The sequence below is a fragment of the Phoxinus phoxinus genome, assembly GCF_949152265.1.
Source record: "Phoxinus phoxinus genome assembly, chromosome: 9".
Taxonomy (NCBI): Eukaryota; Metazoa; Chordata; class Actinopteri; order Cypriniformes; family Leuciscidae; genus Phoxinus; species Phoxinus phoxinus.
This window is the reverse complement of record NC_136884.1, coordinates 36,257,821-36,401,999: the sequence shown is the minus strand read 5'-3', so window position 1 is coordinate 36,401,999 and position 144,179 is coordinate 36,257,821. Positions and strand designations below refer to the sequence as shown.

At 40.5% G+C, this 144,179-nt stretch overlaps 3 protein-coding genes across 6 annotated transcripts; 1 reads left to right on the top strand and 2 right to left on the bottom strand.

The window, feature by feature from the left end:
- Positions 1-27,514: 27,514 nt before the first annotated feature.
- LOC307004129 (stonustoxin subunit beta-like) lies at positions 27,515-95,746 on the bottom strand. Its single transcript, XM_079623085.1, has 5 exons — positions 95,643-95,746; positions 71,261-71,356; positions 62,340-64,061; positions 46,733-46,768; positions 27,515-28,697 (listed from the first exon to the last, which is right to left on the bottom strand). The coding sequence occupies exons 2-5, from the start codon at positions 71,352-71,354 to the stop codon at positions 28,153-28,155; spliced, it is 2,397 nt and encodes a 798-aa protein (XP_079479211.1). The 5' UTR covers positions 71,355-71,356; positions 95,643-95,746; the 3' UTR covers positions 27,515-28,152.
- Positions 95,747-116,776: 21,030 nt separating this feature from the next.
- LOC307004145 (uncharacterized protein) lies at positions 116,777-121,948 on the bottom strand. Of its 4 annotated transcripts, none has more exons than XM_079623122.1 (7): positions 121,493-121,948; positions 120,347-120,810; positions 119,953-120,181; positions 119,018-119,292; positions 118,790-118,937; positions 117,486-117,595; positions 116,777-117,388 (listed from the first exon to the last, which is right to left on the bottom strand). In XM_079623122.1, the coding sequence occupies exons 2-7, from the start codon at positions 120,479-120,481 to the stop codon at positions 117,077-117,079; spliced, it is 1,209 nt and encodes a 402-aa protein (XP_079479248.1). In that variant the 5' UTR covers positions 120,482-120,810; positions 121,493-121,948; the 3' UTR covers positions 116,777-117,076. The 4 variants fall into 4 exon arrangements, with proteins under 4 accessions (XP_079479248.1, XP_079479247.1, XP_079479246.1 ...); XM_079623121.1 differs by having other exon boundaries at positions 120,347-120,775; XM_079623123.1 differs by having other exon boundaries at positions 117,005-117,388; positions 119,018-119,243; positions 119,277-119,292; positions 120,347-121,543.
- A 1,931-nt stretch (positions 121,949-123,879) lies between these two features.
- On the top strand, positions 123,880-128,558 carry LOC307004560 (uncharacterized protein; the record flags this gene model as incomplete). The annotated part of the gene is made up of 3 exons (XM_079623877.1): positions 123,880-124,471; positions 127,225-127,317; positions 127,437-128,558. The coding sequence occupies exons 1-3, from the start codon at positions 123,968-123,970 to the stop codon at positions 128,556-128,558; spliced, it is 1,719 nt and encodes a 572-aa protein (XP_079480003.1). The 5' UTR covers positions 123,880-123,967.
- Positions 128,559-144,179: the final 15,621 nt, after the last annotated feature.

The following is a 144,179-nucleotide window of genomic DNA, read 5'->3' as shown; positions in this document are numbered from 1 at the left end:
GTTTTTTTAGAGACTCTTTTAAGTATTTTTGGCAGAATTATAGAAAAACAAAGACTAATTTTAGATCAATACAGCAGTGGTGGGATATTGGTAAAGTTAAAATTAGACAGTTTTGTCAACAATACACTCGCAACGTCACTATAGAGTTTAAAAAATCTTTGGAAACTTTGGAGAATGAATTAAGTGAGTGTCAAAAAATAGCTGAATCAACTGGGACAAGTAATCATTTTGAACTATTTTTCAAAAAGAAAGCTCAGTTAGCGGATCTGCTAGAACACAGAACGCAGGGCGCATTGGTCAGATCAAGATTCCCAAATATAAATCATATGGATGCACCGTCAAAATTTGTCTTCTGTTTAGAGAAAAAAAATGGGCAGAAGAGATTGATTAAAGCCTTGCGGTCAGAAGAGGGTCAAGTTTTGCTGAACCGCAGTGACATTCGAAAGAGCAGTGGGTTTTTACAACAATCTGTATAGAAGTGAGTATGTAACGGAGGGTGATGAGGACAATATTTTTTTAAATTCCCTACCAAAGATGTCTGAAGAAGGTAATGTGGCTCTTTCAGGCGGGCTAAGTCTGGGAGAGTTATATAAGGCCCTTCATGACATGGAATCGGGAAAAACTCCTGGGATTGACGGCCTCCCAATTGACTTTTACAAGTCTTTCTGGGCAGAGTTGGGAGCGGACTTGTTACAAGTGCTGAGCGATAGCCTGTCAAAAGATATGTTGCCGTTGAGCTGCAGGAGGGCAGTGATAACGCTAATACCAAAGAAAGGAGATTTGACAGACATAAAGAATTGGCGCCCTGTATCACTTCTCTGTTGTGATTACAAACTGCTCTCTAAGGTTTTGGCAAACATATTGGCTGAAGTAATAAGGCAAGTAATACATCCAGACCAGTCCTACTGTATTCCTCGCAGATCCATTGTTGACAACATCTCTTTAGTTCGGGATGCTTTAGAGGTGTCAAAATTGCTTGATTTGAATTTTGGATTGATTTCACTGGACCAGGAGAAAGCTTTTGATAGGGTTGAGCACCCCTATTTGTGGAAAACTTTAGCAGCGTTCGGTTTAAAAAAAGAGTTGATTATGATGGTCCAGGTCCAGGAAATTGAAAGTGTATTGAAGATTAATGGCGGTTTATGTGCTCCATTTCAGGTTAAAAGAGGTGTAAGACAAGGGTGCTCTCTATCTGGAATGTTGTACGCCTTGGCCATTGAGCCTTTATTACAAAAAATAAGGGAAAGAATTGATGGATTGCATTTGCCTAACTGTACAAGAAACATGTTTATCTGCTTATGCTGACGATGTAATGGTGTTTGTAAGAGGACAAAGACATGTGCAAAGTTTATTTAATTTAATTAATGATTTTACTCTTGTATCTTCGGCAAAAGTGAATTGGAAGAAATGTGAAACACTTTTGGTCGGTAAATGGAAAAATGGTAAACCAAAAATACCTGAAGGTTTGGTCTGGGGTAAAGGTGGTTTAAAATATTTGGGAGTTTTTTTAGGTGACGACACGACTCAACAAAAGAATTGGGAAGGAGTTGTTGAAAAAATTAGAGGACGTTTGGAAAAATGGAAATGGCTGCTCCCTAAAATGACATATAGAGGACGCATTCTTGTTATCAACAACCTGGTTGCGTCTTCACTGTGGCATAAGTTGGCGTGTATTGATCCTCCTCCTCAACTGCTGATGAAAATACAAGCGATTCTTGTAGACTTTTTTTGGGATAAACTACACTGGATTCGACAGAGTGTTCTTTATCTACCGAAAGAAGAAGGAGGACAAGGACTGATTCATTTACAGAGCAGAACTGCCGCTTTTCGTTTGCAGTTCCTGCAGAGACTTTTAGACGGTGCATCGGATGTCAGCTGGAGGGCAATATTGTTTTGCAAAACTTTGGAGGTCTCGGACTAAACAAACATCTGTTTCTTCTAAACCCTTTAAAAATGGACTTGTCTGTTTTTCCACCTTTTTATAAGAGTCTTTTTAAAGTTTGGAGTCTGTTTTACATTCAGAAATCTGAAAACCCGTACTCACTTTACTGGCTTCTGGAGGAACCTTTAATTCTTGGGGCCCGGTTGGATGTAAATGACAATAACAGTTTTTTTTATTGTGGTTTTAAGCTTAAAGAATCCAAAGTGATTATTTTAAGACAATTGCTGGACATAGCTGGGGAGAAATTAGACAATGCTGTAAAAGTAGCTGATTTTTTAGGCACTAGATCTATTCGTTTAGTTGCTCTTTTTTTAGCTAAGTTAAAGTCTACCCTCACAACAGAGGAGGTTTTAATGGTAAAATATTATTTTTCTGGAGTGTCTATCCCTGATGAAAATGATTTTTTCCCTTGTTTGATGATTTCACCAAAGTTGGATGGCTTTAAGGGTTTTCCATTTAAAACTTGGGACTCGCAATGGTTGGATGTATTATCTACTAAAGGAAAGATATTGTATGGAGCCTGTGTAATGGGTTTTAATAAGAATCATCTGGAAAGAAAACCGGATACACCGTGGAGGAAGTTTTTTTGTTTAAAAGATAATGTAAAACCAGAATGGAGAGTTCTATATAAACCGCCATTATCAAAAAGGGTTGGGGATTTGCAATGGAGAATTCTTCATGGTATTTTAGCTGTTAATTCTTTTGTTTCTGTTTTAAATGTGGAAGTGAATGATGATTGTCCCTTTTGTTCACAAAAAGAAACCATTTTTCATGCATTTGTTCAATGTGCTAGATTAATATCGTTGTTTGAGTTTTTAGAAAAATGTTTTGGTGGTTTTAATGAATCGTTTACGGAAACTGTGTTTATTTTGGGTTTTAAATATAGTCAAAAAAAGAAGTACATTTGTCAATTACTGAATTTTATAATTGGTGAAGCAAAAATGGCAATATATATTACTAGAAGGGATAAAATTGAACAAAAACCTTGTCAAAACATCGTTGAGACTTTTAATATTGGTGAAATCAAGAGTACTGATTGATTACAAGTTTTATAAAACTATGAACGATTTGTTTACTTTTGAGAAGATTTGGTGTTGTAAGGGAGTTTTTTGTACTATTTTTGAAGATGATTTAATTTTTTTCCCGTAATTTTGTATTCTGTTGTTAGCTTGTTAATGTGTGTGTATTAAAATGATTGTAAAAAAAAAAGAAATTTTTCAAATTCAACTCTCTCTCATACACACACACACACACGAACACACACTCTCTCTCTGGGCCGCCAGTTCTGTCTGTATCTCACGCACACACACACACACACACGCACGCACGCACGCACGCACGCACGCACACACGCACACACTCTCTCTCTGGGCAGCCAGTTCTGTCTGCATCTCACACACGCACACGCACGCACACACAAACGAACACACACTCTCTCTTTGGGCAGCCAGTTCTGTCTGTATCTCACGCGCACACACACACACACACACACACACGCACACACACACACACACACACACACTCTCTCTCTCTCACTCACACACACACTCACACACACACACAAACACACACACACGCACGCACACACACAGACACACACACACACACTCTCTCTCTCTCTCTCTCTCTCTCTCTCTCTCTCACTCACACACACACACAGACACACACACACCCACACAAATACACACACGAACACACACTCTCTCTCTGGGCAGCCAGTTCTGTCTGTATCTCACGCACACACACACAGACACACACACACACACACACTCTCTCTCACTCACACACACACACACAGACACACACACACACACACACACACACACTCTCTCTCTCACTCACACACACTCACACAGACACACACATACACACACTCTCTCTACGGGCACAATGGGGAGTTGTATAGGACTTCTCATTGCTCAACTTTTCAAAATATGACGCGACCCCCCACAGAGCTCGCTGAGGCCCCCTTGTGGGCCGCGACCCCCCTGTTGGGAACCGATGGTTTAGACCACAACACTCCAGCTCTCCCAGGTAATTTAAAATGGGGAAAATCTGGGGTTAAAATATTTGGGGGTGTTTTTAGGAAGGGAGGATTATAAGAGAGAATGGTGGAGGCCTGGTGGAGAAGGTGTGTGCTCGGTTGTCTTCCTGGCATTGGCTGCTACCACAGTTATCCTATAGGGGAAGAGCCCTGGTTTGCAACAACCTTGTAGCCTCAACGCTATGGCACAAAATGAACATTCTAGAACCTCCCGAAGATTTGGTTAAAAAAATCCAAAAACGCATAACAGACTTTTTTTGGTCCGGCAACCACTGGACAAAAGCATCAACTTTGTTTCTGCCCAGACAAGAAGGTGGACAAGGACTAGTGGATATAAAAAGCAGAATTAAGACTTTCAGACTACAGACAGTAAAAAGATTCCTCTACGGAGTGGATGTAAGCTGGTCTGGAGTAGCTTGTGCCCTCCTTAGAAGAGCCGGAAGGATGGGGCTGGATAAACATTTGTTCCTACTGGATTTTCAAAATGTTGATTTGACTGGACTAACTTCCTTTTACCATTCAGTGTTCAAAGCCTGGAGGACTTTTAATATCTCAAGAGACATCACGGATGAGGGAGGTCTCTGGTCAAGGGAGGAACCCATAATGCACGTTTCTATAGTGGACTCAGCAATTTTAAAATCACCATTGATGAGGAATCTTCTAAAGGGTGCAGGAGTGGTAAAGATTGGACATTTAATAACTTCAGATGGATGGATGTCTCCTGAAATGCTAGCCTCCAAGATTGGAATAAGATCAATTCGTCGGACACAAAGACTGTTAAATGAAATTCTTGAGTCTATTGATGGAATTTAAATGCAATGTGGAAACAACTAAGGAAGATATGAATTTAACTTTTCCTGAATTAAGAATAATTCCGGCTGTGGGTATTTTTGAAGAAATGATCTGTGTTATTTGTTTTATTTCAAGTGCATATGAGTGTGTATGTGAATAAAAAAATATGTATTCTCAAAAAAAAAAAAAAAGGAGGGGTCTTTGTTGACCTTCAAGACACCTGTACTGAACCGTTTCAGTAAAACTGAGAAGAAAGCACTGTACGTCACATGTGTAAAAGTTTCACACTCTTTAGGAGGAGTTAAAGAGTCAAAATGGCAAGAGCTATTCAGATCAGGCTCTTCCCCGAAGGGTTGCTGGAGGGCCTTGTACAAGCCTCCTATTGAAAAAAGGTCTGAAGACCTTCAGTGGAGCGTTGTGCATGGGTTAACCCTTAGGTTAATTTTTCACCGAATTGTCCTTTAAATGAGTATGCACTTATTATTGGAGGAGACATGAATGCACTTGCAGATTTGATGCCTGATAAATCCACTACTATATTTTCCAAATCACAAGAGATAATATCAGTACATTTTAAATCCTTTATGCAAACCCTTAATCTCATGGATGTATGGCATGTTCAGAATGCATTGGTTGGAGATTACACTTTCTTTTCTTCGAGGCATCAGACACATCCCAGAATAGACTATATTCTATGTTCTCGTGAATGTGAATTCAGGATGTGTTTTGAGAGCATCACAATCATTCCTGCTGTAATATCTGACCACAACCCACTGCTGACCAAGTTTATTTACTGCTATCATGATATAGATCTCCAAGATGACAATTTAATATATCTCTTCTACAGGATTCTGGGTTTTTAACAGATTTAAAAAATAAGTTGAAAGACTTTTTGAACACCCCTCCTTGAACTGCCACCTTAACGTGGTGGAGGGTTTTGAGTACCCGAATGACCCTAGGAGCTATGTTGTCCAGGGCTATATGCCCCTAGTAGGGTCTCCCAAGGCAAACAGGTCCTAGGCAACGGGTCAGACTAAGAGTGGTTAAAAAAACCTTTATGAGGAAAATTCAATCGAGGACCGTGACGTTGCCTGGTATGGCGCAGCCGGGGCCCGACCCTGGAGCCAGGCCCGGCCGGTGGGCTCACCACCTACAGGAGGGACCGTAATGGGTCGGTGCTGAGAGGATCGGGCAACAGTCGAAGGCGGGGGCCTCGACAACCCGATCCCTGGACACGGAAACTAGCTCTAGGGACGTGGAACATCACCTCGCTGGCGGGGAAGAAGCCTGAGATTGTGTGTGAGGTTGAGAGGTTCCAACTAGAGATAGTCGGGATCACCTCCACGCACGGCTTGGGCTCTGGAACCACACTCCTTGAGAGAGGATGGACTCTTCACCACTCTGGAGTTGCCCATGGTGAGAGGCGGCGGGCTGGTGTGGGTTTGTTTATAGCCCCCCAACTCAGCCGCCATGTGTTGGAGTTTACCCCGGTGAACGAGAGGGTCGTTTCCCTGCGCCTACGGGTCGGGGATAGGTCTCTCACTGTCGTGTGTGCCTACGGGTCAAACGGCAGTGCAGAGTACCCGGCCTTCTTGGAGTCTCTGGGAGGGGTGCTGGAAAGTGCTCCGACTGGAGACTCCGTCGTTCTACTGGGGGACTTCAACGCCCACATGGGCAACGACAGTGTTACCTGGAGGGGCGTGATTGGGAGGAAAGGCCCATCTGAACCCAAGCGGTGTTAAGTTATTGGACTTCTGTGCTAGTTACAGTTTGTCCATAACGAACACCATGTTCAAGTATAAGGGTGTCCATCAGTACAAGTGGCACCAGGACACCGTAGGTCGATGATCGACTTTGTGGTCGTTTCATTTGACCTGCGGCCGTATGTCTTGGACACTCGGGTAAAGAGAGGGGCGGAGCTGTCAACTGATCACCACCTGGTGGTGAGTTGGATCTGATGGCGGAGGAGGAAGCTGGACAGACTCGGTAGACCCAAGCGTACTGTAAGGGTCTGCTGGGAACGTTTGGCCGAGTCTCCTGTCAGAGAGATATTTAACTCCCACCTTCGACGGAGCTTCGACCGGATCCCGAGTGAGGCTGTAGATATTGAGTCCGAGTGGACCATGTTCTTCACCTCCATTGTCGAAGCGGCCGCTTCGGCGTAAGGTCTCCGGTGCCTGTCGAGGCGGCAATCCCCGAACCCGGTGGTGGACACCGGAAGTAAAGGATGCCGTCAAGCTGAAGAAGGAGTCCTATCGGGCCTGGTTGGCTTGTGGGACTCCTGAGGCAGCTGACGGGTACCGGCAGGACAAGCAAACTGCAGCCCGGGTGGTTGTGGAGGCAAAAACTCGGGCCTGGGAGGAGTTCGGTGAGGCCATGGAAAAGGACTATCGGCTGGCCTTGAAGAGATTCTGGCAAACCGTCCGGTGCCTCAGGGGATGGAAGTCCGGGCTCTACCACCGCTGTCTACAGTGGAGGTGGGCAGCTGTTGACCTCAACGGACGGTGGAAGGAATACTTCGAGGATCTCCTCAATCCCGCCGTCACGTCTTCCATTGAGGAAGCAGAGGCCGAGGTCTCTGAGGTGGACTCGTCCATCACCCAAGCTGAAGTCACCGAGGTAGTCAAGAAACTCCTCGGTGGCAAGGCACTGGGGGTGGATGAGATCCGCCCCGAGTACCTCAAGTCTCTGGATGTTGCGGGGCTGTCTTGGCTGACACGCCTCTGCAGCATCGCGTGGCAGTCGGGGACAGTGCCTCTGGGATGGCAGACTGGGGTGGTGGTCCCTCTTTTTAAGAAGGGGGACCGGAGGGTGTGTTCCAACTACAGGGGGATCACACTTCTCAGCCTCCCAGGGAAAGACTATGCCAGGGTACTGGAGAGGACAATACGGCCGATAGTAGAACCTCGGATTCAGGAGGAAAAGTGCGGTTTTCATGGAACACTGGACCAGCTCTATACCCTCTACAGGGTGCTGGAGGGTTCATGGGAGTATGTCCAACCAATCCACATGTGCTTTGTGGATTTGGAGAAGGCATTCGACTGTGTCCCTTGTGGCGACCTGTGGAGGGTGCTCCGGGAGTATGGGGTCATGGGGTCCTTTGCTAAGGGCTGTCCGGTCCCTGTACGACTGAAGCAGGAGCTTGGTTCGCGTTGCCGGCAGTAAGTCAGACTTCTTCCCGGTGCATGTTGGACTCCGGCAGGGCTGCCCTTTGTCGCTGGTTCTGTTCATAATTTTTATGGACAGAATTTCTAGGCGCAGCCAGGGGCCGGAGGGTTTCGTTTTCGTCTCTGCTCTTTGCAGAGGATGTTGTCGTGTTGGCCCCTTCAGACCAGGAACTTCAGCATGCACTAGGACGGTTTGCAGCAGAGTGTGAAGCGGCTGGGATGAGAATCAGCACCTCCAAATCCGAGGCCATGGTCCTCAGTCGGAAAAAGTTGGCTTGCCTACTTCAGGGTTGGTGGAGAGTTCCTGCCTCAAGTGGAGGAGTTTAAGTATCTTGGGGTTTTGTTCACGAGTGAGGGAAGGATGGAACGGGAGATTGACAGACGGATCGGTGCAGCTTCCGCAGTAATGCCGGTCAATCTACGTTCCTACTCTCACCTATGGTCATGAGCTTTGGGTCATGACCGAAAGGACAAGATCCCGGATACAGGCGGCCGAAATGAGCTTTCTCCGCAGGGTGGCTGGGCGATCCCTTAGAGATAGGATGAGAAGCTCGGTCACTCGGGAAGAGCTCAGAGTAGAGCCGCTGCTCCTCCACATCGAGAGGGGTCAGCTGAGGTGGTTCGGGCATCTGTTCCGGATGCCTCCTGGACCCCTTCCCGGGAAGGTGTTCCGGGTGCGTCCCACCGGGAGGAGACCCCGGGGAAGACCTAGGACACGCTGGAGAGACTATGTCTCCCGGCTGGCCTGGGAACGCCTCGGTGTCCCCCCGGAAGAGCTGGAGGAAGTGTCTAGGGAGAAGGAAGTCTGGGCATCTCTGCTTAGACTGCTGCCCCCACAACCCAGCCCCGGATAAGCGGAAGAAGATTGATGGACTTTTTGAACATAAACCTTAATAGCGTGGATAATCACATGATGGTATGGATGGCCACAAAAGGATTTATTAGAGATTTCGCTATCTCCTTTTCATCAAATAAAAAAAAAAAGTATGAAAGTTACAAATTGAGGAATTAGAACAAATTTGCCTCTCCAAAGAGATAAAGTTAAAGAAAAATTATTATGATCTGTTGAAAATGCAGGGAACTACACTGCGACCAAAATGGTCGCATATGCGACCTTTTGAAATGCCATTGCGACCCATTGGGTCGCAAATTTATCACTGATTATTTTTGTACCTACCTTATGTTTTAGGCAATATGCTATGATTTACTATGAGCATTTATTAAAACAGAAATGTGTATTTTAAGAATACGTTTTATAACATGCTCTGAGCATTCAACACATCAAGTTGGCTTCAGCCCCGCGCTTCACAATGTGAAGCTTCACAATGACAGTATGAAGCACGCGAAGTGTAGAAACAGGTACATATCCCGATACCGAAAAGTCAATAGCTGCTTTAAATCTATTATTATATTATTTTATGGATTATATTTATTTTATTTTTCCTTAAGAGTTCAAGGGGCCTCATTTATAAAACTTTGCATATGATTTGCGTCAGAAGTGGCGTACGGATGAAACATAGGACGTGCGTACGCACAGAAATTTTCGGATTTATAAAACCGTGCGCACGCACATCCTACGCAGTTTTCCCTTAATAAATCACAATCAATTCTAAATGTAGCGCAGCTTTTGCGGCTTCATGTCACGCCCATAGTTGCCCATAAATAGTCTGTGAAACGCCCACAAGTTAATATTCATCGATTGCGAAATCATGGCAAACACAGAGAGGAAATAAAAAAAACATATCTTCACTCAATGTGAAGTAGAAGTTATCGTTGGCGAGGTGGAAAAGAGGAGAAAAATGTTGTTTGGAGGGCAGAGTGTGGGCATTACTAATGCCAAAAAGGCACTTGAGTGGCAAAAGGTTGCAGACGCCGTAAATGCTGTAGCCTCACAACCTCGGACCGTGGCCGAAATAAAAAAGAAATGGTTGGACAAGATCAGCAATTGTGCGTCATTACGCATTGTGATGGGGCATTTTATTTCCATCCATTTAATTGCATCTGACAAGCTACAGATGTCGGTTATAACCTACGTGGAAATGGAAAGTAGTTCAGTGCAAATGTAATTTCTTGCAGCTTTCTGAATGGTTGAGACATACATCATATTATTTTATAAAAAAACAAAAACAAAAAAAAAACACTAAAAGGCATATGCATGAATACCATGATTCCGGAGCTGATGAAGAAAGGTTTACTATGAAAACAACTTTCCCCAGTGGACAATTTATCTATCTATCTATCTATCTATCTATCTATCTATCTATCTATCTATCTATCTATCTATCTATCTATCTCCCTAATTAAAGAAAACAATGCATGTGGTTTAAAAGATGGCAAGTAAAATAAAAAGCACATCTGTATGCAATACAGTTTCATTATTGTTTATTATTATCCAGAGCAGCTTACTATTAATAATTTGTGCGACCAAATCATGTTTTGCGCCAGTAACTGAAAAAGTTAGTAGCGCAAGTGCCACCAGTGGAAAAGGTTAGTGTAGTTCCCTGAAATGTATTAAAGCTCCCATGGCATGGATTATTTTATTATAATGTTTCCTGGGGTGCCCTCATAATGTTAGTATGAACTTATATTTGAACTTTTTTTTAGTTCAAATTTTTTATTTTTTTTATTTATTTAAAGCCTTAAGCCTAGCCTGATTTTAGCCTCTGATTTGAACGCTCTGTTTGAAGGGGCGTGTCTGTGTGAGACCTCAGTGTTAATGCACACTGCTGTGATTGGCTGTGAGACTTCAGTGTAAATGCACACTGCTGTGATTGGCTGACATGCTTGCATATGAAGGGGTGTCTCACCTGTGAACATCCGAACCCAGGCCGAGGAGGGTCTTTACCTCACTTTTCTCAAATACTATTGGTCCAAAAGACATCAATCAAAGAATAGATCCTCCAATGGGAATTTCCCCAGAGAATGAGCACTTACACAAGCTTGTCTGGCTCTCAGCAACAGAGGAGTGGCCGTTGACGTGCGGTGAAAGGCGAAAAGTGTACGGAACATGGTTAGTCTACGTTAGGTTGTTCAAACTAAACTATTAAACATCCAAAAATAAAATAAGTAATTTTGGTCATTAAAATGGACAAACAATATTATTTAACAACTAGGTTGTTCAAACTAAACTATTAAACATCCAAAAAAAAAAAAAAAAACGAGTAATTTTGGTCATTAAAACAGACAGACAACATGAATTGACAAGTAGGTTGTGCAAAATACGCTATTGCACGCAGGGCCGGTTCTAGACATTTGGAGGCCCAAGGCAAAATGTATGTTGGAGGACCCCCGCCACACCCTCCTCCCCTCCAGAGTAAAGATTATGCGTATTTGGCGTGCCCCATTTGTGATAGGAATAATCTAAAACTAGATTGCATTGTATTTTGAATTGTGTTGTTTACATCCAATAAGAGATTATTAAAATCAAAGTGAGGAGATGGGGTGGTGGAGGGATGCTGATAAACTGTCAATGAACAGAAGTAAGTCTGCAGTATATACACCTCCAATCTCATTGATTGGGTTGATTAACTGAATGTGCTCCACTCGTGTTTAATAATGTTTAATTTTGTGAACGTGTTCCTCCCGAACTTTAATAAAACACCATTAAATAAAAAGCACTTGAAACAAATATGATTCCTAACCATTTTATTTGTACAAAACCTGTTGTCAGTATTTTTATATTTTTAATTAAATGTGCAAATTAATTTAACTTTAATTAAGGTAAACACAAAACAAATTAATCTGAAAAGTAATCTGGACCAGCACGTATTCTTATTCCATGACCACCTACAGAGGCACAACAAACTCAAATATTTTAATGTTTAAAACAAATAATGTCAGGCTACATTTGTTTTTCTACACTGTAAAAAAATTATTTGTCTTGTTTTAAATATGTTTATTTTCCTCATTGCCTAATGAATAACACTGCAGGTATAGCAGGGAAAGCACAACAACGCCTCTATTTTCTGAGAAGGCTAAGGAGAGCTAACCTTCCCCAGAAGCTGATGGTCAACTTCTATAGATGTACTATAGAGAGCATCTTGACAAATTGTATGACAGCCTGGTATAGCAGCTGTACCAAAGCTGCCAAAAAAGCCCTGCAGCAGGTTGTAAAAATAGCACAGAACATTGTAGGAATTGATCTGCCATCACTTGAACACCTCCATAACACTCGCTGTTTGAGAAGGGCCAATACCATCATCAAGGACATCACTCACCCTTGTCATAACCTGTTTCAGCTCCTCCCATCCGGCAGGCGTTTTCGGTCAATCCGTTTACGCACAAACAGACTAAAAAACTGTTTTTTTCCGACAGCAATAACCATGTTAAATTATGATATCTCCCTGTTGGACCATGTATAGTAAGTTTGTTGGCAATGTGCGACTCACTGTTTAGGGGCAATAATAATTAATGCTGCTATACACTTGTGCAATAATAATAGTATTGGTACCCTTGCATTAACAATGGATATGGCATTTTTGACAATATTCTGAACAATTTTGAAATATTTTGTATTATGAGTCAGTTTCTTAGTTTTTATATTGTATTTATTTATTATATTGTTATGCTAATTATTATACTTATTAACTATTTCATCTTGAACTTATTTATTTATTTGTATCTTAGTACATGTATTGTTAACTACTTGTGCTGTTTAATTTGAAATAGGATCTACTTCTCTTTCTCTTTTAAATGCACCTTTGGGGTTGTCACAAGAGTAATTTCATTGTGCTACACAATGACAATAAAGTACTTCATTCATTCATTCATTCATGTTAATAAAAAAAAAAATTATCAGTCAGGAATTTGTTTGCAGTAATTTTGTTCAGTAATTTATTTATAGTAGGCTAATACACTAACCCACTATATGGGATAATGAACAGTTTTGTTTTTGATAGAGAAATACATTTAATATAAATATACCCAAATCAGCTGCTAGTGGAAGTGATAAACTACTAAATAAAAAGTCTAGGTAATTTTTTCAACTGTAATCGTGTACTTATTCATATGCTTAAAATTGCATACTTATTTTCAATAAATATTACAAGCCATCCATAAATGTCATTTCTCAAAACTACAAACTTTTACATACATGCTGCTCACATGCTCAGAACTATTCCAGGGCCCAGAAAACCCCTCAGACACCAGAGGGTTAATGTTTGGTTTGTCTGCCCGTGTTTTTGACCCTGTGTCTGTTCATGGATTATGACTGTGGATCACTCTAAATAAAAGCTGTGTTTGGATTTTCAACCTGTGCTTTAGAGCGGTTTCATAACGCATGCGATACAGTATTTTGAAACAGAATATGCTATTTTTTCCTCATTCCCTGCGTTACTGCACGAGATAAACAAGATAGATGTGACAATGTTCCTTGAATTGGTACATTCATACAACTGGTTTTTCAAAAATGTCATTCCCTTGCAGTGCAGATGAAAGAAGACAGTGGAAAGAATTCAGACCTGCTGAGCCGCATAATGTGTGGTTATGCCCAAAGGCTTTTGACTGTACAAAACATTTCACGAAAGAAAAATCACACCATGAAAGTATACACTGTTAGCTATAAAGAAGATTGTTTGAGATTTAGGTGTCGTGGTTTGGTCATCAAGGACTATTAGGCCCAAAGTTCACCTGAAGCCAAAAACCTCCACAAAATACAGTTCAAGTCCACAGTTTTGCTAAGACAATCTTCAAAAGAAAAGTTTTTAGGCAGGATTCTTCAGATTATCATTTGATTTAAAACCTTGCACAAGTTCATAGAAACACTGCAGCAGCCATCGGTTTGTGATTGTGTTTAGATTCACAGTTTAATGACCTCTAGTAGCCAAGAGCAGTTTAAAAACTCGAGGCAAATCAAATCAAATTTTAACCTCCTTCCAGCACAAGCGTGAGAAAATGAATGTGTAACATTCAAAGCATGCTGCCGTTATTAAGCAACAGGGGACGTAACACACTTTCTTGCTTTTCCCCAGATGTTACTTGTGTACTTTGACAGTAGTCAGACTCTAAGCTAATTTACAAATTGTATGTATCATGTATTTAAATATATATCTTCCAATTTTAGCCATTCTCACTGTTTTACTCATGGTGCTGTTGTTAGGATGCTAAGGATCCAAATTCCCTACAACTGAGCTCTTTAGATCAGGATTATACATTACAGTATATCCGCCTTGAAGATGTACACAAATTAATAATGGAAGAGTGTTTTGAAGACTAACTTCAATTATACTACAGGGCCGTTGAATGCTTGAATCTGATTGGTTGACAAATGTTCTACGTTGTGCAATTATTTTCAGGGAACCGCACGGCTAAAGTAGTTCCGGCAGGTCTTGACCTCAATACAGTTCCATATCACTGCGCGTAGTTCACCGTAATAACGGACAATGGGATACAATTCATAACAAGAAAAACCATGTAGCCCCATGCGCTTGATCTGCAGTGTTCAATGTCTAACTTCACAATCAATGGAAACATGCAGTTTAATTTTAATAAATAAAGTATATAGTCCTATATATAATCAATAGAAAATTAAGCTGAATATTTAAATAAATTGATAGTCCTGCTGCACGGGTTTTCGTAATTATTGCAGATAATATAACAAATAAATAATTATTGATAGGCCTATACTACTTGTTAAAAGGGCTTTGTGTTTCATTTATTATAGTCTACTGTCACTAATAGAAAAAAATAATGAACTGATCATGCACGCGTTTTCAGCGCGTTCAGTCTGTGTTCGCAGCGGTGTTTAAAATCTGCTGCATTCACAGTCAGAGGATGTTTCTAGTCGTTAAGTGTGTGTCCAGCATTAGTCTGCTATCAGCGGCTCAAACCTCCGCTAACTCTAAAATTACGTTCTGGGATCAGCAACGGAGCATGGGTTTAGATGCGCAAGGAATTAGTCCTACATACAAGAGCGTTTTAATGACAAAAACTTTACAAACGTCTTGAAATACATCATCTGAACAATGTTTCGAGGTGTGGTAACTGTAGTATAAGCGGAATAATTGACTCCAGGCCGTTGAATTATAAAAATAATGCACACCCGAGGTGTAACTCCGCTTCGCGTCGTGACCGCATTACCACCTCGGGTGTGCATTATTTTTCTAATAATTCAACGGCCTGTCGTCAATTATTCCTTACATAATAGCCCGGGCTTTTATCTTCCCAAACGCCGAACTGCACCGGCTTGTATTTGAGACAGGCCTTTAATTAATGCCACATTTACACATAGCCGGGTATTTAGAGAAACAAATATTTACCCCCCTCCGTTTTCAATAATAACATCATGCACACAACATCGTTTTCAAAAAAGACCATAAGGTGATTGTCATTATTTGTTGGGGACAGTAACAAAACGTATTAATTTATATCAGGAACACGTTGGTTGCCTTATGGGCAAGGAAAATTATAGAAGTGTTGATTTTTAACTAATATGTCTATAAGATGGTTTTAACTCCTGAAGGTTAGACATGGTGATGGCTAAAGATTAAGACAGTTTTTGTAAGAGTTTGGATAATAAAGGTTAGTGAATTGAGAATTTATACAAGTATTCAAACTAAAGACAACCTTAGGAATGCTCATAGCATAATGTATTTTAGATTATTGTAATGGTTCTAATTTGAGTTAAACATTTGAGTTTAACATTTGTGAACTATTAAGGGTTCTATGATTAATTAAGTTCCAGTCTTAGGAGGCTGTTGAAAAGATTATTTGTGCATAGTGAGAGAGACTGTGTGACTGTGTTTTTCTTTCGTGAGACACACATAGTGTGTCTGCTGTTCCAGAGCCGGAGCCAGTGTCTGCTGTTCCAGAGCCGGAGCCAGTGTCTGCTGTTCCAGAGCCGGTTCTGGTGGTTCCGATTCCGGTGGTCCGGAGACGGAAGAGGAGAAGGGGAAAAGACTCTTCAACGGATCGTCCGGTGGTTTCTAACCCAGAGACCAGCCCGGAGGTAACTGCCATCCCTGCCTCGTCACCCAGGTGGCTCGCCCTGCCGGCCCCGCCCGAGCTGCTCGCCCTGCCGGTTGCTGTTGCAGTTCCTGAGCCGGTGGTGTCTGTTGCAGTTCCTGAGCCGGTGGTGTCTGTTGCAGTTCCTGAGCCGGTGGTGTCTGTTGCAGTTCCTGAGCCGGTGGTGTCTGTTGCAGTTCCTGAGCCGGTGGTGTCTGTTGCAGTTCCTGAGCCGGTGGTGTCTGTTGCAGTTCCTGAGCCGGTGGTGTCTGTTGCAGTTCCTGAGCCGGTGGTGTCTTTTGCAGTTCCTGAGCCGGTGGTGTCTGTTGCAGTTCCTGAGCCGGTGGTGTCTGTTGCAGTTCCTGAGCCGGTGGTGTCTGTTGCAGTTCCTGAGCCGGTGGTGTCTGTTGCAGTTCCTGAGCCGGTGGTGTCTGTTGCAGTTCCTGAGCCGGTGGTGTCTGTTGCAGTTCCTGAGCCGGTGGTGTCTGTTGCAGTTCCTGAGCCAGTGGTGTCTGTTGCAGTTCCTGAGCCGGTGGTGTCTGTTGCAGTTCCTGAGCCGGTGGTGTCTGTTGCAGTTCCTGAGCCGGTGGTGTCTGTTGCTGTTCCTGAGCCGGTGTCTTTTGCTGTTCCTGAGCCGGAGGTGTCTGTTCCAGTTCCTGAGCCGGTGGTGTCTGTTGCTGTTGCAGTTCCTGAGCCGGTGGTCTCTGTGACTGTTCCTGAGCAAGGGTCTGTTCCTGTTCCGCTTTGGTCTTCACCGCCCTGGCCGCCCGAGGGGTCTTCACCGCCCTGGCCGCCCGAGGGGTCTTCACCGCCCTGGCCGCCCGAGGGGTCTTCACCGCCCTGGCCGCCCGAGGGGTCTTCACCGCCCTGGCCGGTCGAGGGGTCTTCACCGCCCTGGCCGGCCGAGGGGTCTTCACCGCCCTGGCCGCCCGAGGGGTCTTCACCGCCCTGGCCGCCCGAGGGGTCTTCACCGCCCTGGCCGCCCGAGGGGTCTTCACCGCCCTGGCCGCCTGATGAACTGTCCGCTTCGCCCTGGCCGCCTGATGAACTGTCCGCTTCGCCCTGGCCGCCTGATGAACTGTCCGCTTCGCCTGTCCCTCCCGTCCCGCCCTGGTCTGTCCCTCCCGTCCCGCCCTGGTCTTATGGAGCGTCTGGTAGCCGCTCCGTAGGGAGGGGGTAATGTCACATGTCTGTCCTGTCTTGTTATGCACATGGGTGTTTTGTTATTTTGGGGCCATGTGCTCTTGTCATTGTCTGGTCCCTCCCCCTTGTTATCTGATTATTGGTTTATTTGTCCCACCTGTCCTGCTCGTTACCCTCCTTTGTTTGTTCCCCTATTTAGCCTCCCTGTGTTTGTAGTCCTGTTGCTGGTTCGTTTGTCTATGTTCCCTTGTGTTTCTTTCCTGTTTAATGCCCGTCTCATTTTCCCCCCCACGGGGAGGTTTTGTTTGTAGTTTTGCTTTTTATTTACTTAATAAACATTCCTTTTTTGCACTTGAATCCTCGCTTCACTTTTTACCGTTCCGTGACACCCATAAAAGGCACATGTGTAATAATATATATGTATATATATATTTGTTTCAGCCTAGTGTGGCCAATCAGCTCTGTGATCATTGGTAATCATTAAGTTTATGCAAACAAATGCGGTATCTCTGGTCGTAATCAGTCCTTCACTGACCAATCAGCATTCATTAGCAGAATGCTAGCGTGTTATGGGCAATGTTACGCCCCGTCTTGGGTAAAGGACATGACATAAAAAAAGGAAACGATACGGTTTCTTTTTATGGAAAAGCAAATGAAACAACATTTATTTAATTTACAGGCTTAAACAATTGGGGATTTTACCTCAAGAGCCGACAGAGCCCAAAATAACAAACAAAAATAAATAATTTGTATGTACCTCTTACTGCCCTAATACACAAAATAAAATAAAAATACAATTACTCCCCCAACTCCCTAATTCAAAACAGGCAATGAAGGTCAAACAAAAAGTGGCGTCGACATCCCCACCTCCCAAATCCAAAACACAAGTATATACAAGAGCAAACAAAACAGTGCAGGGCAGTGCAGGGCTAATCTGGAATCCAGATCGTTAAACAGGCGGTAGTCAATATCACGAATATGGCAGTTCACAAGAAAGAAACAAACTCTTCTCTCTTTTGCAAATTCACACTCCAGAATAAATTCTCTAAACAGTCTTACTAAGTAAAAAAGTCAGGCCAGGCAAGTGAGCACAAGGCTAATGAAAGCAGTAATGAAGTAGGCTTTTATACACGTCCAGGTGTCAGCTGATCAATCAGGACGTGGCACCAATCAGACTGCAGGAACCAATCCGGTCTTCTTCCTGGATAAAAAACAAACAGCATAAAACACAAACAGACGAAAAGGGATGTAACGGCAACAACAACTCAACCTGTAAGAAATGGAAAGGACATAAGTACTCGTTCACTCAACTTTCGACCTATAACCCATGTTGAACTTGCAAAACCTACAATCAAATCTGAGATTTCTCAACGGAAATTGGGTGAAAGAGACACATTTACTTGATAACTCTGTGTATGTGGCACATTATCTTTGTATTCTTCATTCTAGATTAATGGAAAGATCTCATAATGTTTGTCATGTTTTCCAGCATCCTACGCATGTTCGGTCCAAGCCTGATGCGGAGCAGTTCTGCCGGGTTCCTCCTGCAGTTTCACCAGTAAAGAGAAATTCTCCTTTACAATTCACTGTGAGAACCACATACGCCATGCAGTGGAGCATGCAGGTATGGTGGGAGCATTTCTCTAGATATTGATCCATTTTTATGGTTTTAAATCAGAAATATGTTTGTTTGTAGAATCTAAAAATGTACTTGCATTTCAAAATGTAGACAAACAAGATGAGCTGTAGTTTCTTGGAAACCACTGAAGTAGGGCTGGGCGATATGTCAAAAAAATTAAATCTCGATTTTTCCGTCCCATCGACCCGTGTTGTGCATGTCAAATAAAATCAGTCATAATCAATAAATGCTATTTCTTATGTTTTTTTGTATTATTACTTATTTATTTATCCTTATTAATTTGTTTCAAATACAGTTCCTTAATGTTATTTACATATAAAAACACTTGTTATTCATGATTAAGTGTCGTATTTAATAGAAACGTATTTTTACTGAACTTATTTTCACGCGCCTCAGAGTACATCTCTAGTCGGGTGATGAAAAGGTGGAGTAATGAGGGAGGGTTGAATGCTTTTGCCCTTTGAAGTATTTTGTCTTTCAAAACACGCATTGCCGCCTCCACATAGATGTGTGTTTGGTTGCCACGTGTTGGCAAGTCTCTCCTAAAGCCGAGAGCCCAACTCTCACGCCGATTGTACAGAACCCGTAGATAGGTCAGGAACTTCTTGTATCTGTAGCGAGTTAAGACAAATAATGAATTCAAAACAACAAATCCCTCAAAACAGGCTTCTGGAGGGTGAACATATTCAGAAGTACTAATAAAATATGTATGCTAGCTCTACCTGTCTACTGTTCTCTCTACCTGTTGGTCAAAGGGTTGTCCAGGGCTTGCTGGCACAGCAGTTCAACTGTACTCGTCTCCCTGGCATAAAGCATGTGTGTTACTCTGCTGAACAGTGTCTGCCTGTCCTTCATCTCAATGATGTGATCTTTCTTCCACAGCCACCTCCACACAGCTTGCAGAAGATGAAATATGCAGAGCAGCCGTGGCTTTAGGAAAGACCTGGGCTATCCAGCTTACTCCTGGAGGCGCTACTGTAGAAGTGATTATGGGTGAAACTTCCAGTGAGGTAGCGGAAGTAGAAGTACGCTAGTTAGGGGGGCGCTGTTTCTAGCTAGGATGTAAGACGTGTTTCCCCGCTGCTCTGAGAGAAAGTGTTCCATTTACTCATTTATTTGCATAGTTTTGTATAATTTCTTTATACAAGTTGTAAAACTAGTGTATGAACATTAGAAGGATCACTCATATTGACTGTAAGTCATGAATATGTTGTCATCTCGAGCGAAAACCGGTTGGGGTAAGAGCGGCCGCGGTAAAACTGCACACTCGCCGGAGGATGCTGATGGGGCCTCAGCAAACATCAATCCTACCGACAGTTCATCTGCAAACATAACTTTCATTCAGGGCATGTTGGAGTCGGTCGAAAATGATATATGCAAGAAAATGGACTCATTGTCATCGGATTCGCGGTCAGAGATCGTCACAGTTAGACAAGAAGTTAAAGACTGGTGTTGTGGAAATAACAAATATTCAAAAACCTGGATGAAGGAGACAAAGTCGATTCTCAAAAGATTAAACAAAGTATTTTATTTCTTGCAAGAAATAGGCGTTCAACATACAGACAGTGTCTAAGTATGAGAAGGCCCATGGCATTCTCACTCAGAGAGCATCTGACATGAGAGGGCGAAGGCCAGTTCCTTTCGCCAATGTTATATACCCTAACACATCCTGTGTAAAAAAACCTTTGTTACCTTAAACCCAGACTTCTTAGCTCATGGTCTCATGTGCTCATGATCTCATGTCCAACGTTATTTCTATCAGACAGAACAACTTGTCATGTCAGCAAAAAGTGTCCTGCTTTTAGCTGCAGATCTTAACAGCTGATCGAAACTGCGCACACACATATTGTCAGCCTTCACATGACTCAGAGAACATTTCGTTCCTGAAAGTTTGTCCTAACTTTTAACATTTCTAAAAGCTTGGTTTTATATCTTTAATAATGTGCTTTTTGCTTATATGATTATATTCCTTTAAATGCTCATGAGTAAAAATTAATCTTCAACGTTAACAAAAGTTGTACCCATATAAAAGTAAAAGAACTCATTAAAAAGTAAAATTTCCATAACAATCCACCCTATGTTCATTCAAAGAACATACACACAATTTGACATTTACTTTTCCATACTCATAGTAATTTACAACAGGTACATGGTTACTTAATTTTCTAGTCAAACTCATGTTTGCTCTCGTTCTCATAATCTTCATCATCATCAGCCACTAACACATTAACTTCACCCTCTGGTGCTCTACTTATCACTGTTGTGTATTCCCCTGGACTCATTCTCACCATTGTTATAGTCACTGCCTTAGCATTGATTCTAGAAATACAATTCATTAAACATGGAATCATCAAAAGAAAAATTAAAATCAAATATCCGATTGCTATAATGGTACTTATTAACAATTTCGTCCACCCCTGCAGGCCCAAGAACCAATTATCTAGTGAGGATTACATTTCATCAGGAGTTACTACAGCCATTTTCATGTGTTCTATTACCGTAAAACTTCAAATAATAGCCCGGGCTTTTATTTTCCCAAATCGCCGAACTGCACCGGCTTGTATTGGAGACAGGCGTCTATATGAGACAGGCCTTTAATTTAGTGTTGAGACTTCACCCTGCGCTGCAATATACATTTAGCTTTACATTCATTTACAGAAATCAGCTGGTTGAATGAAAATTGCTGCTGCTATCGGATTTTCAGATGATATTCTCAATTCAGTTAACGGACGCTCAGAGATAAAGTGAATTCAGACTGCATTGCAGACTAAGCAACGATTGTATTTAATTGTACAGTACAATCATAACATAGACATGATCTTAATTCCATAATGTCCTTAAACATAACAATATTGCTGGCCATAAACTGACAAAGTGCGCGTCCGATAACTCGAGTTGTCATAAACGCCGCACGCGCGCGCTTCTCGTCCGGTGTGCGATAACGCGAGTTGTCACAGACGCGGCGCGGTGCTTCTCGTCCGGTGTGTGATAACTCGAGTTGAGTGTTCAGAAAGAATTCCCTTTCCTGTGTGTGTGTGTGTGTGTGTGTGTATTTGAACAGAAGGATATTGATTATATTCCAGTCCTTTAGGCACAAACGCACTGGCGTATGGCAAGAAGAATGACACCACTTATTCCCAATACATTTCTCTTTTTTTCCCCTCCTCACACTCTTTTTCTTTCCCTGGAGAGAAGCCATCCCTCATTACTGTCAGCAGCAAAGTCCCACCAGCACCACCATCATCATCATCACCATCTCATTCTTTCCCATCGAGCCCGCCGCCCCGCGTCACCCTGGGATAGATACGGGACGACTGATGAGCGCTTGAGACCTACAGTACAGGTGATCAGAATCCGCTAACACTCACCCACAGTCCTTACTCTTTTACAGCTGGATGTTTGACTATTAGCGTTAAGTCTGGTCCACTGTGCAACTTATTCTACTTTTATATACGAGAAGCATCGCGGCGCGGTGCTTCTCGTCCGGTGTGTGATAACTCGAGTTGTCATAGACGCGGCGCGGCGCTTCTCGTCCGGTGTGCGATACATAGACGCGGCGCGGCGCATCTCGTCCGGTGTGCGATACATAGACGCGGCGCGGCGCATCTCGTCCGGTGTGCGATACATAGACGCGGCGCGGCGCATCTCGTCCGGTGTGCGATACCTCCTGCCTTGCTTGCGCTAACAGCTCCCGCCCAAATGCGCAGGGCTCTCTTGCGTGCCCATCTACACCATATAACTGGCTTAAACAGACGATCTGACGGGTTTTAGAAGATTAAATACAACCCGAAACTAAAAAAAGACCCGGCCTCTATTTGAGACCTGCCTTTATTTATCCAAACCTGTAGCCACACCAGGCGTGTAAAAGAGACAGGCGTCTATTTGGGACTCGGCTATTATTTGAAGTTTTACGGTATGTCTGATACATTTTGATAGACGTCAGTCAAATTAAAACAACAAGAGGTTCCTAACATTTTGCATATTTTCAAATTAAACCTCTGTTCCTACATCTAAAAATCCTGGATAATAGCACCCCATCCATTTTCTTAGGAAGGGTGTGGAAAGCGGTTTGACCACAGACCAATACTGTTCCAGCTGTTGTCTCTCGAAGGCCATCGTCGTCACAGGATGACATGTGATATTTGTACCATTAGATGTTATACATTTGTTATTATTCATGATTATCGTAGTTTTACAGTGTGCTGTACCAGCCATTATTGCCCCTTGTTGGGTCCCTAATTTACATAAACATACGTCGCCTAATTGCGGTTTCACTGCCCATACCCTGTCAAAGTCTCTAGTGCTGTGTTCTGATGGGTTCTGACATTTGACTTTCTTTGAAGATATTGATTTGATTTCTATAGAATTTTTCACATTCAGTAATTTCTACATTGCACATGGAATTAGCCCTATTAATTCTCCTAAATTTTCAGTGATTTCTTCTAATTCCAAAAACTCTGGCATCATTCTAACATTCTAACATTCTAATTTAATCACCCTGAAGTGAGATATACCCCGCCCCTGGTCCATAGACCATCTCTGATAGCACCCTGATTACCTCCGTACACATCTTGCCATTGACATGGATCCTTACAAAAATACATGGCCTTACCCCATTCGTTCAAACGTTCTGGATTATACCCAGGTCCTACTGCTGAAATAGGATCACATATTATGCTTATCTTACTCCCTTTACCCTTTGTCATTTTCACCTCTATGCTATCATCTCGTGCTAGGCTTACAGCCACATTAATTAAGAGGATAAGAGTTAGTGACATATTGCCACACATTACAACCTTGTCAGGCGAAAAAATGTTCTTGTGTGAATGATATCAGTCCCGTTTCTCTATGTATTTTTGTCTCAGGGCAGGTCTAGTTGATATGATCAGACAATTTACCCCGCTGCCCACGCCGTTGAAGTACCACAAAGTCCTTGATACAGTTCTGACCACTCCTGAAATTGCCGGATCGTCTCTTACTATTGATTCGTCTGCTCTCCAGTGACGGTGATTTTCAAATTGGTAACCTACGGGACGACACGTGGCTCTGGTTAGTCTGATCTCTGTTTGGCACTCGTTAGCTTTGAATGGGATTCTTCTTCCGTTGCAGCTACCGCATGAGCTGGTGCTTCTCGACAGTGCGTCCCATGGATCCTTTCACCGCAGTGTGAGTTGTCACCAAAACCTGGAATGGCCCCTGCCACCTTTTCGCCTTCCAATGCTTTCGTCTCAGATCCTTTATCAACACGAAATCTCCTGGCCGGATGCTGTGCAGGGCCATCTCAGCTGGCTCTGGAACTGCTGCCTGGACCTGTTTTGAGATATCACAAAACACCTTATCCAGCTCAACACAATATTGCAACAAGTTATTTTCACAAATAGTGGTGTCAGGCAATGTTCGAGGATTTTGTGCCTCCCAGTCCATCTGAGGTGGGCGAGCAAACAGAATCTCAAATGGTGAGAGCTGTGCGCGTCCCCTCTTTCTCATTCTCATGTAAGTTAGCTCCTCCCGCTTCCGGATGGTAATAGGAATGCTTCAACTGTTGAAATTGCACTGTTTACAAAATGTGAACCATTGTCACTTAATAATTTTTCAGGATTTCCCCATCGTGGGACAATTTTTGTAGGAGCAGTTTTGCCACCCCTTTTGAATCTGCCTTTGCTGTTGGCATGGCTTCTACCCATTCTGAAAACATGTCTACTGCCACTACGCAGTATTTCTTTTTTGTCAGATTTTGATAATTCAATATAATCAAGCATTACATGTGAGAATGGTCTTGGCGGCCTGGGATGCCCCACCTGTATCATTGCCTGACCCCTCCCCACATTGTTAGTCCCACAAATCAAACATCTGCTGCAAAAATCTGCTGCCCCTGTGTAAGAAAACTTTGGTAAATCAGTTATTTTGCATAATAGTAAACATCTCCATTTTCGATGCGTGATCCAATCCATGCATCAGTTTAGCATATACCTGAAAGAAATGAGAAGGTAAACATGGTTTATTATTGGTTGGGGCCCCATTGTCCATTTTTATATCCACGGCCTGCCTTCCTCCATTTCTCTTTATCATAGGCAGAAGCGTGTTGTTGTTGCATCGCTTCTACGTCACCTAGTTCCTCATTCAGCCGTATTGCTATGGTTATCTGAACAGGAAGTCGAGCTGCAACCTTCGCTCCTAAATCTGCTGATTTGTTTTCTTTTTCAATGGATACTGCATTTTCTTTTGCCTATAGTCAGATTTAGGCTTTACTTGAATCGGCTCACAATCTGCAATCAGACCTACATCATATTTATCAGTAGCCCATAGACATTTTGGAAACTCTCTCCAACCCGTCTGTTATGACAGGGAGTTGTGTTAAACTCAGTCTGTTTAATTTCACTTCCTCATCCAACACTGTGACTGCTCTCAAACTTCTGTGTTTCATGACATGGCTGTTTGGTACCTTCACTTTGGCAGATCATTCTTTTTTGATCTATTATGACCCAGTCGGTCAGTTCATGGCACCTGGCCATGAAGGGACCCACGTCACGCCATTCAGCCTTCACTGGTTTGGCCAGTGATATGAGGCTTGTGCATTTTCCATGTCACAAAACACTGTCCGTTTGTCAGTCAATTTCACATTCAAAACACACCATTGGTCAGTCCAATACACATAGTCAGTCGTCACAATTTCTATGTCAACATTAAATCATCGCTGCGCATATTCATCATCATGATCAGTGCTCACATGAGAAGTGCAATGTAAATCTGAGTCTTCCATAAAGTAAGACGATGGCAACACTCTGTCTCGGGCTTTTTTTCCCCAGACATGTGTTAGAAATCTGCCATTCATATACAAACAGAGAAAAATCCTCTGTGCCTTCAGTTTCATGCGTCATTCTCATGTCAGGTGATAATCCCTGATCACTACAATGAACAGAAACACCCAACTTACAAAGTAAATCCCTTCGCATTAAATTCACTGGACATAACTTAGTAATTAAAAAACAATGCTTAATTTTTATTTTATTTTTTCCCTTCAATTGAACACTCAAGTGTTTTCGAATATGGTTTTATGGCCACATGACCAGTTGCACCTCTGTAAGAAGTCGTCTTACCAGAGAGTGGAATTGGTTTTTCAAACTCTGTGGCTTTAATTACAAAATTGGAAACTCCCGTGTCAAGCAGAAATAGTAAAGATACGTCATTAACAGTCATTTCTATCAAGGGTAAAGAAATATGAGTCTTATAGAAAAACCCTAGCAAGCAAGTCTTCATTGCATAGAGCAGAATCAGAAAATAAAGGTAAATTATACTCATCAGCTGGAGAGACAGGAACCCCGTCGCTCACCCCCTCCTCCTCCTTTCAATCCGCCTGATCCCCACCTTCGCCGTGTGGGCATTCATCACGCCAATGTCCTTTTCGTCCACAATTAAAACATTTGTCATAGGGCTCTTTGCGTTGTTGTTGAAATGGTTGACCGTTTCGTCCTTTTCCCCGACCACGTCCTCTCCTCTTCCTCTGCCATTGCCTCTCAGGTTCATTTGGTGATGGTTGGAGTTGTTGTTGCCCATATACACACCTTGCATTGTCACCAGGACCAACATGAGGTCTTTGTCTTGCTTGGCTGCGTTGATTTTCCGCTGCACTTTCATGATGTCTTGCGTGTCGTCTTATTTCTGCTGTCGAGGCCAGTTGCCATCCGACACAGCTCTCTTGAATTGCTTTTGAAATGTCACTGTCCAATCCATCCAAGAAAAAATTCTTTACCTTCATTTTCTGGAGGGTTGCAGAGCGGTGGTATGGTTCTTTGTGTGGTGCGTTAGGAACTGCGTGATCTTTTTATCTGTATGTTATGCGGCTAGAGTTTTGACACCGAGTCAATGGGCCACGACGAGGAATTCACCCACAGCGTGTAGTTCTTATAAAATGAAACAAATCAAGCAGGGATACTAACTTGTCAAGCAGAAATGTGGCTAACTAATCGGTTTTTAATCCTTTCAGGACACGTAACGTTAGCTCCCTCCACCTCTGAAAAGCCGCTCCGATGTTTACCTTCGTTTTATTTCGGCTCTGTCTAATTCTTTCTTTTTCGGTTGTCTATCGTCATCGGTCTTTTTCCGTTTCTTTGTTGTATGAGCAGGTGCCACTCGAGAAATTGGCAGTTTTGGTTGTTTGTCCGTCATTAGCACAGCAATCTTGATTTTGAACGACGGTACGGTACGGTACGCGCTGTGCAAGAGAGGGTGTGATCAACGCGTACACAAGCTTGATTGACACGGCTAAGACAATCCTCCTGGCTCTGATTGGTTGTTTCTGACGGGAGCGGTGCATTTCTGCAAATGGCGACAGGACCACTGGGAGGAGCCAGAGGAGCTTGCTTTGTTCACAGATTATCTGTCTCATATTCTACTAAAATGAAAAGTGACGCCAAAATGAATGGGAGTCAGTGGACTGCTAACAGCAGGTGAAGTTCTGCTACACTGGCGGCGCCCGGGGAGGCTTCAGTTTCCGGCGGATGGATTACACACTTGCTATATATGGGACCAAAATAAAAGTCCTGTTCACATGATGCTGTTTTTCTTTTGCATCCCAGAAAATATTAATAACTGGCAATGAAAGAGTGTGAGATTCTGTCTAATAGGCAAAACTGTAATGTGTGTGTGCAGAAACCATTTATATCCGATATTACAGTATTAATATGCAAATAGCTACAAACGTTGTTAACAAGTTGAATATACATGTTAAAACCGGGTATGAATTAATAAAGAAAAGTTCATATTACGTGTCATTGTGGGATTGGCAATATGACCAAAATCTTCATAATACTTCGAGACGTTTGGCCAATAACAGCAGGACTGTGAACTCAGCTCTGTTCAGGAGTTTATTTACAGTTATAAACTGATTATATTACAGTAATTGATCTCGTGTTTACAGTATGATCTGATGATTTGGGTTTATATATTTCACATTTACTAATAAATGGACATTCATCAATTTTACAACAAATAACATGTTTTATAGAATGATACATTTCATTGAAAGGTCATGATTTATGTGACACGACAATAAGAACTGAATATAGTTTGAGAAAAGCACAGACACACACCGTCACTCATCGTGACACACACACACACACACACACACACACACACCGTCACTCATCGTGTCTCTCTCACACACACACACACACACACACACACACACACACACACACCGTCACTCATCGTGTCTCTCTCACACACACACACACACACACACACACACACCGTCACTCATCGTGACTCACACACACACACACCGTCACTCATCGTGACACACACACACACACAGACACACACTGTCACTCATCGGGACACACACACACACACACACACACACACACACACACTGTAGTATTAATGTAACGAAGAGACAATAAGAGACTATAACATCTCACTGTCACTGATTTATCATGCAGCTCAAAGCATTATGGGTAATCTCTCATCAGTCTGTTCTCATTCATCAACACAGTTTCATTGATCCAGCATAAACCCCAAACCCAGGATAGAGTGTGTGTGTGAATGTGGTCTGGACTGTGTGTATGAGGCTCAGTGTGTCTCTGTCGACGCTGTAGAAGGACAGAGTTCCTGCACTGGGATCCACATACACTCTTACTCTCCTGTGATCCACACACACTCCTGTTCTACTGCTGATGGGCTTTCCAGGGAGTTTAGTCTCTATGTTATTGTGTCTGAATGAGTAACTGTAGGAAGAGCAGATCAAACTCCAGGACTGATCATTATCTCCAAACAAACACTCATCACCCCATCCCTTCCTGCTGATGCTCTGATATGACACTGATATATACACACTACTACTCCACTCGATCTCCCAGTAACAGCGTCCACACACACTCTCTCTACACAACACCTGAGGATACACATCAAATCTGTCTGGATGATCAGGATACGGCCGGACTGTGCTAGTGTTAGTAATCTCTCTGTTCTCCTCAGACAGACGGAGGAGTTTATGTGCTGTGTTCGGATCCAGAGTGAACTGATGATGATCTGATGGAGAGAAAACACAACAATTACACACACTTTCTGTCTTCAGTCTGAAGTTCAGGTGTGTGTGTGTGAGAGTGAGTGTGTGTGTGTGAGAGTGTGTGAGTGCGCAAGAGTGTGTGTGTGTGCATATGTGAGTGTGTGAGAGAGAGAGTTTGTGTGTGTGTGTGTGTGAGTGAGTGAGTAAGTGTGGCTTGGTTTATTATGCATTGTGGGAACCGAATGTCCCCACAAGGATAGTAAAACCTGAGATCACCTCCATTGACCAGCCAGCGGTCCCCATGAGGGGAATGGGTTAATAAACATACTAAATTATATATTTTTGAAAATGTAAAAATGCAGAATGTCTCCTGTGATGGGCAGGTTTAGGGATAGGGGCGGTGTAAGGGGAGAGAATATACAGTTTGTACAGTATAAAAACCATTACGCCACAAGGATAGAAATGAAAGCTTGTGTGTGTGTGTGTGAGAGTGTGTGAGAGTGTGTGTGTGTGTGTGTGCGTGCCTGTGTGTGTGTGTGTGAGAAAGTGTGTGTGTGTGTGTGTGTGTGAGTGTGTATGTGTGTGCATATGTGAGTGTGTAAGAGAGAGAGTTTGTGTGTGTGTGTGAGTGAGTAAGTTTGTGTTAGTGTGTGTGTGTGTGTGTGTGTGTGTGTCTGTGAGTGTGTGTGTGTGAGTGTGTGTGTGTGCGTGCTTGTGTGTGAGTGTGTGTGTGAGAGTGTGTGTGTGAGAAAGAGTGTGTGTGTGTGTGTGAGTGTGTATGTGTGTGCATATGTGAGTGTGTGAGAGAGAGAGTTTGTGTGCGTGTGTGTGTGTGAGTGAGTAAGTTTGTGTTAGTGTGTGTGTGTGTGTGTGTGTGAGTGTGTGTGTGTGTGTGTGAGTGTGTATGTGTGTGTGTGTGTGTGCGTGCTTGTGTGTGAGTGTGTGTGTGCGTGCTTGTATGTGTGTGTGTGTGTGAGTGTGTGTGCGTGCTTGTGTGTGAGTGTGAGAGTGTGTGTGTGTGTGTGTGCATACATGAGTTTGTGTGTGTGTGAGAGAGAGTGTGTGTGTGTGTGTGTGAGTGAGAAAGAGAGAGAGTGTGTGTGTGGGTGTGATTGAGTGTGTGAGAGAGAGAGATAGAGAGAGATTGTGTATGTGGGTGTGTGTCCATACGTGAGTTTGTGTGTGTGTGTGTGAGAGAGAGTGTGTGTGAGAGAGAGAGTTTGTCTGTGTGTGCATACGTGAGTTTGTGTGTGTGTGAGAGAGAGTGTGTATGAGTGTGTGAGAGAGAGAGAGAGATAGAGAGAGAGTGTGTGTGTGCATATGTGAGTGTGTGTGTGAGTGTGTGTGTGTGTGAGAGAGTGTGTGTGTGTGTGTGTGTGTGTGTTTGTGAGTGTTACGTCCCCCAGCTTTGGTGTCTGTTGCTACAGGTGTTTGAGTGCATGCTGTGTGTGTGTGTGTGTGTGTGTGTGTGTGTGTGTCTTAATTACAGATGAGCCACACCTGAGCGCAGCCTGCTTGCACACCGGAGTGCGCACACAGAGCCTGGGAATTTGCTGTCCTGACGTCCACCCGGCAGTAGGATACGTTCCGCTTCAGCAAGATTTTGGTTTTTGTAGCCTAATATTTGATATCTTTTCTGTTAATAAATACCCCTACATTTTTATACGAGCCGATCTGTGTGCGTCTCTCCTTATGTTAAGGGTGGTGTCCGTCCGCCCGTAACAGTGAGTAAGTTTGTGTGTGTATGCATGAGAGAGAGCGCGAAAGAGTTTGTTTGTGTGCGTGTGTGAGAGAGAGAGAGAGAGTGTGTGTGTGTGTGCGTGTGTGTGTGAGTGCACGTGTGTGTGTGTGTGTGTGTGTGTGTATGAGTGTGTGTGTGTGCGCAAGAGTGTGTGTGTGCATATGTGTGTGTGAGAGAGAGAGTTTGTGTGAGAGAGAGAGAGAGAGAGTGTGTGTGTGTGTGATTGAGTGTGTGCAAGAGTGTGTGTGTGTGCATACGTGAGTTTGTGTGTTTGTATGTGTGTGCGTGTGTGAGAGAGAGAGAGAGAGAGAGAGAGAGAGAGAGTTTGTCTGTGTGCATACGTGAGTGTGTGTGTGTGTGAGAGAGAGTGTGTATGAGTGTGTGAGAGAGAGATAGAGAGAGAGTGTGTGTGTTTGTGTGTGTGTGTGCATATGTGAGTGTGTGTGTGAGAGACAGTGTGAGTGTGTGTGTGAGAGAGAGTGTGTCTGTGTGTGTGAGAGAGAGAGAGTGTGTGTGTGAGAGTGTGTGTGTGTGTGTGTGAGAGACAGTGTGAGTGTGTGTGTGAGAGACAGTGTGTGTGTGAGAGTGTGTGTGTGAGTGTGCGTGTGAGAGTGTATGTGAGAGAGAGTGTGTGTGTGTGTGTGAGAGAGAGAGAGTGTGTGTGTGTGTGAGAGAGTCTGTGTGTGAGTGTGTGTGTGAGTGCACGTGTGTGTGTATGTGAGAGTGTGTGTGTGTGTGTGTGTGCGCAAGAGTGTGTGTGTGTGTGTGTGTGTGATTGAGTGTGTGCAAGAGTGTTTACGTGCATACGTGTGTGTGTGTGTGTGTGTGTGTGAGAGAGTGTGTGTGTGTGTGTTTTTGTGAGTAAGTTTGTGTTTGTGTGTGTATGCATGAGAGAGAGCGCGAAAGACTTTGTTTGTGTGCGTGTGTGAGAGAGAGAGAGAGTGTGTGTGTGTGTGTGTCTGTGATTGAGTGTGTGCAAGAGTGTAAGTTTGTGTGTTTGTATGTTTGTTTGTTTGTTTGTGTGTAAATGGTAAATGGACTGCATTTATATAGCGCTTTCACAGACCCAATATTGCCTCACATTCACCCATTCACTCACTCATTCATACACCGACGGCGGTGTCAGCCATGCAAGGCGATAGATTATTTCATCACAGATCTAGATCCAGTGTCTCTCAGAGCTTTCACAACAGAACAAGAATTAACAGAAGTCCTCCGGTCCCTGAAAGGAAAAAAGGCTTGTGGTGTAGATGGAATCCTCAATGAAATGATCAAATACTCAGATCATAAAATAAGACTGGCTATACTAAAACTATTCAATACTATTCTATCAACTGGAACTTTTCCAGACATCTGGAACAAAGGTTTAATAACCCCAATTTATAAATCCGGAGATAAATATGACCCAAATAACTACAGAGGAATATGTGTATCCAGTAACCTGGGGAAAATATTCTGCAACATCATTAATAAACGACTTGTCAACTTTCTTGATGACCACAATATTCTGCATAAATCCCAAATTGTTTTTTTGCCAAATTGCCGCACAACGGACCATATATTTACACTCCAGACTCTAATTGATCAAGAATTGAACATTAAGAAAAGAAAGGTATATGCCTGTTTTGTTGACTTCCAAAAAGCCTTTGATTCCATCTGGCACGAGGGCCTCTTCTATAGACTACTTGAAAGTGGCATTGGAGGAAAAACATATGATTTGATTAAGACCATGTATACAAAAAGTGAATGTGCCATAAAGATTGGAAACAAACAAACAGCGTTCTTCTCCCAGGGCCGGGGAGTAAGGCAGGGGTGCAATCTCAGTCCAATTCTCTTCAATCTATATATCAATGAATTAGCAAACCAGTTAGAGAGTTCCACGGCACCTGGCCTCACCCTGAACAACACCGAGATCAGAGCTCTGCTGTATGCAGACGACTTAGTGTTGCTCTCCCCTACTAAAGAAGGCTTGCAGCAGCACCTTATCCTCCTGCAGAGATTCTGCCAGACCTGGGCCCTGACAGTAAACACAGTGAAGACTAAGATAATGATCTTTCAGAAACAATACAGAAATCAGGTTACACACAATTTCTATTTAGACACCACTAAATTACAACACACAAAAAACTACACTTACCTCGGCCTCAACATTACATACACAGGGAACCTCAACATGGCTGTGAAAGATCTGAGGGACAAAGCAAGGAGAGCTTTCTATGCAATAAAAATAAACATTAAAATCTATATTCCAATTGAAATCTGGCAAATATTTTTCCAATTTGTACTAGAACCAATAGTTCTATATGGTAGTGAAATTTGGGGGCCAAAACTTAATAATGAATTTGACAAATGGGACAAAACAATCATAGAATCTTTCCATACCGAGATCTGTAAGAGCATCCTACAGGTGCAGAGAAAAACACCAAATAACCTGTGCAGAGCAGAGCTCGGCCAATACCCCCTCTTACTAAAAATACGAAAAAGATCAATTAAATTTTACAATCACTTAAAATCAGTTAACCCCCAGACATATCATCACAAAGCCCTAACATACCAGGGGCCTGTTTCAGAAAGGAGGTTAAGTGAAAACTCTGAGTATGTTAACCCTGAAATGAGGGAAACTCTGGGTTTTCCGTTTCAGAATGGGAGGTATATTAAACCCGAGAAAGCAGAGTAAGTCAAGCCCGTTTCTGAAAGAGAGGTAACTTATTCTCAGAGTCAGTTACCATGGCAACTTACTCTGTGAACCTAACCTGGTCGGGAGCAGGTTTTCTTCAGTAAACCCAGAGTTTCTTGCAGTCTCCTCCCCTTTTTTAAAGAGGAAGCGGTGTTTAAACACTTCATTCATTCTTTCTGTACATTTATTCATTGCTGTTTTTACCGCTGTTTTAAAAAATAAATTAATAAGATGAAGTATATATAACTCCTTAACTGGCAACTGAAAATACAGTACATTAGAGTTACATCATGTAGTTCTAAACAAATTCTACAGAATTAAACTGTGGCATTTACTGAAAATCACTTGGGGGATAAGAATGTCCGTTTATACTTAGATATAGTAAAAGTTTTTTTAAAAACTGCTGAAGACCTATCTTTTTCGACAGCACTTGATCCAGTAACACTAACTCTTTCTCCACTATTCTATCTTTATAAAAAAAAAAAAAATAAATCCTGCGTTAGATTGAACTGCGAAGGGTCATAGCACTTACATACTGTTGTCCTACTGTTAGTTTAACTGCTTCTATTGCTCTCATTTGTAAGTCGCTTTGGATAAAAGCGTCAGCTAAATGAATAAATGTAAAATTAATAAATGTAAATATAAACTTCGATTCTAGGCTACGCCACATACAAATGTGAATATGTAGATTGTCTGATGTGTAGACACATAATATTAACATTACCCTGTAGGCCTCTCTGTGGCGCAGAAACTGTTTCTTCATACCCATCATCCTGTGAAGATGAGCATGTGTACACTTTATAACACTATTTGTCATAATTTCTGGTGTATTGAGTAGGCAACTTACAACTGTCTGGGGTTCTGTTGGGACATGAGGCTCCAAAAGACAGATATTAGTCTCTAGATAGATATTAGTCCCGATAGATATCAGAATCTATTGGGAGTGGGACCAACGAAAAACCCAACCCAAAGTAAAATAAATGGAAATATAAAAAATACCCTATAAAAAATAACACATAGACCTCTTACATTTTATGAAGGCCCTTGGGTCTCCGGGAGTGACTGACTCTGATGAAGGAATTCCCTCAACCAGAAATGCTGCTGCACTGCTAGACACTGGATGCTATTTAGTTATTTAATATGTCAAATGTTTGTAAAGTCAGATAGCCTACACCCATGATATGCTCAAGCCTTACCTGATTGAATTATGGTTTTATATATTTTCAGCTGCTGCAACGTTCTTTTAATGCCTGCAGGATTGCACCTAGCCTACATGAAAATTAAAATTAGGTTGAATAACTGTTCTTCCAGTTTCACCTGATATTATAACAGTTACTCTAAAATAGTTATTAATTACTAACTACAAATGACATCTTCAACAGTGTAATTAGATTAATGTAATAATTACTATCTTTAGAAAGTATTGGTCTACTTATTATTAATTACTAAATCCCATATCAACCTCAACCACTTGAACAATACAACGAGGAGAGACAAGAAACTGCACTTTTAATGCTTTCAAAATGAACAATATACAATTGCATGAATTATTCTTGAATTGACCAAAGTGTGTAGAGGGAGAAGGTTACATTCAAAATATACCTTTTAAAAATGTATGTTAAATCCACTGTTGTTTTATACAGAATTGTTCTATAGTCTATGCAGTAGCCTATTTAATGTAACACATTACATCATATTTTATTTTAAATTACAGAAGAATTAAGAGTAATCCCTTTAATTAAATTACAATATTTAGATTACATGGTAATTAATTACACCCAACACTGTATAACAGTAATTCCTCTTTTTGTCTGGCGCTGTTGCCATGGTGACTCATAATATCTGGGCTCCATTGATAATGGCTTTTTATAGTTGTGGTGCACGCGCTCAACTCAGAGTCAGTCAAATTAGAGTTGATTGAACTAACTAATTTCAGCTGTTCTGTAACCGAAAACTCAGAGTTTCCCATCTCAGGGTAAGTCAACTCAGAGTTCAAGTTTTAACTCAGAGTTGGTTGAACCTCCTTATTGAAACAGGCCCCTTGAGCTGAAGCCAGAGAAGAGTCCCCTCAGCCGGCTGGTCCTGAGGCTCTCTGCAGTGACAAGTACCCAGCAGCCTCAGGACAGCAACGCCAGCTCAAGCAGACCAAACCACATTATCAACAAGCAATAAGAAAAATATATTGAATACTGGAAAGAAACGACAAAAACACAAAGTAAAGTACAATGTTATCTGACCCTAAAAAGAGAATTCACACTGGCAAATTACCTGAGAACAATAAAATGCCCTAAACTAAGAAAAAATGTTGACAACATACAGACACAGTAAGTGAACACAGCCTGGCCATAGAGACAGAGCTGGCTCCCACTAGAGGAGAGACTCTGCTCCCAGTGTGTGTGTGTGTGTGTGTGTGCGTGTGTGTGTGTGTGCGTGTGTGTGTGTGTGTGTGTGTGTGTGTGTGTGTGTGTGTGTGTGAGTGAGTGAGAGTGAGAGAGAGAGAGAGAGAGAGAGAGAGAGAGAGAGAGAGAGAGAGAGAGAAAGAGAGAGAGAGAAGGGTCGCCACAGACAGAGCTGGCTCCCACTAGAGGAGAGACTCTGCTCCCAGTGTGTGTGTGTGTGTGTGTGTGTGTGCGTGTGTGTGTGTGTGTGTGTGTGTGTGTGTGTGTGTGTGTGTGTGTGTGTGTGTGTGTGTGAGTGAGTGAGAGTGAGAGAGAGAGAGAGAGAGAGAGAGATTTTTTGATTTTTGAAAAAACTTTATATACCATTTTTAACAGTATATTTTCACAATAAACTGACAATATAGTACATTCAACACATTACACAAAGAATATTAATAGCTTATGAAATTATAAAGAAAAAAAAAAATCACCTTCACAAACTGCACACAAAGCACCATGACTGCACCATATCAATTCAAAAGTTGAAAGATCTCTCATAGTTTTATAAAACCGAAAATCAATCAAAACTCTAGATCTGATCAAAGTTAAAAAACACACGTTCACATCATCGCTACAATTTTGTTCCACTCTGTTTTTCCTGCTGATATAAATAGCCATTTTTGCTTGCCCTAAAATGAAGTTCAACAATTGACAGGTGAAACGTTTTTTCTGAAAGTACTTAAAACCCAAAATGAAAGTCTCAATACAAAAAGTTTCATCAAACCTACAAAACAATTCTTTCAATCTCATAAACAAAGGTTCTAATCTAAAACAATGCATGAAAGCATGAAAAACCGTCTCCCTTTGGAGACAGAAAGGGCAAGCAGAATTAACTTCTGGATTCAACACTGAAATAAAAGAATTGACAGCAATGGCACCATGGAGAATTCTCCATTGTATATCACCAAACCTTTTAGACAATGGTGGCTTATATAGTGATCTCCATTCCGGTTTTACATCATTTCCCAGTTTAAGAACAGAACGCCATGGTGTATCAGTTCTTTTTTCTAACATTTTCTTATTAAAAACCAAAACACAGGCTCTATACAGTTTTTTTCCTTCACTTGACAAGAAGTCTAAAAACAAAGATTCACCTGATTTCAGAAAAAAACCTGTACCCTCTTCAAGATTGGGTTGAATAATCAAACAAGGAAAAGGATCCTCAACATCAGGAGTACAAACCCCTGTAAAAAAGTCTCTTAACAAATGTTCTTCTTCAACTGTAAAACATGATTTAAGTTTCACAAAAAAACGAGTTAATAGACGAACAGATCTGATTCCTAAATGTTTGGATACGACATCCACATTCTCAAAATGAGGCCCAGTTAAAGCCAACAAATGTCCCAAAGTAAAAACCTTGGATTTCAGACATATGGTGCTGAACCCCGGCAGATAGCAGTGAGTAGCAATGTCCAGGCGGGCCCCAAGTATCAGTGGTTCCTGCAGAAGCCAGTGGAGAGAATATGAGTTCTCAGTCTTGTGAACATGAAAAAAACTCCACACCTTGAAAAGATTTCGATAGAAAACAGGCAGTTCTGATAAATCCAATTTGGTTGGATCCATTAAAAAGAGGGATTTATCCAGTCCGAGACCCCCAACAGTGTGCAAAATGGTGCAACTCGCAGCACGCCAGCTGAACTCTGTAGAACCATCAAGTAATCTTTTTAAAAACTGTAACCGAAAGGCAGCCATTCTACTTTGTAAGTGAATCAAACCTTGCCCACCTTCATCTTTGGGGAGGTATAAAATACTCTGTGGGACCCAGTGCAGTTTGTCCCAAAAAAAGTTCACAAGAACAGCTTGAACTTCTGCTAAAAACTGTGGTGAAGGGTCTACACATGCCAATCTATGCCAAAGTGAAGATGCCACTAAGTTGTTGACAATAAGAGTTCGCCCCCTATAGGACATATTCGGTAATAACCATTTCCACTTATCCAAGCGCCCTTTAACTTTTTCCAACTGCCCCTCCCAATTTTTTTGTAACACACTGTCATCCCCTAGATAAACTCCTAAATATTTGATACCCCCATTCCCCCAACACAACCCATCAGGAAGGCAAGGTTTACCATCAGTCCATTGTCCTAACAATAAAGCATCACTTTTTTTCCAATTAACTTTTGCAGATGACAACAGTTTAAATTCTTCAATTAAATTAAGTAAAATCTGCACATCACTTTGTCTGTTGATCATCACAACAATATCATCGGCATATGCTGACAAACAAATCTTATTATTACAAACTGGTAAAAACAAACCACTTAATTGACCTCTTATCTGTTGAAGCAATGGCTCAATAGCCAAGGAATACAACATTCCAGACAAGGAGCAACCTTGTCTGATACCCCTGAAAACCTGGAAAGGAGCACATAAGCCACCATTTATTTTCAGCGTACTCTCAACGTCACAATAGAGTACCCTAATCATGTCTATAAAGTTTTTGCTGAAACCAAAAGCTGTTAAAGCACTCCACAAATATGAGTGCTCTACTCGGTCAAACGCCTTCTCCTGATCCAAAGATATCAAGCCACAGTCCAAATTTAACAATTTAGAGCAGGGGTCGGCAAGTAACTTTGGCCACGGGCCAATATTTTTTTTATCCAGTAGATGGCGGGCCAGCTACATGGAATAGGCCTATTGTTACGGTGAAATCACAAAATATAATGCACACAAATGTGTCCCTACTACTTATATACAACCGCTGATGAGCATAATCGGTTTTGATGAAGAAGAAAAAACGAAGAAAAAAAACTATGCAAATGCAGATTAGAACCCAGAACCTTTTACACACTTAACGAAAGTTCTACCACTGGACCATTTAAGCACACGAGACAATGCCGCGGATACATCTTATTAAAGATAAATTAAACCCCATATATTTAAATCGATTGTTGGACATGTTATTGTACATATATCTGATTTAGCATTGTATTACCAATGGACTGTACAACTTTTGAACTTTATTCCTGTTTTTAAATTATTATTTATTCGGGACACAAGAGGTCTGCGCGGGACTGTTTTTTTCCGTCCCGCTCCCACAAGGTTCAATTCAGCAACCGCTTAAAATACTTAAAAGTAAAAGCTTAAAAGTGTTCACCTGCTTTAAAAATTTAGATCTCGTTTTCAGAATCTCAAATCTCAAAAACAAGTCGTTTTTCATTTTTTTATTTTTGGTTTTAATTTGGGGGAAAAAAAACGATTGAACGAATGCTACACGGCAGTGATGCGCGGGTCAATGTATAAACAACCCGCACCCGACCGACGTTTTCAACCCGCCCGCAACTCGGACCGCAAACAAAAGAAAGAAAATATTGTAGCCTACCCGACCCGCTTCCTGGCCCGCATATTGGGCCATAGTAGGAACTAGGGGTGCGCATTTTTCTGAATGCTGTGTTTTGTAATAAAGGCTTGATTTATTCATTTATTTCGTTTCATTTTCTTAACAATTAAGATGCTGCATGTGTTTATCCAGTCTAATTGACTTGTGCGTCTCTCCTCCTAATTTCCCAACAAAAATCCCGCCCCCTTTCAGAAAATACATAAAACTCGCATTACTGAGCTATATGCGTTTAAAAGTAGCCTATTAAAATGGCACAATGGCATTGCTCAGTTCAACGTTTTGGGAAATCGGGCATTTTGTCCCGCTTCAGCTCTTATTCAAAAGTTAATAACGCGCTCAACATTCAGGTAAATAAGGATCTCCCACTTTCATCTCTGCAGACTGAGCTCGTGCATCATCCTCGCGCATTCAGCCAATAAAGTGTAGACCTATGTATTTCATAGAACATTATGTCTAGTACTATATAAATTACAATGGTTTAATTGGCATCTTTATTTCAAACGACCCGACCGACCGCGACCCGAATATCATATGACCGCAGGCACTCGTCGCTCATTTTGGATCACTGATTCACGGGGCCTATTTGTAAACCGTTATAGTAAAAAAAAAAAAAAAAAAAAAAAAAATTGACTTCCAAAATAATCCGGCGGGCCAGAAAATATTGCTGGCGGGCCAGTTTTGGCCCGCGGGCCGCCAGTTGCCGACCCCTGATTTAGAGACACAAAAAGTATCCCGAATTAAAGAAATATTGTCGAATATAGATCTACCAGGGACACAGTACGTCTGGTCCGGATGGATAACCTGACCCAATACTCCAGCCAATCTGTTACCCAATGCCTTAGAAAGTATTTTATAGTCGCTGCAGAGAAGTGAGACAGGGCGCCAGTTCTTAATATCTGTAAGGTCCCCTTTTTTTGGAATAAGAGTGATCACCGCTCTTCGGCAACTCAACGGCAACCCGCCCTTCGACAAGCTGTCCTTCAGTACCTCCAGCAGATCTACACCCAACTCCAACCAAAAAGCCTTATAGAAGTCAACCGGGAGGCCATCTACTCCTGGTGCTCTCCCAGACTCCATGCTTTGCAGGGCCTTATAGAGCTCTTCCAGGGTCAGCACTCCTTCAAGGTCATTATTAGCCTCCTCTGACACCTTCGGTAGGCTGTCAAGGAAGAAGTTGTCCACACAACACTCTGACTTAAGCTCACTCCTATACAGGTTTTGATAAAAAAGAACTGCTCTTCCCCGAATACCAGCAGGATCTGACAATAACACTCCATCTTCGGAGCCCAAACCATGAATAAAACGTTTCTGACCATTATTTTTTTCCAATAGCCAAAAAACATCAGCCATTCTAAAATTATCAGACATCATTGTTTAAAGCAGTGTTGAGATTTCTCACAATTTTCTTAAGTCTATAGACTTCTTTGTTGGAAAAGCAACTCTCTGCCATTAGACTTCTTGCTTTTTCAACGAACTGTTTAGCATCAGGAAAATATTCCTGGACGCGCACACCTCTTTTATTTTTTGTTGATCTAAGGAATAACTTAATATCATCAAGTCCATAATCCCGACCAATGAACTCCCCCTGAGAAAGTGTCACACTAGAGTCAGAAGACCCACTGTCACTTTCTGTGTCCTGATCGTCTTGCACTTCACTCCTTTTACTTATTTTGGCATCAAGTATTTTATTACTCCTCTTCCTTTTATGAGGCATTTTGAAAGAATGCTCTTCTTCAACACAATCCGTCGCACATACTTCTTGCAAAATCACTGAATTATTCTCTAAAAGACTTTCATTTTGCTCATTCCCTTTATCCTCAGAAAACTGTGCCACGCTCGGTAAAACTTTGACGCTAGCCTCTAAAAGTGTTTTGGTGCGTATCGTACCCGAGTGTTCACCGTGCAGTGAAGTCGACGCAACAACACTCTCACCGGGAACACCCTTAGCCGTCACCGCCACAGCCGAGCTCGGCCCCGGCAATACCTTCTCAACTATGTCAGCAACACCATCCGCACCACCACCCTCAGTACTCTCATTCACTACCCAGATAGCAATTATGTTTGGGCCACATGTGTTTTATTATCTGGCACATATGGCCTAGATGTGGCATGGCTGAATAGATATGGGCCAAATTGTGACCATATTTGTTTTGCCATAACTTTAAAATCTGCGGGAAATGCTCTCTTGGTTCACAACTCATTTTGAGGTATATGGCCCAGATAACAACGAACACATGAGAACCATATGTGGTTGAGATATGGCACACAGTGAGAAACATCGACTTGAGGTAAACATTTGGCTAATACATGGAAAAACACAGGAATCCTGAAATCAAGTGCGGCAGACATCCGCCGTTCCACACCTCCGGTTGCCAATCATCTTCTCTACTATTGGTGGAGTGAGACTACGGCGCGAATTTGACTGCGACGCGGGCAGCGGACGCCATTTACTCTGCTTTCCTCACGACTGTGTACATTCAGGTAAGTGATGTTTTGCCACTTTAAAGTCATATAATTGAAATATGCAGCATTTTGTGTCAATATTGCATGTTATTAAGCGTTTAGTTATTCGTTTAATTGAGGAAGGGGTCGAATTAGCTAATATTTTCCTCAAAAAAAAAAAACGCTTCAGTGCGTCCTCGCTCTGGCTGAACGCTAACAGGTGTTAACAATACAGTTTAATGTATAGCGGTCCGCTGGTTTGCCGTTTTAAATTCAGATGTTTTTGGCTATAAATCAACAGTACACCGTCGTACACATAAAGTATCGTATTTCATGTGTAAGTTAATATCATTGTGAATTCAGGCGACGCGGTCCGACGTCGGTGTTACTGTTCCTCAAAAAAAAAAAAAAAATGTTAGGCCTAAACCATAATTTGTGTACACAATCATTTCAATAATCATAATAAAATGCCAACTAGAACACTAATACGTGTGCGTTATTGCATGTAGCCTATCTTTTTATTTAAATCTGAAATACGATCAATACTTTTTCTCATGACGTTTCCTAAGTTGTCACGTTAATTATGACTTTCGATACAATACCTGATTAAAATACCTTGTTAACATGACCTAATAATGAACTGCACTTCTACAGCATATTAATATGTGTTAATGTTCATTTCAACATTATACATTCAGAAATTGTATTTGTTAACTTTATGCACTGTGAATTAACATAAACAAGGGGCAATAATAATTCATGCTGCTATACACTTGTGCAATAATAATAGTATTGGTACCCTTGCATTAACAATGGATATGGCATTTTTGACAATATTCTGAACAATTTTGAAATATTTTGTATTATGAGTCAGTTTCTTAGCTTTTATATTGTATTTATTTATTATATTGTTATGCTAATTATTATACTTATTAACTATTTCATCTTGAACTTATTTATTTATTTGTATCTTAGTACATGTATTGTTAACTACTTGTGCTGTTTAATTTGAAATAGGATCTACTTCTCTTTCTCTTTTAAATGCACCTTTGGGGTTGTCACAAGAGTAATTTCATTGTGCTACACAATGACAATAAAGTACTTCATTCAAACAACGATCTGCTGTATTTCTATTAACTAATCTTATAAAAGATTACCAAATACAGTAAGAAATGTAGGCTATCACTCATGGTTAGTTCATGTTAGTTAATACATTAAAGGACAAGTTCGGTATTTTACACTTAAAGCCCTGTTTACAGACCGTATCTGATGAAATAGAACGGTTAAGATTAAAATTTGGACACATGCTCCTGTCCCGAGAATTTTAGGTTTATTTAGCTTTTGTGGACCTATTTTGCCAAACGTGTCACACCCGTGATTCTTCCGTTGAGAGCTTGAATAATAGACACTCCAGCGGCGGAGTAATACCGCACCTCACACAGCACATTCAATACAAGTCATGGAGTTGGACAAAAACTACGATAAAACCTGTTGGAATGCATCTTTTTCAGCGATTTTTTTTGGAACCGTATCAGTGAACACCCCTGACCACTCGGTGAGTTTCACGTCTTTGTAAACGAAAGTTTAATGTGTTTTAGGAAGGAATCTTCCAGTGCACATAGACAACCATTGTGGGGGTGAGGGGGGGAAGCGATATAAACCTAAAATTCTCGCGACAGCAGCATCTGTCCAAAGTTTAATCTTAACCGTTCTATTTCATCAGATACGATCTGTAAACAGGGCTTTAAGTGTAAAATACCGAACTTGTCCTTTAACTAATGTTTGTTAACAAATACAACCTTTTTGTAAAGTATTATCAATTGGAAATTAATCAAAAAAATAAAAAGAAAACTTCACTTGCTTGTTCATGCCTTGCTTTTTGACCATTCTCTGCCCTTTATTTAAAATAAATTAATAATTACATGCCACAGTGTGATCATGCAGAAATGTTTGCAACAATCACATTATCAAGTAGGCCTATGTTAACATTCTCTAACCTTTCACAAATACGAACCCCAATCTGTCATAACCCGTGGGTGCTATGACCGAATTCTTATTTCATGATTTGAGTAATTTAATAGTTTTTATTTTATAAAATCGTATGAGCACAAATTATAGTTTATTTTATCTTTGTTATTAAAATAAGTAAAGATGAAAATAAGCAATATGACAATTACTATACTAAGAAAGATACAAATCAAATAAAGAGTGCTCCAAATTTTTCATACTTTTATGTTCCCACAAGTTAGTGTTGTAGCCATGACAAAACCAAGTGAACTAAACCTGTCTCTTCACTGTACATGTTTTATGATGTGCTTATAATTTATATTATTTTAACAAAAATTCTGCACTTGTATTAATATCTGAAATTATACCTGATATCACTATGTAGCCTGCTTTTAACCCTGCTTCCTTTTTTACAACAGATTTTGTTTTTGTTTTTCTTACAGATTTATTCGGTGAGACTTTTCCCTTCAAATTATCATCATGGACATTGCAAGTAAATGTAAACCAAATAACCTTAGAAGGAGGGCTGTTAAAAAAGTAAATTACTTATTTGACTCCCTTGGTTGCGTTCAAGATAGTGAGGAGGAATTACACTCAGATCATTTATCTACCGCGCATGTGTCAGATGCTGAGGAGCCATGTGCTGCGTCATCATCAGAGGGGGTTTCTGATGATAACCAATCTGATGATGGGAATTTAGTGAGTGATGATTTGATTGCTTCACTGGCAGGCTGGGCTGTAAATTTTGGAATCTCTCTGATTGCTTTGTCTGCCCTTTTGACCATACTTAGGGTGCATCTCCCTTTCCTTCCTAAAGATGGTAGAACTCTGCTTAGAACAAAAACCTCTTACAAGACTCAAATGATAGCTGGTGGAGATTTTCATTACTTCGGTATACTAAATTCACTAAAGACAGCATTTGAAAACATGTGGTCCAAAGTTCCTGACCAACACATTTTCAGACTGCAGTTAAACTTTGATGGCATTCCACTGTTTAATAGCAACTCTGTACAGTTTTGGCCAATACTTGGTATTCTTCAAGACTGTAAAGTAAAGAGGCCCTTCGTAATCGGACTGTTCTGTGGTAGCTCTAAACCAAAATCTTTGAACGAATATTTGAAAGATCTTGTAAGTGAATTGAAAACACTGAGCTGTGGGTTTGGCATTAAAGGCAAATGGTTCTTTTTAAAAGTTAGTTCTGTTGTATGTGGTGCACCTGCTAGGGCTTTTATCAAAGCCATCAAGAGTCACACTGGCCACTCTGCCTGTGGTAAATGTACTCAAACTGGCCTGTATCTCAAACACCGAATGACCTTTCCTGAAATGAATGCCCCACTTAGGACAGACCTCTCTTTCCGGCAGATGATAGATGAAGACCATCATGTTGCCAAGTCTCCTCTAATAGAAACAAACATTGACATGGTTGGTGGTTTTCCTCATGACTACATGCATCTGGTTTGTCTTGGGATGATGCTGAGACTTTTAGATCTTTGGCTGAGTTCAGGGCCACTCCGTGTTCGTTTATCTTCCCGGCTGAGTCAAGTAATTTCAGATTCTCTTGTGGGGTTGAGATTTTACATACCTTCTGATTTTGCACGTAAACCAAGAGCACTAACACATAGACTGAGGTGGAAAGCTACAGAACTCAGGCAGTTCTTGTTATACACTGGTCCAGTGGTCCTTTGTAATGTCCTGGCCTCACCAGTGTACAGCCATTTTATGCTTTTGTCAGTTTCTGTTTATATTCTTCTCAGTCGGAAATTTTGCTTTCTGTTAAATGACTTTGCTCATACATGTCTAGTGTCTTTTGTTGAACATTTCGGCGTGTTATATGGTCAGGAATTTCTTTGTTACAATGTGCATGGATTAGTGCACCTCTGTGAGGACGTAAAGCAGCATGGTAATTTAGATGAATTTTCTGCTTTTCCTTTTGAAAATTTCTTGGGCACTCTTAAAAAGCTTGTCAGAAGACCCAGCAATCCTTTGGCCCAAGTCATTCGCAGGCTATCCGAAATAAATGCCCAGAGCAATGCACGTGATGAGACCATCAATAGGACCCTTAGACGTGAACACAACAATGGCCCTGTTCCTTTGATATTTTCACAAGCAGTTAACCAGTTTCAAGAGGCTTTCCTAGGTGGTTTAGTCATTAAAATAACTGACGGAGACAATTGTGTGAAAATACAGAATAGTATTGCCACTGTTGTGAACATCATTTTGAGCGAAGGAAAAGTATTTCTTGTGTACAAAGAGAATAAACATAGAAGCTCTTTCTTTGACTATCCAATGAATTCGTGTGATTTGGGAATTTTTGTTGTGAGGGAACTCTCTGAAGACGTGCACATCTCAGAGTTTGATGGCAGTATTGAGAAGTATGTTAGGTTACCTCTTAGAGAAAAATTTGTTGTTTTACCATTACTACATTCTGCACAAGTTCATGAAACAGAAAATTAAATATGGGATGTGTGGCGATAAACCAGTACAAAAGTCACAGTTGGTAAGTATTTATCTCATTGTTGTTTTTGTTTAAATTTATAATGTCTGACTCCCTAGTTGATAAAACCTGTTGTTATTGCAAGATAAGGTGCTATGAAGTTGGGAGGACATTTTAAAGAGCCAAAATTACGTTTTTAACAGGTCTTACTCTTCGCTGGCCATTTTTCCAAACCTCAACAATTCTTTTTCAATGTCACTATTTAATATAAAGGGCGGCACGTTCGAAATCGTAACTCTAATAGATTGTGATACAAGCGGTGACACAACAGTAAACGCTCCATTCACCCAAACGCCGGTTTCAGTAAGTTTACTCACCAAACTTTCATCTTTAAGGAAAACAACCACGGCTTTGTTCATCCTTGACGCTGAGATTATATTTCCATATCCAATCTGTTCACCAACAGCGACAAGCACGTCTTCCACATTAGAATCCGCGTCAGGTACACATCTAACTCCATGGCGGAGCGAGAGTGAGGCTACCCCACTCGGGTGAGCCTCCATCTCAGGCCTCCGCAACGAAGCCGAAAAACTTCCGAGAACCGAAACGTAATTGATACTCGAAATTAAATTAATAAAAATATACACAAAGCAAAAAAAAACATAAAGGAAGAAAATACGAAAAAAAATAAACAAAAAGAAAAATTAGAAACAAAGTAGAAAAAACTAATTCGCTCTTCTCACCCGTTTGTTGCTCCCATAACCCAAAACCCCCAGCATGCAAAGCAAGAGAGAGAGAGAGAGAGAGAGAGAGAGAGAGAGAGAGAGAGAGAGAGAGAGAGAGAGAGAGAGAGAGAGAGAGAGAGAGAGAGAGAGAGAGAGAGAGAGAGAGAGAGAGAGAGAGAGAGAGAGAGAGAGAGAGAGAGAGAGAGAGAGAGAGAGAGAGAGAGTGTGTGTGTGTGTGTGTGTTCTTAGTGACTTACATTGAAGGAAGTCGCTCCTGGTCTTGGGAACAGTGGCTGTGAAATCAACAGACATGAAGAGTGTGATTATCATCAGGAGCGGGTTCACCATCTCAGGATCTCACACACCCCAACATTGCATAACATTTTACTCTCAATTGCACTACAGTAATATTGAATAGAATTAAGTGAGACATTTAAAATATATATATATTTATTTTACTTTAAACTGCATAACACATTGTCTACACCTTGGTAGACCCTAGTACTTGCTTTTCAGCTTGAACAATGGTCTTCTATTGTGAAATCTGCACTTTCAAATGATTATGTTAGATGATAACGGGTGATCGATAGTTTGCTTCATCCACTTCTCCTGAAAGACATGAAAGTAAGTGGCCGGTGAACTGGGAGAAGAATAAAAAGTATTTAGTTAACTACACAATGTATTTCTGACGTGAATAAAACACGTGTCAAATTAGAAGTTTTAAATGCCACTTCCAAAGATAACGGTGTGTATTTTAATTTTTTGCTAGTATTATATGTATTTATTACATGGCTTGGTTGAGTTCTAATGTAGACTGCGGTAGACTGTTATTTCTTGATAACACACCTCTGCTAAGGATAACACACCGCTGCTAAGGATAACACACCGCTGCTAAGTATAACACACCTCTGCTAAGGATAACACACCGCTGCTAAGTATAACACACCGCTGCTAAGTATAACACACCTCTGCTAAGGATAACACACCGCTGCTAAGGATAACACACCACTGCTAAGTATAACACACCTCTGCTAAGGATAACACACCGCTGCTAAGGATAACACACCGCTGCTAAGTATAACACACCTCTGCTAAGGATAACACACCTCTGCTAAGGATAACACACCGCTGCTAAGGATAACACACCGCTGCTAAGGATAACACACCTCTGCTAAGGATAACACACCTCTGCTAAGGATAACACACCGCTGCTAAGGATAACACACCGCTGCTAAGGATAACACACCTCTGCTAAGGATAACACACCTCTGCTAAGGATAACACACCACTGCTAAGTATAACACACCGCTGCTAAGGATAACACACCGCTGCTAAGTATAACACACCGCTGCTAAGGATAACACACCTCTGCTAAGGATAACACACCTCTGCTAAGGATAACACACCTCTGCTAAGTATAACACACCGCTGCTAAGGATAACACACCTCTGCTAAGTATAACACACCGCTGCTAAGGATAACACACCTCTGCTAAGGATAACACACCACTGCTAAGTATAACACACCTCTGCTAAGGATAACACACCGCTGCTAAGGAGAACACACCGCTGCTAAGGATAACACACCGCTGCTAAGGATAACACACCTCTGCTAAGGAGAACACACCGCTGCTAAGGATAACACACCTCTGCTAAGGATAACACACCTCTGCTAAGGATAACACACCTCTGCTAAGGATAACACACCTCTGCTAAGGATAACACACCTCTGCTAAGGATAACACACCGCTGCTAAGGATAACACACCTCTGCTAAGGATAACACACCTCTGCTAAGTATAACACACCGCGGCTAAGTATAACACACCGCTGCTAAGGATAACACACCGCTGCTAAGTATAACACACCGCTGCTAAGGATAACACACCGCTGCTAAGGATAACACACCGCTGCTAAGGATAACACACCTCTGCTAAGTATAACACACCGCTGCTAAGTATAACACACTGCTGCTAAGGATAACACACCGCTGCTAAGGATAACACACCGCTGCTAAGGATAACACACCTCTGCTAAGGATAACACACCTCTGCTAAGGATAACACACCTCTGCTAAGTATAACACACCGCTGCTAAGGATAACACACCTCTGCTAAGTATAACACACCGCTGCTAAGGATAACACACCTCTGCTAAGGATAACACACCACTGCTAAGTATAACACACCTCTGCTAAGGATAACACACCGCTGCTAAGGAGAACACACCGCTGCTAAGGATAACACACCGCTGCTAAGGATAACACACCTCTGCTAAGGAGAACACACCGCTGCTAAGGATAACACACCTCTGCTAAGGATAACACACCTCTGCTAAGGATAACACACCTCTGCTAAGGATAACACACCTCTGCTAAGGATAACACACCTCTGCTAAGGATAACACACCGCTGCTAAGGATAACACACCTCTGCTAAGGATAACACACCTCTGCTAAGTATAACACACCGCGGCTAAGTATAACACACCGCTGCTAAGGATAACACACCGCTGCTAAGTATAACACACCGCTGCTAAGTATAACACACCGCTGCTAAGGATAACACACCGCTGCTAAGGATAACACACCGCTGCTAAGGATAACACACCTCTGCTAAGTATAACACACCGCTGCTAAGTATAACACACCGCTGCTAAGGATAACACACCGCTGCTAAGGATAACACACCGCTGCTAAGGATAACACACCGCTGCTAAGGATAACACACCGCTGCTAAGGATAACACACCTCTGCTAAGTATAACACACCTCTGCTAAGTATAACACACCTCTGCTAAGGATAACACACCGCTGCTAAGGATAACGCACCGCTGCTAAGGATAACACACCTCTGCTAAGGATAACACACCTCTGCTAAGTATAACACACCGCGGCTAAGTATAACACACCGCTGCTAAGGATAACACACCGCTGCTAAGTATAACACACCGCTGCTAAGTATAACACACCGCTGCTAAGGATAACACACCGCTGCTAAGGATAACACACCTCTGCTAAGGATAACACACCTCTGCTAAGGATAACACACCTCTGCTAAGGATAACACACCGCTGCTAAGGATAACACACCTCTGCTAAGGATAACACACCTCTGCTAAGTATAACACACCGCGGCTAAGTATAACACACCGCTGCTAAGGATAACACACCGCTGCTAAGTATAACACACCGCTGCTAAGGATAACACACCGCTGCTAAGGATAACACACCGCTGCTAAGTATAACACACCGCTGCTAAGGATAACACACCGCTGCTAAGGATAACACACCGCTGCTAAGGATAACACACCTCTGCTAAGTATAACACACCGCTGCTAAGTATAACACACCGCTGCTAAGGATAACACACCGCTGCTAAGGATAACACACCGCTGCTAAGGATAACACACCGCTGCTAAGGATAACACACCGCTGCTAAGGATAACACACCGCTGCTAAGGATAACACACCGCTGCTAAGGATAACACACCTCTGCTAAGTATAACACACCTCTGCTAAGTATAACACACCTCTGCTAAGTATAACACACCGCTGCTAAGTATAACACACCTCTGCTAAGGATAACACACCGCTGCTAAGGATAACACACCTCTGCTAAGGATAACACACCGCTGCTAAGGATAACACACCTCTGCTAAGGATAACACACCTCTGCTAAGGATAACACACCGCTGCTAAGGATAACACACCTCTGCTAAGGATAACACACCTCTGCTAAGTATAACACACCGCGGCTAAGTATAACACACCGCTGCTAAGGATAACACACCGCTGCTAAGTATAACACACCGCTGCTAAGGATAACACACCTCTGCTAAGTATAACACACCGCTGCTAAGTATAACACACCGCTGCTAAGGATAACACACCGCTGCTAAGGATAACACACCGCTGCTAAGTATAACACACCGCTGCTAAGGATAACACACCGCTGCTAAGGATAACACACCGCTGCTAAGGATAACACACCTCTGCTAAGTATAACACACCGCTGCTAAGTATAACACACCGCTGCTAAGGATAACACACCGCTGCTAAGGATAACACACCGCTGCTAAGGATAACACACCGCTGCTAAGGATAACACACCGCTGCTAAGGATAACACACCGCTGCTAAGGATAACACACCGCTGCTAAGGATAACACACCTCTGCTAAGTATAACACACCTCTGCTAAGTATAACACACCGCTGCTAAGGATTCCTGAAAGACATGAAAGTAAGTGGCCGGTGAACTGGGAGAAGAATAAAAAGTATTTAGTTAACTACACAATGTATTTCTGACGTGAATAAAACACGTGTCAAATTAGAAGTTTTAAATGCCGCTTCCAAAGACAACGGTGTGTATTTTCATTTTTTGCTAGTATTATATGTATTTATTACATGGCTTGGTTGAGTTCTAATGTAGACTGCGGTAGACTGTTATTTCTTGATAACACACCTCTGCTAAGGATAACACACCGCTGCTAAGGATAACACACCGCTGCTAAGTATAACACACCGCTGCTAAGTATAACACACCTCTGCTAAGGATAACACACCGCGGCTAAGGAGAACACACCGCTGCTAAGGATAACACACCGCTGCTAAGGATAACACACCGCTGCTAAGGATAACACACCGCTGCTAAGGATAACACACCGCTGCTAAGGATAACACACCGCTGCTAAGGATAACACACCGCTGCTAAGGATAACACACCGCTGCTAAGGATAACACACCTCTGCTAAGGATAACACACCGTTGCTAAGGATAACACACCTCTGCTAAGGATAACACACCTCTGCTAAGGATAACACACCTCTGCTAAGGATAACACACCGCTGCTAAGGATAACACACCGCTGCTAAGGATAACACACCGCTGCTAAGGATAACACACCGCTGCTAAGGATAACACACCGCTGCTAAGGATAACACACCGCTGCTAAGGATAACACACCGCTGCTAAGGATAACACACCTCTGCTAAGTATAACACACCTCTGCTAAGTATAACACACCGCTGCTAAGGATTCCTGAAAGACATGAAAGTAAGTGGCCGGTGAACTGGGAGAAGAATAAAAAGTATTTAGTTAACTACACAATGTATTTCTGACGTGAATAAAACACGTGTCAAATTAGAAGTTTTAAATGCCGCTTCCAAAGACAACGGTGTGTATTTTCATTTTTTGCTAGTATTATATGTATTTATTACATGGCTTGGTTGAGTTCTAATGTAGACTGCGGTAGACTGTTATTTCTTGATAACACACCTCTGCTAAGGATAACACACCTCTGCTAAGGATAACACACCGCTGCTAAGTATAACACACCGCTGCTAAGTATAACACACCTCTGCTAAGGATAACACACCGCGGCTAAGGATAACACACCGCTGCTAAGGATAACACACCGCTGCTAAGGATAACACACCGCTGCTAAGGATAACACACCGCTGCTAAGGATAACACACCGCTGCTAAGGATAACACACCGCTGCTAAGGATAACACACCGCTGCTAAGGATAACACACCTCTGCTAAGGATAACACACCGTTGCTAAGGATAACACACCTCTGCTAAGGATAACACACCTCTGCTAAGGATAACACACCTCTGCTAAGGATAACACACCGCTGCTAAGGATAACACACCTCTGCTAAGGATAACACACCTCTGCTAAGGATAACACACCTCTGCTAAGGATAACACACCTCTGCTAAGTATAACACACCGCTGCTAAGGAGAACACACCGCTGCTAAGGAGAACACACCGCTGCTAAGGAGAACACACCGCTGCTAAGGAGAACACACCGCTGCTAAGGATAACACACCGCTGCTAAGGATAACACACCGCTGCTAAGGATAACACACCTCTGCTAAGGATAACACACCGTTGCTAAGGATAACACACCTCTGCTAAGGATAACACACCTCTGCTAAGGATAACACACCTCTGCTAAGGATAACACACCGCTGCTAAGGATAACACACCTCTGCTAAGGATAACACACCTCTGCTAAGGATAACACACCTCTGCTAAGGATAACACACCGCTGCTAAGGATAACACACCTCTGCTAAGGATAACACACCGCTGCTAAGGATAACACACCGCTGCTAAGTATAACACACCTCTGCTAAGGATAACACACCGCTGCTAAGGATAACACACCGCTGCTAAGGATAACACACCTCTGCTAAGGATAACACACCGCTGCTAAGGATAACACACCGCTGCTAAGGATAACACACCTCTGCTAAGGATAACACACCGCCGCTAAGGATAACACACCTCTGCTAAGTATAACACACCTCTGCTAAGTATAACACACCGCTGCTAAGGATAACACACCGCTACAGTTAAAATCAAGTAATGATGCAATCCTTTAAATCTTAACTTTGACTGCATCAGAATTAAATTGATGTAAACGTATTATCATGTCACATGTGACATTTATTTAACATGACAGAAAAAGACAGTAACACCAATGACACACATAAGGCCACATATCATTATTCTTCAACCATTATTAAGTAGATGGTGATGGCGCAATGGATAAGAAACATATGGTGTGAGAGACCCGGGTTCGAATCCACTGTGAGACACCAATGTGTCCCTGAGCAAGACACTTAACCCCTAGTTGCTCCAGAGGCGTGCGACCTCTGACATATATAGCAATTGTAAGTCGCTTTGGATAAAAGCGTCAGCTAAATGAATAAATGTAAATGAATAAATGAATACAGTTTCTGTAAATGGGAGTCACCGGTGTTTACAAAATGGACACTACGAGGTATCAAACCACATCTTGTCAATTATGGTATACTAACTAAATTAAGTAGTGTAATACATAATTATTCTAGTTTTTTTCCCCTAACAATAAAGTAGGTCAAACCAGTGAGTTCAACTAAAGCTTCATATGAAATCATGAGATAAATCAGGACATTTCTGATAACTGAAAAGAGACATACAGTACCGTGGATATACGTCATAGATATTCATGAGTTTGGAAGAAGGAAGTCGAGTGATGTCATCAGTGTGATTTTTATGTCAAATTATTAGATATTTAGATGTGTAATGGTAACACCAGTGACACAACTCCAGGGGACCACTTTCATTCAAAATTATTTTATAATATCTATTCAGCATTTTTTTTTATATCATTCACATAATATATTTGATTGTTATGTATACATTATTGTATTTTAAATGGGGGATAAACTTGTCATTGATATTAAATTAAAGCATTTTTCCTCTGTACAAGACTGTTGGGACGAGCACATCTGGTACTTGGAATTCTATATAATTAATTAAAAATACAATATTGCCACATTGATGGCTCAAGAAGGTGTAATTGTACAAATAACATATATATATTTTTTGAATGTAAAGAAAATGTAACCCTAAAGTGTTTTTCAAGTGTGATATTTCTGTAAAGGCTAGGGACAGAAAATTTACATTTCCATAGAATGACCCAGAAATGATTTTGCATAAATTTAACCTAAGATATTATTTTACTTAACAGCATCTGCTCAACAACTTTACAATTTTAAAGCAAAAACTGTGCTTAGTCTTAGATCTTATTTATACAAATATATTCAAGCAGTATTTTTTCCACGACACACACCAGCAATCTGTATTCATGTTACCGTAACTCTTTAACCGTCTGTATTATCAAAACATTTCAAATTGCTGTATTTCGGCAATATACGGCATATTACGGTAATTTCAGGCTTTCTGTCAGCAAATGACGGCAGCTTTCAGACAGAGCGGATCGGAAAGATTTGAACAGAGACAGCATAAAATAATAAAAGAGAAAACGGCCAAAAACATGGCGATTCAAGCGGTAGACATCAGAAGAGTTGATTGGGAATATTTTTGCTGAAACTCGGGAGGCGGATGTCCGAATACTCTTCCACGTATCTTAGCATGTGGGGTCGTGCCTATGTAACATTATGTATGTATTTGTATATGTGTGCGTGCGTGTATGAAAAAAGTATCCTAAATGAAAACAACCCTGTGTCACAAAAAAAGACTTTTATTTTAGTTTAGGTTTTTTTTCCAACTTTAAAGTGATAGTTTCTTTTATTCGTGATTTTTTTCAACCCCCACTTAAACTATCAACAGTACAGGCTCTGCAAGGAATAGGTCCTATAAATGTGAATGTTCTTGGGGAAGTCCACGTGCCGATACAGGTCGGAACACACACAGTCAGCGTTAACTTCATTGTAGCCGATGTAACAGAGGACACAGAAACCATTCTTGGACATCCGTTCCTGGAACAAGCACGAGCACGTCTCGACTTTGGCAGTCAGAAAATTTTACTGTTCGGTGAGCAGATACCTTACTTTAATCCCAAAAACAAACCCAGGGTACATGTTGTTAGAATAGCACGCACCGCTGTTCTGGAAGCAGGACGTGAATATATTGTGCCGTATATTGTGTATATAGAGCATGTGCAGGCCAATGTGTTACTGAGTCCAACAAAAGGGTTTATGGAGAAACACAGAATGTTGGTGGCACGGATTGTAGTTGATGCTCAACCAAATAAACAGATTCCAATAAGACTGTATAACCCAGGCACCATTGCCGTGCAAGTAAGGAAGGGGGCCATTGCCGAGTTTCTAGAGCCTGCAAATGTCGTGAAGGTTGCCAATTCTGAGCTGCCAACGGCGAGCCCAACCACCGCAACGGTTTCATGTCATTTACAGTCTTTATAGGCTGAGAGTATAGTGCATCTGGGGAAGTCGGATCATGAAGAGCTTGCAGAACTCCTGAGCACTTATGGTGATGTTTTCTCAGCTGGACCGATGGGCCTTGGTCGCACCAACCTGGTGCAACATGACATCCAAACACGACCATGTCCACCGGTAAAACAGCAGCCCCGAAGAATGGCCTTTGAGAAACAGCGCAGTGCAGACGAACAGATTCAGCAAAACCTTGACACTGGTTTAGCTGCCCCTAGCCATAGCAGCTGGGCTTCGCCAATTTTTATGGTACGGAAGAAAGATCAGACATACGGACTGTGTGTGGACTATAGAATCCTGAATGAACGCACTATCAAAGATGCTTACCCCCTTCCGCGAATTCAGGATACCCTGGACACTCTGTCTATGGCGAAATGGTTTAGCACCCTGGATCTAACCTCAGGCTATTGGCAGGTGGAGTTAACTCCAAGTGCACGGCAGGCTGCTGCGTTCTGCAGCAGGAAGGGGTTATTTGAATGGAATGTGATGCCATTTGGGCTGTGCAACGCCCCAGCGACGTTTCAGCGCTTAATGGATCGTGTCCTGGCTGGACTACAATGGGAAATTTGCTTAGTCTATTTGGACGACATAATTGTCCTGGGGAGGGATGCCAAAGAAATGATTCAGCGCCTAGCGCAGGTATTCGAAAGGTTGCGCCAGGCCAACCTCAAGTTGAAACCTGCCAAGTGCTGCCTCTTCCGCCGCCAGGTGATCTATCTTGGTCATGTAGTTTTAGAGGAGGGCATCAGCACTGATCCTCAGAAGGTGGAAAAGATTCAAGAATGGCCACAGCCTACAAGTGTTAATGAAATCCGACAATTCGTTGGTTTAGCATCTTACTATCGGCGCTTTGTCAGAGATTTTGCCACGGTGGCTAAGCCCCTTCATGATCTGTTGCGGAAGAATGCCAGATTTCAATGGACTCCTGAAAGTAATCAAGCATTTGAAAAACTGAAGGAGCTACTCACCACTGCTCCTGTTCTGGGGTATCCTATGGATCATGGCGACCTCATTCTCGATACGGATGCCAGCAATTTCGGAATCGGAGCTGTGTTATCCCAACTCCAACATGGTGAGGAACGTGTACTAGCCTATGGCAGTCGAGGATTGACACTAACGGAGCGGAATTACTGCACCACACGGAGAGAGTTGTTGGCTGTAGTTGAGTTCTCAGCACATTTCCGTCAATATCTTTTGGGCAGACCGTTTGTCGTGCGGACAGATCATAGTAGTCTGCAGTGGCTGATAAACATGACAGAACCAGAAGGACAGTTGGCTCGGTGGTTGGAAAAGCTTGGAGAGTATGATTTCAAAGTTGTGCATCGGCCTGGGCGCCAACATGAAAATGCAGATGTGCTATCCAGGAGGCCATGTTGTTCGAATTGTGCCTGCAGCCTTAAAGAACCTTCTTCCAATAGCCCTCAGGTTTGTCATCAGGCAGTTCAGTGTGATTTTGACATCGGACCTGGAAATGGAAATGCTAATCCCGAGTTCTGTCCAGTGGGGGTACATGACGGCAAGTACTGCTCCATTCCTAGGGTGGACTGCTGAGGAACTTCGCTCCACTCAGGCAACTGACAGCGATATTGCCCCAATCAAAAGGTGGATGGAGGAAGGTGGGGAACGGCCCCCCTGGGGTGACGTGTTGCCTTATGGACCGGCGACTAAAGCTTACTGGAGCCAGTGGAAGAGATTGTATCTAAAAGATGGCACCCTGGTAAGGCGCTTCTACCTGATGGAGGGCCCCGAGTTTTATCCTCAAATTATCTTGCCAAAAGTCTTTCGGAAGGATGTCATGCATCAGATGCACAATGGACCAGTGGGTGGACACTTTGGGGTGGAGCGGACGCTGTCCCGATTACAGTCACGGTATTACTGGTACCAGATGCGGGATGATGTTACACTCTGGAGTCGCACGTGTGCCAGCTGTGCTGCGAAGGCTCGACCCACAAAGACCCCACAAGCGCCAATGGGCACTGTTCGGGTTGGGGCTCCCATGGAAAGGATTGCTGTTGATTTGATGGGCCCCATGAACGAAACGGAACGATTCAACCGTTACATTCTTGTTGTGCAGGACTATTTCACTAAGTGGGTGGAAGCCTACCCTCTGCCCAACGACCAGGCGGTCACTTCGAATCCTGTGTTTTCCAAGCGATGTGTGAATTATTAGGAATTGAGAAGACTCGAACGACACCTTTCCGACCCCAGTCGGATGGACAAGTGGAGCGGTTTAACGCCACCCTCCAGAAAATACTGGCTACCACTTCAGAGCGGTGTCACTGGGACTGGGATGTCATGGTTCCCATGGCTGTGATGGCTTACCGAGCTACCAAGCATAGCTCCACTGGTTTCACCCCAAACATGATGCTCTTCGGCCGGTAGTTGACAGAGCCTGTTGATCTAGTTGTAGGGCTGCCTTTTAATGAAACCTCAGCTCCCACTCCCCCACAATATGTGGCTGAAATGAGAGAAAGGTTAGAGTTGGCACATCAAATTGCCAGAGAGCAACTGGGTCGTTCTGTTGAACGTGCCAAAAAGCAAGAATGAGGCAAGGACACATTATAAGGTCGGTGATGCTGTGTGGTACCTCATAAAAGGGACTAAAAGGGTGCAAAATAAGATCAGGAAGTTCCTACCTGCCTATGAGGGTCCTTACTTCGTTCTGGGACACCTAGATGATATGGTGTATCGAATCCAGAAAGGTCCAAAGACAAAAGTAAAGGTCGTTCATCACGATAAGCTCAAGCCGTATCATTCCCGACAACCCTTGGAAAATAGCTGGGTGTTTAAGAGTTTGGAGGCCTGGCAACCCCAGGAGGTTCCTACTCCCAGTCTTGGGGCTAACGTTAGTGACCTTGACCTTGAGCTTGGCCTCACTCACCTCTTTGCAGAGGAACCTGTAAATGACAGCGGCTTGGATGTACTTGATGAAACGTATTGTGTGCCAATGACTAAACAGGAGGATAGAAATGTGCAGTGCAGAGAAGGTAGCACGGTGCAACCAAGTCAACCATGGACTGTTAACGGCCAAATCGGGGGTAGGCCGCCACGAGTTAAGAGACCACCAAAGTGGTTTGGTGACTGGACAAACTGATGCTCGAGGAAAAGAGACTTTGACGAACATACAAACTGTTCTACTGTTAAAAGAGAATTAATGTTGCATTAATGTTTTTTTTATTTTCTATGTTGACCCATGTGGATGTTATTTGTTGTGCATATGGGTGAGTTCATCAATAACAAGGTATTATTACTGTTAACATCTTTGTGTGCAAAAGCTCAGCTGCTATTTCCTCCTTTAGAAAAGGAAAAAAAAGGGCGATGTGGAAGAGAGATTCCATCCACTAATTGGACTGCTTCCAAAAAGGGACTGTGTGTACTAAACTTTTATGCCATCCTTTCCCCCCCCTTTCCAAGCACCGTGCTACCCTCTGCCTTATGGACTGTTTACCCTGTCACGTGGGGCTGGATTACAAAGGCTAGTATATCAATTGAGTGGAGTTTGCTAACATGGACTGTATGCTCCATCAAGTGAAGTTGCCTCAAAAAAAAAGAAACAGGACGCAGTATGTTGGATGTATTCCTGTTATTTGCACTGTGAAATGTTGATATATTTTATGTTTTTCTATGCAAGAGGTGCTGGATTAGCCTGACTACGTCAGACTTCCTACTTCCGCTAATTTCATTTCGCTCCTGTAGTCAGTCTGAGATAGCGGCCTATCTTTCAGTTTTCCACCGGCCTTCGGACAGCCGGGCCAATCAACGAACAGAGGGCGGGCTGAGAGCCGTGACGTAGACGCTAAGCGCCGAGTTTTACATTGTAGGTCAGAGAAATCGAAAACCGAAACGAGACACGGGATGCAATTCGCTCTGTTATGGAGAACCAGTGCCGCCGCTCCCACCACGCGCTGTGCGTAGGGCACCAAGAGCTGAAGGGGCACCAAAAAAATAGCGTTCCGGGAGTCTCCCGCATATTGATAGCGGCTCACTGATGCCCGCGAATTAGTTAAAATCTCCGGAATCTAGAGCGAGCGCGCCCGCGAGACAGAGACTGTGCTCCAAACCGCGTAGTGCGTGCACGGCAGAGAGGGAGAGAGAGCAAGAGAGGCGTGCGTGCCTCATGAAGCTTCTCGGGGAAGAGGGCATCATAAAGGAATTATGCTTAGGGCACCGAAATGGCTAGCAGCGGCACTGGCTGTGTTTAAAATATCTAATTCTAAATTTGAGAGTTGGCTACAAATATTTTCTTGTTTCACTCTGTCAAAAATAAGTTTAGAGGCCGTGATTGTACCGTGGATACGTAGATTAACTTTGCATAATCTGCAAAAGTCGTTTACAGCCATGTTCACTCCAGTATTTCGCTCGCATCATCATGTGTTTATAGCAGATTTACAGTGGAAGTTCGATCATAGATTTGAGTTCGATGCATGATGTCTGTGGTTCGATGCGGCTGTACAGGCGCATAACATACGTCCTAACTAAACTTATCTGATTGGCTTACGGGTAACCAATGATTTTAAACTTCAGACAAGCGCTCCCTAGCGAGAGAGAAAACACTTCTCTATTATGCCATTCCAGACTCTGTCTACGAAGCAAAGTGAAGTAGCAGAGTCTGGTATTACCAGGCTAGTGCTGGATTGGTATTATAGTTAATTACCATTCCAGAGTGGGGGTAGTGTTGTGGGACAAAGGGGAAATAAGGAGTTGTTCCTTTAATGTCGTAAGGGCGTAAATTGTAGTACAATTGGGAGGGAATCATGGGTATTGTAGTCCGGAACACGCATGGTCGAGTGTACAGCATAGTACGAGCGGAGATGTGTTTTTTCTTGTTTTCCTGTTGTTTTTCGGTAGAGATGCACTGAGTATTTGTGTTCACTGCAACATTGTGGGTCATGTGAATGCAGGCCGGAGATATCAATAAAGCAGCATACTCAAGCACTTGCTATGGTATTCCGCCATACAAGTTATCCATTTTACACGCTTAGAAAAGCGCAACGTTTTGTTTTGTGTCACCGTCTTAGGTCGAGTTACACTACTCGAGTAATTGTATTTAAATAGGGAAAACGTGGAGGTGTTTGGTAGCTTCTCTGCTTGGCCCCTATTGAATGAACTGGGCTAAGCTAAGTGCTAACAAAGTTTCTCCGCAAGACAGAGCGATTAAGTGCACGCACTGAGACGAGAGAGGTATGTATTAACTCGTCTTAGTTAAGCGAATAACATAGTTTAATATGAAAAAAACGGTGGAGTATCCCTTTAAGCACTAGTAGAAATGGTGGTGGGGGTTTCTGGTTAGAGAAACTGGAGCAAGAGAGAGAGTGTCCCAGCAGAAGGGTTTCATTCAGATTAGCATAACGAGAATAGTCACTATACACAACCGAAGTTACAGTAAATCACGTTATTAAATGTTAAATATGAGGTATCTGTAATATCTGTAAACCATAGTCACCTTAGTTAGCTAATAATGTAGCTTACATATTTAAATTATACTGCAGAACATACAACTAAACAGTATCAAACTAGCTTCAGCATGAATGAATGAGGCAGGCATTTATATAGCGCTTTTCATATGTACTACTATAGCTACTTTTAGTGCTATAAATACACCAGTATTATACGTTTCTCTGTGTATTAAAACGTAAATAAATGTACGTGTGGTAGAACTACACTTTACGTAAAAACACACACGTATTCTCATGAGATCACGTTGCATTGAAGCTTGAATTTGTTGTCATACCTTGATTTATAGATTTTATTTTCCTGTGGTCAGTTCAATTACTTCCTTTACAATGAACTTCTGTATGCTTTGCATTTATTATGAGTAATTAATAATGATTATTATTAAAGAATATAAATAATTAGATTTTAATTTGTTAAATATATTATTTATATTAAATCATAATCATTTTGTTTTCATGGTTGACTGAGGTCTTTTCTACAGTGGGCTTAAGAGTCAACCGTTTTTGTGTGTTAAGTTGATTTTTTATTGAGTGTGTATTTTGTTTATTATTGTTATTGTTTATTAGTTTATTTTATTTTTATGTCAGCTATAGTTTTAAATGTCCGATTGGTTTTCATACAGAGCCATGTACATGTCACTTGTTCAAGGCTTTGTATTGTTTATTGTGAATGTCATATGATTAAGTACAGTAGTGTAGGAAACTTTTTCCTTCTTCAAAGCAGAGACCAGGAGACTTTGGGATATCTTTCAAGCAGAAGTTATTCTTTTTTGAGAACTTCGCTGTGCATTGCTGTAGTTCGTCCAACAGTCTAACTAAACTAAATTCCCTTGCAATTTATATACATTTAGGGGCAGGGGTTTACATTGTGATGAGAACAAAGCATGTAAATGAAGTAGTGTTACCAATCCTAATCCAATCAGCATAACTATTCAAACGCTGAGACGCGAGAACAGGACTGGCCGGACTCTCTTGCGGGAAGTTTCGCAGCTGATCTAAACATTTAGTCTCTTCACTTTTGTAGTTTCCTAAATTAAACATTTAATAAATGTGTAATACAACAGTAGCCTACATTAGACATCAAATACATAATATACTCTGCGTCTTTACGGACTATTTGTAACAACATGAACGACAATAGGCTGTTGACAGAGTAACGTTACCGTTCGGTTAAAAAGTTTAAAAATGCTTGTGTAGTTGTGTCGAATTGTATGCACGTGTGGGAGTTATATGGTACATTTAAGTTACTCTGTCTTTTGCAGACAGCAAGATGTAGGCTGTAGGCTTCATAATGTTCACAATGGTATTTTATTAGTTGTTGGTTTAACCACGGATGAGGTAATGGCTGTTATGTTATTTTCTTTTAAATGACGTTCCTTGTTTCATTGCTGGATTTATGGAAAAACATCAACCAATATTGCATATCCATAATTATTATAATGGATATAATTCAAGAATACTTACACTATAACGTAAATTAGAAGTGTAACGCAAAAAAAAAGGATTTTTACGCCTTTTTTGAATTTTACTCGAATACAAATACAAATACTTTCCTCAACAAATATAAATACAGATGCAAATATCGGCTGCTTTGCACTCCCCTAATATATATATATATAATTTTTTTAAATAAAGATTAATGCAAAGAAATGTGCATATGACACTCACCTGAAGACTGTATGGGGCCGATGGTGTCACTGGCTTCACTCACTCCCACTTTACCCACTATCCTGTAGCGGATCAAGTACTGCTTTCCAAACTCCAATCCAGTCAGAGTAAAGTCTTCATCAGCTGTGTTTATGATAATCCACTGTTCCTCAGAGCCAGAATCTGCTTTCACCTGCTGGTACTCCACTCTGTACTGCACAGTTTCTCCAGTAGGGGACTTCTTCAGTTTCAGGGACACACTGTCCTCCAGGACCTGCTTCACTTCTGGTGGGGGAGGCTTCGACACGGGCTGGAACTGTGTGTCTGTCAGCTTCCCTTTTGCATACAGATAGATAGAGGAGCCTGGACTGGAGGAATCGGAGATGGCAGAAATAATGAATCGATATCTCTTTTCATCTTTATTAGCCTCTGAAAAACTTCTGAAAAGGGATAAGTTCTCTATCATCTTTGACATGACACCAGGATTGTTGAGCCACTCTTCTGATACTAGCGTGCTATAATTGTGTTTCATTCCCACATCTGGCTCTTTAAACTCGACAGATTCCAGAAACTTCTCCATGGCTGAAAGATCTGGGTCTTCATACTTCAGAGATGTGAAGGTCAAGCACACCACAGCATTAATATCAGGATTAAAGAGGATGGTGTTGAGACGGTTTGAGTCTTCAGTATTGATTCCCTTCAGTATCTCGGTGTGAGAACTCAAGATGTTAAGTTCAGCCGTTGCATGATCTAACCACTGGTTAAGCTTGTCAGCATTAAAGGGGGAGCTGTAGTGGATCTTCAGGATGTCTTCCAATGAATTTTGCTCCATCTCTCCTCCTCGTATAGCAGGCAAGACCTTGGCCACTGCTTTCAGGAACACCATTTTGTAAATGTTAAGAGAGCCCTGAAATAAACTGAGCCTCTCTCTGATGTCTTTGAAAACATTTACCAGAGTTTTTCTGGAGAAGTCGTTGCATTTCCTCTCTACTTCTCCCAGCCCCTCGATTATATCTTCAGTCTTGTAAACCAGATGTGTGGTGATTTCTCTCTCCAACTGAGCAGCTTTTGTATCCAGTAGAGAAAGAGGATAGAGCCAGACTTTTATTGGGACTGCATTCTCTGGATTCTCCTTCAGTATAGTGGGGAGCTTCTTGTACACCTCTAGGGCCTCCGTGTAAGTGGTGGGACTCCGATCAAGGCGGACGTCACCGTAAAATGTGCAGGCGATGCTCTCAGCCATATTATTACGACCTTCTGTCATTTGTAAAGCTCCTTGTCCCTTAATGGAAAATTGAGGAATCGTCCTGACCATGACATCCAGTTCTCCCTCAATCTCCTGCTTTTCTTCCTCTTCTGAAAATGTCAGATCAAACACCATGACGGCCCGAGCTCCGTACAGTACAGCCGTGACCACATGAGTTGCAGTTTTCTGGTCAAAGACCTGAGGGTAGGTGATCTGACCCAGATGGCTCATAGTGAGCTGGTCAAATCTTGTGGTTTCACTGTAATTCATTGTTACTCTGGACTGTTGGTTTGAGGATTTGGTGTCACGCAGAAACTTGGCAGATCCTCCCACCTCCACCAACCCTCCCAAGAAGCTGGCCTTCAGGGAAGCACTCACATCCAGGAGTTTGGACTTACTAGAGAGAGAGTCGGAGCTACTGAACTTCAAATCTGTCATGGGCTTTGGATGGGTGTCCAAATTTTCATTCAGTGACTTCTTATCCCACAGAGTGACACCTGAAATGAGAAATGGCTTTAACAGTTAAGTCAAGTCAAGTCGCCTGTATTTATATAGCACATTTTACAATACAGATTGTTTTAAAGCAGCTTTACAGTGATAACAGGAAAATAATGCAACAAAGTTTGTTTCTAGAACAAAAATAGCTCCATCCTCCAGCTTAACCCTCTGAGGTCGGCAAATGCGCGGGCGCGTTTTGCTCGTTTTTTTTTACATAGCAGCAAAATAGACCTAAAATACTCCGTCAGTTTTGGTCATACAGCCTTAAGAAATATGAAAAAATCAGCTGTTAAATGTCTACTTTTTTATGTGTCCACTTACAATCGAAATAAAACAATGTGCTTTTGTAAAATAAAGAAAGTAAACAGGGAGTGCTTTATGCCTCTCCGTCTCCGTGAACTTTTTTTCTGAAGCACGTCTCTAAACTTAAACAAAACTCAGCGAATACTATTCACTCAGACATAAGCTATATATCTCTATAATCATATAACTGTGTAGTTTTAAATTATCTAATTCAAAACTAAAAGAAATATTCTCTGTTTATGTAATCTATATAAAAAGAGAGAGAGATCAGCCGTTCTCATTATCGTTCTGGCAGCTCATTACTCTGCTAATGTGACACGCCCATGGAGAGCGGGCGCTATTCAAACGCAGATCTGAAGCAACACATGCAAACCAGTCAACGCCCACAACAGCTGGACAACACACTCGCTGTGAGGAATAATAATATTGTGATAATCCTGGAAATTTTACCTCAAACGTGCTGGAGTAGCCTAACAACGGATCCAGCTGCAGATCAGTACGTGCTTTGTTCTAATCGCGATATGAAATGGTGTCTGCAAACCGCAAAAGACTGTTTAAATTTGAATCGCGTTTCTGTGTTTGAATGAATGAACGGCACATATGCATGTTGTTGTTTACTACAGCTCGCGCGTGTCTGTGTGTGAATGAAACTATCTATATTGCCTACTGAGATGAGTAAAAATCAACTGAATACGTTGAAATAAAATGTCTTTGTATAAGCAACATATTAAACTGCAAATTAACATTTATGCCCTAATATATATTATAAAAGACGATATGTTACAGACGAAATATGAAAGACAACATTTCGTTTTGGATAGATTATAAAGTTTTTACTGCCACATCAAAACCTAATTTACAAGGTGCAAACAAAATCTTAAAAGGTCAATATAAGCCTTCTCTTTAAAGGTGCCCTAGAATGTGTTGAAATAATATTTTAATTTTGTCCCTGATATCTACATAGAGGGTATGTGGCTTAAAAAGACATTTAAAATGTCCAGAAAAGGTTTTACAGGTCAATTTCCAACCCTATAAATTGGCCCTAGAATGAAATGGTCTGTTTTTACCTTATTTGGAAGGGTCATGAATAGTAATGAGGAGTTCTGCTCTGATTGGCTCTTTCACTGCGGGCTCATTACAAGAGCTCAGAGAGTCACAGCAAACAGGTCCGACGTGCAAGCGTCAATGGCAGAGGAGAAAACCCGCGTAATATCAAAATACTACTGTTATCGTGTCACGAAATGTAATTCTAAGAGTGTTTCAGTCGAGAATGTAGTTGTTTAAAGCTCAAATCTGTGGTTTATTTATAAAGATAGCGCCTATTTGAAAAATGTATCTGACGTTTTCGGAGTTGTGAGATCCAGGCGATCACCGGGCGCTCAGCGCTCAATAACCCCGACTGGAACAACTTTTCCTCGGCTAGTGCTTCTGATGTTTGCCGCTGGCTCTGCTGTCTCTAGTCTAGTGGTTAAACATGAGATATTATTTGTCTTGTGTAGCCTATATCTAACGGGCGATCTTTGGTCTCATTAATCTATAATGTGTTCCATGGCAAATCGTTTTGGCTGAGGGCAAAGTGAAGTTTCATAATTGTATATATTTAGGCTATTTAACTTGAGCTATAGGCTATTTTAAGCTGACTTATGTTTGACTGAATTGTTTGCTTTATTTATTTTTATTTACTTATACTTTTATACTGGATATCAGATCATTAAAACTGACATTTAACGAAAAGAGTCAATTGTGTAATTTTATTTTAGGCTGACAGTTATATATTTAAAAAAAATATATAATATTTTTTATATTTATTTTAATATACATTCTCTTCACTGTACATGTATAATAAAATAAAATAACACAACCCCGTCTCTGTTTTTTAAATGTCAGTTTTAATGTTCAATAATGTTTCATATTTTTAAAATGAAAACAAAAAGAAGCAGGGTTGCGTTTTATATTTCGTGTTGTTATAAATATATGCAGTGAAGATAATCAATGTACACGTTGCCTGAACCACATTTGTGTGGCCATTTAATGTGTTTAAGATTTTTTTTTTTTTAAATGAAAAGAGGCAGAGTGTTGTTTTATACCCTATTTCGTTTTTGTTGCCTAAATAAAAATATACATAAAGAGATAACCGGAGTAGCCAGAGCGTGCTGAATGACGAGATCAAGAACACCGCTGTCCCATTTGCAGAATAACCGGACTTGCGTCCTCTCGTCCTCGGGAGTTCGTTCTCCTAATGCTGGGCGTACACCAAAGGATTTTCACAGTCCCAGACTAAAGACCGGCAGTCTTTAGGAATCTTACTGGAGTCTCGGCGCGCTCCCGTCGTCTCGATCGTTAAATGTGAGGGGATAATCTGCAGTCGGCGACCCGATTTATGCCAGTCTTTCTCTAGTCTTTCATATCAAACATGTTTGATATTATCGCAAGTCCTAGCGTAGTCATAGTGACGGAAACAGGAAGCCATCAGTCACAAAGAAACATGTCGACGGACGTGGAAACACAACGAGCGCCAAGTAGGCGAAAATGGACCGTGGATAAAGAGGAGCGCCTTGTTGAGCACGCAAATGCGTCTCTATAGCACGCAGTGTGTTTATCGTGCAATTTATACGCGAAAATGAGATTTTACGTTGATATGATATGCAGTTTTGCGCGTGCATACGCACTTTATTGCGTGATATACACACGCACCCCACAGCACTAATCCTACCCAAGCGTATAATACATACACACACACCCCACCCTAAACCTACCCATGTGCTATCCATGCATATACTATGCACGTAAAAACTCATTTTCGCGTATATATTACACGATAAACACACTGCGTGCTGTATAGACGCATTTGGTGTGATCGGGTTGGAGCAGAGCAGCCGTGTCTTTTTGATGTAAACTGCCATTTATACCACGACAGAGTGGAAAAAGAAAAGAAGTGGACCGATATTGCCGAAGCCATCGACATGCCTGCATATAAAATTATACCCTTTCAAGACATTTAGTTCAAACTATTGTTCTCATCATATAATGATATAGATTCATATAACCCCCATATACAGTCATGTGAAAAAGTTAGGTCATCCCATTTTTTTCCTGGAAAAGAAAGTGATTTATTGTAATTAAACAATATAAATTAACATATTTTTACTCATCAAACATAAAATATGCATAAAAATGCCTATTTTAATGGAGGAAAAAATTTGTTGTAGTCTTGTAAATAGTGTCACTACAAGATTCAGTGTTTGTACAATCTTTAGTCTGAGACTGTGAGTCTGTGAAACCAAGTCTTTAGATGTGAGCTGATAATCTTATAAAGTCTTTTCTAAATCTTTTCAAAGTCTTTAGGTGTACAGAAGGCATAAGTCGAACTTGGCAAGTCTGAACTACCAAGGACGCAAGTCCGAAGTTTGCGTACTTGGTATTGAGAAACGGCCTCGGTGTACAACCGTATATGTTTGAGCCGGTTTCAGACGACGATGCAGAGTTTGAGGAACAAGCGGTTGTTTGTAGAATGCAAATGGACGTTTCGGAGTGGTAAGTTTATTCATTATTTTCAGTACGAACTTAACAGTCACGTGTGTGCGTGTGTGTGTGTATGTGCGTTCGTTCGTTCGTGCGTGCGTGCGTGTGTGTCTGTGTGCGTGTGTGTGTGTGTGCTTCACCTGCGCAGCGCAGTTCTGTGTAGCACCGTATCTCTGAAAGGGCTTGGCTTATGCAAATTTTGGGGGCATACATATTAATGATCCCATCGGTTACGTCACAGTTGGTGTTATGTGGAGATTCGCCCGTTTTTCAGGGGTGTTTTTCAAAAACGAGATTTAAACAAGAAGGAGAAAACAATGGTGTTTGAAACTCACTGTATGTCATGTCCATGTACTAAACTATTGTTATTTAACTATGGCAAGTTAAATTCAATTTCACATTCTAGGGCACCTTTAAATTATTTTTGTGTTTTATTAGTGACAAATTTGGGGAGAGGATTGCCTACATCCAAAACGTTCTGAAAATACGAATGAGAATTAACTGCACAATTACTAGAAATGTTTACCTTGGATATTATACAATTTGCAAGCATACACAGTTTGTGGAAAAATATATTTTATCTTATATTTTTTCAAGATGTTTCCAACTCTGAACCAATTCTGTAGTTATATATATATATATATATATATTAGGGGTGGAGCCGAACCCGAATACGGTATTCGGAAAGGCACAAATAACGTGTTTTTTACAAATACTTATTTCGAACAAATACTTTAAAAAATATTTGTATTCGGGAATAGGAAAAACTTTATATCAAAAAGCTGCGTTTCCTCATGAGACCGCAGTGCACGACGCCCGGATGAGTGAGAGAGTGAGTGAGTGACGGACGCAGGCTGCTCCACACAGCAACAGAGAGGGCTCGGCTGAGCGAAAAAACACTTAACTCCATCACTAGTTTTGTTGAATAGATGTTTGTACCTTAACTGGGTTCCTGAGGCAGTTTATAACTTTCGGGAAGTGGAGTTTGATCGGGAGATTATTCCATTACGCTGCATTATTGACGTCTGGAGTCGGGCGCTCTCATGTTCGCTCTGTTTACGTAACGTCAGCTGTTTAGCGCGCTAATTTAGACAATAGGCTGTTTACAGAGTAGCCTAACGTTTACGTTTGGTTAAAAATGCGTGCGTAACGTTAGTTGTGTCGAATTGTATGCACGTGTGGGAGTTAAATGGTACGTTTAAGTTACTCAGTCTTTTGCAGACAGCAAGATGTAGGCTTCATAATGTTCACAATGGTATTTTATTAGTTGTTGGTTTAACCATGGATGAGGTAATGGCTGTTACGTTATTTTCTTTTCAATGACGTTCCTTGTTTCATTGCTGGATTTATGGAAAAATATCAACCAATATTGCATATCCATCATTATTAGAATGTATATAATTAAAGAATACTTACACTATAACGTAAATTAGAAGTGTAACAAATTTCTTTTTCTTTTTTTACGCCTATTTTGAATTTTACTCAAATACAAATACAAATACTTTTCCCCCCTCAACAAATACAAATACAGATACAAATATCGGCTGCTTTGCACACCCCTAATATATATATATATAACTACAGAATATAGAACCCGTCCCGTTTGAAGTGCCAGTAGTGTCAGGTACTTTTCAAACGTTCTATGGACAGAGGAACCAAAAAAATAGCTTTTTTGGCAGCAAACACTTAAGATGGGTTTGGTGCACACAGGGATAAAAAAGTACCCCATGTGTAAAATGAAATACTCTGCTGTATCTTTACTGCTGTGGGCCTAATTTTATGCCAGAGGTCCTGGACATCTTGTTCAGATACATGGCATCATGGATTGGATCAAATACCAACAGATAAAAAATCGAAACCTAACAGACTGTGCTAGAAATCTTATAACGGGCCATGTTTGGATCTTCCAACAGGACAGTGATCCAAAAACAAATATCAAAAATGGGTCACTGAGCACAAAACCAAGATCTGCAATGGCCATCCCAGTCCCTGGCCTGAACCCTATAGAAAATGAGTGGGCTGAACTGAAGAGAAGAAGCACCAACATGGATCTGGGAATCTGCAGGATCTGGAGAGATTCTGTATGGAGGAATGGTCTCTGATCTCTTGTCAGGTGTTCTCCAAACTCATCAGGCATTATAGGAGAAAACTCAGAGCTGTTATCTTGGCAAAAGGAGGTTGCAAAAAGTATTTAATAAAAGGGTGCCAATAATTGTGGCCAACGTGTTTTGGAGAAAAACATTTATTTCATAATGTGATTTAGCCCCACTTTCAATTCTCTTGCTTCAATGAAAGGTTAGAATTTTGGCAATGTTTTGAATGAAAGATCAAAAGGATAAACAATGCAGATTTATTTTTTACAGCCAGTTTTGATCATATTTACCAGGGGTGCCAACAATTTTGGCCATGACTGTATATGTATGTGTGTGTGTGTATATATGTGTGTGTGTGTATGTATATATATATATGTGTGTGTGTGTGTGTATGTGTGTGTGTTGTCTTTGCATTCTTTCTTGTGGCTCAGTGACACCTGAATGAAAGCTCATTAGTATGCAGCATTAGCAGGTCTTTGTCTTCTCTCAGGTGTGAATGAGGACATTATTCATGACCTAGTTGGATCATTCACGCCCACCTGCATATTGCCTTTCCAAACAAAAAGTGTCTTACAAAATTTAAATCAATCTATTGTTTAATGTGAACGATTAGCCCGGACGATTTTCAGATCATTTTAAAGTAAACACTCTAGCCGACAACTTCCATTAGTCAAAAGTATTGTGGGAATATGTGAAGTTGGTCGTTTGTGGTCTTATATCAGAAAATTTAAGTTTGAGTTTTTTGAATAACCACGCATAAATAATATTCTCTCAAAAATGCAAACATGTACATACATGTTGCTCACATATTATGATAGCCATGTTCGTGCTAAATAGAGTGTAATTACACCTTTTCCATTAATATGTTTATAAGCTACTGAAAATACAAATATCAGGGCATATCAAAACATCTCAAGGACCCCAAAAACACCTTAGAGGGTTAAGTAAGTTCAGTGATGGTTAATTTTTTTTGTAAAAAAAGTTAGTAATTTAGTTCATTTATATATAGCCGCTCTGGAAAAAACATGACATCATCGTCCAGCTCAGTTCAGTGAGATTATCATAACTATTATCATATAATAGTGTCAATGCAGGTAGATCAATATTATTGTTGAATATTAACGTGTGAGGACGAAATGTACTGTTCAAGTCAACATGCCAATAAGACAACCAATTTAATAGTTGTGTCCTTTATCTTAAATCTCTAAATTACCACATTGTTGATTCACATTTGGGTGCAAAGGAGAATAAAAAGCATTTTAGTAGGTACTGTACACTACCTGGAATGAAGGAATCCTTGCGGCAGTCATACAGCATCCCAGGATACAGAGGTCTTCCTAGAGCTGCCACTTCAATGGTCTGTGATGATGCCATGGCTGCAGGAAATAACAATGAACAATGGGGACATTTATACATTTGAAGATTAATAATGACTACTTAATCATTCAAAAATTATTTTTACTTGTTACTAATTTCATTAGTTTACAACCCGTTTTAACGTTCCTTAAAATGCAATCTAATTGCCGACCCCAAAGGGTTAAAAAATGAAGAGCATGATGCTGATCAGGATTTCTGGTTTCAGCCTAAATTATTATGCTGCAAAAATTTCATGAAAAAAGTGGAGTCATGGATTGAGGAAACAAAACAGTGCATTAAGATGTCTCAAATCTGTGACAATGAAGTCTCACCAATGGATAGTGTGTCAGTGGTGTCATCCAAGACAGTCGCTTCTAATAAGTCAAGAAGTGGAGCAACATCTGTTTCCAAAAAATCCTCAATATCCACAGTATCCTCAGTTCGTCGTAAGGAAGAAGCTAACAGAGCAGCTTTGTTGGCTAAAGCAGCCGCTTTAAAAGAAAGGCAGGAGTTGGAAATGAAAGAAGCGAAGTTAAAGGCTGAAAAGGAAAAGTTGGAAGTAGAAACAGCTCTTGCAATGTCTAATGCTAAAATTAAAGTGTATCAAGATTGTGAAGAACAACTACAGTATGCAGGTCAAAATGTGGCTATCCAAGCAGCTGATGTAGTCATTCCAAAACAGGAGCATTATGAATATGATGAATACAGTGTAAGATCAAAGCATGGTAAAATGTTATCACCTCTTGAAGCATTTCACTCAAGTATACCTGCAAGTGTTAGACCTAAGAAAACAAACACTGCAAAGGAATGGTCAACACCAGTCAATGAAACATTGTGCCAGAATACTGATACATCAGAACTTCAAAGAGTAATGCAACGTCAGACAGATATCACAGCAATGCTTGTGAAGAACCAACAGATGTCTTGTCTACCTCAACGTGATGTTCCTTTGTTTCATGGAGATCCACTTGATTTCAGATCTTTTATGAAGGCGTTTGAACATGCGGTTGACTCCAGAGCTGACAGTAGTGTTGACAAGTTGTATTTTCTGGAGCAGTATACTAGAGGTGAGCCCAGAGACCTTGTAAAAAGCTGCCAGCACATGCCAAATGATCGTGGTTACGCAGAAGCAATGAGACTCTTGCATGAGAAGTTTGGAAATGAGCTGAAAATTGCGACGGCCTTAATGCAAAAGGCCTTCAAATGGCCTAAAATAAAGTCTGAGGATGGAAAATCTTTAAGTGCCTTTTCATTGTTCCTGGTTTCTTGTCGCAACGTAATGGAGGACATTGAATACATGGATGAGTTGAATAATCCTACCAACATGAGGATTATTATCTCAAAGCTGCCTTACAACTTGCGTGAAAGATGGAGAGCCCATGCTTATGAGTATGAGGAGCGCAACAGAAGAAGAGCCAAGTTCATTCAGTTGGTAGAGTTTGTTGACCGTCAAGCAAAGGTAATATCAAACCCACTTTTTGGAGATCTGGATGCTTTGGCGGGTGATAGAAAACACACCAACAAGTCTCTTCAAGGAAATATGCTGAAAAGAGAAGGAAAAGGAAGTAGTAGTTTTGTAACTGACTGCACACAAGTTGGTGAAACTCAAAAGGACTTGACAATGATGAAAAGCAACAGTGCACCAGTTATCAGTGCTTTCACTAAACCTTGTGCATTCTGTGAAAAAGGCCATACATTGGAGCAATGTTATCAGTTTGGTGCTAAGCCATATAAAGACAAATTAGACTTTATAAGAAAGAATGGATTTTGCTTTGGATGCTTAGTGAAAGGACACTTAAGCAAAGACTGTAACAGAAGAAGCACATGTCAGCTGTGTTCAAAGAGACATCCTAGCATGTTACACTTAACCACACAAGACAAGATTCCTGAGAAGGAAATGGTAAAAGTTGATAAAACTGAAGTTACCACTTTACCTACCACAATGAGTCATGAGACAAGTGCCTGCACTGGGGCCGGAGACGACTGTGTTCTTGCAATAGTACCTATCAAGATAAAGTAAAAAAAAAGTGATAAGTGCGTGGAAGTGTATGCCTTTATGGACCCAGGCAGCTCTGCCACTTTTTGTACTGAGACACTAGCAAGACGGTTGAATGTACAGGGTAGAAAGATCAACATGATGCTAAGCACCATGAACTCAAGGAAACGAGTGGAAAGTTATGTGCTCACTGACTTGGAAGTGAGTGGATTGGAAGAGAACAACTTCATTGAACTTTCCAAAGTGTTTACACAAAAGAGCATACCAGTTTCAATGGAAAACGTTCCACAACAACACGAAGTTGACAAATGGCCGTACCTCAGTGAAGTGAAGTTGCCTCACATTGGCAACTTCACTTCACTGAGAATCTCCACTCCACATCTCTGGAGTGGAGATTCTCATAGGGAACAAGGCAAGGCAAGGCAAGTTTATTTATATAGCACATTTCATACACAATGGTAATTCAAAATGCTTTACATAGAAGAAATTAAAATAATCAAAAGAAATAAGAATAATTAAAATCCTTGTCAGAGCCGTATCTGGGGTAGAGGATGCTACTGCGGCAATATGTGATACTCGTGACAATCTGATGTCTCGAGTGCCTTTGGGTCTCGCTCCCTGATTGTGCCATCGGTTTATAAGTCGATCAGCTTGTTTCTCTACACTCAGTATGGCCTGTTGAGGAGCACTAGATTCATGAAACTCACCGGCTGTATGCTGAGGGCGTCCATGATGGAGCTCTGTTGTGTGTTCCGTCTGGTTTGGTGGTCCCGCAAATAACTTTGTTTCAAGAACTGCAATCCTTTGTAAAAGTCTGTGGCAGTTACTGCAGCAAGTAGATTCCAGAAGAGGCATTTTCTCTTATCCTTATGCAGTTGTGTTTTCTCTTCCCCGGAATGTAAGCTTTCAGTGGGAGGCTGGTCGAGTAAAATAATTCAGCTTTTTTGTAGTAATCCAAGCGTTTGAGCACTGTGCTGATTTGCTGAGGTTAAAATTAGTTGATAAAAGAAGATAAAATATAAAAATATAAAAGCGATAGAGCAAAGCGTGGAGCAGTAATCAAGAGCGAACAGTAGCTGAGCAGGAAGTGTTAAAAAAGAGTTCAAGCTTCTGGAACCATGGAGAGTAATAAATAGTAAGCACAATGGGCCATATGCTGTAAAGACTGCCCTTGGATGGATTTTGAACGGTCCTCTTAGAGAACCTGTTGAAGACAGCATGCATGGCTATGCACAAACAAGCGTTACAGTCAACAGAATCTCCCTTGAGAGTGTGGAACAGATGCTGATACAACAGTACAATCATGATTTTCCTGAAAGAAATTGCGATGACAAAGCTGAATTATCACAGCTAGATCACCAGTTTTTAGAGTCTGTATTTAATTCAGTGCAATTTTCTGATGGTCATTATTACATTGACCTCCCAATCAAGAAAACTGTTGTCCAACTGCCTAACAATCGAAGTGCAGCTGTCCAGCGAGCGCTAAGGCCCCGTTTACACGATGGGAAAACTCAGATATTTCCCTGCGGTTTGGCCTGTCATTTACACGAAAACGCCGTTTTTATCCCAGGAAACGATTATTTCTAAAAACTCCGGCCAAAGTGGAGATTTCTGAAAACGCCGGTTATGTGTTGCCGTGTCAACTGGGAGAAACGGGGTTTTAGGTTCTCTCTTGTTGATTCTGAGGATTCTGATTGGCTTGCATGCCTTTATCCTTCTCCCTACAGTGCCGTCCATAGGTTTGGCATAGCTATGACGGCACTCGACGGCGTATTTATGCGGGTTGTGTGCACGATGTTATTATTGAAAACGGAGGGGGGGGGAAATATTCGTTTCTCTAAATACCCTGCTATGTGTAAATGTGGCCTAAATCTCAAAAGAAAATTCCCAAAAAATTACTCCTTTCATGAAGAGTACAAAAACTTCATGAATGTCATGCTAAGCAAAGGTCACGCAGTCAAGGTGCCTACATCACACTTAAGTCGTCAAGATGGTCAAGTGTGGTATATACCTCACCATGGGGTGTACCACCCTCAGAAGAAGAAACTGAGGGTGGTGTTTGACTGTGCTGCAAGTTTCCAAGGAATATCTTTGAACAGTGAGCTCCTACAGGGTCCAGACATGACAAATTCACTCATTGGAGTGCTCACTCGCTTCAGACAAGAGTCAGTGGCCATGATGGCAGATGTTGAAGCCATGTACTACCAGGTGAGAGTTCCTGAAAAGGACAGTGACATGCTCCGCTTCTTATGGTGGCCAGATGGAGATGTAAATTAACTTTTAATTTAACAAGAAGAGGAATCCTGTCGGTCACAAGCTCCATCTACAACCCCTTAGGGTTTCTTGCACCTGTCATATTGCCATTAAAGATTTTAATGCAGCAGTTGTGCAAAGAAAAGCTTGCATGGGACGATGACATTCCAGAACAGTGTGCAGAAAAGTGGATTGCCTGGTTACAAGGGCTAAATCAATTGACTGACTTCAGTGTGCCAAGATGTATAAAACCTGTTGACTTTGGAGTTTCAACTTCCGCGCAACTACATCACTTCTCAGACGCTAGCGAAGTGGGGTATGGAGTTGTCTCATACCTCAGATTGTTAAACACTGATGGACTCGCACATTGTGCCTTCATGATGGGGAAGTCGCGCGTGGCGCCATCGAAGCAGACCACCATTCCACGTATGGAGATGACGGCTGCAGTTGTTGCTGTTAACACAGACAAAATGCTGAAAGATGAACTTGAACTAGAATTGCTTGAATCTGTATTTTGGACTGATAGTACCACTGTGTTGAGATACATTGACAATGAAGGTCTTCGTTTCAAAAGTTTGTTGCCAACAGGATTGCCGTTATAAGAGAGTCGGCCAGACCACAGCAGTGGAGGTACGTCAACACCTCTATGAACCCGGCTGACTGTGCACCCAGGGGACTTACTTGTTAAAAGTTCATGAAAAACGTGAGTTGGATCCACTGTCCTTCTTTTCTCAAAGAACCAGAGAACAAATAACCTGAGACAAATCATGACCTATCAGCAAAAGTGGATGACAGTGAGGTTAAACACTCAGCCTCTGTGAATATTGTGTGTATAGTGGATGGTGCAGATGCTGTGAACAATTTGATCAATTATTACTCTGATTGGTACAAATTAAAGAGAGCTGTGGCATGGATCCTTCGTTTCAAGGACATGATTATACAGCGCAGCAATCAAAAAACAGCCAAAGACAACAAAGTTCAGAGTTGTGAGACAAAATCTACAGCAGAAAACTGCAAAGCTCTAACAATACAAGACTTAACAAGGGCTGAACATGAAATCATCAAATTCAGTCAAAGTCAAGGATTCAAAGAAGAAATTTCCTCGTTGCAAAAAGGTAATTCATCTGTTAAAAAGAACAGTTGCCTTTCTAAACTGGATCCAATACTTCCAACGCATTCTCATCCTTGGGCGTCATATACTGACGCTTTTGACAAATCGTCTACATCCAACGCACATGGCACCCTTTAGCGTCAATATGACACGCACAGAGCTTTGTTCGGTTATGGTTGGGTTTAGGTCTGGGGTAGGGTTAGGGTTAGACCACTAGGAGGCGCCTTCTGGCCCATATCTATCTGCGTCTCATATTGACGCTAAAGGGTGCCATGTGCGTTGGATGTAGACGATTTGTCAAAAGCGTCAGTATATGACGCCTTGGGATGAGATCGGGCTGATACTTCAGGGTGGAATGCTGAGAGTTGGAGGTCGTCTTGGTAGATCTGCAGTGCCTGAGCATGTAAAGCATCCTATCATTATACCCAAATACTCACATGTCACAACTTTAATCTTAAGAGACATTCATGAGAGAATTGGACATTGTGGAAGGAACTATATGCTTTCAAAGTTGCGACAAAAATTATGGCTTCCTTCTGCAAACTCCATTGTCAGGAAGTTTCTCTCCAGATGTGTGACATGTAGAAAGATCAGAGCCAGGGCAGTAGAGCAGAAGATGTCAGAGCTGCCACATGACAGAATAATTCCAGATCAACCACCCTTTACCAATGTCGGGGTAGACTACTTTGGACCGTTTGAAATCAGACAAGGTAGAAGTAATGTTAAAAGGTATGGCGTATTGTTTACCTGCCTGACAACAAGATCTGTGTATATTGAAGTTGCACATACGCTGGACACAGACTCGTGTTTAAATGCCATCCGCCGCTTTGTGTGCAGGAGAGGTCAGGTGTCAATCATGAGAAGTGACAATGGTACAAATTTCATTGGTGCTGAGATTGAACTGCGTAAAGCCATTCAACAATGGAATCAATCAAAAATTGAAAGCACTCTCATGCAGAGAGGAATACAGTGGATATTCAACCCACCTTCTGGATCTCATTTCGGTGGAGTGTGGGAAAGACAGATAAGGTCTGTTAGAAAAATCCTGAGATCTGTGCTAAAAGAACAAACACTTAATGATGAGAGCTTGCATACAATCCTGTGTGAAGTGTAAGCAATAATAAATGACAGACCACTTACTATTACAACAGATGATCCCACAGATCTTGAACCCTTGACACCTAATCACCTTTTATTAATGAAAAGGAAACCAGCCTTGCCACCTGGACTTTTCCAAAAAGAAGACGTATATGCACGTCGCAAATGGAAGCAAATTCAGTATCTTGCTGACCTATTCTGGAAGCGATGGGAGCGTGAATATTTACCTTTGCTCCAAGAGCGTCAAAAGTGGAATCAAGTAAAGAAAAATCTTGCTGTTGGCGATGTCGTACTGATAATAGATGACTCTTCCCCAAGAAATTCATGGCTCTTTGAAAGAATCATGAAAGTGTTTCCAGATAACAAAGGACTGGTAAGACGTGTGTTGGTTAAAACTAAGACCAATACCTTGGAAAGGCCTGTTGATAAGTTGTGCCTTATCTGTGAAATGGACTGTTAATTACTCCTCAATATCAAGGAGTGTTTCTCTGCAACATAAAGAAATGGACGGTTCAGAAAAATGGACACTTAACCTAACCAGTTAGCTAACAGGTTTCTAAAGTGATGCATAATGTAAATATTTTATCAGTATGGCTCCATTGTTTTTTGTTGAAAAGGTAATTGTCAGTCTGCCTGCCTGTCAATTAGAGGCCGGAAATGTAAGAGCCATATTTCATATTTTACAATTTATATTTTCATATTTTTATTGCGTAAATTTGATATAATAATTATTTTTGTTAATTAGTCAGTTACTGTGGAATATATTTCTTTGGTTTATATTTGTTCTTACCGCGCATGTTCAGTGAGGTCTTTTTTGTAACACATGTAAAAAGTTTGACGCACATGCAATAAGAGCAGACGCACATTGGGAGAACACAAAGCTTTTGACCGTTTATTATAATATACCATACATTGCCTCATAAGTATAGTATCTTTACAAATAAGTTGTTGAGAAGACATCGCTGGGCAAGAAGATTATGCTGTATGTAAGAAATGTGATTCTTTATTGACTTGGAAAAATAAACAGTGATAAAGGAACTATACGGATTTCGAGTGTGAATACAAGACAAGAAGATACGCGTCAAAACTTGTGGAATAAATAAGAAACATTCACATGTCCCATACAGCAATGACGCACACGTGAGTATTCACCACAGAAATCCAACAACCTCAGGAGCGATCACACAACATCAGCCGCTCATCACATATGAAATACCAAACTGCTCCCCAGCTATATTATCGATCTATAACGTTATGGCCTTATGATGCACCTTAACTCGTCTCGTTTGTTCACAATAATAACTCGCGCCACATTTCTTCACTCTTTCTCCATTGCCGCGAATATGCGATCTCTCGCCATTTCTTACAAAACTCGCGAGACTTCTGATTCAAACCTCGCCCACTAGGCAAACTCAACACTTGAATTGGTCAATGTAAAACTATAATAACAACATAAACATAAAATGACCATGCCCTTTTGCACACTCAAGTTGTTTCAAACCTGTATGAGTTTCTTTCTTCTGTTGAACACAAAAGAAAGAAACTCATACAGGTTTGAAACAACTTGAGTGTTGCAAATAAACAAAAAGTTGTACTATTGAATTTTATTTTACCAGACAGTGGACCCCATTGACTTCCATAGTATCTTTTTTTCCTACTAAGGAAGTCAATGGGGTCCACTGTCTGGTAAAATAAAATTCAATAGTACAACTTTTTGTTTATTTGCAACACTATATTTGGGGCCAAATATAAATAACCCATTAGTAAACAAAAAACCTAACCTTTGGCAAACATCCTTTAACAACCAAAAAAGTTCACTTAATCTTGAACATTCAACAAAAAGATGATTAACAGTCTCAGAGTCCCCACAAAAACTACAATCTACACTATGCAAAGGATTCAGATGCGCTTTGTATCTGTTTGTGGCTATTGCCCAATGTACAATCCGCCACTGAAAATCACCTAATCTTTTTTCAATGGGCTTCTTATACAGGCACCTCCAACTTAGTTTCGGGGAAGATCCTTGCTCAGCCACTGCAATCCATTTGGACTCGATCACTTTGTCCAGAGCTCTTAAATTAAGAGCTTTAACACAAATCATGTACAGGGCTTTCTTGGAAAAAAAGTTCAAAGTTTCCGAGTTCAGGTGTTCTAAAAGTCAATAGACTCCCTTCAGTCTCTTCCCAATCTCCCACTTCTGCAGACACTCGTATTTCAGGGAATAATCCATCAAAGTTCTCCAGATGTAACAACTGAAGACGGAAAAGATTCTTTATTTCTTCCAGTAATCTTTGAAGAACTCGAAGAGACCGAATGTCTGTTTTAAGATGTAATTCTTCCGCTGTAATCCACTCGTTGTTAATCTTTAAATGTCCAATTTTACAAATGCCAGCTTTTATCAGATTATTCCGTAGAGTGACTGAATTCAGTAGTTCAATAGACAAAAGTCCGTTAAAAAACAGAGGTTCTTCCCAAGTCCAGACGTTAACTCTTTCCACAGAAAAAATCTGCCACACTTGTAAAGCTGAAGCATAAAAAGATGGAAGTCCATTAAGGTCCATATTCTTCAAGTTCATTAAGAACAGATGTCTGTCAAGACCCAACCGACCAACCCTCTTCAAGAGGGCACATGCCACTTCCATCCAGTTCTGATCACATCTGTTCTGATAGGAGAGGGTGAGAGAGGACGCTGGCGTTGTTTGTTCGCCGCTTCTCCACTTCTGACATTAATCTAGCGCATTTCACTTAGATTAGGTGATTGTACCATTGGTCTAAAGTAAAGTGGATTTCTTTAGGAATATTTTCATGCCCCTTGCAAGTTTCCTCTGTGTACTGCAATAACTTTCTGACCTGGTGCCTCGAACGTCCTTGCTGCCATCGCTTTTCGGAGTTAGTTGGTTGTCTTTGTCCTTTGCTGCCGGAAGACAGCTGCTGTTAGCCTGGCTCAACTCGACTGGTGAGCCGGTGCTGTTTGGAAATTGCCGGTTGATTGGCGGTGATTAGCACCGGGCTAACGTCACCAGCTTATGGCATGATGTTGAAATATTCCACTTCTCAACTTCTGAGTCTCAACAGGGACATTGCTCCACCTTCCATTACAGCCATAAGACAACTTGGACTTCTACGCCGACCCCGGTATTGTCACAGAAGTGCCCGGAAAAACGTTGTTTACCACCTGCATGGTACATCGACGATCCCCTCCATCTGGTCTTCAGCTGCACGTGTCGCACCCCAGCGACGTCATCAGATCACTGCCGCTCTTGGATTATGTAGCAACCCTGCACCCCACCTCCTCTCTCTGAGAGCCTCTAGTGCTGGGAGAAATACAAAACATGGAGTGGACCACAGTGTACTGCGGAGCTTACAGAGACTTTCACCCTCAGCTCTGTCCCCTGTCACTATGGAATTATTCAACACACAATCCCTCACCAATAAATCCCTGCTCATCCATGACCATATTCTGGATAAAGGACTAGACTTCATGTGCCTAGTGGAAACTTGGCACAAAACTGGGGACCACTTAGTACTAAATGAAGCCTGCCCCCAGGGCTATGGCTACATGGAAAAAGCTTGCAGCTCTGGACGGGGGGGTGGTTTGGCCGTCATTCATCGGGATGAACTTAAACTCTCTCCCCTGCCACTGCCTGATCTTACCTCAATGGAATGTTTAGCCTTCAAATGTAAACCCCCATACTCCATGTCAGTGCTTCTCATATACCGTCCCCCCAAACCGCACTCCTCATTTCTCCCTGAAATACATGATCTACTCACATCACTCTGTTCCATGTCAACCAAAATTGTTATTCTTGGTGATTTTAATATCCGTATTGACAAACCCTCCTGTCATCTTGCAATGGAGTTCTTGAGTCTAATTGATTGTCTTGGTCTCCAGCAACATGTGAAGGCTCCTACGCACACCAAAGGCCACACCCTAGATCTCGTCATTACTGACGCGGCCCCCATAAACAGCCTTGAGGTAAACGATCTGGGTGTGTCTGACCACAAGTCGGTCTCTATGGCCATTCTCGCTGCCCATCACCAGACCCAAGCGGCAAATATCTTTCCGGAACTGGAAACAACTTGACCCAACCTCCATCACTGTAGACCTTCAACAAAATATCAACTGCCCAGTCTCTGTAACAGTGGACGGACTGGTGGATCACTATAATACATCTCTGAGCAGTGTTTTTGACCTCCATGCCCCTATCAGGACTCGGGAAGTCAACTTTGAACGCTCTGCCCCCTGGTTCACACAGGAACTGCGGCAAATGAAAACTGAGGGCCGTATCCTGGAACGCCGCTGTAAACGGTCTGGTCTAACTGTTCACAAGCTTGCTTTCCGTGACCATCAAAAGGCTTATATTAAGTCCTTGAAGGGTGCGCACTCTAAATTTTATTCCAACCTCATAAATAAAAATACTGGAAATTCTAAGCAGCTTTTCTATACAGTAAGCAATTTCTTGAAGCCGAAATCATCTTCATTCACTGAAACCACAGTGGAGCGATGCAACAGCTTCATTGACTTTTTTAGAACTAAAGTCAATAACATCCGCTCTTCAATATCTGGCTCTTCCTCCCTGTCTTTACCATCCTCCAACCCCCTGCCCGGGAGATTGCCATTTCTTTCGCATTTCACTGAGGTTCAGCAGAGCCACGTTGAGGAAACCATCAAAAAATGAAGCCGTCCGCCTGCACCTTGGATCCCATCCCGACTGTTCTTCTTAAGTCATTACTTCCTAGTGTCAGCCCAATCATCACCGAGGTTGTTAATCTCTCTCTCAAAACTGGTTCCGTCCCTCTTGCCCTTAAAGCTGCTGTCATCCGTCCAATACTCAAGAAGCCAACCCTAGACCCGGAGGTCCTGGGAAATTACAGGCCGATTTCCAACCTCACCTTCCTGTCAAAGGTTCTAGAGAAGGAAATCGCCTCTCAGCTTCACAACCATCTAAATCACAACAAACTATTTGAGGTATTTCAATCAGGCTTTCGTTCGGCTCACAGTACCGAAACAGCTCTACTCAGGGTGACAAATGACCTTCTTATGGCAGCTGATTCAGGATCACCATCACTGCTCATTCTTCTCGACCTAACAGCAGCATTCGACACAGTGGACCATACCATCCTCCAAGACCGCCTCCAAAACACAGTTGGACTGTCGGGAACAGCACTGCAGTGGTTTCAGTCCTACCTTTCTGGCAGGACTGAACGTGTTATATTGGGAGAATGTGAGTCCAGGCTGCTCCCTGTTACATGTGGTGTTCCGCAGGGGTCGGTTCTTGGCCCAATCTTATTTATTCTCTACATGCTTCCCCTCGGTTCTGTCATCAGCAGACATGGATTATCCTTCCATTGTTATGCTGATGACACGCAACTATATATCAAAACTGCCCCGAGCCCCTCCACAGCCCTGTCACGACTCACCACATGTCTTGATGAGATAAAGGCATGGATGAAAAGCAACTTCCTCCAGCTGAACTCCAGTAAAACAGAGGCACTACTTGTTGGAACCCCTCATCAGATCCACTCCTCTCCCATATCTCAGATCATCTTTGACGGCCAGGTCATCACTTTCTCCTCCTCAGTCGTAAACCTAGGGGTTCGGTTTGACCCGCAGCTGACCTTCAATGACCATATTAATCACATTTGCAAAACCTCCTTCCACCATCTTCGAAACATCTCCAAACTCCGTCCCCTTCTAACTCTTCCAGATGCAGAGAAACTTGTTCATGCCTTTATTTCCACCAGGCTTGACTACTGCAACGGACTCTTCATTGGGATTTCTGGCAGAAATATCCAGAAGCTACAATACATCCAGAATAGCGCTGCCAGAGTCCTAATGAGAGTCCGAAAATATGACCACATAACTCCCATTCTACATTCACTGCACTGGCTCCCTGTTTCATTCCGTATCGACTACAAAATCCTCCTGCTCACACAAAAATGTATCACCGGACATGCACCACCATATCTACAAGAACTCATCAGTTTGAAATCCTCACCCCGCACCCTCAGATCATCAGGCCACCTGCTTCTTCAGGTCCCCACCACCAGGCTTCGTACCATGGGGGACCGAGCTTTCTGTTCAGCTGCACCGCGGCTTTGGAACCACCTCCCAAGTGAGCTGAGAGCAGTACAGAGCCTGGACACTTTTAAAGCAGAACTGAAGACTTTTTTATTCAGAAAGGCTTTTATGTGCTAATTGTTTTTATTAGTTTTTAGTTACTGTTGTTTTACTGTGTAGCACTTTGAGATTTCTTTTGGAATGAAAAGTGCGTTATAAATAAAATATATTATTATTATTATTATTATTATCTCGATGGTAAAGAAACCTTTGGATAGTCTTTAGACGAAAAGCCGCATACCTGGATTTTAATTCAATTAGGCCTTGCCCACCTTCATGAACTGGTAGATACAAAACTGCTTCCTTCACCCAGTGTTTTCCAGTCCAGAAAAAATTAACAAGAATTCTCTGGATGTCCACAAAAAAGTCCATTGGTGGGTCCAGAACATTTAGCCTGTGCCACAGGGTGGATGCCACTAAGTTGTTGATGACCAGCACTCTTCCCCTATACGATAGCTGAGGCAGCAACCAGTTCCATTTAGACAACTTAGCACATACTTTATCCTTTACATTCTCCCAATTCTTTTTTTGAAACTCTTCACTCCCTAAATAAATCCCTAAAAATTTAAATCCTATTTTTCCCCATTTTACATTTTCAGGAATAACTGGTAAGACCTCTGTTTAATGTTCAATACACCACAAAGCTTCCGTTTTACTCCAATTTAACTTTGCAGATGATGCTTTTTCATATAAACAAAGACGCTTCTTAATCGTGTTTACATCTGTTTGGTTCCTAACAAATACAGTGATATCATCTGCATATGCTGTCAGCTTAATTTCATTATGGATACTGTTACTTATACATATACCAGACACATTTTTCCTAAAAAGACACAACAAAGGTTCAAGTGCCATTGCATACAACTGACCAGACAAAGGACATCCCTGTCTGATTCCCCTTTGCATTTGTATTGGTGGACTTAAACCTCCTCCAATTTTTACTAAACACGAAGCATTTGTATACAAAGTCTTAATCCAGGAAAGAAAACCATCACCACAACCAAAAGCTTTTAGTGTTTTAAATAAATACTCATGATCTACACGATCAAATGCCTTCTCTTGATCTAAAGATAGAAGACCTAAATTGACACCATTTAATTCACAATAATCTAGTAAATGTAAATGATATATCCCAAAACACACTTCAATCTATTGACCAAAACTTTTGCCAACATTTTATAGTCAGTCGTGAGAATGGAAACGGGTCTCCAGTTCTTCATGAGACTTATGTCTCCTTTTTTTGGAAGAAGAACAAGCACAGCCCTCTGACAGCTCTTAGGAAGTTTTTGTTCCTCATAACATTTCTGTACAACCTCATAAAAGTCTTGAGCTATAGTTCCCCACATGACTTTATAGAATTCCCCCGGCAGACCATCAATACCTGGTGCACGATTAGGTTTCATCTGTTGTACAGCTTCAGTCAATTCTTGAAAAAAGAAAAAATACTGTCCAAACGTTCACGTTGTTTTCCATTAAGAGTAGGAAGTTGATCATCTTTTTAGGGTCAGATGTTTTAGACCCATCAGGGAATGTCAGACAATGCATTACACTCTGCTTTTTTGAGACTTTTTCAAGATTAAAAAAGTATGTAGTTGGTGCATCCATCATGGACTGACAAAAAACGTGACCTTATAAGTGCCCCCTTCGCTTGCACTTGTAATAGAGAGTTAAGCGTATTCTTTCTCTCACATAAATTCTCAGCCATCACAGTATCTGGTTGCAGCACCATATTAGATGTAATCTGTATTATTTCCTTTTCTAATTCAATGACTTTTTTCTTAATCTGTGTTGTAGAGAAAGAAGAAAACTGTTGACAAATTCTAATTTGTGTTTTTCCCAATTCCCACCACTGAATTAGGTTTTCATAATCCCCTTTCTGAGAGACCCAAGACCCCCAAAAGTATTTAAATCTTTCACTAAAGTCTTTCTCCTGTAATAAACGTACATTCAATTTCCAGTAAGGACTCTTGCACTGTGTCTGTGACAAAATCAAATTACAAGTAACAAAATGATTGTCACGGTTTGGGTTTTGTTTCTTGTTCTTGGTTCTTGTCTTGTCATGTGATTTCCGTTTGTCATGTGATCCTGCCATGTCTTGTCATTAGTTAATAGTCTGATTATTGTTCACAGGTGTCCCTTGTCTTGTCGTTAGTCTTGTGTATTTAAGCCCTCATGTTTGCCCTGTGTCTTTGTCTAGTATTGAATGTTTCCTGTCGCTTGTTCTGGTTTCCAGCCTTTGTTTTATGTTTGGTCTTATGTTTATAATTAAAGTTGCTTTTGGGTTCGCTACATCTTGCCTCCGGTGGAATCAATTCATTACAATGATGGTCTGAAAAACCACATGGTACAATGCTCTCAGCCACAATCCTGTTAATAGTTTTTTTTACAAACATAGAATCTGTCTAATCTAGCAGCACTAATTCTCTCTTGTGACATTTTTATCCAAGTATATTGTTTAACTTTTAAATTCCTCTCTCTCCACACATCCAACAAATCATTTTGACAAAGGATATTTATTAACAAAGCAGGCGATTCAAAATCTGGTTCAGCATTATTCCTGTCCAAAGTAAAATCAACTGTACTATTCCAGTCACCTCCTAATATCAGAAAATCGTCAGCATTCACATTTTTCAAATATTCACTCAGTTTTTTAAATAGAGTTATTCTATCTGCCCCTATGTTTGGAGCATAAATATTAACAAATATGAAATTATATTCATCCATTTTTGTTTTTACAACAAGAAGGCGCCCTTTTTCTAATTCTACTTTTGACAATATATCAACATTGAGGTAAGGTGAAAAAAGTATGGCTACCCCAGCACTTAAATTTGTACCATGACTTAAAGAGTAACTGCCCTCCCAACACAATCCCCAATCTGTCTCATTACTCTCATCGCTATGAGTTTCTTGTAAAAAAGTTACATGTGATTCTTTAAGCTTAAAGGACAAGTTCGGTATTTTACACTTAAAGCCCTGTTTACAAATCGTATCTGATGAAATAGAACGGTTAAGATTAAAATTTGGACACATGCTGCTGTCCCGAGAACTTTTGTTTTATTTTCGCTTTTGTGGACCTATTTTGCCAAACGCGTCACACTCGTGATTGGGAAAGCAAACCTAAACCTAAAATTCTCGGGACAGGAGCATGTGTTCAAATTTTTATCTTAACCTTTCTATTTCATCAGATACGATCTGTAAACAGGGCTTTAAGTGTAAAATACCAAACTTGTCCTTTAAGAAACTCAGTTAGTAATCCTCGTTTTTCTCTATTCCTCGCACCATTAACGTTTAAAGAGCTAACTCTTAAGATTTGCATGTTAAAGGAGGGGAAAAGAAACAAGAAAGAAAAAAGACAGAGAAGGGAAAATATAAGAGCAGCACCCATAACCATGTTAACCTATTTATTCTTTTTCTTTCCTTTTAAACTTTTACGAACCACTGTAGCCATTTTTTTTCAAACAAAATCTTTTTTTGTTTTGATATGACATCACATCCTACACTTTTCTGAACACTCATAACTGACCTCAAGAATTTGACGGAATCAGGAAAAAACTTCAGAACATCTACTTTCTGTCCTTTTGTTTGATCCAGAAAGTCATTAACTTCTTCTGCAGTATACACATCCCCAGATGATTGACTCAACTCAAACTCAGAAACTTCTGAACCACTGTCACTATCACATCTTGATTCATCTACACAACCGTCATCAACATTCTCAACAGACTGTCACCTCTGGTCTTGACATTGACTCCTTGTCTGTCTCAGCCTGTCCTATTGAAAGCTGTGCGTTCTCAAGGGAATGAGTACATCCATTGTTATTAGGGTTTTTATCCTGAGTCTCTTCGATTTGTTTTTCCTTTTGTACTTTTAGTTTTTTATTTTTCGGTTGTGCAGACGTTTCTTTTACCAGCGTGGGTCTTTTTTCGATTTTATCACTAGTTTTTCCGCGCTCCGACTGATTTCTCATTTCATTTTCAGTCTCTGCACTTTTCTCCTCATTTTGAGGACAAAACAACTTCTTGTGACCTAAGTCCCCACAATCAAAACATCGCATGCTTTCCGTTGTTGCGAAGATCATATAAGAGCTTTCACCGTGTTGTATGCGGAAAGATACTTCCAAAAACTTCGACGGTGCTTGTAAAAACATAAAAACCTGTCTCCGAAAAGACGTTACGTGCTTCAGTGCGTTGTTCTTACAGCCGAGCGGAACAGTTTTAATTGCACTCGCGAATTTTCCAAAGCGACTTAGTTCTTTTAAGATCGCTTCATTTTTTATGAACGGGGGCGCGTTCGAGATTATGACACGCTTTGCAGGCGAACGCAAAGGTGTCACCTGCACAAAAGTGTCTGACATTTCAAATCCACTCTCTACAAGCACATTCACAAACTTCTCATCTTCCAAAAACACAACAACGGCCTTGTTCATTCAAGGGAGGGAGAGGTGCGCGCGTGCTGGAAGAGAGAGAATGAATTATCAGTGCAATTTTCAAATAAAATTTATTTTCTGTTCAAAAAAAATTAAAAAATAAGTTAGCCTGTATCAGAGTATCAGCTCTCTATTACATTAGTAATATAACCTAGATTATTTGGTTTTATTTTCCCCACAAAAATCTCTTTTTGTCCCAAAAATCAATCTGGAAATGGGGGGGTCATCTTATATTCAGGGTCGTCTTATATTCGGGTATATACGGTATATGCTGGACCTTCCTCTCAGTTTAAATGGACTTATTGAACTGGCGCTCAGAGTTGATGCTCGGTTGAGCAGAATGGGTCGCTTCCAACAGAACCATCCGTTTCGCGGCACGGGGACCCTGCGCTCCGACAACCTGGACACGGTCAGTCCCGTTTGCGATCCCGAGCCCATGCAGGTGGGTAGAGCTCGGCTTTCCCGGGAGGAGAGAGAACGACGGAGATCCCAAGGACTGTGCCTATATTGCGGGCACCAAGACGACACGACACCAAGGCTTTACTGGATTCGGGGGCAGAAGGTAATTTTATGGACTCTGGACTGGCTCAACGTCTTCACATCCCTAGTCTCAGCCTCAGACGTCACGCCCACGGAACGTTGGCTAAACGTCTGATGCATATGGTACACTTAACTGGAAACACTTCAGGAATGTCGAAGTCGTCATCTGATTGGTTGAATTTTATCGGATTTCCGGGGGCGCGAGTGTCGCGTTTATTTTCGGTCCGCCGGGAAACAAAGCGCAGACGTGTGATTGCGGAAGAAAAACTGTTGTGTTTACATGAGTGACAATGAGCATTTATCAAAATCAGCTAACCGTAGAAAGTATGCGAGGTTCACGGCATAGACTCTTTAAGAGATGTCCAGGAGTTTTGTTTGAGGCACTTAGTGGAGACTTGTTGCACGCCGGTTTGTTGTTGTGGGGACATTTCCACCCCCCTGAAACGTGACGCTGAACGAAACGAACTGTAATTGGTTGTTTGACACAATATTTCTGTCAATGCTCTTAATGGACAACAACTCCCCAACATTTCACACGCTACTGAACCCATCACTCTCATCACATCTGGCAATCACACTGAGACTAGTGTTGTCAAAAGACCCGATAAAAAACTAAATGGTTACGGTACCAGCTTTTCTTAAGTACCGGTGGTACCGAAGTATCGGGTTAATCCGGTTCTTGATGCACTGTCCGAAAGGTGCACAGTTGCGTCCTCGGCGGCGCTGCTAATGCGGTGGGAGGGCAGAGGTGGGGAGGGTTTCTGGGTTTCCCCCCATGTTTATTCCTACACAAACACATACACACACATTCGCACGCGCACACACACACACACACACACACACACGCACACAAGCATACAGCCTTCCTTTTCCACCCTCATGGTAACCAATCCTTTTTTGTGTGTGTGTGTGTTGAATGTGTGAAACATGCTCTCTCTTTATTTTTATAATATCAAACAATCATTGTATGTTGTACGTCTTATGTCTTTTACACTTTGTTAGGGTTTTGTACGTGTGAAGTTTTGCACAAAAAAAAAAAAAAAAAAACCATTTGAAAAACCTGTATAAAGTGAACACCAAAGAACAATATTAATTATTGAGCGGTGGTGATGCGTTCATGAAAAATGTCACAAAGAACCGGCAAAAGTAATGAGGCAAATATAGCAAGGAGAAATTTCAATTGTTTATTAATAAACAAGTGTTTTCTGTCGGTGTCAGCTGACTCGCGATCTTCGCAGTAGTGAACGCGCCATGAGAAATGCAAATTTCTACGAATTACATAAGCAGAGAGTCTGTTTTCTTTCGTTTTTAATAGTTTTGTTTAAAAGTACACATTTCAAGCTTTCAATACATTTCTCAGGTATTTGAGGCAAAGCTTATACGCTGAGTTTGGGTTCATTTATGAGGCGAGCTCCAGTTCACGCGCCGAAACGGAGCTCATGAGAAGTCCTGATTATATTGCCTGCTATATTTACTTCTTATTTATTAAATCCAGGCAATTGGTTGATGAAACATTGATTAAAATTAAGATACAATTAACACAACACGAAATTCACTTTAAAGAAAGGCTTTCTACAAAAACAGACTTAATGAAGTGGTCAAAATAATTTCTGCCCACTCAATTTGTCTCCCGATCGCGCATATTATAATCTTACTCATGCTTTTCACTTTTCATATAATCAACATACCGGTAGATGAAAAAAAAAAAAAAAAGATTTTATTTAAACTAAATATGAAACTAAATCGTTTTCTTTAATAACTAGGCTACAACACGTAGGCCTATTAGACTACAGTACAGAGAAATGTAATGTCGGAGCGGGATTTGAGTGAACGGCGTCTTACCGGTGAGCATGTGGGGGGAGAAATTATTTTTGCTTGATATGCCAATCCTTAATATCTGATGTTTTAAATGCCAACCCGTTTTCATCCGGTGGGTAGTATTACTTTTGGTTTGCGCAGTGAATTGACTGCTCTGCTTCTAGCCTGTCACGTAGACCGTGTGGAGCTTGTGACTATTGCAATCTCTGCGACCGTGCATTGATTACCGAGGGTTGAACAACATCACGGTGAAGAATACTTATCGTTTGCCATTGATGTCTTCAGCCTTCGAGCGATTGCAGGGAGCATCCATTTTCACAGAATTGGATTTACGTAACGCTTATCATTTGGTTCGCATAAGGAAGGGTGATGAATGGAAGATACCTACAGGGAGCATTTTGAATACTTGGTCATGCCGTTCGGGCTGTCCAACTCCCCAGCAGTCTTCCAGGCACTTGTCAATGACGTGCTGAGATATATGGTTGACTTATTCATATATGTCTACCTGGATGACATTTTGATTTTTTCATCTTCTCTCCAGGAACACGTTCAGCACATCAGACGACTGCTTCAGAGGTTGCCAGAGAATGGGCTTTTTGTCAAGGCGGAGAAATGCGTTTTTCATGCACAGTCTGTTCTTTTTCTAGGGTACATCGTCTCGTCTGAGGGAGTGTGTATGGATCCTGACAAGGTTAAGGCTGCGGTGGATTGGCCAAGTCCAGATTCCCGTAAGGCCCTACAGAGGTTTCTGGGGTTTGCCCATTTTTATCAGCGTTTTATTCGCAACTTCAGCCAACTAGCAGCACCTCTGACTGCCTTGACCTCCCCCAGAACAACGTTCAGGTGGCCAAACTCAAGAGCCGCTTCGTTTCGGCTCCCATCCTTGTTGCCCCTGATCCATCACGTCAGTTCGTGGTGGAGGTAGACGCGTCAGAGGTGGGGGTAGGAGCAGTTCTTTCTCAATGTTCTTCCACAGACGACAAGATGCATCCTTGCTCGTTTTTGTCTCATCGTTTATCACCTGCCGAGCGTAATTATGACATTGGTAACAGAGAATTGTTGGCAGTCAAGTTAGCGCTGGAGGAGTGGCGTCACTGGTTAGAAGGGTCGGGGGTACCTTTTATTGTATGGACCGATCAAAAGAACCTAGAATATATCAGAACCACCAAAAGACTCAACTCTAGGCAGGCTCGGTGGGCACCTTTTTTTCGGATGTTTTGACTTTTCTCTTTCGTAAAACCCAATTCCTGATCTCGTATTTTTGACCAGTCCGAATGCCCGTCTACTCCCGAGTGTATTTTACCCGAGACCGTTAGTGGTCTCCACTTTCAGATGGGAGGTCGAATTGAAGGTCATAAAGGCCTTAGAAGGGGAAACGCCTCCGTCCAATTGCCCACCGAATCCTTTGTTTGTGCCAGAGGGGTTATCAGTCTGACGTCATTCAGTGGGGACATTGTTCCAGCATAGCGTGTCATCCTGGAGTGTTTCGGACTAGTTTTTTGGTGAAGCAACGATTCTGGTGGCCATCAATGGCTCACGACATCCGCAGTTTTGTTTTGGCCTGCTCGGTTTGTGCCACTGGCAAGACTTCCAATCGACCCCCGGATGGGTTACTCCAACCGCTGTCTATCCCTTCGAGACTCTGGTCCCACATTGTGCTAGATTTTATTACCGCCCTCCCAGGGCAAGACGGTCGTTGTGGACCGATTCTCAAAGGCTGCTCATTTTATTCCCTTGCCCAAATTACCCTCCGCCAAGGAGAGAGCGGTAACTGTCGTAGATTATGTATTTCGCTTACATGGCCTCCGGATTGACGTGGTTTCCGACAGGGGACCCCAATTTGTGTCCAAATTTTGGCAAGAGTTTTGTAAGTTACTGGGGGCGACTGTCAGTCTCTCTTCGGGGTTTCATCCCCAAAGCAATGGTCAAACGGAGAGAGCCAACCAAGATCTGGAGAGAGTGTTGCGATGTTTGGTTTCCAAGAATCCTTCCTCCTGGTGTCAACAACTTTCTATGGTGGAGTACGCCCACATTTCGTTACCAGTGTCATCCACGGGCCTTACTCCGTTTGAATGTAGTTTAGGTTACCAGCCACCAGTTTTTGCTAGTACAGAATCCGAAGTCGTGGTCCCCTACGCTCACCGGTGCGTCGCGCAGGTGTCGCTCATCCGTAATCACGCCACCGGTCTCGCACCGCTCTCACGTCCCTCGACCTCGTCCTGCTCATCACAAGGCCTTAACACGCTCAAATGATGAAATGCACTGAAATTACACTTATTGAGCTATAATTATGCTTTTAGACAATAAACACCAGTAATTTTCACAGAGAAAAGCAAAATTGTGTGTGCTCATGAGCCTCGCGCACAGGTAGACTGAGGCTATTACAGAGATCTCACGAGGGGAAACCCCAGAGGTGTTCCACCGTTGACGCTCCCAAACTAAAACCCAAAGTTCTGCTATTTTAACGTTATGTTTTCTTACTCATGAACAATAATCTGAACAAAATTTTGTGAGGTTCATTCATCCATTCTAAATACAAAAGTAGAAAAAACTTAGTATAAACTGTAAATTAAAGAAAATAATACAATGTAAAAAAAACAAATCAAAGAATAACCAAATAATCCATTAGTATTGGGATTGACGGCTCAATCTGACTGAAAAGCCTTCATGTAAACACCATAATCGATCCGATTGAACTCGATCAGAATGAAATTTTGATCCGATTGAAAGGGCTGGCTTATTCCTTTTCTAATCAATCGAGGGAACATACACACTTAATCGTGTTGAAAACCTAAACTGAAAGGACTGCACATGTGCAATGACATAAAATGGCGTAATGACAAGCGGAACGAGCTGCTGTTGTTGTTAAATAAAATGTCATAAATGACTTGCGTTATACTAATATATCACTATCAGGGATGCGCAGGTCAATGTATAAACAACCCGCACCCGACCGACGTTTTCAACTAACCCGCCCGCAACTCAGACCGCAAAAAAAAGAAAGAAAATATTGTACCCGACCCGCTTCCTGGCCCTCATTTTTTAAAAGTAGCTAGTAAATGCTCATCGTAGCGTCATTGGGCCATAGATGTAGGAACTAAGGGTGCGGGTGCACCATTTTTCTGAATGCTGTATGATATAAAAGTGTTATGTAATAAAGGCTTGATTTATTCATTTATTTCGTTTCATTTTCTTAACAATTAAGATGCTGCATGTGTTTATCCAGTCTAATCGAAGTGTGCGTCTCTCCCCCGACTTTCCCAACAAAAATTCTGCCCCCTCTCAGCAAATACATAAAACTGACATTACTGAGCTATGCGTTTAAAAGTAGCCTATAAACCCTCTGGGGACGAATTGGGCGGTACCACCCAAAATGGCATACTTTTACAAACGTGCAATTATCTTACTATTTTATCTTACTAACTATTAATGATAGAGAGGTGCGGTCTTTTTTGCCGTCTTCCTCAGATTCCGCTGAAAACAGTGATCCCGTTTGTATTATATACACACTTCGCTGTTGTGCAATACCACTGCATAAAAAGGCCAATGAAATCGATGTTGTTAGGCAAATTCCACCAATGGAAAAATTGCCGCTGGCAATTCTATTCTAGCCAATCAGAGGACTCTGTAGCCTTCAACATGTACAAACAAAACAGCGTCGAGTGGAGATGAATGAGACAGAGAGCGAACGGAGCTGAGTATTACAGAGCGCACAGAGATCTATATAAGAGAGAGACAGAATAACTTAAATAGCATTATTATTGTATTGTTTTAGCACTTTTATGATGGCAAGCAGTAAGATTTACGGCAGAACAAGCTCTGGAACAATTACTGGAAAGTAAATCTGCCAGGTTGTGAGTGTGTCTGTTCTTTAGAGCAAGCAGTTCTCATTTAGTTCGAAGCAGACCGCTTTTTCACGACTAGGACTGTTTGAAAAAAAAGTTCCTTATTTCATTGTTCTTAACACATTTGATTGAACAATTACAAATGTCTGTCAAGCAAAGGGTTTGACATATTTTTTTTGTTCAAAAACTGTTCACTATTGGTGTGTGAGGGGTGATTTTCAGTAATAAATGACAAAAATCTAATTGTCGTTTTTGAAATTCTCTCGATTATTGTAAATTTTTCACTCATACTTCCTTTATAAACACATTACATGCATGCTTATGTTAGCTTAGGGTCTTCTGAATCCATAGATACCAAACACATGGTGTTCCATCTCCATCACATATGGTTTATAAGCCCAAATGTAAAAATAGAGAAAACGGACCAAAAAGGGCTTAGTCCCCAGAGGGTTAAAATGGCACAATGGCATTGCTCAGTTCAACGTGTTGGGAAATCGGGCATTTTGTCCCGCATCAGCTTTTATTCAAAAGTTAATAACGCTCAACATTTTAAAGGTAAATAAGGATTTCCCACTTTCATCTCTGCCTGCAGACTGAGCTTGTGCGTCATCTTATCGTGCGCCAGTTATTCAGACAATAAAGCGTAGGCCAATTTATTTCATAGAAAATTGTGTCTAGTACTATATAAATTACAAAAGTTGAATTGCCATCTTTATTTCAAACGACCCGACCGACCGCGAATATCATTACAAATATTTTTGGTGACCGCAGGCACCCGCTCATTTTGGATCAACCCGCGCATCACTGATCACTATCATCTGTGAAGTGTATCAGAACAACATCCATCCTTAAAAATGACAACTGTCCACTATCTAACTTACATCTGATGCACGACCAAGAGCCAAAGCCAAGCTCAGCAGAAGAAAAGCACATAAATGCATTGTCACTGGAAATCATAATGAACACATTTGATTGATAAAAATTCATCTTATTACTGATTAACCTGTAAGCAATTTAAGTTACATTTAACTGTACATATAATTAATAATTAATGATCAGAAGACCATTAACTCAGGGAACTAAAAGAGGGATACATACCAGTTTGCAGTCGGTAATGAAGCTTTGTGTTCAAATGTGAAGCGAGAGTCTTTTAAGCAGCAATGCCCAACCCTGAAAATTACTGGAAAAACCAGCTAGACTGCAAAGTTAACCTAACAGAAGTGGCTGTTTGTTTTGCTCATTTTGGTCTTTACTTAAAGATATCAGACTCCAGCATTGATAATTAATACTTTGATATTTTAGCTGTTGTAAAATCACTGTATCACATGGGCTTATTTTATTGTTCATTCACGCTTTTGGCAGAGGCTTTTATCCAAAGTGACTGTCATGTTGTGAGTTTATTTGTTCATATTTAGAGTTTTGTTTTTATCTCTTTTCTTGTTCTGTTCATGTTTGTATTTCTTTGTAAATCTTATAATCTGTTAATTGGTTCAATTCTCCTCCGGTCTCAGGCTGCGTTTACACTTGGCATTAACATGCGACCTGTATCCGGATGTTGTCCACACACACATTGAAGAGACGAGTGTAAACGCGCTTCTGATGGTTGTCTCACTGGATAGTGGATGCCATTGCTTTGGCATACCAGCAGCAAGATCGAACGTGCCCCCTTGGTGTGACGGCCCACTCCACTCGGAGTGTGGCCTCCTCTTGGGCTCTAGCGCATGGCGCCTCGCTAACAGACATCTGCAGAGCTGCAGGCTGGGCGACACCCAACACATTCTCCAGATTCTACAATCTCCGAGTGGAGCCAGTGTCCTCCCATGTACTTGCTTCAACCAGCCGGTACTAGGACCCGCTCAGGTGTCTTCGCCTGCTCGCCATTCCACTCCACGGACTGGATACGTTCAATATTCTCCTCACGTGAGCCTCACAAGCCCTGAGTTCCTTCAGCGCTGTTGACGTCAACGCCAGAGTTATGCCTCCGGCAGCTTTCGCGATTGGCTAGGTGCCGCCATGTGCATGGTTCCCCCTCTGGGTAACCTCCACGTGTGTATTTCCACTGTAAGCCTCTCTGATCATGTGTCTTTCCCTTGGCAAGCCAGTATGTCACCCCTGGGGTTGAAATATTCCACCCTGCGGGCTGGACACCCCAGTGTTTTCCGTATGCACCCCCCTCCGGGTCATATGTGTATTCTTAAGTCCCCCCTTCGGGCAGGCACTGATTGCATATTCCACTGAGATATGCTTCCCAGTGTACCTTGGTATTCCTGTGGTAAGTAGGAGTCCTTCATCGCTAGCAGATGGGTCACTCTGACCCAACAAAAATAAGACGCGAAAGATCAAGTCCAGTTTGGCGCTGTTTGACAGTGTGCGTGCGCTCAGAAAAAAGTGCATCAAGTCAGAACAGAACGCCAATGAAAAGTTCACCCGGCAAAGCTTTAAAGCACGAACATATAATTAACTTTTGTGATTGCGAATAAGTGAAGTGTCCTGTGAGTGTAACGCTGCATTAACGTGTGACGTGAATGTACCTACATCGAGATAGTATTGTGACTGAGGCGCCAGAACTGCAGCTGATATAATGTGCGCTGTAACACGATATGGCCATATTTCTTCAAAAGCAGATTTCTGACATAAAGCCTATAACACGCTCTCACACTTTATTTTTTTTTAATCATTTTTTGGGAGGAGGAAACTTTACATATGTGGTTTCAACAAGATGGATTTACACTTGTCCAGTTTTATCTGGAATGTGGCCCAGACCTCCTCCTGAAGTGTTCTGAGCGATCGGATTTAAATTCGTCTCGAATGCGTTTCGGAGGGCAGTCTTTTCACGATCAGATAGCTATCCGATCAGAGAACAGGCATGAACTGGCCAGGTGTAAACAGCCCCTTATTCATCAAGACAGAGGCGAACCAACACTGAGTGGGGCCCCATGCAGGCTAAATTGATCAATAAGGACCTTTTTTTATTTTATATAGGCTATGTTTTATATATAGCTAATATATACGATGTTTTTGTTAATATATCTTCATTACCTAGATAGCCTATATTATTATACAAAATTCAAAAAGTAGTAAACACAGAACATCTGAACAGAACATTTTTACAACATTTATATGCTTTTTTTTTTTTTTACGAAATGTCAATCTTCATCTTTATAACAGAAGATACAACACAATACAACAATCTTCAAGATAGGCTACAGTAAATGTTTTATTATTTTATTAGTTAATTAATTTGTTAACACAAATTTAATTTAAAGAGCTGGATACTTATTACTAATTAAATAATGTCAACTATAGTAAATGTATTGATTAGAGTTGCCATACTAAAGATTTTACTAGTCGACTAATCACACGTTTATTAAATTCTGCTTAAATAGTGGGTGCATGGAGGGATGTAGCCCATTCTGCGCTCAAGCGCATCTATAAATCTTGCCGCAAAAGCAGGCTAATTATAATAAATATGTCTTAAAGGAGTCATGACCTGTAATTTTCACTTTTCCACGAGAATCAATGTATGTTATGATTGCCTAACGATTATACAATGGCCGGGAAGCCGATATTTAAAAGTGAAGCGTTTGTTTACCCCAGGGTTCGTAAACCAGCCCACGTGCACGCGCACTCAAACACGAGATTTTAATTTCTCCCCCGTCTTGACGTCAAGACGGGGCCGGATACACCATATATGGACACCGCAGACCTATGCTGCAGGACCTATGCTGTCCCCCTCATATTCAGTCGCGAAAGATGCAGAAACGTAGAGCACACGTGAGTTGCTCTGTTGTTGACTGCCAGAATCAACATGTAACTTAAATGTGTTTTCTCTCCCAAGAACGGACCAAGCTGTCAGGGACCAGTGGATTAAATTCATTTTAATAACGCGGTTCCTACAACCCTTCCCACTGGCTTAACGTTAGGTGTCTGTGCTAATCATTTTACGCCGGAATCGTTCACAAATTTGAATGTCTAAAAAACCACAACGTGAAACAAGGCAAAAACACCACATGATAGCAAACGTTGATCTCAATAACCACTGTAAGCTGATAAAAAAAAGTAGACTACATCTCCGTTAATGTAATCTACATTTAATAAAAGGTAGCCTATAATGTCTCAGTCAAAATGATTGTCTTTACCATTCAGAGACATCTTGATGTAGACGTCCTTCCATCGACTCTACATCTTCCCTTTCCAGCTCAGGTTCAGAGTCCGGCTCGTGCATATAGCCTACGGTTGAATCCCGTAGGTCGCGGCCAGGTCGGGTTCATTCACAATTTGCGCCATGATGTCATTTTGGAATGATATGCTGAAGTTACCCCCCTCCTTCCTGCCACCAATCAACGCGCCCCTCATTTGCATTATTAAAATCACCGTCCACGACAGCCAAAATATCGCATCAGATCTCGCGAGACAATAATGCCTTCAGAAATAAGGGTCAGAGGAGCTCTGTGTTTATTTTTTTTCCACTTTTCTTTTTTAGAAGGGCCTGAAAGACTATAATAGAGCGTGGGTATCCAAGGTAATACTAGGTTATGACTCCTTTAAAAAATAACAATGCATTTTAATTGGTTATTAATAAACTAATGTTTTCTAAATCAGTGTTGACTGCAAACATGTCTCCATCTCTGCTAATAGAGAGAAATGCATTAATCAGATGATATTATTATTATTATATTTGATTACATTATATTTGATTTCGATTCGATTTTTTTTCCGTTTAATAGTGGACATATCAAACTTTATATAGCTTAGAGATATTTGTCTCATATATGTGAGGCTAGTAGGCTATATCCTACGATATGTTTCTGCTTATTTTTTGACGCGCTCCAGTTCACGGAGACCATGAAAGCGCGCCCCTATTGTTTTATTTTATTTTACGAAAGCAAAACGTTTTCTTGTTATTGTGAGTTTATACAAATAAAAGTATTGCGACTAATGGATTTTTCTTTTCTGTATGGCCAGAAATTGAGTATTTTAAGTTGTTTCCATGGTTGATTGGAAAGTGCAAGTAATCGCGTCAGCGCTTCCATGTCATGCAGTGCGCGCTCCTCACTCCGCACAACCACTTGATTAGCCTATGTGCCTAAGAACAGCGAACAATTATCTAGGTTAACGTTAGAGTGAGCGGTCATGCCAGACAGATAATCCTCATGTTTAACAAATCAAATCATGCATTTTCTACCTATCGCGAGTCAGCGCTGCGCCAGTTTGAAAAAGGCGGGTGTTAATTTTTAATTAACGTTTGGTGTAGGTCTAGGCATAGAGATATCTGAACATCTTTGCTAAGCGCAAACCAGTACAGAAGTAATCAATAAATTATCGGGGAGGGTCATGCCTTTTTTCAAAATAATTTTGGAGGGTCATAGAAAAATGTATCGCTGGCGAAGTGAGGGTCAAGTCTATTTTGACTATAGATCTCAAAACTCCTCCGGTGGCGATAACGAACAGTCCCTAAATATATATTTTTCTCATGCTAATGACACATGTACGTTTGTTTGTGTGGAAAGCATTCGGAAATGTCAACAGATGAGCGTATCAGCGCACAGAGCAACAAGGCTCTTAACACAGGCGCGCATGCACGTGTTTCGTTGTCACGGCTACATAAACAAATTTCCGCACACAGGAAGACAGATGTTATGGTAATATTTTACATGTATTTTAATCACAAAAATGAACGTTTGCATCAAGTGAAAGCATAAGGCACATTGGCTACCTACATAATAAGCTGTTTTAAATGTAAAATGTTCAATGCCGCGCTGATGTGGGCTCGGGTCGGGTATCCATCCTATCAAACACACAGCGCGACTGAGAACATTCACTGAAGCATCGAGCAACAGTTCGACTGCAATGTGAAGTTTATGCAACAATAACACTAACTAATATAATTCAGAATTATTTCTTACCTTAAAATCTTTCTTGTCTTTAAATTGCGTTCTTCTTCTTCTGATGTAAATCCAATAATCTCACAGCGTGTCTTCCAAACTCGACGAACAGCAGATTCGGTGCATTATTTTTGAGGTAATGAGCGCGTTTGCGTGCACACGTGGAAGATTTGCATATCAATATATTTTGTGCGTGTGGGTGTGGTCACATTAAAACTAATGAGCAAGGGTTTGAGAAACTGGATATCTTGTTGGTTTTATACAAATTACTTAAACAGAGAATATTTGTTTTTGTTTTGAATCAGATCATTTAAAACTACACACTTAAATGTTTATAAAGATATATAGCTCATAAATGTGTGACAAGTATTCGCTGAGTTTTGTTTGTTTAGAGACGTGCTCAAGGAAAAAAAAGTTCACGAGACGGAGAGGCAGAAAGCACACCCCGTTTAATTTCTTTATTTTACAAAAGCACAACGTTTTGTTTTGATTGTAAGTGGACACATACAAAAGTAGACATCTCATAGATCATTTTTTCATATTTATTAAGTCTGTATGACCATAGATGATGGAGTATTTTAAGTTTATTTAGCTGCTATGTGAAAAAAATCGTGCAAATCACGCCGGAGTGATTGCCGACCCCAGAGGGTTTACGCAGAGTCACGGCACACTATTCAGTGTGTCCGGGTAAAAACTGAACTGACTGTAATGTATGCCAGGACGGGTTTTGAAGGCAAAAGTCCTGCTAATCTCATTGATTTCCTTCAAAACTCTGTGTCAGAGCTTGTGTCAGCTGTACACATAATCATGTTTTGCGGTGACTGTGTCCAGTGGCGCCGCCAGGGGTGGCTGTGGCCACCCTTGGCCGACTTCTGGCCACCCCACTGGCCAGTATAAATTTTAGTAGCATCAGTTATGCATTTCATCCCTAATGCACAGCCAGGCAGGCAAGCTGCTCTAGACTTTCGATCGCACACAGTAGCCCGCCCCTCCGTACATGCCGCTGTTGCGCGCTCAGACAGCAACAGCTCAGCGCGTGCCCGTCGGTCAACAATTTTAAAAGAAGTTAAGAAAAAAGACGAAGACTACCGGTAAGTAAATAAGTAAAAAATATTCTTTAGTAAAAGAAGACGGGGAATTATGTGTCGTGACGTGCTTTTTAAGTGCCAAATGGTTACAGTATACTGTTACAACAGCTTTTTGATGCGTCTTTGACACGTTTTGACTAGAGTTACCTAGCTAACGCCGTTAGCTGGTGCATGTATATGTGTAACGGAGTTTAAATAATGCTGTTAAATTCATGCATTAATTGGGAAAACTCGACATTGGCTGTTGCATCACTCGCATTTGTGTGCATGATATTGCGGGCGGAGCTACGTCACCACCAGCAGAGTCTCACATCTCTCGCTGCTGGTAAGTCGCATCAATAAGAGCTGCGTCATAAAAACAGAGTTTAGATTGTTTTCAAGTGCAAGGTTGGACTTTATAAACTACACACAAGTTTACTTCATGTGTCTGTTAGTTCCTAGTTCTGTCAGTCGAGTCATATGTGTTATTTGCAATGATGAAATGGAGTGTGTGTATGTATTAACCTGCTTGTGAACTCTGTTTATTTCATTTAAGAAATTCATGCAACGTGATGCACTGTCCGTTAAATATAACAGCATAAACCAAAGTATATCAGTAGGAGTTTCCTTAAAGGATTAGTTCACTTTTAAAATGAAAATTCTGTCATCATATACTCACCCTTAAAGGATAATTCCGGTATTTAAGACCTTGAGTCTATATTGTAGTTTGTTTTGGATGAACAAGAGTGGTGGACAAATTTTTTTTGACAATGGTTCCTCTCTCGAGTTTTTGTCTATAAAAGAATTGGCCATGGACCCATTTAACATTGGAGTCAATGTGCATGTCCGAAAATGTCATTAAAACAGCCAATGATGTTCGTTTACAAATCTGTTAAACTCACCGAGTGGTTAGTGGTGTTCGTTGATGATTATAAACAATATATCGTCGCAATATATGATTCCAATCCGTTTATTTTGCTATAGTGGAACTATTTTTTCAACAATGGGATTTTACAAAATGACGAATAAAACACGACAGAAACTGTATTTCGCAACACTTTTTGTTTCTGGAACATCAACTAACATCACTAATCACTCGGTGAGTTGCACAGTTTTGAAAAATAATGTTAAAGGTTGTTTTAATGACATTTTCGGACATGCACATTGACTCCCATGTTAAATGGGTCCATGGCCAATTCTTTTATAGTCAAAAACTCGGAGAGAGGAACCATTGTCAAAAAAATGTTGTCCACCACTCTTGTTCATCCAAAACAAACTACAATATAGACTCAAGGTGTTAAATACCGGAATTATCCTTTAAGTTGTTTCAAACCTGTATGAATTTCTGTCCTCTGCTGAACACAAAGGAATATATTTAGAAGAATGTCAGTAACCAGACAGTTTTTGGTTCCCATTGACTGCCATAGTATATTTTTTTCCTACTATGGAAGTCAATGGGAACCAAAAACTGTCTGGTTACTGACATTATTCTAAATATCTTCCTTTGTGTTCAGCAGAGGAAAGAAATTCATACAGGTTTGAAACAACTTAAGGGTGAGTATATGATGACAGAATTTTTACTTTAAAAGTGAACTAATTCTTTAAGTCTTTCTGATAGTTTTCTTCAGGCCGGTTTACTACAACAGTAGAATACAATTCTGAAATTATGGTTTATTGTTTTGGTGTGCCACCCCAAGATTTTATGTGGCCCCATCTGGCCACCCCTATGAAAAATTTCAGGAGGCGCCACTGACTGTGTCCACTGCTTCTGTCGAGCGGACACTCTCAGCCCTAAAGCGAATTAAAACTTATGCCCTCCCTCCGGACAGCACGCCAAATAAGCATTCAACTTTACCCCTTCAAATTATATGTAAGTGTGAACTCGTGAAATTTCATACAGAATAGTGCTCGACAGAAGCAGTGGACACAGTCAAAGCAAAACATGACGATGTGTACAGCTGACCCAAGAGCTTTTATCCTAGAGCTTTTATCCAATCATATTTCAGCCATCATGTGTTTCCATGGCCAAAGAAATCTGCCTTCAGAATTAATTGTGCGGGCGCCTGTAGCTTAAAGTGAACAAGAATTACAAGATTTCCTCAAGAAGACTTCAATTACTCTGTTGGACAGGTTATGTGTGTGTTTCAGTCCCAAAAATCTTTTATACCGAGTGTTACGCTATTAACCCCTTCCTCGGCACCCTCAATTTTGGCAAGTGATGCATTCATGACATAGCCAAAATAAAAAGATTTCTGCTCAGAACTCTTTATACCGAGTGTTACGCTATTAACCCCTTACTCGGCACCCTCAATTTTGGCAAGTGATGCATTCATGACATAGCCAAAATAAAAAGATTTCTGCTCAGAACTCAATCTGAATAGACACATAAGCAACATATATTTAGAAAGCCAACCCTTGAGAGTTTACAGTTCAAGACTCAAAATTCATCAAACTGTTATAAATATTGAGATATATAAGGTCAAACATAAAACAAAAACAACAAATATTAAGAATATATTTATTAAATGTATAAAAAACCATTTTTAATGTAGGATATCAACTTATAACCACAACTAAAGTGTAGCTACAAGTGTGGTCATGCTTCATTTTAAATCTGAGGAAGATATCACTAAAAGTATGCATTTTATGAAGCCTATTATAAGGTCATATCATGGGAGGCTTTGGAGAAGTTTTAGAAAAGGCTGCTAAGATGCTTATCAGATATTTTTATTGCCCTATAAATGCCCATTTACAGTCTTTGACTAATGTCTGGCGAGGAGAAATGGCCCATTAGTTTAAATCGAAGTGAACAGTGTTTGTGCTACTTTGTTTCACCCTGCTGTTCCTTCTGTTTCCCCTAGAGGCCATGTTGGGCTCCCCTAAAGCCCCTAGAGGGCTTTTTTTGCACAAAAAGTATTGTTATGGTTGAGCCACTGTAGTCACTTGGACTATTTAAACATTTTCTTCACTGACTTTCTGGGCCAGCAAGTTTCAATCGCTTAGAAGCCTATGGAGGAGTGAGACAGCTCTCAGATTTCATCAAAAATATCTTAATTTGTGCTCTGTCAGTAATTACTGACAGAATTTTCATTCTTGGGTGAACTAACCGTTTAAGTAAGATCTGGGTTTCGAGCCTTCTGACACCCAAAGTGAAACGTGCACGTGATTGGACAGAAAGTGAGACTTCAGAGATCACGTGACTCTGGGAAACCAACACACACCCCGATATGGAGCTTCAATAGAAATTGCGTCGCATGTGCGATACGCTGTAACATCACTGCCGTCTAGAGATGTATTTTTTTATTTGAACTGAACTATATTTTGTTGTTACGAGTGATTTTGAGTTCGTTTTGAGTGTTTTCATTCTGGACACGGCGATTACATGGACTGAGTTCATCACTGTGTGGAACAAGATGGCAAGCCTTCCACCGAATCTTGATTAAAACGAAACCATCGAACGATTTCATCGGACCCTCTGCTTAGTTTCCCCGGACGGAGGAAAAAGACTGTGCTAGATGAGTCATCAAGCTTTCAGAGGTGGAAGTAACGAATTACAACTACTCAAGTTACTGTAATTAAGTAGTTTTTTCGGGTACTGGTACTTTTTTGAGTATATTTTTAAATCTGTCATTTTACTTGTCTCAAGTAGATATTAAGCTAAGTAATCTACTTCGCTACTTGTAAAATCATATTTCGTTACTGAGTACAATTTGAATTGATATTCAAATCTTTGACCGGCATTTCGGTAGCCAATAAATATCATATAAATATCTGATCGTAAACGAACCAATAAAAACCCTGATATTTGGACTGAAAAAAGCCGCCGCAGTCGGAGGTTTTTAAGAGCTGATCATAAGTGAAGGAGGCAAGTAGCTCAGAGTGATTAATGGCTGGACTGAAAGTTTGGAGAAACAACAAACTACATAGATACATTTCGATACTCTTCGATTCTCTTCTGGCTCTCAACGAAGGCGGTCGCATTTTCTCTCCCCCCCCCCTTACCTTCCCTGCTTCGCTCCTCTCGTCTAGTCTTATGTCTTAACTTTGAGAGACTCTCTCCGCACTGCTCTCCAAACTAAAAATCATGGATTTGATCAACTGGTCTCTCAACGCAATTGACACCATCTTCTCGACGAGAAGCTTGGGTTCGGGGGAACTAGACTGCCCTGCCGGAACGTTTGCAGCTGGCTACACGATGGATGCGTGGGAGAGGTGGCGGGTCGTGTGTCTGGCGGCTCTTTCCGTGGAGGACATTGAAGATATCTATCTAGTCGGAACCATGATAACAGGCCTTTTGCTGACTGGATTAGGCATTGCCCTGGTTTATCAAGAAATTAAGAAGACGGTGACAGCTGTCCAAAGCCCCACAATGCTGCCCGGCATGATTGAAGCAGTGGGCAGAGCGGTCAGCACTCAGGCTGGGATTATTATGAACCGCATTATGGATAACATCATGGAGAAGCTCACGGCTTTGCAAAAGCTGATGGACCAGAATGGACTAAGAGAGTAGTCGTGCAAAGGAATGCGGCTACTCGCCCCAAGACCAAATAATCCCAATCTTATCTGCTTTCGGCTCCCCTCAACCAGCACTGGCCTCGGCCAAGGCCGCTGTTGGAACAACAACTCCCCCGGAAGAGCACTGCAGTGAGCCGCTCTTGCGTTCCTTCCCCCATTTCTCACAGACACCTGCTGATTGTTGACTCTGTTTGGGACCTAATCAAGGTTGTCTCCATGGCAACTTGCTGTGTTAACGCTATGACATCCTGCGGACTGAGGCACCGAGATTTGGATGCCAGGCGGAGCGAATCTCCAGGCCTACACATACACCAACTCTTACATATATATACAGATATACAATCACCCCCCCACCCCGCATCCCTCGCCTTCGCCGCTTTGTACCACCAGTCTGACAGGCAGGTCTGTGACCAGCGCCGAAAATGGCTGCAGGACCGGGTGGCTGCTTGCCTGTGCTGGGTTACCTTATTGCAAGTCTTGTGGGTTCATGTCGTAGTACTGATTATGTGCTAATGTTGCTGAGGTGTTTTTTTCCTGTTCCCAGACTGTACTCCTCACAGGAGCATAGTCTGGGAGTTGCCTTTTTTTTCCCTCACCTATCCTCATATAGTGGCACCTAGTTTCTTCTTTTTCTTACCACTTTTTGAAGTCAGTCTAATACAACCAGTATTTGAAACACGAGCAAACCAAACGGTCTTCTTTTAAAATGTTTACTTCCAAAACAAAATTATAAAACAAAATTATACATAGGCCTAGACAAGGGTACGCACGGTCAAAAAACTGTGTTGCTTCCAACGTCTCTAACTTCAAACTAAAACTAACTACATCCAATCGCTTACGCTATGACGTAGTGCTATCTGACTGGAAGCTCAAAATACTGAAATATTATCAAATCTAAACATTACTAAATCATGCATTACTAAACATTACTTAACCAATATATTTCTTATAAATGATCTTTTACTGGTTTTAAACTAAATTATTATTTCAGATGAACTAGTCCTTATGTGGCTCTTACATTACCCGGCCCCTAATTGGTTAATCAGGAGGACTAAGCAATTATAAACTTAAACACTGAGAGCCAAACAATTTTTAAATGTCCATAAACTATCAACTTGTTTCCCTTTTTTTTTACTCTTCTGACGTCGCCTCTTCCAACAAGCACAGTTTGTTTACAGGCCTTTCCAGAGTGTTGGTCTTGGTCTTTATCTTCACTCTTCGTACTGTTCCATTGGAGTCCGGCAACGTTTCAACTACTTTTCCCATGAGCCAGGAGTTCCGTAGGGAAGAACTGTCCACTAATAGCACAACATCTCCTGTCATGAAGTTTCTTCTTGGCTTTAGCCATTTCTGGCGCTCCTGAAGAAGTGGAAGGTATTCACGTGTCCATCTAGTCCAAAATAAATCCACAAGATACTGGACCTGCTTCCATCTCTTTCTTGTGTACATGTCATCTTTGCTGAAAATCCCTGTAGGCATTTTGGGTTGAGATTTCAACAGCAATAAGTGATTGGGTGTTAGAGGTTCTACGTCGTTCACATCATCTGAAACAGTTGTAAGCGGCCTACCGTTGATTATGCTTTCGACCTCGCACATTATTGTCAGAAGACAATCATCGTTCACTGCTTGCTCTTTCAAAAGAGAGTTAAGGATTCTTCGCACAGTCCGAATTTGTCTTTCCCAGATCCTGCCTTGGTGTGAAGCGGCTGGGCTGTTGAATATCCACTTTATTCCTTTTGGTTGCAAGGCCTTTTCAATCTTGTCATTATCCACCAGTTGAATGGCTTCTCTCAACTCTCTTTCAGCGGCCACAAAATTTGTGCCGTTGTCGGAACGCATGATGGTAACTTGACCTCTCCTGCACATAAAGCGACGAATTGCATTAATGCAGGAGTCTGTGTCGAGGCTATCTGCAACTTCGATGTGCACCGCTCTGAGAGTGAGGCAAGTGAACATCACGCCGTATCTTTTGACTGTACCCCGGCCCCGCTTGACATCAAACGGCCCGAAGAAATCAACGCCGGTATTTGTGAAAGGAGGCTTACCTGGCAAGAGCCTATCTTCAGGCAAGTTTGCCATTTTTTGCTCACCAACCTTTCCATTAATCCTGCGGCACACTGTACATTTGTTGATGATCTTTCGAATTGCAGAATTGGCTTGTGGGATCCAATACCTGCATCTCAGTTGTGCCAAGACATAACTGCGTCCACAGTGTCCTGTTCTTTGGTGTATGTCTCTCAAAATCAGTGTAGCAACTCTGCTATGCTTTGAAAGAATTGCTGGATGTTTAGCATTTTCTGGCATAGCGGACTTGTGGAGTCTTCCACCAACCTTTAATGTGCCATCTTGAAGAATCGGATCCAATTTAAACAGCTGACTGCTGCGACTGAGCTGTTTACCTTTCTCCAGTACTTTGATTTCTTCTCCAAACTGTTGTCTTTGACTGAATTGGATTATTTCCGATTCTGCTGCAACCAGATCATCCATGGTAAGTGATTTCTTTTCTGTTGCTTTGAATTTTTTCATTTGTTGTTCTAACTTTGAACTTTCCTTTTCAGGGTTCTTTTCCGCTTGCCTGATCGTTCTTGATATTTCCTTTCTTTTCTCTTTCAGTTTCCACAGATTTTCCTTCACCTTTAAAATCCAGGCCACTGATCTCTTTAATTTATGCCAGTCCGAATAATAGTTGATCAATTTGTCGATTGGTTCCATGTTTTCTTCAACTTTGATCATGTTGACTGTAACTCCCTTCTTGACTTCCGGATCATTTTGAAGGCTTTCTTTCCTTCGCACAGGCTGTTCCGACCAATCACATTCACTGTTCAGCAAGAAATCCGGCCCATTGATCCAGGTTCCTCCTTGCACCAAATTCTTAGCTTTCAGTCCCCTGCTGGCTTGATCTGCAGGATTTTCCGTTGTTCTGACATACTTCCATTGCGATGGCTTGGTTGCTTCTCGGATCAACGAGATTCTGTTTGCAACAAAGGTTTTGAAACGAGCAGTTTCACTGTCAATATATCTGAGCACTGTAGTACTGTCTGTCCAGAAAATAGATTGTTGCAGTGGAACTTGAAGCTCTTGATGTAACATCTTGTCTACTTTAACAGCGACAACTGCTGCGGTCAACTCGAGCCTGGGAATGGTGACCAGTTTGAGTGGGGCTACTCTTGACTTCCCCATGAGGAATGCACAATGCTTCTCACCTTGGCTATTCTCTAGCAGCAGATAAGACACAGTGCCATATGCGGACTCTGAAGCATCTGAAAAATGATGTAACTGTGCTGCTGCAGTACATCCAAAATCTACAGGCTTCCAACACCTGCTCACATTGAAGGCAGAGAGATGACTGACATCTTCGATCCTTCTTTTCCAATCTTCAGCGTGTTTTCCACCAATGTTCTCGTCCCATCCGTATTGTTCTTTACAAAGATCTTTCAGCAGGAGTTTAGCAGGCAAGATGACCGGAGCCAAAAAGCCAAGGGGGTCGTAGATGGAATTCACGACTGATAAAATGCCTCTTCTGGTCATCGGCTTGTCTTGCAGCTTCATACTGTAAGTGAAAGTATCAGTTTCTGTGTCCCACTGTACACCAAGGGTCCTCTCGATTGGCAAAGCGTCATGTCTTAGATCCAGGTCTTTCACTTCGCTAGCTCTATGTTCTTCAGGGATTGACATTAACACCTTCCTGCTATTGCTCATCCACTTTGTTAAAGCAAACCCTCCGCTGGCACACAGGGTACGAAGATCTTTAGCCAAGGTTACCGCATCTTCTTCGTTAGCTACACTCTTCAGACAGTCATCTACGTAGAAGTTACGCAGAACTGTCTGTACAGCTTCTGGAGATACATCAGCCTTGTAATCTTCAGCAGTTTTTTTCAGTGCATATAAAGCAACACTCGGTGAAGAAGTGGCTCCAACGAGGTGCACGGTCATTCGGAATTCCTCCATAGGTTCGTTCAACTTGCCGTTGGGCCACCAAAGAAAACGGAGTAGGTCTGCGTCACGCTCCGGTACCTTGACCTGATAAAACATCGACTCGATGTCCGCCATTATAGCTACTGGCTCCTCACGAAATCTTAAAAGCACACCAACTAACGTATTGTTCAAGTCGGGTCCTTGGAGCAGTTCACTATTCAGAGACCTATCCTGAAACGAAGCTGTGCAGTCGAAGACCACCCGCAACTTTCTTTTCTTTGGGTGATACACCCCGTGATGTGGTATGTAAAACAGTCTGTTGTCGTCACGGTTCAGCTGTTGAACTGGAACTTGGACAGCATAGCCCTTGTCAATGATGGTTTCCATAAAGCCCTTGTACTCTTCAAAGAATTCAGGATTCTTCTTGAACTTTCTAAGCAAACAGGCTATGCACTGTTCAGCCACACAACGGTTATTAGGCATTTGGAGCTTCTCATTCCTGAGTGGCAGTCCAATGCTGTAATGCCCGTTCTCAAAAATTTTCGTTTTCTGCACAGATTGCAAAAACTGTTTGTCTTCATGAGACATCTCCTCTCGATCATCGTAGTTACGCTCTGGAAAATCAGTGTTATACTGTTGGACCAGCAGCTTTTCAATCTCCATCACAGAAATTCTGTTTACTGAAAAGGTAGGCGTTTCATTCATTGCATCATCCAGTTCTTTTCTTAAGGGCCCATTCACAACCCAGCCAATGGCAGTCTTCACGGCATAAGGGCCTCCATCCTCAGCATTAACAACGTGCCATGGCTCCATTGCTCTTGAACAGTTAGCTCCAATAAGCAGGCCTACATCTGCTTCTATCTCTGGCAAGCGTACTTCATTGAGATAAGGCCACTTCTGGATATCTGACTGTTTAGGTATGTTCTCGGTGTGAACAGGTATGTTGCTATGAGTGAACACCTTAGGTAACTCAATGAACTTGGTGTCTTCCAGCCCACACACTTCCAGGTCTGATATGATGAAACTGTTCATGAGCTTCTGTTCTCCAGGTTTGTCTTGACCCATGGTGCTAAGAAGTATTCGTGTTGGTTTCCCTTTAATGTTTAGTTTCTTTTGCAGGTCTTCTGTGCAGAAAGTTGCTGTGCTTCCCGGGTCCAGAAAGGCATATGTTTCAACACACTTGTCACTCCTTTTTGACTTGATCTTCACCGGTACTATTGACAGCACACATTCTGCTTCTCCGGCCCCCGTTAGGCTACAGGACTCTTGCAGAATAGACACTTGAGCACACGATACTTCACTTCCATGATGACCATCTTTCTTTTCAGGTGAGACAGAACCTTCTTTTTTCATTATGTGCAAAATGTCTGGATGCTTTAAAGCACACTCTTTACACTCAATTCTTCTTTTGCAAAATTTGCTAAGATGACCCGGAATTAAACATCCAAAACACAAGCCTATCAGTTTTAAGAAATCCACACGCTCTTTATGTGGTTGGTGTTTGATTTTGCTGCATGAGGCAAGGGTGTGAGATTGCTGGCAGTACAAACATGGCTTATCAAAGGCACTCACAGTTTTACTTGAGTTTGCTGACTTAGCAAGCGTTTCTAGAGGCCCTTTGCTTTCGGTGGAAACATTGGTTGCAAAACTGCTTCCACGTACCTCTTTCCTTCCATAATGCTTTTCCTTTTGGTCAGTCTTTCCACTTGGGATTGGGCGGCTGTCTGAGATATTACCAAAGAGGGGATCCATCACTATTCTAGCTTGGCGGTCTATGTAGCTCACCAAATCAGCAAACTTTGCTCTCCTGCCTCTTCGCTCTTTCATGTCATAAGCCTCAGCTCGCCAACGTTCCTTCAATTTGTACGGTAGCTTAGACACCACTGTCCGTAAGTTGGTTGGGTTGTCCATCTCCTCTAAAAATTCGATGTCTTCCATGGTATTGCGACATCCAATCAAAAACATTGCATAGGCGCTCAATGCTTTCCCATCATCAGACTTCACTTGAGGCCATTTGAGAGCTTTGTCAATGTACGCGCTGGCAATCCGTAATTCATCCCCATAGTGCTTATGAAGTAGTCGCTTCGCCTCGCAGTATCCTTTGTTAGGTGTCATATGAGCACAGCTGCGAACAAGCTCTTGAGGTTCACCGGCCGTAAATTGTTCCAAGAAGTACAATTTGTCTTGATCATTGCTGGTTTTCTGCTCTATTGCGTGCTCAAACGCTCTCATGAAAGATTTGTATTGTAGCGCATCACCCTTGAACACAGGAATGTCCTTTGTTGGTAGATGAGACAGCTGCTGTTGTTTTACAAGTAGCTCAGTGATTACATTCTGTTTTTGCATAACCGCTAGTATGTCATCGCCTTTGTTAGGTTGAGCATTAGTGACATAATTGGAGACCGGTTGAGATGGCTGTTGTATTTGGGAGTGCTGTGTTTGTGGGTGAACATGAGTGTTCGTTTTAGCTTGCTGAGGAAGCATAATGCTAGTTCTTTCCTTCACGTGTCCACCTTGTGACTTTTGCACTGCCGCGTAGCTACTTAAACCATCTTCAGATCTTTCATATTCCTTAAGCACCTTTAACCCCCTGGGGTCTGAGGGGTTTTTGGGGCCCTTGAGAGGTTTTGACATGTCCTGACATTTGTGCTTATTTCAGCTACTTACAACATACCTTTGGCCAACACATAATTCTGCTGTATTGCAGCACAAACTCTGCTACAATAATATGTGAGCAAAATGGAAGTTACATGTTTGCATTTTATAGAAAAAAAATATTATGCGTGGTTAGTAAGTTTTGGGAAAAAATTTGTCACTGCAATGAGCTCATATAACTCATACTGAATAGTTTGGCACAAGACTTTTGAGTTACCATTCTTGTAGGCTGGAATGTTTACTACAAAATGATGTGAAAATCATTCTGATCACTCTTTCACAAAACAACAATATAATGATTTAAACTTTGCAAGTCAGTTTTTGTGCCAGTACTGCTTTATGCGTAGGGGTGTTGATGGCCATGAATATGAATGAGGGGAGACAATAGACACTCCCCCATCCATGGCTAATGCCCCATCACGGTGCTGTGAGGCAGAGAGGAGAATCTGAGAATGAGAGGACATTCAAAGGTTTTGTTTTTAAATCTGTTTTTATTGTAATTCCTCTATGTGGAGGAACTAAATGTTGTGCCTCACAAGACCACAGTGCTACCGTACATATATAAACATATAGTACCAGTCAAACGTTTGGACACATTACCATTTTAATATTTTTAATATTTTTGGAAGATGGCTGCATTTATTTGATAAAAAATACAGAAACAACAGTAATATTGTGAAATATTATTACAATTTAAAATAATGATTTTCTATTTTAATATACTTTAAAATATAATTTATTTCTTTGATCAAAGCTGAATTTTCAGCATCCTTACTCCAGTCTTCAGTGTCACATGATCCTTCAGAAATCATTCTAATATCATGATTTGATAATCAGGTATTATCAATGTTGGAAAAACAGTTATTATTATTATTATTATTATTATTAAAAAGAAAAGCATTTATTCAAAATAGAAATATTTCCTAACAATATAACTTAACACATCCTTTAAAAAAAAGAAAGAAAGGTAGTGTATACTGTTACAAACAGACTCATGGGCGAATGTGAGTAAACAGAGGTCACTTGCGGTCCAGTTTCCCGGACAGGAATCACGCAGTCTGTGCAACCATGTCAACATCAGTCTCGGTTTTCCATGACAGGGTGGACTTGGACCTGTTGCTTGTTTGCCATGGCTCTCTTCGGGACCGGTGCTTGGACATGTTCATTGTCACATCTGTTGATAACACAATCAAAGAAACTGTATTATTATCGCTATCAATCACTATGGCCATGGATTAAGAAAAAGACAACCGATTTTGTAATTTCACACAAGAATAGGTAGGCCCTACTTGTATATTATGACGAGTATATTATGTATATTGTAAACACAATTACATTTCATCAGTAAAATATTACGTCTGTGCACTTACCATCATTCTCGATTGAGAACTGAACGACACCTGCATCCTCTGCGGTGCTGCAGAAGGAGAGTGTGATGCAAACACATTCCTAAAAAAATAAAAACAACTGTGTTAGCATACATTATCCAAAGATGGGCGATTAATGGGTATGGACGCACAATGCATGTAGTCTATATATCTGTTGATGGGCCATAGGACGGAGAAATATCTATTTATGGGCCATAGATCGCGCTGTTGATGGCCATTATCTGCGCACGCATTTAGAGCATTTCAAACATTTACACCTGTATTCACAATCATCTGTGGCAATATTTTAGCGTGTGTCATAGGCTAACCAAAACCGAACATTTATATATAAAAATATAATGTCTAGTATTTAGACAGTAGGCTATCACATTTTACCGGAGGCTGAAATATATTTGCACGAAATCATATTTACACCTAAGCAGATATTCGCAAAAGTCAGTATTTTTAGCATGATAATCAGTGTCATAAGCTAATCAAAACGGATTGAAATATAATACAAATATGTTTAGAGAGTAATATCACATTGAAACACGACCATACACGAATGTTAGGGATATTGTAAGGCAATCTTTCCTGTAATGTCAAAAGCTAACCAAAACTAAGCAAAATATAGTCTGAAAATTCACATGAGTTCTATATAATCAGAAAAGAATTATATAAACACTAAACAACTTACTCGAACTTGTATCCTCTGTGGGATCAATTCGCTCTTGAAAATGCAGCCGTTCTCCGTCTGAGATGCAACCGTTTCTCTGAGGAAAAGGTGAATTCTTCCTCGCTGTCCATAATCATCTGGAGGACGACTTTACCGGAGAAGCGTGCCATCCTCAAAACGCGATGAACTATCCGTGAATCTGACGAGAAACTGCGTGTTTTCATCATGGCATTGATCGGAGGGCGTGTGCGAAGCGTATAGATCACCTCAACTATTAGCATGTGAATAGCGCCGGGGGGCGTGGCGGCATCAGCTCATTAAAAATAATGAAGAGAGAACGAAAAACTGCGCCTCTCCTTGGTTTCAAACGGATTACATAAACTAAGAATATGTGTTTTTTAATATAAATTACTTCATTTAAAAGAAGAGAATTCTAGCTTCATAAAGACAAATGTCTCGTTCCTGAGTGACAAGTATTCGCTGAGTTACAGTTCATTTTCGGACGCGTTTCAGAATGGACTTCCCTGACAGAGAGAAGGCAGAATTCGTTTTATTTTTATTTTTCTTTATTTGGCGAAAGACACAACACTTTGTTTTTATTGTGAGTATACACAAAAAAAATAGAAACTTAACTGGATCGAATGATGTAAAACACTTAAATGTAAGATCAAAACCAACAAAGTATTTTGAATCTCTTTTGCACTGATAAGAAAAAAAGCGAGCAGATCACGCCGGCGTGATTGCCGACCCCAGGGGGTTAATTTTGCTTTACTCTCAGCTAATGCAGTTTCCAGCTCTAACTCATCCTTTTCGGCTTTGATTCTAGCTGCTTCAAACTCAAGCTGTTGCACTGCAAAAAATAGACATACAAAAATAAGAAAATAAAACCTAAATTAAGAAAAAAAAGCTAAAATCAAGCAAAATTATCTGCCAATGGGGTGAGAAAATTCTACTTGATAAGTCATCTTGAAACAAGACAAAAAATCTTGTGATAAAAAAGTTCTTAAAATCTTAAAACAAGAAAAAATTAAGTAAATTTAGATATTTTAACTGGATTCAAGCAGTACAAATATCTTGAAACCAATGCAAAAAATTGTAAAATTAGAGTATTTAAAACTAACCACAAATAAAACAAGAAAAAAATACTAAGTAAGAATATCTTGATATAAGAATATATATACACATTTTAAGATTGTCAGGCTTATTTTGAGGGAAAGGTTTGGTTTTAAATATCTTAATATAAGAATATATATACACATTTTAAGATTGTCAGGCTTATTTTGAGGGAAAGGTTTGGTTTTAAATATCTTAATATAAGAATATATATACACATTTTAAGAGTGTCAGGCTTATTTTGAGGGAAAGGTTTGGTTTTAAATATCTTGATATAAGAATATATATACACATTTTAAGATTGTCAGGCTTATTTTGAGGGAAAGGTTTGGTTTTAAATATCTTAATATAAGAATATATATACACATTTTAAGATTGTCAGGCTTATTTTGAGGGAAAGGTTTGGTTTTAAATATCTTAATATAAGAATATATATACACATTTTAAGATTGTCAGGCTTATTTTGAGGGAAAGGTTTGGTTTTAAATATCTTAATATAAGAATATATATACACATTTTAAGAGTGTCAGGCTTATTTTGAGGGAAAGGTTTGGTTTTAAATATCTTAATATAAGAATATATATACACATTTTAAGATTGTCAGGCTTATTTTGAGGGAAAGGTTTGGTTTTAAATATCTTAATATAAGAATATATATACACATTTTAAGATTGTCAGGCTTATTTTGAGGGAAAGGTTTGGTTTTAAATATCTTAATATAAGAATATATATACACATTTTAAGATTGTCAGGCTTATTTTGAGGGAAAGGTTTGGTTTTAAATATCTTAATATAAGAATATATATACACATTTTAAGATTGTCAGGCTTATTTTGAGGGAAAGGTTTGGTTTTAAATATCTTAATATAAGAATATATATACACATTTTAAGATTGTCAGGCTTATTTTGAGGGAAAGGTTTGGTTTTAAATAAGTATTTCAAGTCTTAAAATAAGACTAACTAATATGGATGTATTTCTAAAAATAAGCTCTGAAAAGGAGATACAATTAATAAATCTGGTACAACAAACATCCTTTTAATATTGCTTTATTTACACCAACTGCAAAAGGAAAGCAAATGATTGTTCAAAAAAATACAGCAATGCATCATATCACAGCAATTGGTAAGCCTATTAAAACAAAGCTTGGTCGCTTGGTCAAGGTTACACAGATACATCACTGAGAAAGTGAAATAATATATATATAAAATAAAAGAGACCAGGAAAAACTGAATTTGTATTTTATTTTAGAATTTAAGCAACTGCTGTCTATAAGAACCTGATGAAAACAACTGCGGTCAACAATTAGTGATCAAAAGACCTACGTCTGACTTTTTCCACTACTCCCCAATGAACTTTTTCCACTCCAAAGTGGCCTTTTTGTAGGAAGAAGTTGCATCACGCCCATGTATTGCATCAGAAATTACTTCTGTCTGAAGCACGGACAGTAAAGTTGCAATACACTTTGGGTACACAAGATGAAGTGCATAATAGTATGCCATTAGGTAGAGCACACCTTCGTGGAGGTCTTCTTGTGGAAAGGTTGTCACAGGTGTAGTCCCAATGGCCAACATGCAGTTGTCCTCTGACACAATCAGGACAGGACTGAAGAGTGGTCTCCCCTTGAGGAAGGAATCTGGGTTTTCTGTCGGCTAGAAATACAAACAAAAATGACTGAGCAGTACATCTTGATATAAATGACCACTTCTCGTGGTCTTGTAGAAATATAAACAAGGTTGTATGGCTTACCTCAAGGATGTGCAGCATTGCTTCACTTGCATGTCCCATCTTTTTTGGTGGGCCTACAGGTGATGGGAACATCTCTGGAAGAGCCTTCATCATGGCTATGGAGCGTTTCACTATTGAGGAGAACAAATAGTATTTTATGACTTACTGAAATTAGTGAGTTGAGCATGCATTAAAGGGATAGTTCACCCAAAAAACATTCTTCAAAGTAGATTCATTTGTGTTCATCAGAAGAAAGAAACTAATACAGGTTTGGAACAACTTGAGGGAGAGTAAATTATGTAGAATTAAACATTTTGGGTGAGCTATATGCCTTTTATAATTTATTTTAACCTCCTGATCTTGATATAGTCTAATAACAATTGTGCATTAAAAAGGGATACAAAAATTAATCAAAAGTAGTCAAAAGGATTATTAAACTTTAACTTATTTAATGAAGTTAAACTTTTCATAATCTGTTAATGATTTCAAATACACTACCGTTTAAATGTTTTAGAAATGTGAGAGTTTTTAAATGTTTTCTTTTTAGAAGTATCTTCGTCTTACCAAGCCTGCATTTATTTGTTCCAAACTACAGCAAAAAAGTGATATTGTGAAATATTATACCATGTAATTTATTCCTGTGATCAAAGCTGAATTTATCATTATTACTCCAGTCTTCAGTGTCACACGATCCTTCAGAAATCACTCTAATATGATGATTTGTTGCATATTAGAAACAAAATTAGATTTGTTTATGGATTCTTTCATTAATAGAGAGTTTATAAGAAAAGCATGTATTTGAATTAGAAAGCTTTTTAACATTATAAATGTCTTCATGGTCACTTTTGATCAATTTAATGCATCGTTGCTAAAATAACAGTAATAAATGTCTTTAATTCCCGAACACAATTTTTTTTTTTTACTGACCCCAAACTTTTGATCGGTGTACTAGTATATAATGTTACTAAAGCTTTCTATTTCAGATAAATGATTTTCTTGGAACTTTCTATTCATCACATTCCTTAAAAAAAAAAAAAATGGTACAGAACTGTGTGCAACATAATAATCATAAACATTTGTTGTAGTAATGATGATAAATTCAGCTTTGATCACAGGAATAAAGTACACTTTACTATATATTCACTTATAAAACAGCTGTAGTTTGGATTAAATAAATGCAGCCTTGGTGAGCAGAAAGAGACATTTTTTAAAATGTTAACGTCCTAAAACATTTGAATGGTAGTGTATGACACTGACAAGCAAGTTAAGCAACTATTGTTAGATTTCTCACATTTTAATTCAAGTAGTAAAGGCAGGTAGATTACCTCCATCTAGAGTTATTGGTGGCTTCAAAACCTTTTTGTAAACCCCATAGAATTGAGCTTTGCTGCAGAAGCTCTCCCAACGGGCCTTTAGGTTTGGGATGAATCTGGGATTTCCTTTGTCAAGAATCCGGCCTAGTTCATCCATTACCTGGAATAATCCCACATACACATTTGTAAAAACAGTTGAAGTCACTAGGAACTGAATATATGATCAGATATATTACTTACATGATGTAGTTCTCTGAAACAGGGGTACGCTTGCAGTATCTTTGAAGCTCTGTCCTGATCCTTGAAACAGTCTGAGTTGATGAAGGCTCTCCGAGCATCAAACTCAAGGTCAAGTAGTTGAGCAACTGCCTCCTTATTAGGCTTTGGTCTTTTATAGATCTCTTGAAGAGTATGGTAATGTCTGGCCTGGCTTTGTTGACTATCAGTGTCAGAATGGTCTTCATCTCTTCTATGGTCAGTCTGACTGAATGGTAAATCTTGTTCAGCTGTTCCTCCTTATTAAAAAAAAAGAAACCAGTATAAACCCAGCAAGCAATTTTTCATTTCAAAGATGTCTTATAGCCGTCCAAACACATCCCAGACATCTAGGCTACACCCAGGCAAAATTTGGGCAGCCAGTGAAAATTTAATAGACATCTACCCTAACCATAGCCCAAAAATAGACTAGTCATCTAGAACAGTGTTCTTCAATCCTGCTCCTGAAGGACCCCCAACACTGCACATTATCTTTGTCTCCCTAATCAAACACACCTGATTCAACTCATCAGCTCATTAACCCATGTGATAATGAGCTGATGAGTTGAATCAGGTGTGTTTGATTAGGGAGACAAAGATAATGTGCAGTGTTGGGGGTCCTTCAGGAGCAGGGTTGAAGAACACTGATCTAGAACATGTACATGTCAAAGAAATTAAACACCTTGTAAGCACTGTTGACTTTGCTTACATGATGGAATAACATGCATCTCACAAGTTATTTAGGCTAAAATGACATGTAACCAAATTCAAGGTTGTTTTGTCTAGAAGTGTTTTACTCACAGCCGGACTATATCGGGTCTATAATTAACCAAGACGATGAAATGATGGCAATTGTTTGCTGGGAACCTTTTGGTCCACACATTTATTAAAAGTACATTATGAATATGTGGTACACTTACCAGCCTGTGGTTTTGTGCTTACTGATGGTGGTGTGCTGCTCTCTCCTGTGTCCAACATGACAGCTGAAGCACTGCTGCTTTCTGCTGTATCTAATGTGCAAGAGCTTGAATCACCATCGTAGTCAAAATCCAAGCGCCTTTTCTTTTTTCTTTGTGGTGTTGGACCCTGTTTCTTTTTTGGGGTTCTTATGTTTTGGAGTCTCTTCATTAATTGCTTGAAGATGGAATCCTGTTTGACGATATTAAAGGTTGTAAACCCAGACAAATATAAAATGGTTTATTTCTCAATGCTTTTATTATCAGTTCTTAAGGACCTCTTAAATGTACACACAATATATGATGTATAAAGTGCCCTCAAATGTAATTTTTTAATCCCAAGCCCTTAAACACTTACCGAAATATGTTTGCAGTTCACAGAGTCATCTCGAAGCATGGGATAGTAGTCAACCAGTCGCTTTGCCATTGCAAGCACATCATTTTTTGATGGGTACATGAAGTCAGTGCTTGACGCTCTCATGATAGACACCATGTTGGTCACTGTGTTCCTCACTAGTCGACAACGAAGTTCTTTTGAAAGTCTGCAACCTCTTTCTTGCCCAACTCGCTGCAGATTAAAATACTCTTTTCTAACATGTTCTAGCTCACTGTCTGTGTAAACAACATATTCAGGGTTGGGCAACTGCAAGGTTCTTGGAGGATGACCACTTGGCTCTTCAAAGATGCTGTGCCTTGTAGTCACTGGGATTGACGGAGTTTGAGCAGAAGTCAGACCAATGTCATCCTGCTCCTTGTTTTGATTGAGGCATCCTGCCTCCTGTCCCTGCTGAATTCAGATGAAAGCTATTTATATAAACAAACCTGTTAATAGAACACCCATGAATAATAATACTAAAAGAAACTCTTCTAGATCATAGCACTGCATTACAGGTCACACAGCCCAGCCGTGACTTATTCACAAAACAGCACAGCCTCTCGTACCTTACTGCTCACTTGAAGGACAAGTTGGGTATGTTACACTTAAAGCCCTGTTTTCAGATCATTTCTGATGAAATAGAACGGTTAAGATTAAAATTTGGACACATGCTGCTGTCCCGAGAATTTTCAGTTTCTTTCGCCTTCATAGGTGCACTGAAACAATCCTTCATAAAACGCATTAAACTTTAGTTTACAAAGACGTGAAACTCGCCGAGTGGTCAGGGGTGTTCACTGATATGCTCACACAAAAATCGCTGCAAAAGATGCTTTCCAACAGGTTTTATCGTAGTTTTTGACCAACTCCATTGACTTGTATTCACGTCTTTGTAAACTAAAGTTTAATGCGTAACAGCATGTGTCCAAATTTCAATCTTAACCGTTCTATTTCATCAGAAACGATCTGAAAACAGGGCTTTAAGTGTAAAATACCGAACCTGTCCTTTAAGATTAGTGTGATTGTTTGTGAATGACTTAAACATTGCTGTATGTAACCTTTATTTTTTCTGACACTAATATTTAATCAAAATTAATACTGTTGTTTGGAAAAAATGGAGTAAAGGTCTACCTCTTTGTCTGTATGAAACGTCTCCCATATGGTTTTCCGCCGTAAAAAGTTTTCTGGTCCCGGGAAAAGATCACGAATGTCATCACGAGACAAAGATGGTAGTACTGCTGCGCTGATGTTTGCAGCTAGGATGATTTAAAAACATATTTAACAATGATTGATGATGCCATAGATCAATTTTGTCCATATGCAGAGTAATCAAAAAAAAAAGTTTTAGTTATTTTAGATGAACAATTGTTTTAAGACAGTTATTTATATCATGCATCAATGTGCCAGTTTGGTCTGAAACAGGCCTATCACTTTACATTGAATTATTTTTGGCATTCATTATAATAGTCCAGTGATTTTATTTTCTATGCACAAGGAGTCATATGATATGAAATCTGATTTAACCGTCATCAAGTCAGTGTGTGATTTCATGAAACAGAAAAAATGACAGACTTATGCTGCCTAAACGTGCTATTGGAAATTTCCGATTTCCAAGTCCTGAATACAAGCTCTTCGCTTTCACATTTTGACTTGAGAGGGTGTCCATGTTCAGGAAACTATTTATGATAATTCCGATAGCACGTGAAGGCAGCAGAAATCCACAAGAACTGTGATGTTATAACCCTAAAATATCCAAAACAATTATAGAAATCTACCTTTGCAAGATATCTTGTACATACAAAAATCTCACTGGATTATTCCCACTAAGCAAAAGTATGTCCAAAAGACGTCTTTGTCAAAAAAGCGTACTTAAATGACGTCTTTTTTTTACGTGTTCTGCACTTCCGATATAGACGTTCATGGAACCTCCGTACAAGATTAAAAACTAGTTCAAATGTGGTCATTGTGGACATATTTTCAACATCATTTATGGTCTCATTTAGACATAATTTATACTTTTTCTGGACCAAATAAACACTATCAGGATGCATTCAATTAAAACTCACATTCATTTCAATTTAATTTCCATAAAATACAGATACTTTGACTATTTATGTCAGAGAATTAACAGAGGTTTAGATGTTCATATTTGTTAACACACCTGTTAATTCTCATTAAGATCTTCTGACATAAATAGTCAAAGTATCTATTTTATGTCTGCAGGTAATGGCTCAGTGGGAAACACTGTCTGAGCCACAAAGTCTATCCTTCAGATCTGGTTTCTCTCACAATCAAAACGTGTGAATTACAGATGCTAAGTTATCTAAAGGTACTAGTGTAATTTATTTTATTTTAATGAATTTTGGACAAATACACACACTGTCTGTTGCTTTGCAATTACAAATGGAAATTAAATTGAAATAAATGTGAGTTTTAATTGAATGCATCCTGATAGTGTTTATTTGGTCCAGAAAAAGTATAAATTATGTCCAAATGAGACCATAAATGATGTTGAAAATATGTCCACAATGACCAAATTTTTAACTTGTTTTTAATCTTGTACGGAGGTTCCATGAACGTCTATATCGGACGTGCAGAACACTAAAAAAAAAAGACGTCATTACAATTTTCAATCTGGCTTCAACATGAGTTTATGTGAAAAGGACGTCTTTTGGACATAAATTTGTTTAGTAGGTTACTGTTAATAGCAAAATTACAGTTTGAAAGTGTAAACATATTTGTGACTGGCACATTAAAGCATGTTTAGTGATAATCTATAACATGCCTAAGACTTCTTACATGTGCACTGAACTAAGCGAAGCAGAGTCTGAAGCAACATTAAAACGTAACAAAAGTTACCTTGTAAAGTGGACCGTGTCACTGAATCAAGCTGCTCCATAAATGCCACCTGAATGGAAATTAGAAAGTTCAAACGACTATTTGCTACCTTTAACGTTAAGTTACTTGGTTATGACATCAAATATGAGAAGCAAATAAATGTATTTAACCAGTAACGTTAATTTATTAACTAAGACTACGTCATATTTCGAACTCACTATTTGTACACGCTAATTATCAGAACGTATATTGTCTTTCTTACATTCATACAAAACTAAATGATTTGATTAACAAATAAAAAAAAAATTAAAAAAAAGTTCTCTGACTTACCTTCAAGCGCTCAAAATAGTGAAAACCGCGAAACTGGTACAAGCTTGGTAACGGTCGTTCGGTCCAGTGACGTAAATTTAAGGGCGGTTCCATTACGCTCCATCCGTAGGGTTTAACCTTTTTACAGTCTATGGGTTTAACACCATTGACATATAAAACCTGTTAAATTATAATATTTTTAACATTTCAAAATATTACATATTTAAATTTTGTGTTTTTTCTTTTTAATACACCTTCCCTGAGTACAAAATTTAAAAACTCTAAAGGAATAATGCTTTATGATTTCACCTATTTTATATGGAATATGTCGCTGCCTTGATTGGATTAAAAGTTAGAATTACTTCCTTTCTGATTGCTTTCGGCGGGACAGGCACATCTGGCTATATGAGAATGGAGTAAAATATGATTTAACTAAATGTTCAGATTTTGACACTTAAAATGATTTGGCGTTGTGTTATTTGCTGCCTCTTTGTGGCATTGTCGTTAAGAGCTCTGCTGAGTCACATAAACACCGTGCATAGTTCCAGCCCGGATTTCCATGTGATCTGTGGGATTGATGGTTGCGCTCAGGAATATCGAGTCTACAACTCATTTTACTATCATGTCAAACGGAGGCATTCTTCGCATTTTAACAGTCACAAATCGAGGTCAAGTGGAAGCCAAAATTCAGCTCAAGATAAAGGGAACAATTGCCGTGCGTGTGCATCTGCAGATATTGGAATCCAAGTGGAAGAGAGACTTTTCGAGAATTTCGGTATCCCACTTCAGCCAGAATTTCTGCCAAATGAACATGATATGTCAAGCATACCAGGAAATACCAACGACGACGAGGACGATTTTAACTCTAGCGGTGGCCAAGCACCAGACATCGCCGATTCCGACAGCTCTGCTGATGGCGCTGCGTTTGTACCGTTGACTGAACCAGAACAAGAGGCAATGCACGTAAGTTGACACAATTTTACAAATAAAACCTGACTTTCATGGGTAACGTGTATCAGCATTAGGGGTGTGCGTGTGCAATATCACGATTTTTGATCGCGGACGATTAAAATGCCTCCACGATCTGCTTATGAAAAAATATTGTTGTATCATGCTATCAGTTGCAGTTCTGGCGCCTCCGTCTCACAACTCCATTCGCGTGCTGATGCGTTGTTCTATAACATTGGCTTTTGTCTGTCAAAAAGTTATCTTTTAAGTCGTATTGTGTTAATACAGTTGGTTATGTCTAAAAAGCTAATATTTGAGAGAAAATAGAGTGCGTGTCATGTCTGTAGGCTGTATAGTAGATGCGATCCGGTCTTAAAGCGACAGTAGCCTAATAGTAAACTTGCTGCCGCAATTGTCCTTAAAGGGATAGTTCACCCAAAAAATGAAAATGCTGTCATTATTCACGTGCTCTAATGTTGTTCTAAACCTGTTTTGATTTATATTTTGTGCTGAACACAAAAAAATATATATATTTTAAAGAAAGTGGCTAACCAAACATAACATTTGATGGTCCCCAATGGCTTTCATTGCAGGAAAAATATATACTATGGAAGTCACTGGGGACCAGCAAATCTTAGATGGCCACTTTCTTCAAAATAACTTATTTTCAACAGAAGAAAGAAACTTATTCGGGTTTAAAACAACTTGGAGAGTAAATGATGGCAATTTTCATTTTGGGATGAACTGTCCAGCTGCTTTTGACTGAGAACTTTAATAGTAGCTTTAATAAGAATCAATGTACAGTGCTATGCATAAGTTTAGACACCCATGCTAAAGTTGACTAAAAAGAGGAATAAAAAATCATCTTTTGGAAATTGAACTTAATGCCTTAATTTAAAAAAAATAGGAAAAATCCAACCTTTAAGGACACCAATTTTCGTTGTGAATGAATAATGTATCGTAAATAAATAAATGTTCTTCCTTAAAATACAGGGTGCATAAGTTTGGACACCCCTATGTTAAACTCCCATAGAGGCAGGCAGATTTTTATTTTTAAAGGCCAGTTACTATATGGATCCAGGAGACTCTGCATCCTGATAAAGTTCCCCTGGCCTTTGGAATTAAAATAGCCCCACATCATCACACACTCTTCACTATACCTGGAGATTGGCATGGAGTACTTTCCATAAGATCATCTCTCAATGCAAATCAAACCAGCTGTTAGGCTAACTGAAATAAAACCATGCCAATCTCTAGGTGTGGTGAAGGGTGTGTGATGATGTGGGGCTATTTTAATTCCAAAGGCCAAGGGAACTTTATCAGGATGCAGAGTATCCTGGATCCATATAGTAACTGGCCTTTAAAAATAAAAATCTGCCTGCCTCTATGGGAGTTTAACATAGGGGTGTCCAAACTTATGCACCCTGTATTTTAAGGAAGAACATTTATTTATTTACGATACATTATTCATTCACAACGAAAATTGGTGTCCTTAAAGGTTGGATTTTTCCTATTTTTTTAAATTAAGGCATTAAGTTCAATTTCCAAAAGATGATTTTTTATTCCTCTTTTTAGTCAACTTTAGCATGGGTGTCTAAACTTATGCATAGCACTGTATAATTTATACAGTGAAGTCTATGTAGGCTTTTATGTTTGTTTGTTTATGTAATTTCTTTCTTGAATGCTACTGTTAAATAAACCTACAAATGAAATAAACAGTGCTTTATTTCTTTAGCTAATTATATAATGCATATGTGTATTGTTATTTTTTAATAACGAAGGAAATAATGATGAAACATTTCAAGACTTTATAATTTAATACACATTTATAAATAACCTAAAATAACGCAATATAAAGTGCAACAGTGCCCATTTAATTTTTTCATCAACCTTGGTTCTGGAAGCATTTTATTCCTATTCAGTTTTCAATTTGGATGACAATTTCTTTGTTCAATTATTAAACACCATGAATGAGCCAGGAGGAGATCATAAAGTTTGGGATGTGAGTGTGCGCAGTTGAGTGTGTGTGTTGTAGAAGGAAATAATGATGAGGGTTTTTTATCTTCGCCACTTTGGCCTAAATGTCTACCATATATATCATTTGTTACATTGTAAGGCTTTGTTTTTAAAATAGGGACATTTAGTGTCTTGATATTATATTTTTGCCCTATCGCCCACCCCTAATCATCATACACACACATTTAGCCAGCAATTGGACATAAGCCTAATATAGCCTAGTACAACTGTCTTTGTCCCGGGAGAAAAATACCATTTATTTCATCCATATTAACAACGACTCATTACTTTGTTGTTTTTTTTGTTGTTGTTTACATTAGTTGCGGATATCTTAAGGTATGTTTATACGACACCGTTTTCAATTGAAATCAGAAAACTTTGTTTGTGTTATTGACGTTCATTTACACGATAATGGCAAGCATTTGAAAACGGGTTTTTCAATTTATGAGTAAAGCCTGTTGGTAAACACAACTTCTTGTCAATACTTTGACTTTTTGTTCTACAACACACAAACTCAACTGCGCACACTCACATCCCAAACTTTATGATCTCCTCCTGGCTCATTCATGGTGTTTAATAATTGAACAAAGAAATTGTCATCCAAATTGAAAACTGAATAGGAATAAAATGCTTCCAGAACCAAGGTTGATGAAAAAATTAAATGGGCACTGTTGCACTTTATATTGCGTTATTTTAGGTTATTTATAAATGTGTATTAAATTATAAAGTCTTGAAATGTTTTTCATTTCCAGCAAGAAGAAAGTGATGAGCCTGAAGTTGATAAACTGAGAAGGCATGCTTCTGCATTTGTACTGACTTCAAGAGTGAAACACTGCCTTTCCCAGGTAGGACACTAAAGTGAATTATGTGAAATTACAGCAATAAACATGAATTCTTACATTCTGTTATCATCCTTAATTGTGCATGAATTTGTTTAATTCTAAATTATTGCTTTTTTTTTCAGCGAGCTGTCAGTGACGTTATTTCCGGTGTGCAGCAGTATCAAGCCTCACTGTTGGACTGCCTTCGGAGCCAAATTACAGATGTTATGCAGAGACAATCAGGAGTCACAGATCAACTGATGAGTGAAGTTCTGGACATTTTTAATAATTTTGAAGACCCTTTTGACACAGTTTCCACCACATATATGCAAGATTCAAATCTAAAAAAGCAGTTCAAGGTAGTTGAAGCCGAAGAAATTGAAATTTCCCAGACTGCATCCTTTAGGAGAAGAGGAGCCTCACAAGCTCTAACAATAAGAAAAATATGCTTTTACTATATTCCTTTGGTCCGAAGTTTGGAACAACTACTTTCACATCCAATGATTCTAGCAATGTTTGACAATGGACCAAGCCAAAGCGAGGCTGGATTTGTCAATGACATTATTGATGGGGATATTTTAAAGTCACATCCACTGTTCTCTGTAAGACCCAATGCTCTGCAGCTTATCCTGTATACTGATGAGATAGAACTGTGCAATCCTCTCGGGTCGTATGCCTCAAAAAACAAACTGCTAATGGTGTACTACACTTTGGGCAATATAAATCCTAAACAGAGGTCTAAGTTAGCTGCCATCCGTCTACTTGCCATTGCAAAATCAAGTGACATCTCTCAGTGTGGTGTAGATATGATTTTGCAGAGAATACAAGAGGATTTGAATTTGTTGTATAACGGAGTGAATATCAAAACTGCCCACGGGGAGCGAACACTGTATGGTGCAGTAGTTTCTCTCTGTGGTGATACCTTGGCTCAGCATGAGTTAACAGGCTTTAAAGAGGGAGTTGGATTTGCATTCCGCAAATGCCGACACTGTGAGTGTAGTTTTGAGGATATGCAAGTTTACTTTGATGCAGAAAACTTTGTCAAACGGTCTTTAGATAGACATGTCAGACAGTGTAACGAAATTGAGAGGGCAGCCACAGACTTTCTGAGAAGCAGTTTGAAAACCACTTATGGAATTAATAGGAAAAGCAAACTGATTGATTTTCCAGCCTTTGATCTCATCAGGCAAACACCTCAGGATATTATGCATGTGATATTAGAAGGTGTGCACCACTGGAAGTTAAAACTGTACTTAAACATCTAGTGCTATCAGGGCAGCTGGAACTGGACACATTTAACAGTGCTATTCTAGGATACCCATACTCAACTGATGTCCGAGATAGACCTTGCCCTATTACTGTCACCACGTTATCATCAAATGACAACAGACTAAAGCAATCAGCTGGGCAAATGCTTGTCCTATTGAAGATCCTGCCATTCATCTTGGACAGCTGTGAAAGAAATGAATACTTTCAAGTGATTATTGAGTTAATCGAGATTGTTCAGATCTTATTTGCACCAGTTATTGCGTTGGCCACTACAGCAAAGCTTAAGTTGCTTATTAAGCAACATTTGAGCAATGTGAAACGGTTATTTCCTGAAAACAATATAACACCAAAGCAACATTATTTGATACATATTCCTGAACAGATTAAAGATTTAGGTCCAATGGTCAGACACATGTGTATGCGATTTGAATCTAAACACTGTTTTTTCAAACAGTGGTCTTCGAAGTTAAATTTCAAGAATGTTTGCAAGTCCTTGGTTAAACACAATCAGATGTTTGAGAGTTGTCAAAATGTCAGTCGTGAGAATCACCCAATTTTTTCAAAAGACATTCTATTGGGTCCTGTATCTGAAGTGGAAAATATGAAGTATGTGCAGGATAAAATGAGAGCTTTTTTGGGTGTAGAAAACGTGCATCACGTGGTGTCTGCAAAATGGCTTGAGCTAAGTGGCAACAGGTACTTGCGCCAGAAATCAGTGATTGTAATCAATGTAAATGATGGCGTTCCTGTATTTGGGCTCATAAAGGACATGTACATTGTGAATTCTTTCTTGTATTGCTTTGAATGTCAAGTTTATAATACAGTGGGTTTCAGTCGTGAGTTTGCGTCTTATGAAATTGAGGTCCCAAACCTTGCTCAAGCCACTGAGATAGTGGATTCAGATAAAATTGTAGATTATACATCATATTATGCACTCAGTTTTAAGAACCGTACCTACATTCCTCTCAAGTATTATCTTGGAGATGTGTGTGAGATTTACAAGTGCACCACTGACTGCTAATTTACTGGAAAAGTAACGGGAAAGCAGAGTCAGTTTCCTCTTTTTATTTTTTTACTTACTGACTGTACTGATCTAAAAGAGAAGACATTTAGCTAAAAATAAATGTTCAGCACCTTGTGTATACTTGGCTGTTAAAATGAAGTTACTGGATACTGTTTGGTGTACAAGATGTCTCTATAAATTGACAGTTGTCAGCACCGAATAAAATGTTATGTTTCTCTGATTTTCTTGTTTCTCCTTTGGTTCAAACTAAATAATGTTTAATTCACTGAATTGGCTCTATCATTCTCTCTTCTCTCCACTATAGCTGGTGTGTGGTGAGGAGAGATCCCCTGATATAATTGTGAAGTGCTTTAAAGTAGTATGTGAAAGCGCTATATAAATGCCTCATGCATTCATTCAATGTAAAGTAGGAAACAATTTTAAAAAAAAATCTTTTTTGTCTGAATGTTCTTACATTTTCTAAAAATAAGAAACATTGTGCTCTTAAAATAAGAAAATATGGCTTGAAATTTCTGATTCTAGGATAGACTGTGTCAAAATATACCATACACTTTAAAAAGATACTTAATTCATTTAAAGAAATCACCAGAATTGGCATTTTTTTCTAAGTAAGAAAATTCAAGTTATATTTTCTCAAAACAAGCAAAATAATCTTTTGCTTTTAATTCTAGGCTAGTTAATTTATCTTAGAAGAGAAAAAACAAGAATTTTTGCCTTATTTTAAGATTTTTTGACTCGGCAAGATTTCATTTTTTTGCAGTGTGCATTTTCTTTAGCGCAGCAGCACGTTCGAGCAGGGCTGCATGTTCCGCTTCCTGTTTAGCTCTTGTTGACGATACTCGTGACACAGCTGAGGTGCGACTTACTTGTGATCCATGTCGGCTGGCATATGTGACATCGCAGACCCCCACCTGTGAAACGCTGTCATTTGGTTTAACAGTTGGTTTAACAGTTTCTTGCAGATAATCAACCGCATTGTTTTCTTCTTGCAGTATCTTTTCCACTGGAAGTATGAGTTCATGCTCAGCTGCAATCCAATTTTTTGTCGTTTTCATAAATCCTCTGATTGTTGCCATTTTAGGTTCGAACCAGTTCTCTTGATCAGTTGTTTTTTCATCTTCAGTCAAAAGATTTGCAACTTCGTTGTTGAGACGGTTAAACTCATTTAGGGACGTTGCAAAATCATTTTCCATCATATTTTTCACACTTTGTAAATTTTCAGCATCACTCATCATTGTTTCTAACTCTTTTCTTTTGCTTGTGAGAGTTCCTAATGTTCTTCTTCTCAGTGCAATGCACCTCTGCAATCTCTCCTCTAATGCCTTCTCTGTCAGCTTATGTGACCTACCCTTTTCCATTGTATCCTCGATACATCTATGCTCATCTTCATCAGCCATCTTACAAATAGCAGAGTTAATGCTTTAGTTGAATGCAAACGTTACAAGCACTTCCTTCAAATTTACTTTTCTTAATAAACCGAGTGCAAAACAACTTCTTAACGATCGCCTTAACTCCACATTGACTGAATCAGAGCTTGCTATCAGCATACATTTTGCAGGGAGAAGTTACTTTCGTTTTCTTCCAAACTCACTCATTATCCTCGCGCGTCCGTATCACGTCTTTCAATCCGTACTTTTTCTCCTCGGTCTCCGTTTTTTGAAGAAAAAAGTCCCCACTTCAGCGCGCAGCGTCACTTCTCTCTTAGCTGACAGGCCAAAACCGCCGAGAAACTGCGGTCTTTTCGCGGCTCTCTGAGGCTCGTTTGTGGCGCTAAAGTCCGATCCGTTGAAGAAAAAAGTCCCCACTTCAGCGCGCAGCGTCACTTCTCTCTTAGCTGACAGGCCAAAACCGCCGAGAAACTGCGGTCTTTTCGCGGCTCTCTGAGGCTCGTTTGTGGCGCTAAAGTCCGATCCGTTGAAGAAAAAAGTCCCCACTTCAGCGCGCAGCGTCACTTCTCTCTTAGCTGACAGGCCAAAACCGCCGAGAAACTGCGGTCTTTTCGCGGCTCTCTGAGGCTCGTTTGTGGCGCTAAAGTCCGATCCGTTGAAGAAAAAAGTCCCCAATTCAGCGCGCAGCGTCACTTCTCTCTTAGCTGACAGGCCAAAACCGCCGAGAAACTGCGGTCTTTTCGCGGCTCTCTGAGGCTCGTTTGTGGCGCTAAAGTCCGATCCGTTTCTTCAACCAGCAACAATTTAGCCACGTCCTCTTCGTTATTCAGGTAATCCAGCGCAGCTTCGTATTAGCTTAGTTTTTTGACTAAATATAGTGGCACCTAGTTTCTTCTTTTTCTTACCACTTTTTGAAGTCAGTCTAATACAACCAGTATTTGAAACACGAGCAAACCAAACGGTCTTCTTTTAAAATGTTTACTTCCAAAACAAAATTATAAAACAAAATTATACATAGGCCTAGACAATGGTACGCACGGTCAAAAAACTGTGTTGCTTCCAACGTCTCTAACTTCAAACTAAAACTAACTACATCCAATCGCTTACGCTATGACGTAGTGCTATCTGACTGGAAGCTCAAAATACAGAAATATTATCAAATCTAAACATTACTAAATCATGCATTACTAAACATTACTTAACCAATATATTTCTTATAAATGTTCTTTTACTGGTTTTAAACTAAATTATTATTTCAGATGAACTAGTCCTTATGTGGCTCTTACACCTCATGTCATGCTGTATTATTTTCCTCAATCCTCTGTCTTCCTGTCTTGTCTACCCCATTGTCATATTGTATGTATGTATGTTTGTGCATGGACAGGTTGATGGCTAATTTCACTGGTACTTGTGACTAAGTGACAATAAAGGCTACTACTACTGACACCCTCCCCTCAGCGCGGGATTGCAGCTATTGCGCATAATTTTATTCATACCTGCAGGTTTCTATGGCATATTTGAATGGCAAATGTCGCAAGCGCAATATTGTAACGCGAGGGCACATTCATGTAATCTCAGAAAACTGGACGCGAGCTCTCAAATATAGGCCTACGAATAAACTGGACTCCGATATTGAGTGTGCGCTCTCGGACTGTGTCATGTCATGTGTAATCGCGAATCTCGCCAAATGGTTCTCACTGCAGCCTCAAATGACGCCCAGCTCTACATGCTCTTGAATTAAACGTTGCCAAAAATGCTACAGGAAATCATATTGCCTGTAAGTGAAATGCACCAGGAAAACTTTCAACAATCAAAGGTGGATCTTAAATTTTTTTTACAATGTAAATGTATGTTAGAAATGTTTCGGAATGGGGCATTTGATTTGTAAATTTGTCTGTTTAACTGCATTAGCTACTACATTGTACATATTGAACTTAGAAATTGCAGTATCACACTAATTAATGTCCTTCGTCAATAAGGTAAAAATGTGTTAAAACTAGCTATTTTCTACATAAATCTATGATTTGATTGAATATTTATTGGTAATACATCAACTATCGACAGCTAAAAAGTAACTAGTACTCTGAGTAGTTTTTGAGAAGAGTAATTTGTACTTTTACTTAAGTACTTTTTTGACACCAGTAATTTTACTTGTAATTGAGTAATAATAATAATAATAATAACTTAGACTTATATAGCGCCTTTCATAGTACCCAAGGTCGCTTAACAAAAAAGGGGAAGGGTAGGGGTTTAGGAATCAAAGGACTTAGAGAAAAGTCCTGTTTGCGCCACTTTACCCCTATTTACTCGAACAGCGCCCCCCGCAAACAGAATGGTAGATATTGGGTAGTGACAGTGACACAGACAACGGGTAAATTAATAATTTTGTGTTGTAATAAAATATCGATATTGGGCGTTAGTGTATCGATTATTTATTGCGACAGAGAGCACAACAATATATTGCAATATCGATTTTTTTTCCCACCCCTATTAGTTGTATTCTTCAGCAACCGTTGAGTTGATTAACCTTCTAGAAAAGTGATTCAGTTTAACGTTCGTTCTCTTCAGCTTCAGCGCGCGCAGCTCAAACAGCAATGATGTCATTTGAAACAGTAAGCCTAATATTAAAGGAATTTTGAAATTTACCTTTCATGTAGTGTGTAACATAGATCTAAGTGAACAAAAACATCCAGCAAAGTTTGAAATATGAAAGTGCACCGTATATAAAGTTATTGTCTTTCAAAAGTAAGAGTCGACTCTGAGTCATTTTTATGAATCGTTAGAAGACCGAAGCTTTTTCTCTGACTAGATGACGTCAACTTGTCAAGTTATTTGAATACGATACGCCCACTTATTGCGCTCCAAGGCCAGGGAAAACTTGACGAGAACGCTGTGTTCTGAAGTGACTCAAAAGCAAACTTTTTTCATCTGCCCAAGGAGGAGCATTTGAAGACTAGGTGGCTACAATTCATACAACTATACCACAGAAGTATAGTCCGAGCCTTGTGCTTTGTTCGCGCCATTTTGAAGACGATTGCTTTACCAACTTAAATGCAATCAAACTTGGATTCGCGAGCCGGCAGATATTGAAGGAAGGTTCAGTTCCAAGTGTATTTGCATCAGCTTCCTCCTCCGTATCACAACCTGTAAGTGTTATTAATAATTGTTGCTTTTATGTTTTATGTAGCATGCTTAATTATTATTATTTTTTTGTTGTGTAAGCACCGTTTAGCTTCTAGGTCTTCAATGACAATTGAGTAATACCTCGTAGTAACGTAACTGCATTTTTTTTTGTTTTGTAAAAACGTTATGTTTATGCATCGGGCTAATGCAAACAAAGACTGATTGTGCTTTTACAATCTGACCAATCAACGCAGATTAGCGTCGCGCAAAGGAGGGGTTTGGAAAAATGAGTCGTTGAACGAATAATCATTTGGGAGTCGGTGAGCAAATCAGGTAAAAATAAATGCATATTATACAACAACAAAAGTGTTTTTTGTCATTGCATGCATGTAAAACTGTTGTTGGGGACTCCCAAAACAACATTAGGAACATTTTAAATGTCATAATAGGTGCCCTTTAAAGGTGCTGTATGGAGTTTTTCTACTAAAATGAATCCATTGTTTATTACCTGTGTGTGAAGGGGTTGTAATCTCACAATAAAATGATCCACTTGGCGGGTTTTGCTATTACCTCTGAAAGCAAGTATTCCTATGTCTATGTGAAGTCTCCGGGTCGGATTTGCCGCGAAATCCAGTGCCGTGACTGAGCCCTGCATGCGCGCTCCCGAGCGTCTCGCCTCTCGCCTCGTCTACTGACTGCACTCAACAGTGACAACACTGTAACTTTATGACATGGAGTCTGCTAATACTAGGAAACGACTAGCACAACACAGACTCCAACACAAACTCCACATAATAGTAAAAAACAAAAGAAAGCATGCGCACGAGCACTCGCTTGTAAACGTATTGGTTGCAATCTGAAACATCACCGCTAGATGCCACTGAAAACTCCATACAGCACCTTTAAAGATGTTTACTATTACGGCAATATTTATTTATTTTTCTCCCAAAAACATTGATGCGTTATTATTAATAACTAGCACTTTTTTGTTCTCGTATTATTTTCTTCAACAATATAGTTTGATTAAAGTAATTTCCTTATTGTGCAGTAGCGATTCCATTTTATTTATCCATGGCACATGCATTTTTCTTTATTATGAAACCTTATTATAAACTGTTATCATTTTTTAATAAAGAAAGTTGGCCATAGGAATGTAAAATGAATTGGTAACACTTTTTATTTTGATGGTCCCTTTTGAACATTCTGTTAACTATAAGTGTGCAAATACATGTCAACTAACTCTCATTAGAGTATTAGTAGACTGTCTGCTTAATATCTGCAAACTCTTTATTGTGATGCTCCTCCAACAGACACTCTACTGACTATAAGTAACTTTGCAACTACATGCCAACTTATTCTAACCCTAACCCTACCAGTCTACTAATGGTCTACTAACACTCTAATGAGAGTTAGTAGACATGAAGGGGCAATGTTACTTCTAGACAACAGAATGTGTTAAAGGGACCATCCAAATAAAGTGAAACCAATTAATTTTATTATAAAGTTCCCAGAAATTCGACCAGGTATTAATGTTATGTTACTTACATTTGACATGGTTTATGTGTGACCGGATTAAAGCAGGGATATGCAGTTTCGGGAATTTCTTCGCTGTATTCTCACTTTTTGCTCACAGTTTTCTCTATAGAGCTCCCCCTACAGCTTCGGAATAGATATTTTACAACACTGTCGAAAAACGTATTGTCGACTCTCAGATACCAGAGGCTAGTAGATCAACGACATCACAGTAGACGGGACATTCTTTACAACGTCATCCTCATTTGGGTTCGAACAGCGTGAGGGAGCGCAATACTGACAGAATTTTAGCAGATTTATTTTTTCCGTAAAGCAATGCGCTACATCGCGAGACCTGATATCACGCGATACTTCCTGGCGCCGCGTCCGGCGGCACGCCGGCTCAAAGTTGCAAGTGTGTTTTTTCCGCTCACATGCGATGGGGGGTGCGAGACGACCACCATTCAACCCGAAAAAAGTAATATAACCATTCTAATGACTCCGAAGCTGTTCAGTTAAGGTAAAAAACCTGCATAGTTCACCTTTAAGTGTTTTTGTTAAGACCTATGTAGGCTATCTGTACCAACTCCCTTCCTACAGAGGGAGCCTGTTGCAGGCTAACCTCTTTTGCTTAGTTTTCCACGCAGGTACTATAGGGTGCGGTTGGAACTAGGAATTAGATAAAAGCAGCGTACAGGGTTGATGAATTGTTTTGGTTGGCCCGGTCAGCGTGTGTCAAGTGCGAGGTGGTAAAAGTTATTCACACAGGAATCAGAATTCTCATCTTCCAAGCACAGCTTGTTAAAAGTTGGACGAGAGTAGTTAATTCATACTGGTCGGCGCATCGCCTTTGTTCTCAGCCGACAGCAGGTACGGTAAGCGCCTATTATAGGCAGCATTTAATACACAAAGTATGATGCCTTGAACTGATGTAGTTAAGTCACACGTTAACGTCTCTCTCCTTGTTCTCAGCTGTGAGCTGGAGCAACGAGAGCTTTTCATTCATACTAGCAATGTATTGCTGTTCGTAGCTGTAAAAGGGAACGTAAGCATCTGTTATTGACTTGCGTGCAATTTAGGAAGCTCTGTAACCGAGGACGCACTTTAACAGAGCTATCCTCCTCGTTCTCAGCCTCCTTGGTCTCAAACGAGAAGCCTAGTAGCCAAGCGGGGCACCAGTAGTTAACCCTCTGGGGTCTGAGGGTTTTTTGGGGCTCTTGAGATGTTTTGACATGCCCTGACATTTGTGCTTATTTCAGCTACTTACAACATACCTTTGGCCAACTCATAATTCTGCTGTATTCAGCACAAACTCTGCTACAATAATATGTGAGCAAAATGGAAGTTACATGTTTGCATTTTATAGAAAAAAAATATTATGCGTGGTTAGTAAGTTTTGGGGAAAAAATTGTCACTGCAATAAGCCCATATAACTCATACTGAATAGTTTGGCACAAGACTTTTGAGTTACCATTCTTGTAGGCTAGAATGTTTACTACAAAATGATGTGAAAATCATTCTGATCACTCTTTCACAAAACAACAATATAATGATTTAAACTTTGCAAGTCAGTTTTTGTGCCAGCACTGCTTTATGCGTAGGGGTGTTGATGGCCATGAATATGAATGAGGGGAGACAATAGACACTCCCCCATCCATGGCTAATGCCCCCATCACGGTGCTGTGAGGCAGAGAGGAGAATCTGAGAATGAGAGGAGATTCAAAGATTTTGTTTTTCAATCTGTTTTATTTTAATTACTCTATGTGGAGGAACTAAATATTGTGCCTCACAAGACCACAGTGCTACCGTACATAAATAAACATATAGTACCAGTCAAACGTTTGGACACATTACCAGTTTTAATATTTTTGGAAGAAGGCTGCATTTATTTGATCAAACAACAGTAATATTGTGAAATATTATTACAATTTAAAATAATGATTTTCTATTTTAATATAGTTTAAAATATAATTTATTTATTTGATCAAAGCTGAATTTTCAGCATCCTTACTCCAGTCTTCAGTGTCACATGATCCTTCAGAAATCATTCTAATATCATGATTTAATAATCAGGTATTATCAATGTTGGAAACCGTTGTGCTGCTTAATATTTTTTTATAACCTGTGATACTTTTTTCAGGATTCACTGATTAAAAAGAAAAGCATTTATTCAAAATAGAAATCTTTCCTAACAATATAACTTAACACATCCTTTAAAAAAAAGAAAGAAAGGTAGTGTATACTGTTACAAACAGACTCATGGGCGAATGTGAGTCAACAGAGGTCAGTTGCGGTCCAGTTTCCCGGGCAGGAATCGCGCAGTCTGTGGAACCATGTCCACATGGTGTGTGAAGGAGAGTGTGATGCAAACACATTCCTAAAAAAATAAAAACAACTGTTAGCATACATTATCCAAAGATGGGCGATTAATGGGTATGGACGCGCAATGCATGTAGTCTATATATCTGTTAATGGGCCATAGGACGGAGAAATATCTATTTATGGGCCATAGATCGCGTCACCGCGAGCTGTTGATGGCCATATAGACCGCACGCATTTACAGCATTTCAAACATTTACACCTGTATTCACAATCATCTGTGACAATATTTTAGCAAGATAAGTGTCATAGGCTAAACAAAACCGAACATTTATATATAATGTCTAGTATTTAGACCGTAGCCTATCACATTTTACCGGAGGCTGAAATATATTTGCACGAAATCATATTTAGCCTACACCTAAGCAGATATTTGCAAATAAGCTACATAACCCAAAAGTCAGTATTTTTAGCATGATAATCAGTGTTATAAGCTAATCAAAACGGAGTGAAATATAATACAAATATGTTTAGAGAGTAATCACATTGAAACAGTTTACACGACCATATACACGAATGTTAGGGATATTGTAAGGCAATCTTTCCTGTAAAATGTCAAAAGCTAACCAAAACTAAGCAAAATATAGTCTGAAAATTCATATGAGTTCTATATAATCAGAAATAGAATGATATAACACTAAACAACTTACTCGAACTTGTGTCATCGGCTGGATCAATTCGCTGTTGAAAATGGAGCCGTTCGTCTTCTGAGATGCAACCGTTTCTCTGAGGAAAAGGTGAATTCTTCCTCGCTGTCCATAATCATCTGGAGGACGACTTTACCGGAGAAGCGTGCCATCCTCAAAACGCGATGAACTATCAGTGAGTCTGACGAAGAAACTCTGTGTTTTCATGGCATTGATCGGGGGGCGTGTGCGAGGCATAGATCACCTAAACCATCGGTTCCCAACAGGGGGGTCGCGGCCCACAAGGGGGCCTCAGCGAGCTCTGTGGGGGGTCGCGTCATATTTTGAAAAGTTGAGCAATGAGAAGTCCTTAACTTTTTTTTAATATAATTTATTTATATAATGAGCGAGTTCATCATGAATCCATTTTCTAATCCGTGTTTTTGTCTTATCCTGAGCCACTGGTACTCGTATAATAAGTGTTTACATTGAGACTATTTTACACTGGTTCGGATCGCTGCCGCTGCGGAGTAGCCCAGTGCCTGCGTGACTTGTCATAGACGTACACAGAGAGAAGTAGTTCCGGCTACAATGTTCTTCCGAAAGACGCATTATTCTGTTACTAAACGCAAGTTTATTGTCGCTCGATATAGCGCTAAAAGCGTCAAAAATAAAGCCTCACATTGATAAAGCCTCACAAATAACATGCAAGTATTGAGGCCCCAGACAGCAGTCATTTAGTAATAGCATATTCTTTCTTTTTTAACCTACACACCAGTGTGAATATTTTTATTGCATTTGAAATAGGGCCAATTGATAGGCTTACGTTTTTAAATTACAAAGGGCCTACTGATGTTTTTGTTATTGTATTTTCAATATTATAGGCTATTATTTGTGCATAAACATATCTGGTTATAGTAAACATACCGTTTGTTTGAAAACAATATATTTTGTCATCCTTGCTGCAAGCTTACAAGAGCGATAATATCATTAAATGTAAAGGGGGCCCTAAAATATTTTCTTGGGAAAAAGGGGGTCTCAGACAACAAAAGGTTGGGAACCACTGGTCTAAACTATTACCATGTGAATAGCGCCGGGGGGCGTGGCGGCCTCAGCTCATTAAAAATAATGAAGCGAGAACGAGAAACTGCGCCTCTCCTTGGTTTCAAACGGATTACATAAACTAAGAATATTTGTTTTTTAATATAAATTACTTAATTTAAAAGAAGAGAATTCTAGCTTCATAAAGACAAATCTCTCGTTCCTGAGTGACAAGTATTCGCTGAGTTACAGTTCATTTTCGGACGCGTTTCAGAATGGACTTCACTGACAGAGAGAAGGCAGAACTCGCATCATGTTTATTTTTCTTTATTTGGCGAAAGACACAACACTTTGTTTTTATTGTGAGTATACACAAAAAAAATAGAAACTTAACTAGATCGAATGATGTAAAGATCAAAACCAACAGAGTATTTTGAATCTCTTTTGCACTGATAAGAAAAAAAGCGAGCAGATCACGCCGGCGTGATTGCCGACCCCAGAGGGTTAATGCAACTAAGAGCGGGGACCCTTAGTGCAAGGTAGCTATTCATTAATGTGGGATGTACTGTGCTATTTGGTTGTGTCTTCCCTGCTTAAACGTGTTGAATTATTGCTGGGGGTAATTTATATATTATATGGCTATGTTATATATTATTATGTGTGGTATGTTTAAGTGGGATATTATACAGTGTAAACACTATTTTGTAACCCATGGAAGGACAACACAGATAGAAAGAAACTTGTGCAGTTGGTTTTATGCTATGTGTGCTTATGGTATGTTTGTGATTTGTTGCAGAAACTGAGTGCTTCTGGGTGTAATTGCTGCTTTTCCCCTATTGTAATTTTAAGAATTATACTGTACCTCCAAGGTCTATTGTACATTTTGTTTATTTGTTTTGTTTGTTTTTTCTTTCCTTTTCTGAAGGGGTGTTTAAAAAAAAAGTATGGTCTGGCAAACAGTATTTTAACATTGCGCAGCACTTGCCTAAAGCTAGCCTCTAGCGTAGATTTGGTGTGGTTTCACATATACTATTCCGTTTCGAGCTTGCTGAATATTTAGTTGCTAGGCAATGTGAAACCTTTGAGCTAGTCAGCTATATTCCAGCTTCATGTCAGTGACGATACTTCACAGCGGTAGAGTTACACTCACAGGACACTGCACTCGCAATCACAAGAGTTCATTATTTGCTCGTGCTTTAAAGCTCTACCGGGTAAACATTTCATTGGTGTTCTGTTCTGACATGATGCACTTTTTCTGGGCGCATACGCTCAAACGATTTTTGTTGGGTCAGACCCATCTGCTAGCGATGGGGGGCCGAGACTGAGAGAGCTACATGGAAAAATATGCACCAAACAAGCCACTTGAAAATTTAGCTGCTTTCATGAATACAAAATACAATAAAAAATTTGGGTGACCCTCCCCCTAGACTAAAAAAAGTTGGATGACCCTCCCCTCAACAAAGAATAAAAAGACATGACCCTCCCCTATTTTCCTCCGGTGGTCCATTCTATAAATACCGAACGGTCCCTAACAATACTAACAACACTAACAACTATGCTAATAAACTACCTAGGCTACACAAAATAAATAACTATATAAATGCTATGCTAACTAGATGCTAATATACACTATCCTGGTCGTTTTCAATACTCGTAATTCCAACTCCTGACTCGCTACAGTGGTTTTGATGGAACCAGATGCTTTTATACCAGGGGCTGCCAAGGGCGTGGTGAGCTCGCACCAAGGGCGTGGCAGAGTACCGTCACAGAGTTCACTACGTCACAGGGTACCCTACTTCAGGAGATTATGTTTAACCTGAAGAGGGCAGCACTCAGACGTTTTTACACCATATATTTAAAAATTAAAACACTTTATACCCAAATGTTGAAAAATTTACTCAAATCAATGAACAGCATTTCTGAAGCCCCATTCTTACAGATCATTAACCCTCTGGGGACCAAGAACGCGCCCGCGCGTTTTGCTTGTGTTTTTTTTTTAGCAATGCAAAATTGATCTTTCATTTTCGTGTTACACATCAATCAATCCTGTTCAGTTTCTATTATTATTCTATATACTCACAATAAAAATAAAGTGTTTTGCTTTTTGCCAAATAAAGAAAAATTAACATGATGCGAGTTCTGCACTCTCTCTGTCAATGAACTCCAATTTGAAACGCGTTCGAAAATGATCTGTAACTCCGCGAAAATTCAGTCAAACAGGCAAACTTACCCACGGGCATAAAGCTTGAGATCGCATCTTTCAAATGAAGTAATTTATATAAAAAACAAATATTCTCAGCTTCTGTAATCTGTATGAAAAGAGAGCGATTCCAGTCGAGCTCATTACGAGCTCATTAACTTTAATTCGTTCACGCCTACTCGCGGAGCGCGCTATTCACAAGATAATGTGTTAAGCCATCTATGCAAAACAGGTAAACGCCCCCAAGCAAATGCTTTGAGTTTCATCATTCAGTCACCTGCGCGTTGGGAAGATGGCACGACACAATATTCTTCAACTTTTTTAAAAGGAATGGAGCTTCATCACTACCTACGCCTGCAACTCGGAGTGCGCTTAGCAACACTGTCAGAAATCAGAAAGAGTAAGTAGGATGGATGCTGGTAGGTAGGATGCTGAATGAGAAGAGCCGTTAATATTATTAATAAACTATTGTTTTCTAAGTCGGCTAAAAACATCTCCATCTCCGCTGTTAAGCAGATGCGCTTTTAGAGAGAAATGCTCCTTTCATACGCATTACATAATCAAAATGTATTAGCTTTAGATTCGAATTTGTTCGTTTTAAAGTGGACATTTCAAGCTTTAGGCTACATAGGCTATATTTTGTTTCTGTTCTCGCGCTCCAGTTCACGGAGATCATGAAAGCGCGCCTGATTGTTTTATTTTATTTTACAAAAGCACAATGCTTTCTTGTTATTGTGAGTTTACACAAATACAAGTAGTTGCGAATAATGTATTATTATTTTCTGTATGACCAGAAATGATAAGAGTATTTTAAGTTGTTTCCACTGTTGATAGGAAAATGCAAGTGTTCTCGTCCGCGGCTCCGTGCCATGCAGTCTAACCCGTATTATGAATGACATTTGACGAATTGCTTTGTTCCTTTTTTGGATAAAAGCGTCTCTAAATATGTAGCCTAATAAATGTTATAATAAAATTATTATTATTATTATTATTTGCGTACACGGATCCCAAACACACCGCGTCTTCTAAGTCAGGTGACTGTAAATGCGCAAAAACTGTTTCCATTGCAGTTTTGCTAAATATTCCTTTTTACACAGTTGGTCGCAAGATTTGTGTGCTTTGCAAAGGACAGCTTGGTAAAAAGCAGGACACACCAAATGCCAGGCATGTAATGTTCACTTGTGTCTTCAGTTGAACATTTAGTTCATTTTTCATTTTCATTTATATTTTTATTTCATTCTTTTGAAAAGAAATGAAAAGGAGCAGAAAGAAGATAAACTTATAATATCTGCCCCTTATCAACATAAGTTAAATTACAATTCCAAAGAGGTGCGCTTACAACACACATCTACTTTGCAACACATATACAAAGACATAAATCAAATATCACATTTCCTGCTAAATTGATGCATTATATTTTTCTATTAGTAATGCTTTTACACTCTTCTTAAAAACAAAAAACGATGTTGAAGTTTTAATTTCACTATTTAGATTGTTCCACAGACTGACACCTTGTATTGAGACACATCTTTCCTTTAATTTAGTTCTAAACTCGGGTTTCTGAAAGACTTCAGTTCCTCTTAAATTGAATTTACTAGCTCTCTTGATGAATCTATTTAGTTCCTCCACATAGAGGAATTACAATAAAACAGATGAAAAAACAAAAAAGGTTCAAAGCACTTTGTTTAGGCTTGCCTCATGATGGGCCATTGGGGGAGTGTCTGTCACACCCTGGGTCTGAATCTCATTAATATTGATGGGCCATCACCACACCCATGCATAAACCTCGGTCTTACAAAGTTTAAATCAATGTATTGTTTTAAGTGAACGATTAGGCAGGATGTTTTTCACATCATTTTGAAGCCAGAACTCGAAGCGATAACATCCATTAGTCAAAAGTCTTGTGAACACATATTTAGTATGCGTTTTGTGGTCTATTTCAGCAACTTTCATTTTTATTTTTTTCAATAACCACGCATAAACATTATTCTCTTAAAAATACAAACATGTACATACATGTTGCTCACATATTATGGTAGCCCTGTTTGTGCTATATAGAGTGAATTTACACCTTTGCCATTAACATGTTTATAAATAACTGAAAAAAGCACAAATGTCAGGGCATTTCAAAACATCCCAAGAGCCCCAAAAACACCTAGGTCCCCAGAGGGTTAACTGAAAAAAAAGTTGGTTTAAGTACCCTTTAAAAGGGGATAAATAATTAATAATTCTAACAGAGAATACCCCAAAACCAATTTATTTAATTGTTTATTTTTCCTGCATTTATTGACAATCAGTAATTTCATTGTTATTCAATTGATCAT

What these genes read in the sequence shown, in the direction of transcription:
- LOC307004129 (XM_079623085.1), bottom strand. Translation starts at nt 71,354, where the DNA reads ATGGCATCATCACAGACCATTGAAGTGGCAGCTCTAGGAAGACCTCTG. An exon ending in CAAGGATTCCTTCATTCCAG is followed by an intron (nt 64,062 to 71,260) that starts GTAGTGTACAGT and finishes TTCTCATTTCAG; the next exon opens with GTGTCACTCTGTGGGATAAG. An exon ending in CAGGAGCGACTTCCTTCAAT is followed by an intron (nt 28,698 to 46,732) that starts GTAAGTCACTAA and finishes TCTCTCCATCAG; the next exon opens with ATCATCATCAGTTCACTCTG.
- LOC307004145 (XM_079623122.1), bottom strand. Translation starts at nt 120,481, where the DNA reads ATGGTGTCTATCATGAGAGCGTCAAGCACTGACTTCATGTACCCATCA. An exon ending in AAGCACAAAACCACAGGCTG is followed by an intron (nt 119,293 to 119,952) that starts GTAAGTGTACCA and finishes TTTTTTAATAAG; the next exon opens with GAGGAACAGCTGAACAAGAT. An exon ending in GTTTCAGAGAACTACATCAT is followed by an intron (nt 118,938 to 119,017) that starts GTAAGTAATATA and finishes GGATTATTCCAG; the next exon opens with GTAATGGATGAACTAGGCCG.